The sequence below is a fragment of the Neomonachus schauinslandi genome, chromosome 4 (assembly GCF_002201575.2).
Source record: "Neomonachus schauinslandi chromosome 4, ASM220157v2, whole genome shotgun sequence".
Lineage (NCBI taxonomy): Eukaryota > Metazoa > Chordata > Mammalia > Carnivora > Phocidae > Neomonachus > Neomonachus schauinslandi.
In genome coordinates this window covers 23,892,699-24,009,103 of record NC_058406.1, presented here as the reverse complement: position 1 = coordinate 24,009,103, position 116,405 = coordinate 23,892,699, and the positions used below count along the sequence as shown (strand labels likewise).

General features: G+C 51.8%; 10 protein-coding genes across 15 annotated transcripts; 3 read left to right on the top strand and 7 right to left on the bottom strand.

Moving 5' to 3' along the window:
• The first annotated feature begins 14,429 nt into the window (after positions 1-14,429).
• Positions 14,430-16,832, top strand: MARCKSL1 (MARCKS like 1). The gene is made up of 2 exons (XM_021684186.1): positions 14,430-14,714; positions 15,553-16,832. Exons 1-2 carry the CDS (start codon positions 14,628-14,630, stop codon positions 16,063-16,065), a joined length of 600 nt encoding a protein of 199 aa, XP_021539861.1. The 5' UTR covers positions 14,430-14,627; the 3' UTR covers positions 16,066-16,832.
• A 154-nt stretch (positions 16,833-16,986) lies between these two features.
• On the bottom strand, positions 16,987-49,346 carry HDAC1 (histone deacetylase 1). Its single transcript, XM_021684185.2, is given in 15 exon segments — positions 16,987-17,609; positions 17,885-17,933; positions 18,451-18,603; positions 18,883-19,013; positions 19,108-19,216; positions 19,723-19,804; positions 19,806-19,864; positions 19,947-20,055; positions 21,239-21,331; positions 22,359-22,500; positions 22,960-23,098; positions 24,484-24,558; positions 29,929-30,046; positions 42,139-42,251; positions 49,153-49,346. Coding segments are annotated over 15 exon segments (1,449 nt in total). The 5' UTR covers positions 49,202-49,346; the 3' UTR covers positions 16,987-17,581.
• Positions 49,347-53,375: 4,029 nt separating this feature from the next.
• Positions 53,376-76,679, bottom strand: LCK (LCK proto-oncogene, Src family tyrosine kinase). Of its 2 annotated transcripts, XM_021683654.1 has the most exons (13): positions 76,585-76,679; positions 62,216-62,325; positions 61,854-61,935; positions 61,570-61,660; positions 61,239-61,337; positions 61,004-61,107; positions 60,706-60,855; positions 60,262-60,414; positions 59,936-60,115; positions 57,490-57,566; positions 57,244-57,397; positions 57,029-57,160; positions 53,376-54,079 (listed from the first exon to the last, which is right to left on the bottom strand). In XM_021683654.1, the coding sequence occupies exons 2-13, from the start codon at positions 62,318-62,320 to the stop codon at positions 53,877-53,879; spliced, it is 1,530 nt and encodes a 509-aa protein (XP_021539329.1). In that variant the 5' UTR covers positions 62,321-62,325; positions 76,585-76,679; the 3' UTR covers positions 53,376-53,876. The 2 variants fall into 2 exon arrangements, with proteins under 2 accessions (XP_021539329.1, XP_021539330.1); XM_021683655.1 differs by lacking the exons at positions 60,262-60,414; positions 76,585-76,679 and having other exon boundaries at positions 62,216-62,320.
• A 2,658-nt stretch (positions 76,680-79,337) lies between these two features.
• On the bottom strand, positions 79,338-80,472 carry FAM167B (family with sequence similarity 167 member B). Its single transcript, XM_021683652.1, has 2 exons — positions 80,212-80,472; positions 79,338-79,574 (listed from the first exon to the last, which is right to left on the bottom strand). The coding sequence occupies exons 1-2, from the start codon at positions 80,470-80,472 to the stop codon at positions 79,338-79,340; spliced, it is 498 nt and encodes a 165-aa protein (XP_021539327.1).
• A 2,478-nt stretch (positions 80,473-82,950) lies between these two features.
• Positions 82,951-89,038, top strand: LOC110574849 (myotubularin-related protein 9-like). Its single transcript, XM_021683651.1, has 10 exons — positions 82,951-83,200; positions 83,378-83,486; positions 83,726-83,851; positions 83,966-84,139; positions 84,628-84,854; positions 86,312-86,473; positions 86,648-86,789; positions 86,872-87,092; positions 88,552-88,703; positions 88,785-89,038. Exons 1-10 carry the CDS (start codon positions 83,016-83,018, stop codon positions 88,913-88,915), a joined length of 1,629 nt encoding a protein of 542 aa, XP_021539326.1. The 5' UTR covers positions 82,951-83,015; the 3' UTR covers positions 88,916-89,038.
• Positions 89,039-89,170: 132 nt separating this feature from the next.
• On the bottom strand, positions 89,171-96,331 carry EIF3I (eukaryotic translation initiation factor 3 subunit I). Its single transcript, XM_021683650.2, has 11 exons — positions 96,283-96,331; positions 96,097-96,189; positions 94,892-94,979; positions 94,514-94,579; positions 93,455-93,604; positions 93,235-93,362; positions 90,942-91,052; positions 90,731-90,820; positions 90,294-90,367; positions 89,486-89,578; positions 89,171-89,342 (listed from the first exon to the last, which is right to left on the bottom strand). Exons 1-11 carry the CDS (start codon positions 96,283-96,285, stop codon positions 89,261-89,263), a joined length of 978 nt encoding a protein of 325 aa, XP_021539325.1. The 5' UTR covers positions 96,286-96,331; the 3' UTR covers positions 89,171-89,260.
• A 53-nt stretch (positions 96,332-96,384) lies between these two features.
• On the top strand, positions 96,385-100,906 carry TMEM234 (transmembrane protein 234). Its single transcript, XM_021683649.1, has 5 exons — positions 96,385-96,419; positions 96,707-96,858; positions 97,690-97,756; positions 99,836-99,928; positions 100,198-100,906. The coding sequence occupies exons 1-5, from the start codon at positions 96,404-96,406 to the stop codon at positions 100,290-100,292; spliced, it is 423 nt and encodes a 140-aa protein (XP_021539324.1). The 5' UTR covers positions 96,385-96,403; the 3' UTR covers positions 100,293-100,906.
• A 327-nt stretch (positions 100,907-101,233) lies between these two features.
• On the bottom strand, positions 101,234-105,476 carry DCDC2B (doublecortin domain containing 2B). Its single transcript, XM_021684417.2, has 9 exons — positions 105,208-105,476; positions 104,248-104,299; positions 103,734-103,810; positions 103,376-103,507; positions 102,956-103,102; positions 102,815-102,854; positions 102,066-102,201; positions 101,587-101,690; positions 101,234-101,329 (listed from the first exon to the last, which is right to left on the bottom strand). The coding sequence occupies exons 1-9, from the start codon at positions 105,474-105,476 to the stop codon at positions 101,234-101,236; spliced, it is 1,053 nt and encodes a 350-aa protein (XP_021540092.1).
• A 336-nt stretch (positions 105,477-105,812) lies between these two features.
• Positions 105,813-108,663, bottom strand: IQCC (IQ motif containing C). Of its 2 annotated transcripts, none has more exons than XM_044913945.1 (5): positions 108,607-108,663; positions 108,044-108,187; positions 107,568-107,832; positions 107,217-107,335; positions 105,813-107,094 (listed from the first exon to the last, which is right to left on the bottom strand). In XM_044913945.1, the coding sequence occupies exons 1-5, from the start codon at positions 108,646-108,648 to the stop codon at positions 106,258-106,260; spliced, it is 1,407 nt and encodes a 468-aa protein (XP_044769880.1). In that variant the 5' UTR covers positions 108,649-108,663; the 3' UTR covers positions 105,813-106,257. The 2 variants fall into 2 exon arrangements, with proteins under 2 accessions (XP_044769880.1, XP_021539323.1); XM_021683648.2 differs by having other exon boundaries at positions 107,592-107,832.
• A 297-nt stretch (positions 108,664-108,960) lies between these two features.
• Positions 108,961-113,598, bottom strand: CCDC28B (coiled-coil domain containing 28B). 4 transcript variants are annotated; one of them, XM_044913943.1, is made up of 7 exons: positions 113,465-113,592; positions 112,539-112,608; positions 112,107-112,297; positions 110,798-110,964; positions 110,483-110,673; positions 110,228-110,282; positions 108,961-109,228 (listed from the first exon to the last, which is right to left on the bottom strand). In XM_044913943.1, exons 3-7 carry the CDS (start codon positions 112,268-112,270, stop codon positions 109,041-109,043), a joined length of 765 nt encoding a protein of 254 aa, XP_044769878.1. In that variant the 5' UTR covers positions 112,271-112,297; positions 112,539-112,608; positions 113,465-113,592; the 3' UTR covers positions 108,961-109,040. The 4 variants fall into 4 exon arrangements, with proteins under 4 accessions (XP_044769878.1, XP_044769879.1, XP_021539321.2 ...); XM_044913944.1 differs by having other exon boundaries at positions 108,961-109,144; positions 110,260-110,282; XM_021683646.2 differs by lacking the exon at positions 112,539-112,608 and having other exon boundaries at positions 113,465-113,598.
• Positions 113,599-116,405: the final 2,807 nt, after the last annotated feature.

Sequence of the window (116,405 nt, the reverse complement as noted above, 5' to 3'; positions counted from 1 at the left end):
CAGTCTGGCTCCATGCTCGGGGAGAGGCTGCTTGAGATTCTCTCTCTCCCTCTCCCTCAGCCCCTCTGCTTGCTCTCTCTCTCTAAAATAAATAAAATCTTTAAAAAAAAATAAATGTCCTGGAGAGGATAGGATTTTATAGCCGCTTGAATATGAAAAGAGAAGATCCCACGACAAAACCCAGATTTTTGGTTCTGGCAACTGAGAAAATGGCCAAGCTAGGGAACCTGGATGGGAGGAAGGGCAGGTGTGGGGCACGTTTCCTGTGAGGTGGGACATCTGGGGGAGGGAGTTAGGAGGGGTGCCAGGAGACAGCTGTGGGGCAGAGAAGACAGATGACGGCCGAAAGAGAGAAGTGAGTCTCTGACAGAGGCAGACACCCCAGGCATGGGAACCAGTGAGATTTCCTTAGGACATGATTAGGCAGTGAGCAAAGGATGAGGAATTTGCCGTGTGGTAGCTGCCAGCACGATGGCGAGAAAATCAAGAGTGCACAGTGTCCAGAAAAACAAGGACACAAAAGTATTTCAAGTAGGAAGGAGAATTTGTATCAAAGGCAGCCACTGCTTGAGGGGTCAAGTCAGATAAAGACTCACCACCATCCCTTGGATTTCGCAGCGAGGAGGTCAGTGGGGACCTTGAGGAGCAGGGCTATTCCTGTGCAATGGTGGGGGAGGAAGCCAGATTGCAGGGGCTGAGTGAGGAAGTGCAAACAGCGTGTGTACAAAACTCTTTCAAGAATGTTGGCTGTGAAGGGGAGCTGGAGAAGGACATGGCGTTGAAGAAGGGCTTTCTTCTTTTTCAGAGATAGGAAAGACTAGAGCCTGTTTGTTTGCTGCTGGGAAGGAGCCATCAGGGAGGGAGAGGTTGGAGATAGGGAAAAGAGGAAGGGATGAGGGGAGGGAGATTCCCTAAGGAGGGAAAACAAGAGATTAAATCCCCAAATACGGCTGCACAACTGGGGGGCAAGTCAGGGCCTGCTTTGGGCCCTGGGGGCTCGGAACAGCTGCCCACTCTCCCCAGCTGCCAGCATGAGTCACTGGGGGGCGGGGGGGGGAAATAGCCCAAACTGGCCGTGTGGGAAAGGGAGCTGGGCCAGCACGTTCCTCTGGATCCCCAGGGGGTCGGGGAGGAGGGCCCAGCCTGGGCTCTGAGCCCTGAACCCCATGCTCTGCTCAGAACAAGGGCACAGAGGGGTTGTCTCACTCCCTGTTGGGGTAGGCAGAGTTGTATGAAACCTGGATTTTACTTTTGGCTTTTCTCAACCACACTCCAAACCTCAGTTTCCCCTTCTCCCAAATGAGGGTGTTGGACCAGATCAAGAGCCTTTAACTTTTTCTTTGGGGGGGGGGGGGAGGATGCTGTCAGGGATCCTTTCTAGATTCTTCCCAGAAATATTGTGTATTTGGAACTTTGACACAGTTTAGGGGGTCCTGGATCCCCAAAAGTGCATTCATAGAATATCTCCAGATAAGAACTCCTGAACTAGAGGTGGCCGAGGAGCCTTCTGCCTCTAGCATTTGAAAGTGCCCTGGAGCAAGGGAAAAAGCTCTTACAAGAGGGCCTTGGGAGGCAGAGGTGGGGGTCTTATGCCTGGGAGAGCAGGGCCACCTTTTGAGGTGTGGGTTCTGCCTCAGCACGCCATCAGGGGTCTGTCTGTAAACAGAGGCTGGAGGCCCCTGGGTGGGATGGAGAAGGTTTAACCGGCAGCTGACCTTACTGTCCTCGGCCCCCCTCTTGCTGCCTTTGCCATCCTGGGCTGGGGGGCGGGGGGAGTAGTGTCTCAGGAAATCTGGTGCCTGGTCCCCTCCCACCAAAGCGGCTGGTGAAGTCAGACCATGGACTAGACCCCACCCGCCGGAGGGGCCGGTGCTGCCCCCACCCCGCTCTGCCAGCTGACGCCTCCTGCTAAAAACAGCCGTCCCGGGGGGACTATGGGCTTTCAGGCCCGCCCCCCCCCCCCCCCTCCCCGGCAGGTATTTAAGAGGCCGAAGCCCGGCCGCGGGCTGGACGCCATGCTATTCACCGAGACTGCCCACTTCGTGGTGAATTTTCTTCTGTCCCGGTGAGGGGGGCCCCGGGGAGGGCGCCGGCGGGATAAAGGGGCCTGGTCCAGCAGCTGGGGGAGGAGGCGTCCGGGCCTGTCCCTCTAAAGAGTCCCTCGACCAAGAGTGACTCCGACGCAGGCCCCGCCGCGTCGGATCCGAGGCGGCCCCCGTCTCCCCGCCCCCTCGTGCTCCGAGGTGACCGCTGCCCCGTCTCCCCAGCAGGCGGCCCCGGGCCACGCCCCCGCACCGCCTGGACCAGGAATTGTGTTTCTGGGGCTGCCGGGGCCCGGCCTTGCCGGCGCCCGCCTCCCGCCGCAGCCTGGGCGACTACTGGCTGAGCCCGCAGCGCAGCCGCCCTCCGGGCGCCGCCTGGCGCTGGCCGACGCGCAACCTGCTGCTGCTGCCGGGGGCCACCGGCCTGGCCAACGTACCCTCGGCGCGCTGGCCCAGCTGCTACAGCGCGCGCCCGCGCCTCACGTGAGCGCGCGGGGCGGGGCGGAGGCCCTGGAGGGGGCGGGGCCGGGCCTGTGGCGGAGGGGCGGACCCCCAGAGCCCAGAGCCGGTCAGGGGTTGGATAAGGCTGCGCTTGACGGTGCCTGGGAGCGAGAGGAGGGGGCGGAACTGGGTTTGAAGGGCGGGGCCTGAGGCTGCTGAGAGCGGCAGGAAGGGGTGGGGCTAGGCGAAATGGGCGTAGACCCGGAGAGGGGCGGTGCCTTGCCCCCATCCTGTCTGCCCAATTTTCGCTCCCTCCAGATGGAAGTACCGATGGCAGAATATTAACTACCAATTCCTAGGCAAGAGGAAGAGACATCTAGTTCCTCTGCGCCCGTGAGAGCCGGTGAGGGGCGGGGCCCAAAGAGGGCGCGGCCGATGGGGGCGGGGCGGAGCTCCAGGGGCGGGGCCTAGAGGAGATGGTGGGGGGAAGGGCGAGGCGTAAACACCAGGGGGGGCCCCCGACAGCCGCTGCTTCTCTGACTCCAGGACCTGGAGGGGTTGAGCCGCAGTGGGAAGGGCCCCTCGGACCGGCCGTGGGACTCTGCGGGGTTATTCATCCTCTCCTTTCTCTGACCACCAGAAACAGTTTTTACAAGATTGACAGATTTGACTATAATAAAATTTCTGTTCATCAGAAGGCACCTAACAAAGTAAAATGGAGGAGTGCCAGGCAGGCTCAGTCGGTAGAGTACGCAACTCTTGATCTCAGGGTCCTGAATTTGAGCCCCACGTTGGCCACAGAGATTACTTTAAAGTAGTAGTAGTAGTAGTAATAATAATAACAATAGTAATGTAAAATAAGAGTTCCAAACAAGGTTCCTGCCTAGCAACCAAGCTGAATGACCTGAGAAAGGAAGGCTCGGGTGGCCTTGCAGGCACAGTCCTGGCAGTCATCCTAAGTGTGTCTCTGCATGTCTGCATCTGCCTCTGAGCAGGGCTGTTTCTCCGGGTGTCCATCTGTCTCTGATCTGATCTCTGTGTGCATTTATTTATTCAACAAATACTTATCAAGGGCCTATTTTAGTTTGTGCCGGGTTTATACTCTGAGTCATCGGGTTCACACTGGTAAAACAAACTATTGAAGTCCCTACCCTCATGGGGCTTATATTCTGGTTAGAGAAACAATAAAAAGAAGCCAGAGATAAATAGTGCGCTGGGTTTGAGAAGAACAAGGTGGGCCAGGTGCTACTTTATATGGAGGGGGCGGGGACTTTGTCTTGTCTAGAACAGTGCCTGACTCATAATCGAGGTTCAGTAAATGTTGAATGAATGCATGGGTTGGTAGGTCCTGTCTGAGGAGGTAAGTCTGGATCAAGGCTTGAAGGATGAAGGGGCAGCCACTCCAGACCCTGGGAAGAGTGTTCTGAGTGGAGGGAACAGCCCATGTCTGCTGCATGGCCCCTTGCCTCAGGCTGTCTGCCCTGGAGTATCCCTGCTGCTGTGTCTCTGTTCTGTTTGTTGTCTCTGTGATTTGGGGAATCGAAAGGCAGGTTTAAACAGGGCCCCTCCAGGGTCTCTGGAAGTGAGGTCACTGCTGAGCTGATTCACCCCGTGGCCTACTCTGGCCTCACTAGCCTGGCCTGGCCATTCCCCTGGAAGCAGGCCCTCTCCCCAGCAGCCTCAGTCCCATGACCTCTGGCTCCTTCCCAGGGTAGGATCCTGTAGCCCAGCGGGAAGTCCTTCATGCTATCTAACCACAGTCCTTCCTCTCATTCTGCCTCCAGGCAGAGGAGACCTGCCCGGACAGAGAGCCCAGTAAAGACCTGACAGAGTGGGAGTGATAACCCCCCTGCGGCCGCAGGGAGGTGGACCTGAGAAGGGCAGAGTGATCGCTCATCTTAGAAGTCTCTGCCACATCCATTTTCTCCTTTAGTCCTTCAACACCCCATTTTATAGACAGAAACTCAGGCAGTCCCAGAGAGGAAAATGGGGCAGAACTGGGACCAGAACCCAGATCTCCTGACAGCTAATATGTATTGCTCATTTACTCTCTGCTCATTTACACTTTGCATGCATTTTCTTTTTTAAGACTTATCACAAACCTACGAGGTGGGTACCACTGTTATTTCCAGTGTCCTCAGAGGAGGAGACTGAGGCTCCGAGCCGTTATGTGACTTGCCCAAGGACACCTAGCTAGTTGGTGGCGGAGCTGCGTGTGACCCCAGGCAGTGTGGGGTGCCCAGCTACACACCCTCTGCCCCAGGGTTCCAGAGGAGTGTCATAGATGTCTGTCTTCCAGGGATTTGGAGAGACAGGCTTCAGGTTCATCGCATGATGTCCCGAGGCTGACTCGAGCCAAGCCAGGATGAGCAGGAAGATGTCCTGGGAGCACCGCAAAATCCTGTGTCCCTCTCTGTGGGTGAAGATCCTCCACCTTTGCCCTCTCCCTTGGGATCTCCATGTTTCTGCCCTTCACTGCCCAAATAAAGCAGTTTTCGCCTCTCTCTGGCTCTCTCTACTTTCAATTCTCCCCATTCACACACCCTGGGTTAGACTGAGCCCACAGGGCTGGGAGGGCATCTGCTGTCACTCCTGGCCCTTCCGCTGCCCCCATCTCCACCCCCACCCCCCGCCCCGAGCCCCCTCAGTGGGGTAGAATGGAGGAATGAGACCAGGCTCCTGCTGTCCAGGCCCTCACCACAGTGCCATAGCAAGAGAAAAACAGAGACATAGGCCAGCTCAGTAAAGTGCCACAGGAGGGTGACGTTAGTTTGTTTGGGGCACAGTGAGTCCTCTGGTAGGTCAGGAAAGACTTCAGGAGAGGTTCCTTCGGCTAAATCTTAACGGGTGGGCAGGCACTGGGTAGGCACACACAGGGAATAGCACTCCAGGCCAAATGGGCGGCACAGAGAAAGGTTTGGTCATTTACAGGCTGAAATGGTCAGCCCACTGAGGGAACTGTGAGACAGGCAGCCAGCGGGGCTCTGCCTAAAATGAGGCTAACTGGGCCTGGAGCTTCAAAGACCTTGAACGCCAAAGCAAGGGGTTGGACATTCTCCAGGAGGAGGTTGGGAACCATGGACAGGTTTAAAGCAAGGGTAGGACATGGTCCCTTCATGGCATCTCCAGGCCTAAAGCCCTTCTGGGAGTGTCAGAATCGATGCTGGTGGGCAGTGAGTAGTCTCTGGGCCTCAACCATGTCCAAGGCGTCAGGGCACCTGTCCCTGTGCCCCCCCCTTACACACTCTGCCAGCTTCTATCTGGGGCTGAGGCCAGGAGTGGATCCTGCCCAAGCCTCCCTGCAAAGGTCTCGCAGAGGCTGCTGATGGCTGGATGAGGGAGCCTTTGGGCTGCTACCCTAACTCATCCACTCAGTCAACAGCAGCCCCCTTCCCCATCCCATGAGGCCCATGTATGACCATCCCATGCCCTTTGTGGGGGCTTCAGTCACATAACAGGTGAGGACAGGGCAGCCCACTCCAGCTCCCCACAGAAGCAGACTCCTAGAACCATCTCCCTTCCACCTCCAGCCCCTCTCCCTCCACATGGGACCCAGTCCCTGTCTCTGGTGCTCTCTGCTCCCTGATTGTCTCTGGATGTAGTTTTCTCCTCCTCTGCCCTCTGGCCTCACCTAGTTCTGGCCACTATCGCTTTCATCTGGACCAGTCTCTCCCTGATTTTCTCGCCAACAACTCTGTCCCCTCTAATCCACTAGGGCCTGTTTTCCTGTGTTTGTAGTTCCTTGGGGGTCATCCAATGTTATCTCCAAGGGTCTCTGGAGTCCTGGAGAGATCTAGGCTAGAGACAGAGGTTTCAGTCATCAGCATATAGACTTTCTCTCTCTCTCTCTCTCTCTCACACACACACACACACACACACACACACATCTTCCTCTCCAACACAGATTGCTCTAGACCCATTGATCCTAATGACATCCCAAAGTCACCTCACCTCAACCTGTCCCAAACTGACCTCTCCGTTTCCATGCCTACCCACCGCTCCTCCTCTAGGCTTCCGTGTGCAGCTTGGCACCTCCTTTCCCCCATTTGGCTGAGCTGGACCCTCCCTGGGCACCATGCTCGGTCCTCCCTCCTCACACACTCACTCCCTCAGTCCTTAGTCCTTCCCTAAGTCCCACCCCTACTGCCCCCTGAACACCGCCCACACCTCTTTCCCTCTATCTTCCTCCCCCCTTCAGCAGCATTTGACATGGTGGGTCACTCATTCCTTTTGGAAACCATTGCTTCCCTCAGCCTCCAGGACACCCCTGCTCCTGGACCTCCTCCTTTCTCACTGGCCGGCAGCTGAATGCCCCTGCTAGCCCCCCTTCCAGAGTCAAAATGTTGGTGAGCCCCTGGAGCTATCTTCTTTTTTTTTTTTTTTTTTAAGTATGAGCTCTGGAGTCAAGCTACCAGAATCTTTTTTTTTTTTTTTTCCAACAGAGAGAGAGACAGCAAGACAGGGAACACAAGCAGGGGGAGTGGGAGAGGGAGAAGCAGACTTCCTGCCGAGCAGGGAGCCTGACGCGGGGCTCGATCCCAGGACCCGGGGCTCATGACCTGAGCCGAAGGCAGACGCTTAACTACTGAGCCACCCAGGCGCCCTGGAGCTATCTTCTTGAGTCACCCCTTCTCTGGTGCATTCCATCGAGTCCCGTTCAAATTTGGGACACCCCAAACTCTTCAGTTCAGGCTCATGGACCCATTAACTGCGAGCCTGATATCTCCATGGGGCATCTAACGGGCATCTCGAACGTTAACTCCAAAGCTACACTTGGAAGCCCCCGCACCGGGGACAGGCCCAGCTCTGGAAATGCTGGTGTGGGCTACACTCTGTACCTTTAGTTCAGGTCCCCATCGTGTCTTGCCTGGGTGACTGCAACGACCCAGTGTCTCCGTGCTGCCTGGCACGGACAATCCAGGCAGAGGGACTGCCTGATAACAGCGGGAAGGAGGGCAAGGTTATGCTTGGTGGACAGTCCAGAGTTTGCCATGGGCACCAGATGGTGAAGACCTTCAATAGAAGGTGCAGACACCCCGAGGGCAGGAGGAAGCCACAGCAAGGTTTGAAGCCAAGGGGACATGTTCGATTTGACATTTCTTTCACTCCTTCGTGCCTTCCTTGGCACATTTACTCCAACAGCCAATAAATATTTATTGAGCACCCTCTATTGGAAAGTGGCCCCGAGGCAGAGGAGAGCAGGTGGAGGGGCTGGACGTGGGGCAGAAGACAAGTGAGAAGGCGGCTGTGGTGTAGGCCCCGGGCACAGGGGAGAAGGGCCGCCATCCTGGAGGTGGTGGAGGGGGGATGGTGAGCTGAAGGGGGCGGTTGTCAGGTGCCTGGCTTGGGCAACAGAGTAGTGGGAGCCCTAAGCCCAGAGGTATGGATTATGTGGTGGGGAGAGCCTTTATTCCTCCTGCAGAATCTGGAAGTCCTCAGGAGTGGTTTGATCTGGGTTTTAAGAGGAGAGTAGAGGGGCGCCTGGGTGGCGCAGTCAGTTAAGCATCTGCCTTGGGCTCAGGTCATGATCCCGGAGTCCCGGGGATCAAGCCCCAAATGGAGCCCCGCATCAAGCCGTCCATCAAGCCCCGCATCGGGCTCCCTGCTCGGCGGGGAGCCTGCTTCTCCCTCCCCCTCTGCTCCTCCCACTCCCCCCCCATGCTCGTGCTCTCTCTCTCTCCCTCACTCTCAGTCCCAAATAAATAAATAAAATATTTAAAAAAGAGAGAGAGAGAAGAGCAGAAATTCAACAAGTAGGGAAGTGGAGAGAGGCATTCTAGGCAGCGGAAACAGCATGTTCAAAGGCCCTGAGGCGGGAGAAGCTCAACACTCTAAGGAGCTGAAAAGCCAGTAGAGTTAAAGTTCAGTGAGCCAGAGAAAAAGAGGGGGGGATGAGGCCGCAAGCTTGATCTCCCTGAGGCAGGACCTGGAGCTCTCAGGGAGTGTCACCGGGATATCAGGCCCCCCTGTGCAGACAGGAGGGAAGGAGAGTTTGAGGAGAGGCTAGGAGGGGACAGACAGAAGTATTAGAGGGGCCTTCCTAGCATGTCTTTCTAGGAAAAGTCACTAAGAGGAGGTCGCAGTGGGACACTTCGGGGGTTGCAAGAGGAGAGGGCGAGAATCCTCAGGGTTCTGGGGAGAGACAGACTCCTTTACCCCATAAGGAATTGATTGAGCCAAATAAATTTCCCTCTGAAAAATTCAGCACCCTTGGAACAGCCCGGTGAGTCCCTCCACCCCTGACCCCAGAACGTTGAGGGAGGGGACGCAATGTCATCTCAGGGAGCTCCTGGCCTCCCGCCTTCTCCCCCTGGCCGGGAAGGGGATGGGCACATTGTTGAGGGCCAAGTTGGTGCGGCATTCTTGCCCAGCATTTCCCTCGGTCACACCCGAGAATGCTGCTGGCTGCTTCCCACGTGCTCTGCGCCTCGGGTGATGGGTCGAAGGCCTTCACTTGCTGGCACTAGCTCCTTACCTCACAGTTACCCCGAGACCTGGCTATTTTCGTTACCACTTTAGGGCTGAGGACCCTGAGGCTCTGAGAGGGCCTCCGGCCACACAGCTAGGACATGATGCTTTGTCACACCGGTTGTCTCAACACCAAAACACCCCACTGAACCCTGGCCACAGCCTCAAGTGGCACCCAGTGTCCTCATTTTACGGGGTGTGCATTGGGAGGCCAGGCGAGGGGAGGGGTCAAAAAGCTGCAAGGTGGGTCTAGATCATTTGGAGGAAGAGGCTGAATGGGAGACGTGAGGGGTCTGAGCAGTGTGGAGAGGAAGGGGTGGGACTGGGGACTGGACGCTGACAGGGTTTCAGTTTCCCTTTTAAAGGGACTCCCCCCGGGGTGGGGGGATTTTTGGTTGGAAAGTTGTAAGCAATCCACATTCCACCCGTTTGGCCGCCTCTTCCCCAGTGGCACCCAGGATCTGAACAGAAACTGAAAGTTGGGAAGAGGGGAGGGAAGGGGGAAGGGAGAGGCTCGGGCAGCCCAGGGCACCCGGGTTGAATTTCTGGTGACCTCATCGAGCCTGGGGGAGATAGGCAGGTGAGCCAGTGACACACCTCTTGGCTATTGGGGAAATTGAGCCCCAGAGAGCCAGCTCGGTTAGTGACTGGGCCCTGGCCAGGTTACACAACCACCCCACGCACGCACGCGTGCACACACACGCACATGCTCGTTCACAGAGACCAAGGGAAAAGGTGGGGAAAGGAAGAAATAAGAGGGCTGATAGGCCTAAAATTTGGAAAGAGAACCTACAGAATCCCTGTCCCTGTGATTTGGTGACTGGTGGAATGGGGGGGTCCTAGTGAAGAGCCCCTAAGATGCCCCAGGACCCAGCCCCAGGTTCAAGGCCCATGACTGGCAGGGAGGCTGCGGACCAACCCAGAACCCGACGTACCCAGGATGCTGGGGAGTCGAGTCCCTGGGTTCCCGAGCCTGGGGCCGCCTGGCCTCTCGCTGCTGACACTCTACGTACTCCTCACGGGCCCGATGTGAACGCCTCTGGCCGAACCCAGCACTGCTCTGCTCCTCCGAGATCCTGAAAACCACCCTCTGCTAGTTCTGACCTCCACCTCTGCTGCTTGCAGGAACATCCCCCCCCCGCCCCCCTGGCTCGGTTCCTCCTGGTAAACAGGAACAATGAGGGGACACATCTCAGCAGGTCAGGAGATAAGGTATGGAAAGCAGCTGGCACAGGGCTTGGCATGCAGTTGGCGTGTAAGCAACGCTAGCAACTGTGATTATTGCTGTGTGTGGTCATTCCTCCCTTCTCAGAACTCTCCCCACTGGTCAAGGATCCCCATGATTCTGTGCTCTGGGGTCTTTCCTCCCCCTCTCTGCTGGCTCCCTCCCAGACTCCTTCCCGGGGGCCCTGTCCTGCTGCCCCTCCAGTGGTAGCATTCCTCACGGCCCGGGGCCTTCCTGGGTGACCTCACACACAGCTTGGCTCCCCTTACCTTCATCTAGCAGCATCCAGAGGCCCAAATTTCCTGGGGCCACTTCTGACTTAAAACCTACTGTCTGTTTTCCCTGTGAGGTCACTAGCCAGACTTTGGGCCCTCGCCTTTGGCTCAGGAAACACGATCTGATGGCGTATCTCTGCACTGCCTCCTGGATGTGCTCGCGAATGTTCCCCGGGCACCTCAGACTCAACAAGGCTCAATTCAGCAAGCCCCCACCCCCATCCCCACCAAGTTCTCTTTCCCTCCGTTCTCCTGTCTCAGTTCACGGATCCACTTGGCCAGCTGTCACCCACAACAGAAATGCAGGCGACAACATGGTCACCCCCTTCTCCCAACTCCCTCCGAACCCTGCAGCCAGCCAGTCATGGAGTCCTAGGGATCCTGTCTCCAAACCTTGCTCCGGATTAGGCCTGTCCCTCCACCTCCACCCTCACCCAGATGGTTTGCTGTTCCTACTTTGTCCTGCTCTAGACTTTTCCTCCATCCCTGGCCCATGCATGTGCCCCTCCTTCGTGCAGCCTCCAGGGCCCTTAGCTGAGCCCGGTCTGGCTCTTTTTCTCCCCTTAAGGCACTGCCAGTCTCTCCCCCTGGATGGGAAACCCCTGAGGGCAGGGGCCCCGCGTGACTCACAGCTGGTGCCCTGCCACTTGTGAGCAGAAGGAGGAACTCTCGTCTTCGTGAGTATGAATCACGGAGCCCAATGTGTCACTGTACAGACCAGCAAACTGAGGCCCAAGCAGAGAGGAGTAGCTCACCATTACAGCCCAGGAGGAGGCCAACCCGGAGCCAAAACTGAGGTCTCCTGGTCCAGCTGATGGTCCCCAGAAGGAGATGGGGTGGCTGGGGCTGGGAAGCAGGCCTTGCCAAGTCACCATTCCTGAGGCCTCCGTTGGGACCTAGCCATTCTCTGATGTCTCTTCCCCTCGCCAGGCCTGGGCAAGTGCTGGTCCCTCTGCTAGGAATGCCCAGCCCCCACCTCTGACTCACAGCTCACCTGGCGTCTAATCTGACCCCCACCGCAGGGCCCCCTCAGAGACCTCAAAGTGCACGTTTATGGGGCCATGTTCTCTTCTGCCTTCCTCCCACCTTCAGCCCCACCCCGTGGCTCTCCTGAGGTCCTGGGCTTCCTGCCCAGGAAACTCATTCCCTTCCATCCAGGGAGGCTAGGAGCATCTCAGGCCAGGGCCAGGGGCTGAGGCCTCACCGGAGAAGTGGGACAGTCAGGGGGCCATGTGAAAACATGGGGGTTCTAATCTCTACGGCTGCCTTTCCCCTGTGCATCCCCGAGTTACCCTGTCCTTCCCATCCTCCTTTCCCTGCCCCTCGGTCCTGGCAACAGCCCAGACCTGAGAGGTTCTGACCCCCACGGCCTCACACACAGCCAACACACAAACACCAAATAGCTACTTCTTCATCCACACACTTACACAGCCACACACACCCACAGTCGCACACCCAGTCACAGGCAGACACAGTCACCAACACACAATCTCGAGGACAGGCAGGCACACACCCAGAAAATGTCAGAGGCGCCAGGAGTCACCAAGCCTCTCTCTCTCACCCTGAACACACGCAGCTAAACAAAGATGCAGACTCACACAACCACACACATGCACACCTGGTCACACACACACACACACACAGAGTCACAAAGTCTCTCCCACACAGACAGATACAGAGCAATACACAGTCACACACAGAGAGAGACAGACACACACAGTTGCACACAGGCCCCTGGAGACCCAGAACAATGGGCGCATTGTCTGGGCTAGCAGCAGCTGGGGAGGAAGGAGCCACAGTGTGGACGGAGGAGGCCGTGGGGGCCGCTGTACCACCCCCCTCACGCCCACAGCATCCTAAGCCTCTTCCCTCTTCCAGAAGCCAGATTCTGCTGGGACCTGGATTTACTGAGGGATTGGGCTCCCAGATGACCCTTCCCCGGCCTCCAGCGATGTCCGGTGGGAGACGCACAGCTCCCCTTGGGGTCCAGGTTCCCTCTGGGGCTCTGGAAACTCAGGGTCCTGTAGTTCTGATGTTCGTCTCTCCTCCTGGGATTTGCCTGTCAGCCCCTCGGTGCAGAGCCTGGAAGTCCAGACGCTTGGCATCTGCTCTCAACCTCTGACCCCAAAGCCTCCGGGACCCGCACAGCCTCCATCCGAGCCCTGCCAGCCGGTGCGGGCAGTGCCTGGCAGCATTGTGGGCTCCCTATTGTGGTCGAGACAGAGATGCAGGGCACGAAGCCCATCCCTTAGCGGCAGTGGGTGAAGGCACCGTTCTCAGTGAGCGGCAGTGGGGCGTGGTGCCCCTCCTATCCCAAAGCTGACTCTTCTCACCTCCCACTCTGACCAGGCAGTCCCAGATCTCAATGGAGAATTTTTCCAGGGGCTTCTTCACTGTCCCCACCTCATTTTAGTAGGTCTTTCCAAACCCCACCTCACCCTCAGTTACTGGCATCTGCTGTGTGCCCTTGGACATGTCCCTTTCCCTTTCTGAACTTCAGTGTCCCAGTCTGGAAAATGGGGAGGTGGGTATTAATGAAGCTGAGAATCTCCTGTAGCTTTAGAGTAGGGGTGAGGCTGGAGGCTACAGGGGTGAGTGCTGAATGTAGATGCCACCTCAGCCCTCCTCGGCCCCTCTGTGGTCAGATCTATGGGGAGTTCCTGATTTCTCAGGCCCTGGGGTGTCTCTACACCTCACAGCCTCAGGCCTCCCAGGAGGCCTTACCCGTAGGAGGGAAGGAGGGAGGGAGGGACACGCTGAGCTGTCCAGGACACAGCCTTGCTTTTGCAACACTTTCCTTCCTCCAGCCCCCATCCCCTTCCTCCTGGGAGCTGAGGGCAGGCAACCGGACACACACACATCTGGGGTCAGTCAGGACTCTGGGGTTCCCACAGACCTGTGCATACCAGGGGAAGGGGAAGTGGCAGGGGACTGGAGCTGGAGGGTCTCCAGCCACCGGCTCTCTGACCCTGCCTCCGGGCTCACTGAATCTCGGGCAGGACAGGCGGCTAAGGCTGGGCAGCCCTGGGGGCTGTCCTCAAGGGGCTCTCCCAGGAGCCTTGGTGATGTCCCCCCCCTCCACTGGAGTGTTTGAAGTTTTGTTGAATCCCCTCCTGGAGTTCCTCTGCCTGCTTGGGGAGCCCTGATGTGGGGAAGCAGATGTGGGGGGAGAGCATTTGACAAGTCAGACAGGTTATGTCAACGTCTCTGAGCCTCAGACTCTTCAGCTTTCACATGGGGATGGAAAAGCCCTTCAAGGTCACAGGACAGCCCTAGCCGGGGCTTTGTAATGGGTCCAGGCTGAGGGCAGGAGGGACCCAGGGTGAGCTGGTCTGTGGGGGCTCGGTGTGACTGGCTGCCAAGGGACTGGGAGGAGAGAGGAGGGACGGGCCTCACCAGGCTGACCAGAGTGACTCCGCGGCGGGCCAGACCCTCCAGGCTGACCCGGGCAGGCAGGCAGGGACGTGGGTGGGACCTGTGACGGGTCTCCAGGCCTGAGGGGGCGCAGATGCCAGCGCGGGGCCCTGCGGCTTCTATGACCACATTCTCCGGAGCGTAACTCAGGACCAGCCCTCTGACGAGTCTGGGCATGTGAGCCCTTGGAAGAGTTCTAGGGGGAGACTGACAGGGGCTGTCAGTGCAGAACCAAGGCGTTGGGGGCCACTCCAGGAGCTGGGGCGTCCACCCTGGGAGGTGGGCGGTGAGAGGAGGGAATGATTGCTCTCCCTTTCCTCTAGGAGCCCCCCTCTGCCCAGCTCGCTGAACGACCCTCCTCTCCCCTTCCCACGTTGGACCCCACCCGTCCGGGGCAGGTGAGTGGGCTGGGGGTACCAGACCGCCAGCGTCGCCCACTGCGCCAGCGGGGCCCGGGACCTGAGCCCGCCTCTGCTCCTCGATTGGGCGCTCATTTAAATGTCCGGCCCCGCCCCGACTCGGGGCGCATATATAAGGCGGCTCGGCGGGCGGCGGGCGGCATTCTGGCGCGGAGCGGAGCGGTGGCGGGCGCAGCTAGCGGGTCGGGCGCCGAGAGGGGGTGCAGCTCGGTTACCCCCCCATACCCCTCCCCCTCAGGCGCGAGCCCCACCCCTCCGCCGGCCAGGCCGACCCGGCCGAACTATCCCCTGCGGCGCGAGCCCGGGGCGGCCCCGGGCGCCCCCCCCCAGCAGACCCCCCATCATGGGCAGCCAGAGCTCCAAGGCTCCCCGGGGCGACGTGACCGCCGAGGAGGCAGCAGGCGCTTCCCCTGCTAAGGCCAACGGACAGGTGGGTGCGCTCGGCACGGCCCGACCTAGCCCCCTCCTCCCGCACCTCGCCCCGTCTGGGGCCCTGGGCCGGGGCCGCGCGCTTTGTCCGGCCCGGGACACGCGGCGCCCCCTCCCCCGCCCGGTCCCTTTGTTCTCGGCGCCGCAGCCCCCGCGGGCGAAGCGAGGGGAGGGGCGGGGAGGGGGCGCCGGCCCGGCCCCGCCGCCTTCTTTGTTTGCGGCCCCGGCCCCCGGCGCTGCCCCCCGGCCGCCCCGAGTGCCGCGCGGGGAACAAAGGCGCTGCCGGGCCGCGCCAAGGGGGCGCCCAGGGGCCGCGGGGCGGGTGCCCGGGGGGTGGGGTGGGGGAGGGCACTCCACCCGCAGACCCGACCTCGGCGGCTCACAACCTTTTTTTAGTGGGGAGCGGAGATGTGGGGGAGAGGTGGGTGGGGGGCCGTTTACACAAAGCGGGAGGCTGGGAAAATGGGCCGTCCAGGTGCGGAGAAGAGCGCCCCGGGGCGGCTTCCCGCCGGATGTCGGCTTGCTGGGCTCACCCGCCCGCCGGGGATCGGCGGCCGCGAGTGGGTCCCCGCCGAATGGAGAGCGCGCCCCTGGGGAGGTGGGTGGGGGGCCACGGGACCCCAGCGCCTCCTGCCGGCCGCGGCCTCTGCGCGCTCGGCCCCCGCGCGCTCGTGAGGACAGGAGGGAGCTGTTTGACGGGATCCCGGTGTGGGTGAGGCTACAGTCAGCCTCCGCGGTTGCAGAAGAGTCGGGATCCCATTGCCTGGAAGAGGTCAGGGGCGGGCTGGGGGAGGAGGGGTAGAGCCCCGGCCCTCATTGCTGTCTCCTCTGCCCTGCAGGAGAATGGCCACGTGAAAAGCAATGGAGACTTATCCCCCAAGGGTGAAGGGGAGTCGCCCCCCGTGAACGGAACAGAGGAGGCAGCCGGGGCCACTGGCGATGCCATCGAGCCAGCACCCCCTAGCCAGGGCGCTGAGGTCAAGGGGGATGCCCCCGCCAAGGAGACCCCCAAGAAGAAGAAGAAATTCTCTTTCAAGAAGCCTTTCAAATTGAGTGGTCTGTCCTTCAAGAGAAATCGGAAGGAGGGTGGGGGAGATTCGTCTGCCTCCTCACCCACAGAGGAAGAGCAGGAGCAGGGGGAGATCGGTGCCTGCGGCGAGGAAGGCACAGCCCAGGAAGGGAAGGCTGTCGCCACCCCTGAGAGCCAGGAGCCCCAGGCCAAGGGGTCAGAGGCTAGTGCTGCCTCCAAGGGAGGAGACACAGAAGAAGAGGCAGGGCCCCAGGCCGCAGAGCCGTCCACTCCCTCGGGGCCGGAGAGTGGCCCTACACCTGCCAGCGAGCAGAATGAGTAGCTGGGTGGGGGCAGGTGGGTGATCTCTAAGCTGCAAAAACTGTGCTGTCCTTGTGAGGTCACTGCCTGGACCTGGTGCCCTGGCTGCCTTCCTGTGCCCAGAAAGGAAGGGGCTGTTGCCCCCTCCCAGCCACGTTCCCTCTCCTTTTCCCTCCTGTGGATTCTCCCATCATCCATCTGGCCTTCCTCTTAAGGCCGGTTGAAGATGGTCCCTTGCAGTTTCCCGAGTTAGGTTAGTGATGTGAAATGCTCCTGCCCCTGGCCCTACCCCTCCTGTCCCCACCCCTGCAGAAAGCAATTGCTGGTTTTCTTCCCCAATTCTTTTCCAAGTAGGTTTTGTTTACTCCCCAAATCCCTGAGCCAGATGTGGGGTGCCTACACTCCCAAACCCTGAGTGTCCAGCCTTCCCCCCACCATTGAGTTTTTAGTCTCTTGTGCTGTGCCTAGTGGCACCTGGGCTGGGGAGGACACTGCCCTGTCTAGGTTTTTATAAATGTCTTACTCAAGTTCAAACCTCCAGCTTGTGAATCGACTGTGTCTCTTTTCTGACTTGGTAAGCAAGTATTAGGCTTTGGGGTGGGGGGGGGAGGTCTGTAATGTGAAACAACTTTTTGTTGTCTTTTTTTCCCCCTCCCATTGTTGTAAATAACTTTTAATGGCCAAACCCCAGATTTGTACTTTTTTTTTTTTTCTAACTGCTAAAACCATTCTCTTCCACCTGGTTTTACTGTAACATTTGGAAAAGGAATAAATGTCATCCCTTTAGTAGTGGTTTTTAATGAGTGGTCTTCTGGGGGTAGGGTGAGAAGATCGGTTAACTTCAACCCTTGAGGGAGAGATTAAGGTGAGGGGTAAGTTTGTGGGGTTGTTTTGTTGTTCAGGGGGTTGCCCAGGTTCTCAGGGACACTGCTAGGAGACAAGCTCAGGAGGACGTAGAAATGTACCATTTTATTATTACAAAGATTCTCACGAAAATGAAAATAGTATCTCAAAAAGGGTACTAGACTACCAGTCTCCACCTGCAGAATTGGGCGAGGATAGAGGGCAGGCAGTGGGAGTTCCTTGGCTCACACGGGGCCAGTGGGAAGGCATGATAACAGAACCAATCTAAAAATGGCTGTTACCTTAAGGAGCCTGATTTGGGGGGGGGGTCCCTGAAGACCCAGCCACTCCTTCTAGAATGCTCAGTAAGGGCACCTTTCCAAAGCTACTAAGCAGACACTTGGCATTTCAGGATTTCTGTCCCATGGCTGCTTCAGAGTATGCCTTCCAGACCCGGCACCCTTTATGGTTCAAAATTAAGAACTGGGGAAGGATGGTGGCAAGGCAGCCGCTAGAAAAGCTCACTCGTAACATGTGCCCTGGGCTCAGGGCCCTGGTTCCTGTCTAGTCCCTGGGGATATTTATATTTAATATATTTTTATATAAATACACAGAGAAATAGAAAATATAAAATCTGAGGGGTTGTGGGAGAAAGGTGGGGAACTTGGCAGGAAGCCAGAACTGGAGAGGTCTGCTCAGGCCAACTTGACCTCCTCCTTGACCCTGTGGAGAGAGCAGAGACTGGCATGAGATAATCTACCCCAGAGGCCTTGAGGCAAAAACATGGGGACAATGACTTCTATAGGACCCCAGCTGCCCAGGTGACTGCCGAGGGCTGGGGCTTCCTAGCTCTGCCTAGAACTGCAGAGACGGACAGACTCGTCCCTGAAAGAGGTCTTTGTAAGCTGCACCAGCTGTCCCTGCGCCTTTCCTCAGCGTAGCGGACAAAGGGGCTGGTGCTCCAAGGCCAGGGAGATGGCCGACAGCTCCTTCCTCACCCTTTGGCTTCTTGCTTCTCCTCCTTGGTTTTCTCCTCTTCTGTGACTTCTAGAACATAAGAGTGCAGGGATGACCAAGGGCTCCCCTCCAGAAGGACCCTTGGAATCTTAGCCTGAAACCCCTTCCCCAACACTACAGCTCGCTGGACCTACAAAAGAGAGAAAAGCCCATCCCAGGCCCTCCCATTGAGCCCTGTTGAGAACAAACAGGTCGGACCGGTTTCCCAGCCTGCTAGTGCGGTTTCCCAGCCTGCTAGTGCCTGAACCCGGTGGGCGGAGGCAGCCCCCTGGGAAACTGGGGTGAAGTGCTGGGAAAAGGGCTTGGGATCAATGTGACAGCCACACTCCTGACCATGGGGAGCCCAGGCCTGGTAGGGCTCAATCAGCCAGTGGAGATGACAAATTGAGTTTCATTCTTTTGTGCGCCCTGCCACCTCTGGGAGCTGAGGCAGAACCCCACAGAAGGCAGGGCCTGAGTCTGCTCCCTCCTCCCAGTGCCCTGCACAGATTCATCCTCCTCTCTGGTCTGGAGCCCAAGACCCAAGTCGGGTGTGACCCAAACCCACCTTTCTTCTCTTCTGGGTCTTTCTCTTTTTCATCCTCAGTTTTGACTCTCTTGGCTTTTTTGAAGTTGGAAGAATTCTTGCGCCCACCTTCTCCCTCCTCATCAGAGTCCGAGAACTCTTCCTCACAGGCAATTCGTTTGTCAGAAGAACAGACTGGGAGGCAATGGGAAATGTGGGTGAGACAGCAGGAGATTAGCTTTACCTCAGGGTCTGTGCCCAGTGCTTCCCTGTGTGTCCTCCAAGAGACACCAAGGGAAGGGGTGACCAAGAAGAGAGGAAGGAAAATCAGACTCCCTAAATTGTCTGAAGTACCAGAACTTGGGTTTCTCAACAGATGGGTAGCTTGGGAGGAACGTGGAACCAAGAACAGTGGTGGGAAGTCAGAGCTGCCTACTGATTGAGCAGGTACCAGCCCCTGGGTCTGGGTCTTACTTGAGATGCGCTTGTCAGGGTCTTCTTCATCCTCGTCGCCACTCTCCTCTGGAATGGCATCCTCAGGAATCACCTGCATTTGGACCCCAGGTGCGTGGGGCAGCATTCTCAGGTTCTCAAACAGTCGCTGTCTATGGCCAATGGTAGAGAAGGTGGCTGGGCTCTGGTTAGGGACAAACCAGAGCCTGGAATTTTCAGTCAGGGGGTGTCTGGGGACATACTCACTTGATCTTCTCCAGGTATTCATTGGTATTCTGGTTGGTCATATTGGAAGGACTGATGTGAAGTTTGAAATCTGGTCCAAAGTATTCAAAGTAGTCGTTGTATGGAAGCTCTTAATTGGGGCAGGAGAGAAGAGTCAAGAGACCTGGCTACCATGGGACACTGAGAAAAGCATTTGTACATTTATCTGGAACTGTCAACCCAACGATCTAACAGAGTACTTGGGTACTTACAGGGTTTCAGTCTTTTTAAAGCCATTCTCCAGTGTCCACACACACACAATGAGAAGGCACAGCCCCAGGTTTAGAAAAATTTAGGCGGTGCTCATTGGGAACACTTCCTCACTGACTACCCCAGTTCCCCTACGGAGTAGAAATTCCAAAGCTATAAATAACCACGGATAATTCTGTCTAGACCAGAAGCGGGAAGGAGAGAGGACAGGGTCAAAAAGGGACTCAGGAGAAACGGATGGTCTGACAATCACAAGAGGATAGGCGGGAGAATCAACAACTAGTATCAGAAGAGGAGAGGCCACATAGCCAATGGGAAAGGGCTCGTGAGCTTGAGGACACATGCGCTCCAGCTCTGCCCGGCCCAACCTGGCCCTGGAGCTATTACCATTCGGGATCTCTGTGTCCAGGGCCACGGCTGTTTCATACGTCCAGCAGCGGGCCACGTTGCGGATGGTGTAGCCCCCCCCCTCCCAGCATCAGCATGGGCAGGTTGAAGCTCTTCACAAACTCCACACACTTGGCGTGCCCTTTGGTGGGAGAAAGGGGTGCTGGGTTACAGGAGCACCTGGCAGGACCCTGCCCACCTGTCCCTATGCTACACGGTCTCACCTTTGATGGTCAGATTGAAGCAGCCTAACCGATCCCCGGACAGGGAGTCGGAGCCACACTGTAAGACAACTGCACTGGGCTGGAACATCTCCATCACTTTAGATATGACCTAGAAGGACACGTCCTGGTCACCACTGGCTTTAAGAAAAGTTATGTGGCGTTTGGGGCTGCAAAGGGTGGGTGCAGTCCTGCTCCCTATCACTTACTCCCACCTTCCCACCCTCCCTCATGCTGGCTGGTAAAGAGGAAACATCAGTCTGGGCTTCTTGTTTCCCTACTTGGGATTTCACTTTTCCAATTTGAAAGGCTCTCCAAGATCCTTCTAGCTCTAATTAATAATGCTGAACCTAGAAAAGCCTCCTCATCTTTCCCTTCTTTTCTTTCACTGCCCAAACTCCAGTACCATTTCTTCTGACCCTTAGCTGCATTTGCCCTACACCTTCGGTCCTGCAGACTTTGAGCCTCATATTCTGAGGGAGCACTCACTTTTGTCTTTCCCTTTCTGACAAGATTTTGATGTTACCCAGGACAAAGACCAGACTTTGAGCTTCGCTGTCATCCTTACTACAAGGCATACATAGGCACTTGACTACCTGAACATACTAGGTTAGTACTCCAGTTAACTGTTCCTTGTGGCTTGCAGGCAAAGATTTAACTCCTCAGCTTGGCATTCAAGGCTCCCTTTGAAATACTGACCCCAACATACATTTCCTACCACATCCTTCAACAGTCCTCCCACCCATCATACTGGCCTACATACAGTTACGTATTGGCACCTCTGTGCTTCTGCTGGTGCTGTTCCCCCTGCTGAATGCCACCCCCGCCCTCCAGCCTCCACCTCCTTCTTGGGCATGGGCAACTTTTTCAGAGTCCAGCTCAAATATCACCACCTCTATGAAATCATCTCTGACTACCCTCTCCCCAGCCCAGGCAGTGGTTTGTCTCTCACTCTTCTGTTCACCCTGCAAAAACAGTAATGACCACATGCTGTCCCGTGTATGTGCCTGCCTCCCACAATGTAGACTGTGAGGTCTTCAGGGGCATGATTCATGTCTTAAGATATTCTTGTATCCAACAGAAGGTCTGACCCACAGAAGGCATCAATAAATATTTGGATGAATTCCCTTCCTCTAGCTGACCACACAGCATACAACCCAGGGTTAAAACACATCTCATTTCCCAACCAGCTTCTCAGGGGCGGGAGAGGTCCCTGAGGTATGCTGGGAGTACTTAGCTTACCCCTCCCTTAGACTAAGCCCGATTGCAGCCCAGGTGGTGGATAAGCCACTTACCGGCTTGAAAATGGCCTCATAGGACTCGTCATCGATCCCATCTCGGAGCGGGTAGTTAACAGCGTAATACTTGCCTTTGCCAGCCCCAATATCCTGATCAAGAGGGACGGTAAAGTAAAACTGAAAGATGAAGCTAGGAAGAAGTTCAAGGATGGGGGCTGGAAGGCTAAGGACAGAGGCAGTGGTTCTAAGAGAGACAAGTGGGGCGCAGGAGTGGAGGCAGGGACAGAACAGGGGCATCTTGGTTAACACCAGCCCCCTCACGGGCAAGTCTAGCTCATATCTCTGGACACACCACTGAGCCTGCGCCCAGGCTGAGAATGGTTTATGGAGCCAGGGATGGAATATCCTACCCCACAGCACAAGACCTCTACCTTTGGACTGGGTTGGAGCTGCTGGTGGCTGGGTCACAGAAATAACACCCACCCTGGGACAACTTTTCCTCCCCAGACAAGGTAGAAGAGTTCTTTAAAACTGGAAATGCCCACTTATTCTAATGCCACAGCAAACAAATGAATTCGTGCCACTTCTTCACCAGAGGGTTACCGCATGGCAAAGGGCTGGTTTCATATTCATGCTAATAGAAGCAGATACAACAGTTCGATGAGTTAGCTTCCAAGGACTCTTATCCTGAGGTCTACTGATGGGCTTCAGTAAAGGGAGGTGTCTTTAATTAACTATTCAGTATCAGATACAAAAGATTTCCTATACTTTCCTGGGGACAGAGTCCGTAGCTTTCAGTCAGATGATCAAAGGGGAAGCTTAAGAACTCTTGAGATGGTCCATAAGGGTCCCAATTCCTAGCCCATGGGAGAGAACCTGATGTTTCTAGCCTAAAATTCAAGTCGTATGGGACATCTGAGTAGTGTCATGTAACTTAGCTATGGACAGGAGGGACCTGTCTTGAGTCATGCGACCCCTATCCCTCCCATCTCTTTGGGCCCCATCACTCCCTTCCTCCAGAATAAGGGAGGGAAGGAGACCAGGGCAGGTACCCTAGGCTGGGGTACGGCGTTCTGAATAGCAGAAGCGGCGGGACGGGGGTTCTGGTGGCACCAGACAAGAGAGTTAGAGCTGGCAGCTGAGGGTGAGTTGGTAGGCCCCTGAAGGGAGTTCTCACCCGTAGGTCCCCAGTTCCTGGGAAGTATTCTCCGTATTTATGAAAGGACACAGTCATGACCCGGTCTGTGGTATAGAAGGCCTCTTCCACGCCATCACCGTGGTGAATATCAATGTCAATATACAGCACCCTCTGGTGATACCTAGGATCAGAAGGGGGTCAGGGGTCTGGGGGCTCTCTGGGAATGGGACGCGCCAAGGGCGCCAGGTCCCAGCTTACCGGGCTGGCTGCCTCCCTCAGGTATCTCTAAGCACCAGAGACGTGGAAACTGGCTGAAGGAAGGTGGAAGAGCGGCAGGGTGTCTCCAGAGGCCTGACCAAGCCGACCAAGTCCGATCTTCCTACTCTACAGCCAGGGTCAACTCCAGCCACACAGGGACACTCTGGAGGCAGGATCTGAGCAGCGCCTGCCCCTGATCTTGCCGTGGGCTCAGATCAAACCAGGACTCCGTCAAGGAGAGGATGGCCAGAGACACTCACTGAACACATCCTAGCCAGCACATCGCTAGGAAAAGCAAACTAGGGAGGCAAGCCCAGGGGGAGAGGGAAGTGGGAACCTGGCCTAAGGTGCTCCTCCAAAAGACAAGGCCAGGCAGGCATACTTTAGCAGTTCCAGGATGGCCAAGACGATATCATTGACGTAACAGAAGCCAGATGCCTCAGACTTCTTTGCATGGTGCAGGCCCCCAGCCCAATTCACAGCGATGTCCGTCTGCTGCTTATTCAGTTTCACGGCACTCGCTGCGTGTGGGAGAGTGAACATAAGATGGTTAGCAAGCCGTTCTCCCCTTTCCCCAAGAAGCCCAGGAAACCCGGTGAGAGGTGGGACCTATCTGACAACGGGACTGTATGATCCACAGGCCAGTCCTCTCCCTCCCTCCCTCCCCACTCCAACAGGGAGTAAATAGGACACTGGCTACTCTAAACAACTTTTTTCCAAACTGAGGCTGGCAACCCATCAGTAAGCCTTAAAACTGGTTTAGTGGGTCACGATTAGTGTGTGTGTGTGTGTGTGTGTGTGTGTGTGTGTGTATTAAACAAAACAAACTAGGATAAAATAACAGTAAAGATAACTGCTCTTCTGTGAAACTGGCTTCAGAGTGAGGACGTGTGTGCACAACCTCGATTGCAAGTGTAAATGTATTTCTTACTGGGGTTCATGGTCAAAAAATGGTGAGATACTAGAGGTATTAGGAGCTCAAAGTACAAACAGGCCCCAGAAGTGAGAGAAATACACACTTGTGTATTCAGGTGCATTCGCAGCAGTGTAACTTTTAACAGCAATAAAAACATGGAACAAGCCAAGTGATCCAACAAGAGGGGACTGATTATATCGACCAAAGTTGGTCCATAAAATGGAATAATCATGTAGCCACTAGAAATCATGCTATAGACTACTAGAGCTAAAGAAATTTTAAAGATTTACTAAGTAAAAGATGCAGACACAAAACTATACACATGTGACACGTTTTTGTAAAATACAGATGTATATGTTATATCCAGATATATACACACAGAAAAAAAATGGATGTACAAACAACAAAATGGTAATAACAATTATTTGTGACAGTGTGATTGTGGGCAATTTTTTCCTGTGCACATCTTTGTTTTCTGAGATTATATTGGGAGCTGGGGGAAAGGGGAGAGGACAGACAACAATGATCATAGGAAAATATATGTTTGTTAAGGAAGGGCTTAGAGTAATCATAGAGGTAACCTAGAAGTTAATAATGGAAGGGGGAGATATGTGGGGAGTATTTCTGACCTCTAAAGGTAATTACTATGGTCTTTTGTAAGACACAGATGATGACACTTCCCATTTTTATAGCACTTTGCAGTTTGCAAATTGCTTCTATGTACAGCATCTCCACAACCCAAGGTCTGCAGGGAATTCCAGTATATAAGATCTCTTGTAGGAGAGGACAGTCAAGGACACCCGTCAGTACCATGTCAGAGACTGAACCTGGGCTAGGACTGAACAAGAGGATATTTTAAAGACCTAAGGTAAAAACCCACAGGACCATTTTATAGGGTCACAGATCAGTCCTACTGGGATAGCGGCCTAAAAGGCAGACCTCACCAGTACAACCCAGCACAGCCCGTGAGGAGGGAAGTATATTCCTTACCCACAGAGCCACCAGTAGATAACTGACAGAATTCAAACAGGCCATCAAATACTGGACAGTCCTCACCGACGTTGACTTAAAAGACACAAGAGAAAGGTTAGTTTCCACAATTCCTTTAGTTTTTGTTTACATTATCTATGAGCCTAGGGGGCGGGGGGGAATATAGAATCTTCAGAAGACTTGGGTTCTAGTCCAGGCTCTACTACTTACTGGTTTTGTGATTGGGTCAAATCATTTAACTTCTCACAGCTTTGGCTCATTACCTTTAACTAGCAATCATGACATCCGCCTCACCTAAACATGGAGAAGATTAATAGAAATCTTATATGGGGAAGAATATAGCAAGTAAGTACACTTAGAAAATGTTGGCTCTTTCCTTGAGGGAGAAAAACTGAGCTGCTTACTCCTGGGTTTGTTCTGGATCTCACTCCAGCTGCCCAACAAGGCAGGGAAGAACTGAGACCTGCATAACTATCATCCACTGAACGCTTAACAGTGTGCCAGACCCTGTGCTAAAGGTTTTAAATTCCTTTTGTCCTTTATCCTCATATAACCTTCTAACCTTCTGAGACAGGATTTGGTCTTATTTTATAATCAGGGAAACCTGCTCAGAGAGGTGAACTTCTAGTAAATAGCAGAGGCGGTATTTAAGCATTGGTCTGCCTGCCCTAAAAGCCCATGAAAATATACTCTGGCCTTCTTCCCAATAATTTCTTATACAATCTCAGTTGGTTCTCATCACAACCCCATGAGTTGGACAAGACACATCAACGCCACCGTCCACAGGAACAAACAGATCCGGAGAATTAGTAAGCAGGCAGTGGCAGAGCCAGAATCAGAGTCCAGGTGTCTCGACTCCCACAGTCCAGTGCTCTTTCTACTACACCTACAAGTGACAACTGGAGTCAAGTTATTTCAGTCCTAAAGGGGCAAAAGTACAAACTACCACGTAATGAGGAAACACATGCAAACAGTGATGCAAATTAACTGAGAGGCCGGAATGGAAGCACACCTGAGGGCTGTGAAGTCACAGAGCTAGAGAGGAACCTTAGGGCTCCAAGTCTCCTCTCCCAGAAAAGGCAACTACTAGGGGCGCCCGGATGGCTCAGTCGTTTGAGTGTCCTACTCCTGGTTCTGAGATCGGGTTCCGTGCGCAGCACAGAGGCTGCTTGAGATTCTCTCCCTCTCCCTCCCTCCTGCCCCTTCCCTCAGACTCCCGGGCTCTTTCTCTCTCTCAAATACATAAAATCTTAAAAAAAAAAAGGGAAACTACTGAGACATGAATGATACACAGGAAATTAGAGGCAGGGTAGGCTCTTCCCTGCCCCAGCCTTCCTACTGCACCTGTTGCTATCAGCTGGGGTTCCTCAAGTAGAGCAGGGAGGAGCCCAAGGAGGAGGCTAGCAGAGCCCAGCTCAGACTGTGGTAACCTTCTGAGAGACAGCTGAAGCTCAAAGTCTGCAATAACCACAAGTGTTACCAACTCTGGCACTGCCCTGAACTTGAGGGTGCCCTGCCAAGACAAGTGCTCTGAGGAAGTGTGGCCCATGGGGGTGAGCAGTAGTACATGGCTCTCACCCCCACTGCCCAGGTAAACACTGGGAGGTTGTGTCAATAAGAACTTTGGTCCCTGGGGCCAGGCTCTTTATCCACTGGCAACCAATTGCCCCCTCCTGCTGCTTCCTCCTTCATTGGGTTTGGCCTGCCTAGATTTCCAGAGTTTTGCTTATATTCCCATTTGGGATGTGGAGCCAGCATGGGACGAAATGGTTGTTTTATTTATTTTTTATTTTTATTGTTATTATTTTTAAGTAAGCTCTACACCCAACGTGAGGCTGGAACTCACGACCCCAAGACAGAGTCCCGTGCTCTACTGACTGAGCCAGCTGGGTGCCCCAAGAGATGGTTGTTTTAGACAGGAGAAAAAAGTATTTTCCTTTAGGCCCCAAACCAATATGTGGTTCAAATGGCTAGCCCATTATTCTCAGTTCAACGAGCTGTGTGACTGGGAGATGGAAAGGGGGGAAATGGGAGTGCAGACCCTCACTTGGGCTAATGTCTGAAACAAGGGAGGATTTTTCGATGGGTTTCCCTCTTCCCACTACAAATACCTTTCTTATTCTTAGGCTGGTGTTAGACTGAAGGGCGCAATACTGGGTGAGAGATGGGAGAGCGGAGGGAGATGGAGAAGGCGGTAAAAAACACACTGCAGAAAGAGATGCATGGGATAAACAGGGACTCAGGAGAGGCCTTCCACCACTGTGGTGCTGTAATAGGGTGGAGTGGAGGGTAGGAGAGAAAGGATGTGTGATCAAGGGGAGGCACCCAGGAGGAGTTCAACTATATTGGTAATGTTTTTTCCTTAGAAAGAAAGGCTGGTAGTGGGTACTTGGATGTTCATTCTATTACTTTTTATACTTTTGTGTCTGTGTCTGAAATATGTTACATGCAATGTATTTAAAAGTACTCCAGAATTAGGAAATGAGTTCTATTCTACATTCTACCACTACTTTGCCGGGTGACCCTGGGAAAGTCATTTCACCTCAGTTTATATATCTATAAAATGGACAACAATATCTCTAAATTTTGCCACCATAGTTCTCCTTTATCATTTTTCCACCATGTTTCACATTCTGATAAACCATCTGGCAAAAAAAAAATTTTTTTAATTGCATTTATTGATGTTCGAACCCATTTCATTTATTCATTATTATTTTTAAGAAGGCCTGAGCCCAGCAGGCCACGAACTCCCTGGCAGGCAAAGGCTGGCTGACAGAGGACCGACTGTAAATGGGCAGATCACGCCAGACTGTCAGGGAGCCTACCGTACATCACGGTCCCATTTTAACTAATTAAAGTATTAGGTCAGAACTTCTGATCAAGGTTCTCAAAGTCTCAAAATGACCACAAAACATTTATTACATTCTAGCCAAGAGCAAGGAAGCCTAACTTACTTAGTCGTATTACACGTATAACTTCCTAGGTTAGGTGTTGGTAAATATAAAAAAAGAGCTCAGCTCCCACATCCCTGTTATTGTCTCTGTGATATCCCTGGTTATACAGCACTTCACTAAGTGACATCTTTCTATAACCTCATGAATCAAGTCAGGAAGGTGCCTGAAAGTCCTCAGAGAGCCTCACCCTTCCTAACGCATCTTCAATGAGAGAAAATCCCAGACCTAATTTTTTAATGCACAACCTTAGAATGCTAGTTTCAGGAAGACTGGAGCAAACTGGGAGCCAGACCCAAAGCTGGGCATTCCTCAGAGCCTAATATTTTATGTCTGCCTTGATAGATTTGAAAATGAAAGTTGGGACGCCTGCGTGGCTCAGTCGGTTAAGCATCTGCCTTCGGCTCAGGTCATAATACTGCCTTCGGCTCAGGATCAAGTCCCACATCAGGCTCCTTGCTCAGCAGGGAGCTTGCTTCTCCCTCTGCCTGCCACTCCCCCTGCTTATGCGCTCTCTCTCTCATTCTCTGACAAATAAATAAAATCTTAAAAAAGAAAAAAAATGAAAATACTATATCATCATAGCAAAAGTTACTATTCATTGACAGTCAGTGCTATCTCACTTATCCCCCCAACTTCCACTATGAAATAGGCACTATTATCTTCCTTTTTTTTTTTTAAAGATTTTATTTATTTATTTGAGAGAGAGAGACAGCATGCACGAGGAAGGGGGCAGAAGGAGAGGAAGAAAGACAAGAAGACTCCCCACTGAGCAGGGAGCCCAATGTGAAGCTCGATCCCAGAACCCCGGGATCAGGACCTGAGCCGAAAGCAGACGCTTAACTGACTGAGCCATGCAGGCGCCCCTGTTTTCCTTTTAAAGAAGAAAAAACAGGGGTGCCTGGGTGGTGCAGTCAGGTAAGCACCCGACTCTTGGTTTCGGCTCAGGTCATGATCTTAAGGTCGTGAGATCAAGCCCTGCATCCGACTCTGGGCTCCGGGCTCCATATTCAGTAGCAGAGTCTGCTTGAAATTCTCTCTCCCTCTTCCTCTTCCCCTCCCCCCTGCATAAGCACTCTCTCTCTAAAATAATCCTTTTTTTTTTTAAAGATTTTATTTATTTATTTGAGAGAGAGAGCGAGCGAGAGCAGGAACACAAGCAGGGGGAGTGGGAGAGGGAGAAGCAGGCTCCCCGCTGAGCAGGGAGCCCGATGTGGGGCTCGATCCCAGGACTCTGGGATCATGACCTGAGCCAAAGGCAGACACTTAACAACTGAGCCACCCAGGTGCCCCACAAATAAATAAATCTTTAAAACTAAAGAAAGAAAGAAAGAAGAGAAAACGAGGCTCAGAGAGGCTAGGGACTTGCTTAAGAACACACAGCAGCTAAGTGGCAGAGCGAAGGGATTCAAACCAAGACATCAAAGCTCATTTTCTTGCTTCAACACCAAGCTGCTTCCCTAATGAGAATCCTCTCTGCTGACAGTGGAGCCTGATCACTGGCCTAAATAGGTTATGAGAAGCCCTAAAGCCATCTAGAGCAAAGGAAGGAATTCGTCTCATCTTGGAAGCAAATAAGATCTTGTCAATTCAAAGAGCAAATACTGCACTTCAACGGGGCAGCAGCTCCTGGAGTTGTAAGTGGTAAAGAAGCCTGACGCTTTAAAAAAGGTCTCTGTGGTTCTGTAATCATTACAACCACACAATTATTGTAACAAATAAACTTTCTGCCTTGGGAATCAGACTACCTTGTGGCCAGTAGCAACAAGTGCCACAGATTTGCTGATATTTCAAATAAGCTGTTATGAGCTAATCAAAACTTCTTCTGGACAATGTTGTTTCATTGTTTTATTATATGAGATATTAGGTGCTGAGAGATAACTTCTAAAAAAACACACGGGAGAAGTCAGATACGATAGTTTTTCTCCCACAGCTGAAACAATCCCCATGATTCCTACAAACCGAGTGTAGCTTCTGAGATGCCACCTGCTCTGGGGTTCAGGTCTCAGGAAGCAGAGGCAGAATCACCTCAACTCAAAGATCACATCGTCTAGAGTCTGTTCTAAGTGGCCACTCGATTCTCAATTAATACTCACAAAGTGAGAGCAGTTATACTTGTAAGGGATGACACCCAGTCCATTTTACAAAAGAAAAATTTAAGGGCAAGTGACCTGCCCATCAGTCAGGAGTCAGGGCTGGGGCTTGTACCTCGTGTCCCTCTCCCAGGTCAGTGCTTTTTCCATTACAACATTCACAGTTTCCTTGGCATAGTGTTGTGAACTGAACTAGACAAAGATCAAACTCTATTCCTTATAATCAAGATGCAAGGAAAACTAGACTTGAGAAAAAAGCAGCACTTCGGCATCCTTGAGAGGCAGGGGAAAGCAGGTGTCTGCTGAATGGGAGATCCTAGGGAAGGCAGGGCAGACCTCTGCAATTCAAAGGCAGATCCAACTGGGGCCTCGAGAGTAAGGAGGGAACAGAATGGACTTACATCTCTGCATCTGCTTGCTGTACTCGGACATGTTATCTGGGCGGATGGAGCGCAAGAATTTAATGTAGTCGTCACTGTGGTACTTGGTCATCTCCTCAGCATTGGCTTTGTGAGGGCGCTAGAGGGCAGAGGGGAGAAAGGACGCGTTATTCCCGGCCATTGCCAGTCTTCAGTCAGTCTGCTCTGAACACCTGTATCTGCCCAGCATTGAGCTAGGTGCTATAAAGGTTTAAAAAAAAAAAAAAGCAATTACTGATTAGATTAAGGCCTCCGGAAACTTACGATCTGATCAGGCACATAAGATTATCAAAGGAGAGGCAGCATCAGAAGGCCCTGACTGCAGCTCTGGCTCTGTTGCTTAGGCCAGTCTATTTAGTGAACCTCAATTTTCTCATTTACTAAATAGGGGCAACTTCTACCTCACAGGGATTGTGAGAATTGGATCAGATGTTAAATCTCTTTGTAAATTGTGAAGTGCTTTACAAACTCTTACTTCTTTTTAATATTAAGTATAACAATATATAGTTACGGGCCAAATGGCTCCAAGAGTTCAAGAAAAAAGGGTGACTAACAATAACTGAAATAGGAAATCTTTCATAAATCATCATCACACCAACAATTCTGATCATACCCTCCCCACTGAAGCTTCCTTGACATGGTAATTTCTGGATTATCCACATTCTGATTCATCTTTCCCTCTTTTTATTTTTTATTTTTTTTATTTTTTATTTTTTAAAGATTTTATTTATTTATTTGAGAGAGAGAGAATGAGATAGAGCATGAGAGGGGGGAGGGTCAGAGGGAGAAGCAGACTCCCCGCTGAGCAGGGAGCCTGCTGCAGGACTCGATGCAGGACTCGATCCCGGGACTCCAGGATCATGACCTGAGCCGAAGGCAGTCGCTTAACCAACTGAGCCACCCAGGCGCCCCATCTTTCCCTCTTTTTAAAAATTCTCTTCTTGGGGACGCCTGGGTGGCTCAGTTGGTTAAGCGACTGCCTTCGGCTCAGGTCATGATCCTGGAGTCCTGGGATTGAGTCCCGCATCAAGCTCCTTGCTCGGCAGGGAGTCTGCTTCTCCCTCTGACCCTCCTCCCTCTCATGCTCTCTGTCTCTCATTCTCTCTGTCTCAAATAAATAAATAAAATCTTTAAAAAAAAAAAAAAAATTCTCTTCTTGGGACGCCTGGGTGGCTTAGTCGGTTAAGCGTCTGCCTTCAGTTCAGGTCATGGTCTTAGGGTCCTGGGATCGAGTCCGGTGTCAGGCTCTGCACTCAACCGGGAGTCTGTTTCTCTGTCTCCCTCTGCCCCTCCCCCTTCTCATGCTCACTCTTTCTTTCTCTGTCTCAAATAAATAAATAAATAAATAAATAAATAAATAATAAAATCTTAAAAAAAAAAACACCAAAACTCTTCCTCTCATCCCTTAAAGGTAGGTCTTCATCTAAGATGACCCTCTGCTTTTCTAACTACCAATACCTTTCTAGTTTATAAAGTATTTTCAATACACACCTAACATTGTTTACCCTGAGCCAGGCACTGTATGCTATTTTGTGATCCTTAAAACAACCTCTTGAATTCCGTACTGTTAGTACCCTCACTTTGCCCACAGGGAGGTTAAGTAATTTGCCCAAGGTCACACGGCTGGTAAATTGGACTAGGAACCCAGAGGTCTGGCTGCAGGCACTAGCTGACTCTTGTTTCATCCTCACTTAATATAAGGAGGGATGTAAGACTAAAAGATGGAGACTGTTTTATATAAAACACCCAGAGTGAAAGAAGCAAGACTTGGCTCCAAATACTAAGTTGTTTTTACTATATTAAGCCCTTTACCCTCATGGCACTGTTGCGGATGGACCTTTGACTATCTCTTCTACACAGATACCTGCCCACACTCACTCCATCTTGATTTCTGCTCTGAGCTCCAGATCCACAATTCCAACAGCTTCTCAGCCAGCTCCACCTGTGAATCCTAGAGACACTTCAAATTCAACTGAATCTAACAACTTATAGAGAGCTCAGAGGCATTCAAACTTCACTTCACTTCCAGACTTCTCTTTTACTATTTTAGTTAATGACTCCAACATCCACTCAGGCTGAGAAACTAAGTATAATCCTTAACTCCACCCTTTCTTGACTTCCATTTCAATCCACTGCCTATCCCCTTCATTATACCTCCTCCATAATCTTGACTGCATCCACCGCCTTATTTCTCCTATGCTCTTCTTTCCCAGGGTTCCCATCCTCACCACCATCCACCCAGCTGCTCAAGACAGAAGCCACCCTTAATTCTGCACTCCTGATCTACTACATTCAAAAAAGACAAGCCCATCTCAAAAGCTGCCTCTTTTACGAAGTAAAAGCAAATCTTGCTCTAAGAACCTATTTTCATCCCAGGCCACAAAGTTTCAAGAACTATGACCTCACAGTCAAAAATCACAAAACATGCAGGGGCGCCTGGGTGGCTCAGTTGGTTAAGCGTCTGCCTTCATGATCTCAGGGTCCTGGGATGGAGCCCCGCATTGAGCTCCCCCCTCAGCAGGGAGTCTGCTTGTTCCTCTCCGGCTGCCCCTCCTCCCTGCTTGTGTTCTCTCCTTCTCTCAAATAAATAAATAAAATCCTTTAAAAAAAAATCACAGGGGCGCCTAGGTGGCTCAGTCGTTAAGCGTCTGCCTTCGGCTCAGGTCATGATCCCGGGGTCCTGGGATCGAGCCCCACATCGGGCTCCCTGCTCAGCAGGAAGCCTGCTTCTCCCTCTTCCACTCCCCCTGCTTGTGTTCCCTCTCTCGCTGTCTGTCAGATAAATAAATAAAATCTTAAAAAAAAAAAATCACAAAACATGCAAGGAAACAAATCACTAAGAGTGAGGGCTCATAGAAACAACGAATAGCAGAAAGATTTACAGAGACCTTGTATATATGTTTAAATGAAAATAAAAAAAACTGCATTACATTTCTATATACCAGTAAACAATCTAAATATACAACTTTTAAAAGATACAGTTCATGAGAGCATTAAAAAGAAATACTTGGGGAAAAAAAATCTAATAAATGATGTGCATGACCTTTATGGAGAAACTTATAAAACTTTAGACTGACAGCCAAAAATCTCAACAACCCATCAACAGCTAAATGAATAAACTATGGTATATTCTACAGTAAAATACTACATAGCAATTAATATGAACAAACTACAAAAAACAGATATTGTATAATTCCACTTATATCAAGTTTGGCAAAATTGAACTATATTGTATTAGGGATGCATATTTAGGTAATTAAATTATGATGAAGAGTGAGGAGCAATTAATAGAAAAGTCAGGATTCTGGTTACCTCTGCAGCAAGAGAAGCAGCTGTGATCAGGAAGGGGCATAGGCAGGGTTCTACTTCTTGCACTAGCTGGTGTTTACATGCGTGTTTACTGTATATCAATTTGTTAAATTGCATGTGTTTTATACACTTTTCTGTACATGTATTATATTTTACAATAAAGAAGCTAAAAGAAGCCTTTATAGAAGACATTTAAAAAGAGTTAATTAGGGGTGCCTGGGTGTCTCCGTTGGTTGATCCCAGGGTCCTGGAGTCGAGCCCCACATCAGGCTCCCTGCTCAGTGGAGAGTGTGCTTCTCCCTCTGCCTCTGTCTCTCCCCCCACTCATGCTCACTCTCTCTCTCTCTCAAATGAATAAATGAAATCTTTAAAAAAATATAAAATAAAAAGACTTAATTACAAAAATAAATAAAAAGTAAAATAAAAAGTCCTAAATAAATGGAGCTATGCCATGTTCATAGACTCAAAGACTAAATATTCTCAAAATATCAATTCTCCCTAAGATGCTATAAAGATTCAATAAGATTACAACCAAAATCCCAGCAGATCTGTTTGCGGTACTTGATGAGTGAGTTCTAAAATTTATATAGAAGTACAAAGGGCAAATAGCAAGTCACTTTTTTTTTAAGAACTAAGTGGGAGGACTTGTGCTACTAGATATCAAGACCTACTGAAGAGCTATTACCATTAAGCCACTGGGCATTGGCATATGGGTCAACAAACAGATCAAGTCAACAGAACACAGAGCCCAGAAACAGACCCATACACAGTGCCTGGCACAAAGCAGGTGCTTTAAGTATTTGTGGAATGAATGAACAAATACGGACATCTCATATATAAAAGAGCTGGCACTTAGGTCAGTGGGGAAACAACTGACTTCAGTAAATCAGCTGCAATATGGGGGAAAAATTTCAGTGGATTCCTACCTCAAACCATATTTAAAAATCAATTATAGATATAGTAAATACATATATGTGAAGGCAAACCTATAAAGCTTTTATTTTTTTAATTGTTTTTATTTTTTAAGTTAAGCTCTTTGCCCAACATGGGGCTTGAACTCACAACCCCAAGACCAAGAGCCACATGCTCTACTGACGGAGCCAGCCAGGTGCCCCCTATAAAGCTTTTAAAAGATGAACTTAGGAGAACACCTTAAGAGTTGGGAAGGACTTTCTTTCTTTCTTCTTTTTTTAAGTAATCTCCACATCCAACATGGGGCTCAAACACAATCTGGAGATCAAGAGTTGCATGCTCTCTCGACTAAGCTAGCCAGGTGCCCCAAGGGAAGGATTTTTTAGGACACAAAAGCACTTATAAAGGAAACAATTAATAAACATGACTGTATTAAAATCAAGAATTTCTCTTCATTAAAGATACATTAGAGTGAAAAGACAAAACCAGAATAGAAGATATTCAGAGCAGGGCGCCTCAGTGGCGCAGCTGGTTAGCGTCTGACTCTTGGTTTTGGTTCAGGTAGTGATCTCAAGGTCGTGGGATCCAGACCCATATCAGGCTCCATACTCAGCACAGATTCTGCTTAAAGATTCTCTCTCTTCTGCTCCTCCCTGCCATGTACTCTCTCTCTAAAATAATCATTTTTTTTAATAAATGATCTTAAAAAAAAAGATATTTAGAGCAATATACTGATACTGGACTATCTATACTAGAATAAAGAGCTACTACAAATTGGTAAGAAAAAGAAAGCCAAACAACCCAAAAAAGGAAAATGGGCAAAAGAAAAGACATTTCACAGTAGAGGTCATACAAATAGTTAATAAACATATGACGAGATACTCATTTTCATTGGTCATTAGCGAAATGCAAATCAAGACCACAATCACATACTATTTATACTCATTTGGTTGGCAAAATTGAAAGTCTAATTCCAAGTATAGGAAAGGATATCAATCAAGGTATCTTTTTTTTTTTTTTTAAAGATTTTATTTTAAGCAATCTCCACACTCAGTGTGGGGTTTGAACTCATAACCCCAAGATCAAGAGCCTCACAACTCCACCAACTGAGCCAGCCAGGTGCCCCTCAAAGTATCACTTACACATTGTCAGTGGGAGTATAAATTCATTTGACCACAATGAAAAGCAACATGGCATTTAATATTCATATACCCTACAGTCCAGCAGTTCTAGTACTAGAGAAATAGCCAAAAGAAACTTTTGCATATATATACTAAGGAACATGTACAAGAATATTCAAAGCACTGTTCCCAACATTAAAAAATAAGATACAAATTAAGATCATGGGAGAAGGGATAAATTGAAGTATAATGACAAAAAATTATTCAACAGAGGAAAATGGAAGAATGATAGCTATATGCAGCAAAGTAGACGGATTTTACTAACATAATATTGTGTGATAAAAGCAAGTCACAGGGGGCACCTGGCTGGCTCAGCTCAAAGAGGATACAACTTAAAAAAAATAATAAAAAATAAAGATTTTATTTATTTATTTATTTAAGAGAGTGGGGGATAAGCGGGGAAGCGAGGGGGAAGGGGCAAAGGGAGAGGGACAGGGGAAGCAGACTCCCCACTGAGCGCAGAGCCTGATGCAGGGCTAGATCCCAGGACCCTGAATTCATGACCCAAGCTGAAGTCAGACACTTAACTGACTGAGCCACCCAGGTGCCCCGGAAGAGCATGTAACTTTTGATCACAGAGTCATGAGTTCGAGCCCTACACTGAGTGTGGAGATTATCAAAAATAAATAAACAAACTTTAAAAGGGGAGGGGGTTTGCCTGCGTAGCTTTTTTAAAAAGTTCAAAAACTTGTAAATAATTACTATATATTGTTTAGGCATATACACACAGGATAAACATTTTTTAAAAAGCAAGAGAATAATAAACACAAAATTTGGAGAGTGGGGTGTAGGAATACGGATGTCCATAGCACCATTAAAATATTTAATAATGAATAAACAAACAGTAAAATACATACTTTAAAAAGAAGACCAAAAATGGAACTTCTTTTGATGCTTATGAGCCAAGGATAATGTTTATTCCAATTCTGTATAGCTAAGGTCCAATTAAAACAAAAACAGGCAATCAAATAGGAAGATGGGTAAAAGGCTTGAAAAGGGACTTTAGGGGCGCCTGGGTGGCTCAGTCGTTAAGCGTCTGCCTTTGGCTCAGGTCATGATCCCAGGGTCCTGGGATCGAGCCCCGCACTGGGCTCCCGGCTCAGCCAGGAGCCTGCTTCTCCCTCTCCCACTCCCCCTGCTTGTGTTCCCTCTCTAGCTGTCTCTCTATGTCAAATAAATAAATAAAATCTTAAAAAAAAAGAAAGAAAAAAAGGGACTTTAATAAGGAAACCTGGGGGCGCCTGGGTGGCTCAGTCAGTTAAGCATCTGCCTTCAGCTCGGGTCATAATCCCAGCGTCCCATGATCCCAGCGGATTGAGCCCCGCATCGGGCTCCCTGCTCAGCGGGGAGCCTGCTTCTCCTCTCCCACTCTCCCTGCTCGTGTTCCCTCTCTCACTGTCTCTGTCAAATAAATAAATAAAATCTTTAAAAAAAAAAAAAAAGGAAACCTGAATGGCCAATAAACATAAAAAAGATCCTCAATCTCCCTAGGATTCAAGGAAATACAAATCAAAACAACAGTAAAATATCAGTTCATGCCAAGCTAAACTGGCAAAAAATTAAATATGACAAAATCAAGTGTTGGCAAGGACTTAGAGCAACTGCAATTCTTCTATGTTGCTGGGAACTGGAAACCATTTTGACATTAATAAGGGTAAATATGTGCATATGTCCTGTAGTATATTCTTTCAATGAAACAGAGTGAAAATAAATTCAGCTATGTGCATCAACATGTATGACTCTTCAGGAACATGTTGAGCAAAAAAGGCAAGTCACATGTAGGACTCCATTTACATAACATTCAAACATGTAAAACTAGAACATGTATTATTTAAGAATTCATACTGGTAAAATTATCTTTAAAAAGCAAGGAAATAATAAGCCCCAAACACAGGGCAGAGGTCAACTCTGGGGAAGAGAGCAGACAGGATCAGGGAAGGGCCTATTGGGGCTTTAGCAGTCATGGCAATGTTTGTTTTCTTAAACTAGGTGGTATTAATTGTATTGTGATTCTTTATACCTTCATATTTTATAAAAATTCTTTCATATCTACTCAATATTTTATAAAAACATTTTTTAAAAAAAGCACAAAAGAACAGAAGGCGATGAATAAGAAGCCTGGGAATATACAAAATTAGCATCTGAGGCAAGGAAGAGAGCAGAATTGTTGATTATGTAAATAGGAAGGTTCCTGGATGAAAAATGAGGATATGGATTCTGGGAGAGATTAATTAGATGTGTGGAGGCAGAATTGGGGGAGGGACCAACTGTGTGAAAGACTTCAACTTGTCTCCTTCAGGTATAGAGATAGAATACAGCAACTTTTTTTTTTTTTTTAAGATTTTATTTTTAAGTAATCTCTGCATCCAACATAGGGCTCAAACTTACAACCCCGAGATCAAGAGTCACATGCTCTACCAGCTGAGCCAGCCAGATACCCCAGAATACAGCAACTTCTATAAGAAGTCTAAGGAGCTTCTTCCAGGACTGACTCTCAAAAGCCATCAATTTAAGGAGAGATAGTAAATGGCTATCTGTGCTTTGGGAAAGGAATACTCGGATCACAGCCCAGAGAAAGGAGAACATAGAAGGGATGAATGCACAGAAACACTGTTGGGGGGAGAGGATCAAAGATTCATACTCAATGTTAAGAGGTAGGGCCCGAGAAGAAAATGGATCACATTAAACAGAACAAGTCTAGAGATTTAAGAAAGAGATTATACTGGAATTTTGCTTTAGAAGTTTACAATAATACCTACAGATGAAGAAATTTCCAATAAGGTATTATTATCTCTATGACAGCCACTGTTAGATGCTTCCCAAAGAGCCATTCTCTCCCTTCTTGTTAACAGATCTCAATTTGGTTGGGTATTAATGTACTCAGCCAAAGGAATCAAATGTGATTAGTCTAAGCCAACTGCTGGTGAATGGTCTAAGGATGGCAAATGACTCAATGAGATTTAAGGGGAAATCTGCTGGGAAACTTTGGGAATGGTTTTTCTCTTTAATAAAAAAGGGAGGGGGGGCGCCTGGGTGGCTCAGTCGTTGGGCGTCTGCCTTTGGCTCAGGTCATGATCCCAGGGTCCTGGGATCGAGCCCCGCATCGGGCTCCCTGCTCCACGGGAAGCCTGCTTCTCTCTCTCCCACTCCCCCTGCTTGTGTTCCCTCTCTCGCTGTGTCTCTCTCTGTCAAATAAATAAATAAAATCTTAAATAATTAATTAATTAATTAATTAATTTAATTAAAAAGGGAGAGGGGCGCCTGGGTGGCTCAGTCGTTAAGCGTCTGCCTTTGGCTCAGGTCATGATCCCGGGGTCCTGGGATCGAGCCCCGCATCGGGTTCCCTGCTCCACGGGAAGCCTGCTTCTCCCTCTCCCACTCCCCCTGCTTGTGTTCCCTCTCTCGCTGTCTCTATCTCTGTCAAAAAAATAAAAAATGAAATCTTAAAAAAAAAAAGGGAGTGTGGGGTAGAAATAGTGGAGAATGATCCATTTGCCTCCAGTTCCCTTCCTCTTTGTATTCTATTGTACAACCACATGATACTTGGAGCTGAGACAGCTATCATGGGATTTCAAGGCAAAAAACAAAAGGATAAAATCAAATAAGCTGGGGTGCCTGGGTGGCTCAGTCAGTTAAGCGTCCAGCTCTTGATTTCGGCTCAGGTCATGATCTTATGGGTCACGAGATCGGCCCTGTGTCAGGTTCTACGCTATGTGGGGCGTCTGCTTGAGATTCTCTCTCTCCCTCTCCCTTTGCCTCTTCCCTCTATCGCTTGCTCTCTCTCTAAAATAAATCTTTAAAAAAAAAAATCAATAAGGTAAGGATGGCTGAATAGGGTAGAATAAGCCTGGGTCCCTTATGACATCATCAGAAAATCCTGGGACCATCTACTTCTAGGCTTCTTGTTAAAATATTGCTTAGGCAGGCACCTGGGTGGCTCAGTTGGTTAAGCGTCCAACTTTTGATCTCAGTTCAGGTCTTGATTTCAGGGTTATGAATTCAAGCCCCGCACTGGGCTCCACACTGGGCATGAAGCCTATACATATATTGCTTAGGAATAGGGAAGAGGACAAATGGACACATAAAGACCCTGGAACCAGAGAGATCTGGGTTGGAGTCTTACCTCATCTGTTAATAGCTATGTGATGTTGAACACATTAATTATCCTCTCTGACCTTGTTTTCTCATCTATAAATTAGGGTTGCAATAAGGATTACATGAAATAACAGATAGCCCTGGCCTACCACCTAAGCAATCTTCAATAAACGTTAGTTTATTTTTCCTCTCACTTGGAAGATAGGATCCATTTTTTAGTATGTTAATATCACTCATGGAGGTTAATATAGTCCCTGGGGTATGACAAGTATTCAACAAAAATCTACTGAATGAAAGAAAGAAAGAAGGCTTGAGGTAACTTTTTTTTTTAATTTTTAAAGATTTTATTTATTTATTTGACAGACAGACAATGAAAGAGGGAACAAGCGGTGGCGAGTGGGAGAGGGAGAAGCAGGCTTCCCGCCAAGCAGGGAGCCTGATGCAGGGCTTGATCCCAGGACCCTGGGATTATGACCTGAGCCGAAGGCAGACACTTAATGATTGAGCCACCCAGGCGCCCCTTGAGGTAACTTTTAAAGATGAGTAAAATACGACTGGGCAGAGTAAATCCTCTCAGTCAGGATAGGGTGGACAGAGGCAGAATCTGATCTGGCTGACTTTGAGGATTCTGAGAGGGGAGCGGCAGGAAAGGAGGCAGGCTGGGGCCAGATTAGCACCGTAAAGATGTGTATGAGGCAGCTCTAGAAGGTCTTGGTGCTCACTATTCCACATTCAGGTATCCTCTCTTTATCTAAATGCTAGTCTGCTCCCTAAAGTCCCTCAAAACCTCTGTCTGCTACCTTTTATGTTTTTCATTCCCAGATGCCTTTCACACCTGAAAAAGCTCACTAGTCCCAACGTCTGTCTGCTCCTCTACCTTCCCTCCTTGCTTCCCCAGCTGCCTCCAGTAGCTCTAGGGACATAACAGGGCCATCTGAGACAGAAGACTCATCTCCTTGCAGTCTCTGGAACGGTAAGGAAGGATACTGCTGTTGCTAGGTTACTTAAGCTGCCGGCACAGACTAACCACAGACTCTTAGGCTCTAACCATAAGGGCCGCCAGCCCTTCTTTATTTTCTCATTTGGACCTTTGCAACAGCCTCCTAACTGGCTTCCCTGCTTCTAAAATGCATGCCTGGGGGCCCCTGACTGGCTCAGCTGGTGGAGCATGCAACTCGATCTCGGGGTTGTGAATTTTAGCCCCACACTGGGTGTACAGATTACTTCTCCCTCTCCCTCCCACTCACTATCTCTCTCTCTCCCTAATAAATAAATAAAATCTTTTAAAAGTAAACAAATAAATAAAAATAAAATGCATGCCTGTTTTTATCTCTCTTTGATTTAAAATCCATTACCTGGAGATGCCTGGCTGGCTCAGTCAGTAGAGCAGGTGACTCTTGATCTTGGGGTTGTAAGTTCCAGCCCCATAGTGGGTGTAGAGATTACTTAAAAAAAAAAGTAATTGGGGCACCTGGGTGGCACAGTCGGTTAAACATCCAACTCTTGGTTTCAGCTAAGGACGTGATCTCAGGGTCTTGAGATCAGGCCCCACATTATATAATAATGTGGATTTCTAGCTTCTCTTTAAAAACCAGTAGGTGGGGGCACCTGGGTGGCTCAGTCAGTTAAGTGTATGCCTTTGGCTCAAGTCATGATCCCCTAGGGTCCTGGGATGGAGCCCCACATCGGGCTCCCTGCTCAGTGTGGAGTCTGCTTCTCCCTCTCCCCCTGCTCGTGCTCTCTTTCTCTCTCAAATAAATAAATGAAATCTCAATTAATTAATTAAAAACTGGTAGGTGGGCAAAAATCAGCTGGAACAGAGTTAAGCAGTTACAGTCTATGCTCTCTAGTAATTGGAGACTTGTCTAATTCAACACAGTCCCGATCCCTCTTTCTTTTAGGCATTGGATTTTTTTGATCCTGGCCCATCAGAATTGCTTATGACATAGTACAGCACATCTAATCCTTGCTGACCTCTCCAGCTCTAGGTTCCCCCACTCACACCTGTGACCTTTACACTATAGCGCTACCTGAACACCAAACTACTTATAGTTTCCCCAAACACACCATATTGTTCTCACCTCTTTGCCTTTTTGTCTACACTCTTCCCTTGGTCTAGAATGTCAGTCCCCTCCTGAACTCCAGGCTAAATTCTATTCAATAGTTAAATTTCTGCTCAGATAGAACCTCCAGGAAACTTTCCAAGGCTCCCTTCCTCCTTCACTTCCCATTATCTCTGCATCTTGTACATTCTTTAATTGTTGCACTTACAGACTGTAGTACAATTTACTTGTGTAACTGTCAGTCTCTAGCACTGGACTGAACCCTTTAAAAACAGAAATCTCTTGGGGCGCCTGGGTGGCTCAGTCGTTAAGCGTCTGCCTTCGGCTCAGGTCATGAACCCAGGGTCCTGGGATCGAGCTCTGCATCATCGGGCTCCCTGCTCAACGGGGGGGCCTGCTTCTCCCTCCCCCACTTCCCCTGCTTGTGTTCCCTCTCTCGCTGTCTCTGTCAAATAAATAAAATCTTTTAAAAATTAAAAAAAATAAAAATAAAAACAAATCTCTATCATTTACAGTGTCTGCCACATAACAGCCACTCGACACATTTGATGAATGAGTAGTTGAGAAAATGAGATGAATAACATGACCAGAGCTGAAGGGGTTAGGGAGTGGTGGGGCTCCCAGTAACTCACATAGATTTCCATTTTTCGGTAGAGACCATAGTTAAGTAGCAAATTGTGAGTCATGCGGATTCGGTGAGGCTTCATTGGGTGGCCTTGTCCATAATAGTAATTTCCAACATCCCCTGAAGAAGAAAGAGTGACAATTTCAGTGACACAGTTAGACACACTTCCAGGAGAATCCAGGAGTTTTTATAACCATCTCCTAGTCAAATTCTTTCTCTTTCTTTCTAGTCTCCAAGATCCTTACCCACATTGAGGAAGGGTAACTCCAAAATAAAAGACACAAAACAGAAACAAACAAACAAAAAAAAGCAGGGGGCCCTGGGGAGGTCAGCACTTAAGGATGTAAGTCTAGCCCACAGGCACTAGACAGTGTAAAAGGTTCATTCCAAAGCTTACTGGAGAATAGCAGGCAGTGAGGTGACTCACCTCACTGTATCTCCAAAGAATTCACTCCCACAACAGAAAAATAACCACTACTATTCAGAATTATTATAAGTCACAGTTCACCTCTTTCACATTATAACACTTTATGGAGTTAAAGCACATTTACATTCATTTTCTTACTGGATCCTCACAATAACATGGTAAAACAGTTAGGACAGGAGCATTACTCTCATTTTATAGATAAGAAAACTAAACTCTTATCATCTCTTGTTTCAGCTATAGCAATAGACTTCTAATTGGTTCCTCTGCCTTCAACTCAAACTATCTGCCACACTGACCAGTTATTTTTCTAATATACAGCTTTGATAACATCACTCCCCTGCTCAAAAATCCTTAATGGCTCCCCATCTTCTACAGGATAAAGAACAACTTCACTAGCCTGACATTCAACCCACAACACTCTCCCTCTCCTGCTCTCTCCCTCTCCCAGTTCTCTCCCTCTCCCAGCTCTCTGCTCTAAACTGGAGTAGGCAAACTATGGCCCTTGGGCCAAATACTACTGGCTGCCTGTTTTTTAGAAATAAAATTGTATTGGAACACCGCCATGCCCATTAATTTAAATACGGTCTATGGCTGCTTTCACATTATAATAGCAGAGTTGAGTAAACAGTCACCACAGAGACCCACCCACATGGCACACAAGGCCAAACATATTTACTATCTGGACCTTTACAGAAAATTTGCCAATCTCTGTTCTAAACACACTAGATGATTATGAGCATCCTGAACATGGCATTCACCTTCACACCCAAGTAGCTTTTGTTAAGACTGTTCCTTTCACCCGGAATGTCCTTCCTTTTCTGATGATCCTCATACTACAAAGCCCAGCTTTAGCGCCAAATATATTCCTGATCAAAATAAATGGTCATTTCCTCTCCATTTGTATGTATCACTTAATAAATTTTGTTTTGAGGGGTGCCTGGGTGGCTCAGATGGTTAAGCATCTGCCTTTGGCTCAGGTCATGATCTCCAGGTCCTGGGATCGAGCCCCACATAAGTCCCGCATCGGGTTCCCTGCATCGGGTTCCCTGCTCAGCAGGAAGTCTGTTTCTCCCTCTCCCTCCCCACCCCATGCTCTCTCTCTCTCAAATGAATAAATAAAATCTTTATAAATAAATAAATAAATTTTGTTTTGTATCTGAATTACTTATTTATCTATTTATATCCATAAGACTGGATGCTCCTTGAAGGCAAGGACAAATGCGCCCTGTACAACATAAAGGCTAAATAAAGATTCAAAGAATTGAACTAAGTGAGACTTAGAGACGTTAAGTGCCTATTTAAGATCACACAGCTAACAAGTGATGCAGGGTTCAACTCTTCTGACTCCAAATCCAGTATCCTAAAAGCTGCACTGGGTTTCCCAGGTATCTACTTCAGTTTGCACTTAATCTAGAGGGCTCTGTGAATCTCCTTGGCATAAAGTTCCTGGCACAAATATTCCAAAAATCAAGTGGGGGTCCCTGGCTGGTCAGTCACTAGAGCATGCGACTCTTGATCTCAGGGCCATGAGTTCGAGCCCCACTTTGGGCAGAGAGCTTACTTAAACAAAACAAAACAAAACAAAACAAAAATCGAGAGAACTGCACACCCAAGGCTCTCTCCTTAGAAGTCCATCAGGGGGCGCCTGGGTGGCTCAGTTGGTTGAGCGACTGTCTTCAGCTCAGGTCATGATCCTGGAGTCCCGGGATCGAGTCCCGCATCGGGCTCCCTGCTCATTGGGGAGTCTGCCTCTCTCTCTCTGACCCTCCCCCCTCTCATGTGCTCTCTCTCTCTCTCAAATAAATAAATAAAATCTAAAAAAAAAAAAGAAGTCCATCAGGATTAGGGGCGCCTGGGTGGCTCAGTTGGTTAAGCAACTGCCTTCGGCTCAGGTCATGATCCTGGAGTCCCGGGATCGAGTCCCGCGTCGGGCTCCCGCTCGGCAGGGAGTCTGCCTCTCCCTCTGACCCTCCTCCCTCTCGTGCTCTCTGTCTCTCATTCTCTCTCTCTCAAATAAATAAAATCTTCAAAAAAAAAAAAAAAAAAAAAGAATGATTAGAAGTCCATCAGGATGAGGCAGATCTTTGAGCACCAGTGAAAAGAAGGTCCCAACCCCTTATGCATCATGGTTTGGTGGTGTCAGCAACAATCTTCATTCCAGGGAGCAAAGCACTGTGGGGAATGCTACCAATAGCAACCAAACCACGCTCCAATGCTCTTTGTCATAGACATGGCCAGGGACAACAGGAAACTTCTAAACAGCTGGATGTTTAGGATCTCACCCTCTTCTCTGTCTTTTTAATAGACTTTACTTTTTTTTTTTTTCTTTCTTTTTTTTTTTTAATTTTTATTCTTATGTTAATCCCCATACATTACATCATTAGTTTTAGATGAAGTGTTCCATGATTCATTGTTTGTGCATAACACCCAGTGCTCCATGCAGAATGTGCCCTCCTCAATACCCACCACCAGGCTAACCCATCCTCCCACCCCCCTCCCCTCTAGAACCCTGTTTGTTTTTCAGAGTCCATCGTCTCTCATGGTTCTAGACTTTACTTTTTAGAACAATTTTAGATTTATAGAAAAATTGCAAAGATAGTACGGGAGAGTTCTCAGACACCCCACGGGCAGTTTCCCCTATTATCAGCATTCTACATGATAAAATAAGTATTTGTTACAATTAATGAAGCAATACTGACACAGTATCATTGACTAAAAGCCCATACTTTATTCAAATTTCCTTAGTTTTTACTTAACGTCCTTTTACCCTCTTCTCTTCTCTTAATCTTAGTGAGGCCTCTGAGGGCAAGAACTGTGCTCTCAGCCAGAACCACAAGCCAGAATACAGTATTTGGTGGCATTCAATTGGGGCCCTTGTCTCATACAGACACAGACTGAGATGCAGTAGCAGAGAAGGCAGGAGGAAATTTTGTTTCCAGAGACCCTCAGACCACCTTACATGGGGATTATCAGAATAGGTTCTCAAGGCATTGGCTGAGACATCCAGATGCAGACCCAATTTGAAGGCAGACAGTAACATGACCATTACCATTACATAATTGGATTCCTGGCTTACCCATGTCTCTGGCCTGGGCCTTAATCCCTAGCAACTCCCCTGCCTATCAAACCTGAATTCAGCCAAGGCTTAGACTTGGGGAACTAAGATAACTTATCTAGAAGGCTAGGGGAGTACCCGAGGGTGGGGCCCAGAGGCACCATCCTTTTCTCAACAGCTTCTAATCCGGTTGCAGAGAGACTTTTTAAAAGAAATAATCCTTTCTATTCACATACTACCTTTATAGTTCAGAGAGCTTTTCCCACTCTTCTCAGAGTTTTTCAGTTTTATAGGAGAGTGACCTGAGGCCTACAAAGGTAAAGTGACTTGCCCAAAACTGCAAAGCTTCTGAGGGGCAGAACTAAGTCTGGGTCCCAAGCTGATGACCTCATTGCAAAACTCCCAAGCGGTTTCTCAAAAAGTAAGAAGTCTCCTTTGTCTAAAGGTCTTTCCACTTTTCTCATTTTAAACTACGGTGTAGAGATCACAAAACTGTGCAAACTGATATGGCTACAAAGTCATAGGCTCTAGCCTCAAATGGGCCCTCACCACTGCTCAGCAGTCCTTCCAAATTTATTTTCCTAGCTCCCTCTTTCACAACAGCTACTTAACAGCTATCTGTCTTTGAGATGCCTACTCTTCCAACTGCCCTCCCCCACTCACAGGAAAAGGAATATTCGCTTACTTCATTTGGAAGACTCCCTCAACTTTCTCCCCATCCAGCTTACCTACATTTGAACTTTTCCTTGCCTCTCAACATGAAGAAACTTCCCCTTGAAGGCTAGTGTCCCTCCTTGTGCCCTGGTTTCCATCTCAGCTGGCCTCCTCAGGAACCTCCATCATTACCAGCCCCTCTCTCCTGTATCTTCAACCACTCCCTTTGGCTATTTTCCATTCGGATTTTGAATATGCTCAACCCTCAGCCACTACATCCCCTTTTATAAACAACCCTTTCTCTCTGCCCCAACCAAGCTTCCTTTGAAAAGGGTTCAATCTGATATCTTCTCTTCACCCATCCATTCATTCTTCAATAGACTGCAATCTAGCTTCACTTCACTTCACTTCACTTCACTTCAAACTGTGCACAAGAAACAGTTCTTGCAGACACCTGGCCACTCCCTCCTTCTTTTGGCTACTCTAACTCAAGACTTTCAGGTTCATGGGGTGCCTGGGTGGCTCAGTCGGTTAAGCATCTGTCCGACTCTTGATCTCAGCTTAAGTCTTGATCTCACAGTCGGTCATGAGCTCGAGCCCCGTGGTGGGCTCCATGCTGAGTGTGGAGCCTACTTAAAAAAAAAACAACAAAGAAAAGACTTTCTGGTTCACTTAATTCCCTCTGTACAATTTAATCGGCAAGTATTTATTGAGAGCCCACTATGACTGAGGCACTGTTCTGGGGGCTGAGCATACAGAGCTAGATAAGACACGATCCCATTCCCTAAGGAGATTACTGTCTAAGAAGAACGAACAAGTAAACAGGCAATTCCAATACACAGTGACAAGCGCTATGACAGGGGAGTACAGAGCATGAAGGGCACTAGACTTTTCTCAGTCCACTTCCTTAGAATTCCACCTGGGATTCTCTTCTCTTTCCACCCTATACAACTTCTTGGGTGATCACATCCTCTTCTTAACTAACATTATCATCTGTATGCTGACAACTACCAAAAATCTCTATCTTCTCATTTCTATCTTCTAAACTGCAGACCTGAATGGCCAACTATCTACTGGATGCCTCTACTTGGATATCCCCCAGTAGGGATATCCCTCAACGAATATTTCTTTAAAAAAAAAAAAAATTTTTATTTATTTATTTGAGAGAGAACATGAGCGGGGGGAGGGGCAGAGGGAGGACAGGGAGAAGCAGACCTCCCACTGAGCAGGGAGCTCAGATCCCGGGACTCCAAGACTCTGGGATCATGACCCCAGCCGAAGGCAGACGCTTAACCAACTGAGCCACCCAGGTGCCCCTCAACAAATATTTCTTAAAAATACAAAACCCAGGGGCGCCTGGGTGGCTCAGTTGGTTAAGCGACTGCCTTCCGCTCAGGTCATGATCCTGGAATCCCTGGATCGAGTCCCGTATCGGGCTCCCCGCTCGGCAGGGAGTCTGCTTCTCCCTCTGACCCTCCGCCCTCTCATGTACTCGCTCTCTCTCATTCTCTCTCTCAAATAAATAAATAAAATCTTAAAAAAAAAAATACAAAACCCAAAGTATCAACTGATATAGCCTTGTCCAAACACATCAAACTGCCCAACCCAGGAGTTTGGGATCCTTGCCTTCTTCCTTACCCCTACATTTGTGTACTTAACTTCTGTCTCAGAGTAATAGTTCTAAGGTATAAATGTGATGATGTCACCAGCCTGCATAAAACTTCAATGATTCACAAGTGCACTCAGAATAAAGTTGAACTTCCTTAAGATAGTGTCTCCAGCCCTTCATGATCTGGTCCCCATTTACTTTTCCAGCCTCATCACTTGCAACCTTTCCCTCCACCCTATTCCCTGACCTTCTACACTCTTGCTCTCAAACCTATGCCTCAGCCATACTGTACACACACCTGCTGTCTTTCAAAAATGCTGTCCTCTCTCTTACCTCTAAACTTAATGTCATCTTTGCCTTCCCTGGGCCTGGCTAATAACTCCTGCTCTTCAGGTCCTGAGTGAGATGGCACGTCCCTCCCCGACTCCACAGGCTAGGCTGGGTGCCTCTCCTCTGTGCTCCCAAAACACTCTGAGCTTTCCTTTATCCCAGCCTGACAATGGAGAGCAATCTGTCACTGCCCATCTCCCCCTCCAGACTGAGAGGAAGAAGAGAAGTGACCTGATCAGCCCCATGGCCCCAGCACCTAAACGTCCCTAGTACAGAGTAAGCTGCTCCACAGGCTTCTGTTAAATGAAAAAGTCTGTTTTAACAGGTTGCATCTTTCTCCTTCCAAGCCCAGGGGCCCCATTTCCCAGCAGCAACTGCAGGCCCAGCTCAGAGACTGGGGGAGGGGAGGCTGGTGACAGGAGGTGGTGACTCCTGCAGGATTCTCACCAAAAAGGATGAGGAAGCAAAGGGGCAGAGGAAGACCTTTGTATTCTCGGCAGGAAAACATATCCTTGCACCCTTCTCCGCCAGATCCTGCCTCCCCCCTCAGACTCAGCCTCCCCTCCAGGAGTCCGACTCAAACTCTCCCCATCAGGCTTCCTGAGAATCCCCCCCCATCAAGTTACCCCAGGCTTCCCCACAAGACCCCCGCTCAGCCTCAGCCTCCTCCCTCAGCCTCGACCTCCTGCTCTCAGCCTCCTCCCTCACCCTGACCTCTTTCCTCTGAGCCTCCTCCCTCAGTCTCGACCTCCTTCCTCTCAGGCTCTTCCCTCTGCCTCGCTTTCCTTTCCTCTGAGCCTCCTCTCTCAGCCTCGTCCTCCTCGCAGCCTCCTCTCTCAGCCTTTCCCCAACGCCTCAGCCTCTCCCAGCCTCCCCGCTCGCATCTCCTCAGCTTCCCTCTCCGGATCCGGCCCGACCCCGCCCCCGCCGCGCGCACGGTGCTCACCGTCGTAGTAGTAACAGACTTTCCTCCGGGTGCCCTGAGTCTGCGCCATCTTGCTCGCCTCCCGTCCCTCCCGTCAGTCGGTCCGTCCGGCCTCCCGCCCGCGGCTCCGCTCAGCGTCCGACCCAGGGGGGGAGGGGGCGGGCCTCCAGCCCGCTCCGCCCGTCCCCTCCCGCGCTCACCTATAGCCGCGCAGCCAGGGCACGGCTCCAGCCAATCAGCTTGCGCAGGGGCGGCCCGGAACTCGGCAGGGGGCAAGGGCAGCCCCGAGAGGCAGCCGAGGGCCCCCTGGGCCTGTACCAAGGTCCGCGACAGGGGGGTGGGGGTGCTGCCCGGGGACCGTACCATTAGTCCCGGGGGAAGAAAGCAGATCCGTACACTTCACGGTCCCATTTCCGTGTTGGAAGCGTGCTTGGAGATCGGAAGCCAACTTCGTAATTTTGTAGAGATTCAACCGAGGTCTACGGGGGGGTGGGAAGTGACTTGCACAAGGTCACTCAGCTCGTGACAGGGCTGAACGTGGATTAGAACGTGGGTTTGGAAGAAGGAGAAATAAACTACAAAGGAAAGAAAACCGCTGTGGGCCAAGTACTGTGCAACAGCTTTACCGACGTTTATCTCAATGATTGCTCACAACAGCTTTGGAAGAGGCTTTTTATTCCCATTTTACGGATAAGGATAATGAACTTCAGATCTTTGTGACCTGCTCAGAGTCACACAATTAGTAATTAAATTCAACTTTCAATAGTATAGATTTTTTGAATGCTTACTGTGCAACAGAGACACTGTAACGAAGTTGCAGAACCCAGCCTTTCTTATTCCAAAGCCTGCCTCCCTGATGCCGTCACCCAGGAGGACAGAACTGATCGTTCTCTTACACTAGAGCAGGGTTTCTCAAGCGATTGAAGCTATTAGCATTTGGAGCTGGATAATTCCTTACTGTAGGGGGCTGTCTTGTGCATTGTAGGATGTTTAGCAGCATCCTTGGCCTTTACTCATTAGATACCAATAGCACCCTCCACTCCCACCCCCAGTTGCGATAACCAAAATTGTCTCGAGACTTTGTAAAACTGTCCGCAGGGCAAGGGGTGTGTGTGTGTGTGTAAAATTGCTCCCACCCTACCCTTGAGAATCACTGCACTAAATTGATCAAGCATCAACTGTTCATTATTGAAAGCTGTAAGACTGAAAAGCACTGTGATGAGCTATTAAAATAACTAAATACAACAGCATTAATATTTAGTGAGTACTTACTATTTGTGTGCCAAGTAAGTTACAAACTCAGGTCCTATAGTTGATAAGATACATTTTTATGCCTCTACAATTTATTTATTTATGTTTAAGTAGGCTCCACACCCAGTGTGGAGTCCAATGGGAGGCTTGAACTCACAACCCTGAGATTAAGACCTGAGCTGAGATCAAGAGTTGGATGCTTAACCTACTGAGCCACCCAGGTACCCCTATGCCTCTACAATTTAAAGAGTGCTTGGGCATTTGTGTTCCTCACTTGAAAACTGCATTTAGGCCACTAATTATAAAAGTAACAGAAGATCTAAGACTGGGCAATTCTATTATAGAAACAGCTAAAGGGCCAGGGAATAAACCCTGTTTCCAGCTCTGTGTTGCTGCTTCCTGGCTAATAACCTTTCTGACCCCCACTTCCCTCTTTGTAAAATGGAGAGGGTAAGAATACAAAGTTCACCAACTCTATGGTTGCACACAGTAGCCAGACAAAGAGGAGGGTGGGGATCAGATGAGGTCATGGGTGTGGCAGCATTTTATAAAATGCAGAACAGGAATCAGAAACTCAGATCCTTCCAGAGGTGAGGCAGGTGGTATAAAAATAAGTGGATTTATATTAGTTTGATTCAGGTGCTTTGCATATTTCTAAAATTGGATTCTTTTTCACTTTCATAAAGCAATATGCCTTTTCCCCATCTTTCCTCAAACACACTGCCATCTGCAGGTATCTTTCATTTTCTCACTTTTTAATGGAAATAGAGGTGAAAAACATTTCATTTTCCTCTTCATTATAGCAACAACAGTGCGAGCATGATGATAAATAACCACTAAAACTCAGTTTCACCGTCTGGTAAAGGGACTCTGGCAAAGGAAGACTCTGGCAAAGGAAGAGCTCAAGCCCTACCTGAAGGGGGTGGCCACTACTCAGCTCTACGAGGACAGGTAAGCCCAGTGAAGCCAAATCTTCAAGCTATTTTTTTCAAGAGAAGGCAGAAATCTGTAGTTTTATGCAAAATCTCCCCAGTTTTATAAATTGACTGCTAACTCATTCTGTTAACATTCAAGACAGTGGGAAGAGCCATTCTTTTAAAATGTAAGTCAGATCATGGGGCGCTGGGGTGACTCAGTCAGTTAAGCGTCTGACTTGATTTGGGTTCAGCTCATGATCTCAGGGTCATGAGATGGAACCCCTCGGTAGGCTCCACGCTCGGTATGGAACCATAGGATTCTCTCTCCCTCGCCCTCTGCCCCTCCCCTCACTCGTGTGTGTGTGTGTGTGTGTGTGTGCGTGTGTGTGCTCACGTGCACACGCAATCTCTCTCAAAAAAAAATAAAGCTTAAAAAATAATAAAATGTAAGTCAGGTCATGTCATGGCTCTGCAAAAATCCCCGCAAAGTCTCCTTGAAATGGTTCCTGCAAAGGCCACAAGGCCCCATAGGATCTCTACCCCTCAGGCCCCCTGTCTGGACCTTGTGTCTCTGTGCTGGCCAAAGGAGCTTCTGCCTCAAGCTGTTCCCTCATCCTGGCCTCTCCTCCCCCATGCCACGTGGCTTGCTCCCTCATCTCCTTCAAATATTTGCTCAATGTCACCTTCTCAATGAGGCCTTCGCAGACCACCCTGTTTAAAATTGCACACTTCCGGGGCACCTGGGTGGCTCAGTCGTTAAGCGTCTGCCTTCGGCTCAGGTCATGATCCCAGGGTCCTGGGATCGAGCCCCGCGTCGGGCTCTCTGCTCGGCAGGAAGCCTGCTTCTCCCTCTCCCACTCCCCCTGCTTGTGTTCCCTCTCTAGCTGTCTCTCTCTCTCTCTCTCTGTCAAATAAATAAATAAAAAATCTTAAAAAAAAAAAAAATTTTAAAATTGCACACTTCCCCCAAACATGACATTCCTAATTCCCCTTACCCTGCTTTATTTTCCCCTTAGCACTCCGCACCTTGTAGCATACCACATCATTTACTTCTTTGTGACTGTTTATTGTCTGTCTTCCCTTACTAGGATGTAAGCTCCATAAGGACAGAGATTTTGTTTGCTTTATCTACTGTATATTCTATGAACCCAGAACCATGTCAAACACACAGATGTTCAATAAATATTTGCCAAGGTGTGCCTGGGTGGCACAGTTGGTTAAGAGTCCAACTCTTGGTTTCCGCTCAGGTCATGATCTCAGGGTTCTCAGATTGAGCCCCATGTGGGGCTTGGCACTCAGCGCCCAGTCAGCTTGAGAATCTCTCTCCCTCTCCCTGCCCCCCACTTGTGCTCTCTCTCTAACAAATAAATAAATCATAAATAAGTAAATAAATATTTGCCAGATGAATGAATTAATTCAATGCTTAAAAACATCTTGGGGGGGCACCTGGCTGGCTCAGTCAGTAGACCATGTGACTGTTGATCTCAGGGCTGTGAGTTCCAGCCCCACGCTGGGTATAGCAATTAATTAAAAATAAAATCTTTAAAAACATCTTGAAGGTGAATCAAAACATATCTGAGGGGCACCTGGATGGCTCAGTCGGTTAAGCATCTGCTTTCGGCTCAGGTCATGATCCCAGGGTCCTGGGATTGAGCCCCACGTCAGGCTCTCTACTCAGCAGGGAGCCTGCTTCTCCCTCTCCTGCTCCCCCTACTTGTGCTCTCTGTCAAATAAACAAATAAAATCTTTAAAAAATATATTTAAAACAAAACAAAACATATCTGAGTACAAATATAGCCCCAGAATCAGAAGCTGTAAAAAAGTGCTATTGCCCTTACATAACAGGAGGGGAGGGTCCTGGGACACACCCACTCCCTAGGAGGTTCTGGGTAGGGGTCACCCTTAATCCTTTGGGGTGGGCTTTGAAGGAGTTCAAAGAACCCATACAGCAAAGTGTAGGAACTTCCTCTTGGCCCCCCAAATCAGCAGAGCTGGGAAAAGTTCAGACATCCCCTCATCCCATCTTTCACCCCAATTCAGGGTGACTTATTTTCCATCTTCTGAACCCCCATTGCCCCCTCCCAAGGAAGAGGAGATGGGAGTGGGGAGCTGAGAGATGTACAATCTTCATCAACAGAGAGTCATTTATTGAGCTCCCAGTGTGTGCCAGGCACCAAGGAGGAGCACACAGAGGTATTAGATAAGGTCCCAGCCTTCAAGGAGCTTCTTGATGGCTAGGGGAAAGGAAAAGGGGGTGGGCAGAAGCTGGTGTCAATCACAGGCGTCACTCTTCTCTCTGGTGGTCTTGGGAAGTAGAAGGGCCCGCAAAGGGACAACTTGAACAGGTGCCCAAGACATGTATACACATACCACACATGCACAAGACACCTGTGTGGAGCCCACACACTATAGAACCCCCGTATAACACACAAGAAGTGTATGTGCCACACGTGGGTGGGATTCACACGCAGAGTCCATATGTGCATAGGCCACGTGGGTATGACACAAGAACTCCATCTTCCCCAGCCAGGTTGGCTAGATGGAGGGAGGGCTCCCAGCCACGGCCAGCTAGGTCTGTCAGGGCTGGGGCTGGTACTGGCCCTCTGTGGCCGTGAAGAAGTCCTCCAGCACACTGCGCAGGTAGTCAAAGGTGGGCCGTTCCTCTGGGCGCTCCTTCCAGCACAGCATCATGAGGTGGTACAGCTCCTCGGGACAGTTGTCAGGTCGCACCATGCGGTAGCCTCGCTCCAGGTTCTGAATCACCTCAGGATTGGTCATCCCTAGAAGTTGATGGGAGAAACAATATCAAGGCTCCAGGCTTTGGACACCCACGGCAGGGGTGATGTTCAGAATATTTAACTGGCACAGTGTGAGCACCAATCCAAAATGATCTTGGTCTGCATCAATAACAAGACCATATGCTTCAGGTACCCGCCGAATGTCAGTCACGCCACTTGGAGTGTCGGCTGTGGCTTAAGCACCCAATAACACGTACATGTTGACTGTGAGACCTTGGGTGAGCCATCTCCCCTCTTTGAGCCTCAGTTTCCTCATATGGGAAATGGACCTAAGAGTAGCTCCTACCTCATGCAGCTGTTAATGAAAATTGAATGAGACAGTGCATATGAAGCACCAAATATAGGGCCTGGAGAGGAGATGCTGCATGAAGAATATCTGTGATTATTATGATTTGGTGGGGAAAGATGGGGTGGTCAGGGCCCAGGGGGATGGGAGTCCACAGACAGCACAGGAGTGAGGCTTCTCTGGCTTTGGAACCAGGCACATGAGATGCTGCATCAGGAAGCCAGATGGGCCCTGGACCCCAGCAAAGCAGACTCTGCATAAGGTAGGTTCAGCAAGCCCCTCAGTGACCCAGATTAAATAATTTGGGGTCCACATCCCTTAAAACGAGGAAATTATAGGACATAAACCAGGGAACTAAATACCCATGGCTAGAGTCAAGGATGCAAACACATAGTCTGCACCCAGTCTAAATATAGCCCATAGACCTACTTTGGTTTGACCCTTGTCGTGTTTTTATTTTTATTTATTTATTTATTTTTAAGTAGGCTCCACACCCAGTGTGGAGCCCAATGTGGGGCTTGAACTCAAGACTTTGAGATCAAGACCTCAGCTGAGATCAAGGGTTGGATGCTTAATCGACTGAGCCACCCAGGCGCCCTGCTGTGTTTTTAAATAATTTGAATCAATCATCAATATTTGGATATAGGCAAATTTTCCTAAAATTCCAAGTTTTGGCTTCCCTTGAAAAAGAAAAGATCTGGGGGCACCTGGTCGGCTCAGATGGTTAAGTGTCTGCCTTTGGCTCAAGTCATGCTCTTCAGGTCCTGGGATCGAGCCCTGCATCGGGCTCCAGGCTCAGCAGGGAGTCTGCTTCTCCCTCTCCCTTTGCTTCTCTCCCCATTCATGCTCACTCTCTGTCTCTCTGTCTGTCTCAAATGAACACATTTTAAAAATCTTAAAAAAAAAAAAGTTTTGGGGGTCCCTATGTCTTAGCAGCAACCATCTTCTGAAGCAGATGCAAGTTCATCCAGGTCACCATTACTCCCCATTGTCTCCCTGACCCTGAAGCCATGTGTCAGTTGCCAATTATCATCATGGTTTCAATGCTTTTTTTCATCTTTTTAAAAATTAGTTACTTGAGGGGCGCCTGGGTGGCTCAGCTAGTTAAGCGACTGCCTTCGGCTCAGGTCATGATCCTGGAGTCCCAGGATCGAGTCCCGCATCGGGCTCCCTGCTCGGCAGGAAGTCTGCTTCTCCCTCTGACCCTCCCCCCTCTCATGTGCTCTCTCTCTCTCTCTCTCTCATTCTCTCTCTCAAATAAATAAATAAATAAAATCTTAAAAAAAATTTAGTTACTTGATTTATTGATTTATTGATTTTTAAGTGAGTTCCATGCCCAGTGTGGGGCTTGAACTCATGAGCCTGAGATCAAGAGTTGCATGCTATCCTACCTGAGCCAGCCAGGTACCCCATGCTCTTTTTTCTTCTAACAGAGAAATTCTCCATGGGTCCACCTCTATGGGCACAGTGGAGGAGCAGTAAGGACGCTTGGCAGGATGACTGGAACGTGGTTCTAGTCCCCGTGCTGCCCTTGGACTCTGATGGGGCCAATCCTAGGCAGAGTAGTCCTTCAGGCTCTCACCTGATTCTAAGATGCCTTTACCTTTCTAGGAGCAAAATCCTGTACATAGTGCTCTGGGGATGTGGGAAGCTTCTGCATATCCGGCCACTGTGCTCCGTGACCTCTCTCCCCTGTCTTTGTGTTCCATTTCCTTTCCCCAGAATTTCCTAGCAAGTTCCTTTCAAAAAATTCCATCTGTCTTGGCTGAATTCAGGGGTAAAGGACTTTGTCCAGAGGCTAGAGGAAGGGATGGGAGAGGGTAGGAATTAGTCATTTATATGTCTCTCTCATTCTTTAGATGGAAAGTTTCAGAGGGAAGGGAAGTCAGTGTTTAGTGAGCACCTACTGGGAGTCAAGCTCTTTCACAAATAGTCTCCGTTGTTCATATCAGGAAACTGAAGCTCAGAGAGGTGAAGTCACTTGCCCAAAATGATGATTATTAATAAAACCTAGGGGCTCCTGGGTGGCTCAGTCGGTTAAGCATCCGACTCTTGATTTTGGCTCAGGTCTTGATCTCAGGGTCATGAGATCAAACCCCAAGTTGGCTCCGTGTTCAGTAGGGAGTCTGCTTGAGATTCTCTCTCTCCCTCTCCCTCACCCCTCCCCCAGCTCGCTCTCTCTCTAAAATAAATAAATAAATCTTTAAAAAATAATAATAATAAAACCTAACCCTCCTGAGTGCTTAGTATGGGCCAGGTACTGTTCTAACCTCATAATTTACAGATGGAGAAAGAAAGAATGATCTGATCAAACCCAAACAGAAAGTTAGCATCAGTGGCAGATCTGGTAATAAAGGCAGGCCTTTTCCCTCCTGAGCCAGATCCACTTCTACCATCCTAGGCTGCCCGTGTCAGAACTTAAGAAAAGAGCTGCGATTATTGAAGGAGGAGAGAAATCGAGACAGACATGGGAGCCAGCCCTGGGAGACGTGGCACCTGACTGGGCATGCTGGAGTCCTGAGGGAATACAGAAAAAGCAGCTAGAAAGATTCAGAATCTGAACCAGGGATAGATGAAGTGAGTGGACAGACATGGATTTGCTGCTCTTCCCCACCACTCTTTCAGTTCCTGCCCTTGGCCCTGACCTGGGTAAGGGATGCGGCCGTGGGTGACAATCTCCGTCAGCAGGATCCCAAAAGACCACACGTCCGACTTGATGGTGAATGTCCCGTAGTTAATGGCTTCTGGTGCTGTCCACTTAATGGGAAACTTGGCTCCTGGAGGGAGGCAGAGTGAAGTCACTTGGGTCTGCTTGGCCAGACCCTGCAGGCCCCAGACTTCCCTTATATCGCACACCTACCCTCCCTGGCTGTGTACTCGTTGTCCTCGATGAGGCGTGCTAGGCCAAAGTCTGCAATCTTGCAGCTCAGAGTGTCAGATACCAGGATGTTGGCAGCCCTCAGGTCACGATGGATATAATTCCGCTCTTCAATGAATGCCATGCCCTCTGCAATCTGCAGACCAGGTAGGAGGTCAGCAGCCCTGGGCCAGACATCCTTATCCCACTCGGCTGTGCGCCTGCCCAGCCCCTCCCCAGTCTCCTTACTTGGGCTGCCATGTCCAAGAGTTTGTTGATGGTCAGCTTGATGCCTGGGGGGGTCTTGAGGAAATCCACCAGGCTCCCTGTGAGCAGAAGCAAAAGTTGCTCCCTCAAGTTGCCCCAGCAGAAAGCTCCCAGACCCTTCTCCCCTAACTGGCTGTCTAGAAGCAGTATCTGACATGTGGAAAGAAGAATAAGGGGTGAGAATGGAGAAGTGTGCATTCAAGGTGAAGGTACCCAGGATCTATGAAATCTTTTCCTGGGGCCTAGGATGGAGCATGCTTGGAGAAGTCTGTAAGCTTCTTGTCACCAATGGGGTAGAGCCCAGACTCCTTAGTCAGGTGTCCAAAGCCCTACACGGTCCATACTGTAGTTTCTTCTCTTTCCCCTACTCCTGCCTCTTTCACTTCACCCACCCTAGACAATTTTGAGATTTTTCACATAGACCACTGGGCTCTCACCCCAAAGTCTCTTTGTCCCATCTCTGTCTGCTAAAAATTCTACTTTTCTTTCATGGCTCAGCTAGACTATTCCTCTAGGAAGCCTCTCTAGACTCTACCAGGCCTAATAAATTGCATCATTATCTACATTCCCCGTGACATGCTGGAACTCTCCTGTGGCAAAACTCTGGTTTTCCTAGAGTTTGTGCCACATAATGAAAATGAACTTCCCCTGAAAGCAGGAGCCTTGTTTTGTCCGTCCGTGTTCCCAGTGCCCAGTCCAAAGTAAGCAGTGATAAATGTGTGCTGAAGGTATTGAATGGAGTATAGAAAGAGGTGCCTGGGGGGCTGAGGGACCACGTCTGGGAGCAGAGGCTGACTAGGAGAAGACCAGGGGTGAGAGTTGCTGGAACGGAGCTAGTGACTGCTAGCCCTTCTCAAGAGATTAAAACCCTGTGTAAAGATGGCAAAAACCTAAGTATCCCCACTACGAGCGCTGAATTAGTCACAAAGATAAAAGGCTCCCCCAGACACAGCAAATATGGAGGTATCTACTGCCATTCCTACATCAGGTCCATGGCAGATGCTGCCGATCAATCCCAGCACTCATTTCCAATGAGCCTCAGAATCCTCCTCAGCACAGAACTCTAAGCAGCTACCAATTGAAGTTGGCCCACAGGGCAAAACCTATTTGCTACTTCCAGAATCCATTAGCCAATTAAGAGCTTTTTTTCCCGGGGTGCCTGGGTGGCTCAGTTGGTTAAGTGGCTTCCTTTGGTGCAGGTCATGATCCCAGGGTCCTGGGATCGAGCCCTGCATCGGGCTCCTTGCTCAGCAGAGAGCCTGCTTCTCCCTCTCCCTCTGCCTGCCTGCTGCTCCCGCTGCTTGTGCTGTCTCTCTCACTCTCTCTCTCTCTGTGTCAAATAAATAAAATCTTTAAAAAAGAGAGAGAGAGAGCTTTTTTCCCCCTTCCTGGAAGGTGGACAGATCTTATACGCCCAAAGAATCAGAGCCAGATGACAACACAAGCTTACTGAGCAGTTAATATATTGCAGACACTATTCTAACTGCTCTATATACACGGACTCTTTCATCCTCACAAAGGCCCTATGAGAAAGTTACTATACCATTACCACCATTTTACAGATGAGGAAACCATAGCACAGAGCAGTGAAGTGATTGGCCCAAGGCCACACAATTGTGAAAGCAAGATTCTAACACAGGCAGTCAGATTCTAGAGCCCTTAATGACTACTCTAAATTATTTCTGGGTGAGCCCATTCAGATTTCTGATGTTATACTCGGGGGAAATGAGCACCAGAGATGGGACAGGGACTTGGCCTGTGTCACGGCAAACTGGTGACAAAGCTGGACCTGGAAACTTTTTTGGGGGGGGGGCTAGAAACTTCTATCCACCTTCCTGGGTGCTCTCAATCAGTCCAAGGGAGGGCAAGGGGCTCACCTAGAACTGAAAAAGAGAGATTTGGGGCAGATCTGCCCTCCCAAGGGTCAGGGTCAAAAGGAAGAGAGAAATAGGGCTAGAGACCCACTCATTTGAAATCAAGCATCTTGGCCCGCCTGGGTGGCTCATGCGTTAAGCGTCTGCCTTCGGCTCAGGTCATGATCCCAGGGTCCTGGGATAGAGCTGGGCTCCCTGATGATTGGGGAACCTGCTTCTGCCTCTCCCCGCTGCCTGTTCTCTCTCTCTCTCTCTCTCAAACAAGTAAATAAAAACTTTAAAAATACAAGCATCCCGAGATCAAGGTAGGACTGCAGGTCAGGGAAGATGAGAAGTGAAAGCTCTTCCAGAGCCTGCCACCTTAGACTGAGCTCCCAGACAGGCTCGGACATCACACCCTCTTCCCGTCCCTAGTGATGAGTCTTTAGGGACCCAGGAAAACAAGAAGCCCTCGGTGCGGAGCCAGGCGAAAAGGCAGATCTCCTCCACCTTCTATCAGGGGCAGAGGAGATGGCAGCGCCCCCCCAGCAGTCGATCACAGTGGCGGCACCCACCGTTCTCCATGTATTCCGTGATGATGTAGATGGGCTCCTGGGTGACCACCGCGTAGAGCCGGACCAGTCTCTGGTGTTGCAGCTGCTTCATGAGGTTGGCCTCGGCCAGGAAGGCGTCGGGGGACATGCTGCCCTGCTTCAGGCTCTTCACTGCCACCTTTGTGTGCTCGTTGTAGTACCCTGGGGAGGGGAGGGATTGGGGAATCACTGGGAGCCCCAGCACCCGGAGCCAGGTAGTTGCCCGGACGCTGTCTCGGGACTCTCACGACCTCAGCGGATGCCTCCCCTTTCCCCCTTCCCCGCAGTCCCGGGGGGCCCTCACTCACCCATCCACACCTCCCCGAACTGGCCAGCCCCCAGCCGCTCCACCAGCTTCAGCGTCTCCCTGGGAATCTCCCACTCGTCCTCCCACCAAGGCTTCTGGGGCTTCTGGGTCTGGCAGGGGCGACTCAACCGCGTGCACAGCCCGTCCGAAGCATCTGCGAGCACAGGGGAGGGTGTTAGGGCCGTCAATACGGCGGACTCGGGTGTCCCCGCTGAGTCCCCACCGGGCCAAGTCCCCGTCCAGGGGAAATGGACTGGCAGGGGATGCGTGGGGTTGTCACCCGACACTGGGCTATCGGGTACCGCACCTTACCCCCTGCGGGGAATGAAGGAGCATACTGAGATGGGGGGAGGGCACCCGTGGGAGGGACTTAGGGGAGGCAAGCTGGTAGGGCACAGTGAAGGAGCCTCGGGAGCACGTCTGAGGGGCCCCTGCTAGGGCTCACTGGTGTAATGGCGGACCAGCTCATGCAGGCCAGGAAAAGTGATGCGGGGGGAGATGTAGAAGCCGCCTTTGTCCAGGTTACGGATTTTGTAATGTTTCACCACCTCTCCCTGGTTCTGGTCGAAGTCCCGCACGGACAGTGAGAACGATCCTGGATGAAAGAATGGGTGAACGAATGCAAAAGAGGGGGAGGGTGGCCTCCTGCGAGGGGCGCCCCCCGCCCCGCGCGCCTTCCCGGGGATCACCGGGCCCACCCCTCCGCGCTGCGGCCCCGCCCCCGGCCCCGCCCGGCCGCTCACCGGCGGTGCTCTCGCTCTCCCGGATCAGGAAGGAGCCGTGCGTGTTCCCGGGCGCCAGGAGCTGCCGCTCAGCGTCCTTGCGGCTCAGGTTCTTGAAGAACCAGCTGCGCAAGGCAGAAGGGAAGGCCGTCGTCTGCCGTTGGTCAGTTCCTCCTCCATCGCCCTCAAGCATTCACCACCAGCCCTAGCACCCCACCTCTGCTCCCACCCTTCGTCACCGGGAGTCCCCACTTACGGTTCAGGCTCCAGGCTGTTCGCTTTGGCCACGAAGTTGAAGGGGATGAAACCTTCCTGGCCGGTGGTCAGGGACTGCGCCTTCCACCACTCGCCGTTCCTGCGCGACAGAGGCAGTCGGTGGGGTCTCCTTGGACTTGGATTGGGCTGGAAACCTTCAGAGCCCCCCCGTTACACCATGCCACCCCACCCTCCATCCCAGCACTCTGGAGCCTTCTATTTTGTCCCAAGGGCCCCCGCTGCAAGCCAGTCAGGGACCGCGATAGAGGGGATCCCTGCTCCCTCCCATGCTCTGGTAGGGCAAGGATGGGTGGCGAGGAGGGGGCACTCACTGCTCCAGGATACGGAGCTGTTCACCCTTCTCGAAGCCCAAGTCTCCATCGTGAGAGGGCTCATAGCTGTGCAGAGCGATAACCAGGTTATCTGGAAAGACAGAGGGCGTCAGGGAGAACCAGGCTGGACTAGGCTGGGAGCACAGAGTTCAGGAATTACAGGGTAGCAGAGAAGACCAGGGGCGGGAGAGGCAAGACAGGGTAGAGAGTGGATAGGAAGATGGAGGCCCACAGCCAAGGATCCATGGCCCTTAACTTTCAGGCCCTGCTGGTTGTGAGGTCACCTTGCAATGGTGAGGCTGGGGGGTTGCACCCTTCGTAGGTAACCAGTGGATCCCGCACCTCAGAGCCATTCCAGATGGGCAGCTGTGGAGTGGGGGGTGAAAGTGGGGTCAGAGAGCAAGAACCTGAGTCAGATCCTGGCTCCCTTCCCCACTGCCCTGTTTTCACTTCTCCAGCTTGGCTGGGTCTTATCCCTGCATTTGCCAACTACTTAGGAGAGTCCCTTCCCCTCTCTGGACCTCCTTTCCTTTCTGTTTTCCAGGGGGAAAGGGCTACTCTGTTATTTCAGTGGTGGTCCATTTCCTTCTCCTGGCTTGGTTACTCCACCCAACTCCCTCACCAAGTCCCCCGTCTTGCCTCTTACCGTGGCCTTGCCGTCCAGTGGGACTATGGGGTAATGGCAGTTCTCACATACATCGATGTTTTCCATCCAGTCATCTTCAGGGTTTGAGCTGCAGCTACAGCCCATGGTCCCTGGGGCAATGGAGAGGGGGCTGAAGGGGCTCCCCCAAGATCTACTTCCCCAACATTAGACATCCTAGGGCCTTGCCCTGGGAATTTCCAGAAGTACCTGAGATTGTCAGGCCCCCATCCCCATTCACCAGCCACAGAAAAGCTGAAATGGGTCGAGTTGGTCCGGTAAGGAGCTCCCTACTGGTGCTGTCTCTGAGCTCCCAAGTAAAGTCACACATGGGCCCCCACTGAGCCCTAGGCCCCGCCCTCCCACCTGGGATGGGCAAACCGCCACAGATACCTTTGTTAGCCTAGTTGCCCACTTCCTGCCTCTCCCCCAACCCTCTCTTTCCTCCCATCCCCCATGTTAGAGGACTACCTACTAGAAATCACACACACTTCCCCAGGCCCTGGGGGAGCCCTAAATTTTGATCCTCCCCTACCAGAGAGGTGTGTATGCCCCACCTCCTAATTACAATTCCCCTCTCTGGCCCAGGAAGCTGAATAAGAGATTCCTGCTCCCTAATGTCAGAGATCAGGCCCCCAGCCCCCCAGCCTTCCCCAGAACAAGTCTCCTTCAGAGGGTTTTTTTTTTTTTTTTTTTTAAGATTTCATTTATTTGACAGAGAGAGACACAGCGAGAGAGGGAACACAAGCAGGGGGAGTGGGGAGAGGGAGAATCAGGCTTCCCGCTGAGCAGGACCCTGGGATCATGACCTGAGCTGAAGGCAGACGCTTAACGACTGAGCCACCCAGGCGCCCCTCCTTCAGAGGGTTCTGATTCTCACCAGCAGAAAACCCTTCAGTGTTGCTGTTGGCCATAACTTTTTTATTTGTTTGTTTGCTTAAGCAGTGGAAACTTCTTGTCATATGTAAATCTGACAAACTTTTTGTCAGATGGAAATCAAGCAGAACCTCATAGATAAAGCAGGTAAAAATGGGGCTGTTCTGCCTGAAACAGTGGAGACGTCATTGTGAAGCCCCTAGGAGTCCTGAGACACCTCCTTGCCTAGGGCTGCTCCTCAGAACGGCTTAGAAAGCACTAGTCCTCAGATAAAATTCAATTTACCATTCAAGACCCTTTTTTTAAAGTGGGCTCCAAGCGGGGCTCAAACTCAGTGTTGCGATCAAGCCCTGAGCCAAGATCAAGAGTCCGAAGCTTAACTGACTGAGCCACCCAAGCGTCCCATGACCCTTTAAAAAAATTTATTGGGGCACCTGGGTGGCTCAGTCGGTTAAGCGTCTTCCTTCGGCTCAGGTCATGATCTCAGGGTCCTAGGATCAAGGCCCGGGTTGGGCTCCCTGCTCATCAGGGAGTCTGCGTCTCCCTCTGCCCGCCCCCCACTCATGCTCCCTCTCAAATAAATAAATAAATAAAATCTTTAAAAATAAAAAATAATAGGGGTGCCTGGGTGGCTCAGACGGTTAAGTGTCTGCCTTCGGCTCAGGTCACGGTCCCGGGGTCCTGGGATTGAGCCCCACATCAGGCTCCCTGCTGAGCAGTGAGCCTGCTTCTCCCTCTCCCTCTGCCTGCCGCTCCCCCTGCTTGTGCTCTCTCTCTCTGTCAAATAAAAATAAATAAAAATAAAAATAAAAAAATAAAAAATAATGATTTATTTATTCATTCTAGAGAGAGAGAGCACATGCAGGTGGCAGAGAGAGAATCCCAAGTAGACCCCTCTGCCAAGCTCAGAGCCCGATAGTGCTCAACACCCTGACCCTGAGATCACCACCAGAGCCAAAACCGAGAGCTGGACGCTCAACCGACGGAGCCACCCAGGTCCTCCCCCATGACCCTTTAATATCAAGATCAAATCCACCTCCACACTCTATTCTGATACACACACACACACACACACTCACACAACCTTCATTCTGAGCTACCCCTGCCTTTCCCAAACACCCCCTACTATTTTCTTACTCAATGCCTTTGCACATGTGGTTCCCCTACCGTGAGTGCTTTCTTGTCTGCCTACTGAGCTAACTCAACCTTTAAGGCTCAGCTCAAATATCACCTCCCCCGTGAAACCCTCCCAATACCCTGTTCCTACAACACTCTACTCAGACACAGTCGTCAGTTAGCACTGAGTGCCATGACTAGATGGATTTATGTGTCAGTCCTGCTGCCTTTCCCACCCCCTTGATGAGATGGGGGGTTCATTCAGAACAAAAGCTGTGCTTTATTTGCCTGAATGTCCCAGCACCCAGAACTACTTGTCATTAATAAATGTTGGTATGTGGAGGGTTCATGCACAGACTCTTCCATCTACAAGGGTCTTAGAAATCACCAAGTCTAACTTCTGATTTTAGACGAGCAAATGGAGGCCCAGAGAGACCTGCTTAAAATTAAACTCACGTGGGGGCACCTGGGTGGTGCAATTGGTTGAGCGTCCAACTCTTGGTTTAGGCTCAGGTCTGATCTTGGGGTTGTGAGATTGAGCCCCACCTCGGGCTCCCCACTCAGTGCAGAGTCTGCTTAAGTTTCTCTCTCCCTCTCCCTCGGCCCCTTCCACTCCCTCAAATAAATAAATCTTAAAAAAAAAAAATTAAGCTCACACGGGGCACCTGGGTGGCTCAGTCGGTTGAGTTTCCGACTCTTGGTTTCAGCTCAGGTCATGGTCTCAGGGTTGTGAGATCAAGCCCCCCCACCCCACCCCTCGAGCTCTGCACTCAGCGGGGAGTCTGCTTGGAATTCTCTCTCCCTCTGTCCCTCCCCTGGCTTGGGCACGCTCTCTCTCTAAAAATAAATAAATAAATAAATATTTTTTAAAAATTAAACTCACACAACCTATTTGGGACAGAACAAAGCTAGAGGTGCTAATCCATGCTGGGACCAAGTAGAAGTGGGGAATAGTGGAGATTTTGGGGTTTGCAAGACTGAAGGACACATGTCAATTACATCTCGCCTAAAAAAGAAAAAAAAAAACTCAAGGACAAGCCTCAGAGTCAGAGACCTAAATTCAAACCCCAGTTCTGACATTTACTATATGACTTTGCTGAAATCATTCTTCCCAAGCTTCACTTTTCCTTTCCTGTCCAGTGGGGATCATCATCCCTTTCTCATAAGCTTACACAAATGTTAGCTTAGTTTAGGGCTTAGAAAGACTTCTATCACTGCTCATTCTGCCCTCCCAAACCTACTCCGGAGGATGGGAGAATGGGATTGGTAAATAATCCTCCTTACTAGAAACTCATGTTTCTTTAACGGAGATACTCAGAACCCGTCATGGGTACCAGAAGTCATGGGTGTACATCTTCCTAGAACATGAGTGTTATCTGACCTTATTCATACAGTTAAACAAACATAGATCTATTATGGAGGAACATGCAAAACGTACATGGAATTTTAAGCCAAATCAAGAGACTTTCAAGGAAAAGGGTACACATTCACTCTCCCCTCTACTGTTAGGAGTCCTGGAATTTGGGGGAGAGACATTTGAGAAGTCCTGCTCAACCATTCATCTGTGACAGCAAATGGCTTTTTTTTTTTTTTTTAAGATTTTATTTATGGGGCGCCTGGGTGGCTCAGTCGGTTAAGCGTCTGACTCTTGATTTTGGTTCAGGTCATGATCCCAGGGTCCTGGGATCAAGCCCCACATCAGGCTCCTTGCTCAGCAGGGAGCCTGCTTCTCTCTCTCCCTGCCACTCCCCGCTGCCCCACCCCCCCGGCTTGTGCTCTCTCTCCCTCTCTCTCTCTGACAAATAAATTATTTTTTAAAGATTTTATTATTGGGGCGCCTGGGTGGCTCAGTCGTGAAGCGTCTGCCTTAAATGATAAAATTTTATTATTTATTTATTTGACAGAGAGAGACACACAGAGAGAGGGAACACAAGCAGGGGGAGGGGGAGAGGGAGAAGCAGGCTTCCCGCTCAGCAGGGAGCCCAATGTGGGGCTGGAGCCTGATGTGGGGCTCGATCCCAGGAGCCTGGGACCATAACCTGAGCTGAAGGCAGACGCCTAACGACTGAGCCACCTAGGCGCCCCTCTTACAAATAAATTAAAAAATAAATAAAATAAGATCCTTTTTAAAAACAATATCTTATTTACTTACTTATTTGAGAGGGGGAGAGAGAGAGAATGAGCGGGGGAGGAGCAGAGGGAGGGGGACAAGTGGACTCCACGCTCAGGGTGGAGCCCTACGTGGGGCTTGGTCCCAGGACCCTGAGATCAGGACCTGAGCCAAAATCAAGAGTCAGACACTTAACTGCCTGAGCCATCCAGGCGCCCCTGCAAATGGCTTTTTTGACACCTAATTCTATTATGGCTAGAAACTAATGAGCAGCAAAAGCCTCCAGAGAGGCGCTGATAACCATCTGGAAGCAGCCTAAAATGAGCTGAGCTATCGAGTGAGGCTGTGAGCATCCTGTTTTTGTGACACTCAAAGGGACCTTGGAAGATCACAGGTTGGTTGTACTGTAGAGAGAACGCCAGCATTAGATGGAGTTGGACTTAGATCTGTAAGGTCCCTTCCAGGCTGACATTCTCAGAGGCTTCAGAAAAGAGTAAGAGAGAGATGAGAAAAGCTTGAGGTTGAGGTAAGTGAAGGAGTTTGGATTCAGCAGTGAGGAGAGGCCAGTGAAGGGCCAGGAGTCTAGACTGCAAACCACAGGGCTGGAAGCTGGTACCTGGACATGCGGGGAGGGGAGAAGGGGAAAAGAGCCCCAAGGCCTCGGGCCAGGGTCCAGGACAGCATGCAGACAAGACCTATGTCCTGGACTAAATCTGGGCCTCCCAGAGAGGACCTAACGTTCCTAAAGATTGGGGCCAGGAATGAGGAAAAAGTCAAGCTGTGTCTTGATTAAGCCAAAAGGAACTCTAACTCCTCTGGGAATCTGACCCCTAGTGTTTCCTCCATGGCTTGCTGTGTGGTCCTGGAGCTCTCGGGCTGCAGGGATCAGATCCTGCCCTCTATAAAAGTGTGAACTATGGAGTGTAGGGCCCAGCAGCAAGCGTGAGACCGTAGGATCTGGCAATGCCAGAGATGATTTTGGTGAGTGGCTCCCAGCTACTGGGAGCTCCATGCTCTTGGGAGGCCCCAGGATAATGTGGGAGGCCTGCAGGTTATTTCAGTATTTTAAAAAACCTAAAGGGAGGGGCGCCTGGCTGGCTCAGTCGGTCAAGCGGCTGCCTTCGGCCCAGGTCATGATCTCAGGGTCCTGGGATTGAGCCCCACGTCGGGCTCCCTGCTGAGCAGGGAGCCTGCTTCTCCCTCTCCCTCTACCTGCCGCTCCCCCCTGCTTGTACTCTCTCTCTCTAATAAAAAAATTAAAAATCTTTAAAAAACCTAAAGGGAAATTGTACTATAATTTGTTTCTTAGCTTGACGAATTATTTTACTCTTTCTTCAGTGCATACTGATTGTCTCTGGTTAAAATTTGAATTAGAGAACATGAAAGTGAGTACTTAAACAAAGTAGTTTATTGGCAAAAACTTCAAAATCACAAGATCCCTGACCCAGGAGGGTGGGGAGTACAACAGGGGAAGGGGTCAAGGAGTCTGGGAGGGAAGAGTTTAGAAGCACTAGTGTACTTTACCAGCCTTGTTTTAAAGATGGAGAAGCTGGGGGATCAGAGAGGTTACGTAATTTCCCCAAGAGCATGTGAGGACTGTAGGCAGAGGCGAAACTCAAATCAGGTCCCTACTCCTTAATCAAGGTATCCCCCTCTACTCTTCACTCCCTGGAAAGACCAAAGGGGGTGGAGGATCCTGAGAGGTCATGGAGGAAACAGGGCAGGGAGGCAGGTCTGACAGGGTGGGGAGCCACTCTTCATCAAAAATTTCATCATGGGGCGCCTGGGTGGCTCAGTCGGTTAAGTGTCTGCCTTTGGCTCAGGTCCCGGGATTGAGTGCCGTATTGGGCTCTCTGCTCAGCGGCAGGTCTGCTTCTTCCTCTCCCTCTGTGATCTCTCTCGCTCTCTCTCAAATAAATAAATAAAATCTTTAAAAAAAAATTTGATCATTGTGCTGTTAACAAAGGCCTTTTTCTCCAAGGCAATTCTCTTTCCACCTAGAATGCATGCTTCTGAACGTACATTTACCTGACAGGTGAATGCAGTTCTGTGTATATGAAGGCATATGATTCAGTGAGCATTGTGCTTTTGTGTGCATGCCCGTGGGCTTGTCTGAGGCTATGTGTGCAGATGGATGTATCACAGAATGGGGGGATGTATAGTTTGCGCTTGTCCCTATGTAATTGTGAGGTCATATACGGATACATCTATTTATACAAAATGTGGGTCTCATCCTTCTCGTCTTAGTTTGACAAAAATTACTGGGTAGCCAAAACGATCTAACCAGGTTAATAAATGAGGTCAGTAAAAAGAAAATCAAAATTAAATCTTAATATAAATGTCTCATTGTCAGGGGTACCTGGGTGGCTCAGTCGGTTTAGCGACTGACTCATTTGACTTAGGTCATGATCTTGGGGTCCTAGGATCAAGCTCCCTGCTCAGCAGGGAGTCTGCTTTTCCCTTTTCCTCTGCTCCTCTTCCCTGCTAATTCTCTCTTTCTCTCTTTCAGATAGATAAATCAAATCTTTAAAAATAATAAACAGGGGCACCTGGGTGGCTCAGTTGGTTAAGCGACTGCCTTCGGCTCAGGTCATGATCCTGGAGTCCCGGGATCGAGTCCTGCATCGGGCTCCCTGCTCGGCAGGGAGTCTGCTTCTCCCTCTGACCCTCCTCCCTCTCATGCTCTCTGTCTCTCATTCTCTCTGTCTCAAATAAATAAATAAAATCTTTAAAAAAATAATAATAATAATAAACAAATGTCTCATTGTTTGAAAGAAAAAAAGAAGAAGAAAAAACAGATCCAGAGAATCCCCAGGGTTCTCAGAACCAGCAATGAGGGCAGATTCTGAGGTGAATGACAAAGGACATTCTCTTCTCCCAACTCAGGAATTCAAGGTCAATAGCAGGGATTTTATAGATCTAGACTTCCTCTGACCAGGGTCTGTAATGTTCTCAGTGAAATTCAAAGCTGCCCATGGTCCACAGAGCATCCTGTGTCAATTATAAAGAGCCACCCCTCCCCGGGGTTTCAAACTTGGAGAGTAGAGTGAGGGCTAGACCTCAGTCCCCACCCCTTCGTGCCTCTCAGCATAGTGCCCGATACACACAGCGGCCCTACTCATTTGGTAGAACTGATAAAAAATCCCAGGCTACGTGCAGCTCTTGGCCTGGATCATCTGAACCCAGACCTGTTTAGGGTTCATATCACCATGAGTTCCGATTCTTGCCAATTCGTTCACCTTTATCAACTCCGTAGACGTTATCTCAGCTGGCTGGGCCTAAGACGTGTTGTGTCTCCTTAAAAAAAAAAAAAAAAAAAAAAAGGCAACCCTTTTCCTCCCTTAAACTGTAAAGCTATTCATTTATCGAACATTCTGTCCATAATGTGTGCCAGCTTCTTGCCCGGGTTTCTTAGCCAAGAACAGGTAGGCTATCGCGCGGCAGACCATCATGGTGCCCTGGGCGACTTCGTGGCAAAATCGGTCGGGAATCATCTAAAACATTTTCTTGGCCTTTTACTTTGGCCGAGATTTGGTTGTTAGCAAAGTTGTATATGTTCAATGAAGAGCCTTGGGTTTGGAGGCGACCCACACAGATCCTCATCGTGGTACTCAAGAATCAGGGTTGGTAGGCATGGCAAATGATTTCTAATGGGTAAAAGAGGGATGTGTCCTGAATTCCCTCCCTTTTCATGTGTTCCTTTGTGATATAACAATTCCTTTTTTTTTTTAACCATAGAGAACAAAAAGGTAAGCTTTCTCTTCAATGCAAACAAGATGGATTTATTCTCACAAATCTGAGTGGCTTGACCATAAAACTGATTGTTAGTTAATTATTGCCAGAAAAATGGGCTACAGAGCAATGATGCTAAAGCTGGGTTTTTGGTAGAGGCCCTCCAACTAGTAACTTGTATGTACTGCTGATCCCTTTTAGTGAGTCTGCTCCCTGTGGACTTCTGTGCGCATTTTGTGACATGGGGGTTTTATCACGATGGATGGAGCCTTACTTACAACTTGGCAAGCCATGATGCTTTATTTAAGTTTCTGGGAGTCTGCAGGTCATGGAGTCTCAGGTCACCATATCCATGTCTGAGTGACACAAGGTCAATCCCAAGACCTCCCAGGCACTCACTGGCAGAGGGCCTCAGAGCAGTTTACTAAACCTCTCTGGGGGACGCCTGGGTGGCTCAGTCGGTTGGGCATCTGCCTTCGGCTCAGGTCATGATCCCAGGGTCCTGGGATTGAGCCCCACATCGGGCTCCCTGCTCAGTGGGGAGCCTGCTTCTCCCTCTCCCTCTACTGCTCCCCTTGTTGTGCTCCCTCCCGTCAAATAAATAAATAAAATCTTTTAAAAAATTATAAGAAAAAATAAAAATAAACCTCTCTGAGCCTCTCTCCATTCCTTCATCTGCAAAATGGGAATTAAAGTGGGACCTGCAGGGGCACCTGGGTGACTCAGTCAGTTAAGCATCTGCCTTTGGCTCGGGTCATGATCCCAGGGTCCTGGCATCGAGCCCCGCATCAGGCTCTCTGCTCAGCAGGGAGTCTGCTTCTCCCTCAGCCTGTCGCTCTCCCTGCTTGTGTGCTCTCTCTTGCTCTGTCTCTTTGACAAATAAGTAAATAAAATCTTAGGGAAAAAAATAAAGTGGGACCTGCAGGTAGAGCTGCTGTAGGCATTACCTGTGAGATACAGATGGTCCCATAAAGTGCTTATCATGTGCTCGATACATGCTAAGAACTAAATAAATGAGAACATCGTTGACCCTTGAACAACATGGATTTGTGCCGCATGGCTCTGCTTATTCATGGATATTTTACAGTAGAATACTATAAATGTATTTTCTCTTCCTCATGATTTTCTTTTTCTTTTTTTTTCTTTTTTTTATTTTCTTTTTCTTTTTTTTAAGATTTTAATTATTTGAGAGAGAGAGAGAGAGAAACAGCATGAGAAAGGAGAGGGTCAGAGGGAGAAGCAGGCTCCCCGCCGAGCTGGGAGCCCAATGTGGGACTCAATCCCAGGACTCTGGGATCGTGACCCGAGTCGAAGACAGTCGCTTAACCAACTGAGCCACCCAGGCGCCCCTCTTTCTTTTTTTTGTTTAAAGATTTTCTTTTTAAGTCATCTCTACAACCAACATGGGGCTCGAACCTACAACCCCGAGATCAAGAGGCACGTGCTCTACCGACTGAGCCAGGGGCTCCGTCTTCCTTATGATTTTTTTTAATTAAAAAAAATTTTTTAAAGATTTTATTTATTCATTTTAAGAGAGCAAGAGAGAGAGAGAACAAGCCAGGAGGAGGAGCAGAGGGAGCAGGAGAAGAAGACTCCCCACCGAGCAGGGAGCCCAATGCGGGGCTAGATCCCAGGACCCCGAGATCCTGAGACCATAACCTGAGCTGAAGGCAGACGCTTAACTGTCCGAGCCACCCAGGCGCCCCTTCCTTATAATTTTCTTAATAACATTTTCTTTTCTCTAGCTTATTTTTAAAGATTTTTTTTAAAGATTTTATTTATTTGACAGAGAAAGAGACAGCGAGAGAGGGAACACAAGCAGGGGGAGTGGGAGAGGGAGAAGCAGGCCTCCCATGGAGCAGGGAGCCCGATGCGGGGCTCGATCCCAGGACCCTGGGATCATGACCTGAGCCGAAGGCAGACGCTTAACGACTGAGCCACCCAGGCGCCCCTTCCTTATTATTTTCTTGATAACATTTTCTTTTCTCTAGCTTATTTTAAGAATACAGTACATAAGACATGTAACATACAAAATATGTGTTAACCAACTATTTATGTTATCAGTAAGGCTCTGGTCAACAGTACGCTATTAGTAAAGTTTTTTGGGGAATCAGAGTTATACGTGGATTTTCGACTACGTGCGGTCAGAGCACAAACCCACTGTTGTTTAAAGGTCAACTCTAATTGCTATTTGAGGCTAGCAGGTGCATTTCACTGCATCAGCCTTAAACATTTTCCAGTCTAAACGCTAACATTAGCCGTTATCAATCATTTTCACTCTCCTTTGTGATTCTGGGCACTTCCACAGACCACCTTCTCACCTTTAATATATTTACCTAAAATGGAAACTTTGCTACCATACATAAATGGAAAACCAGTATCACCAGCCATAGATAGAAATCAGTATCCATTAAAAGAAACACATAGTATCATATGTAAATTCACATTCATTACCCCCTAAAATCACTCTACGCCAGAGAGGCACAAGCCTTATTTTGGAACATGCTACAATGTGAGACAGAGCTTTGGGCTTAGACCTCTGTTGGTAAGTTAGAGGAGACGCCATTTTCCTAACTGGCCAGCCTACTGACAAAAATTTAACGGGCACCTCTATGTGCCAGGCTCTGATCTAGTGCTGGGGACACAGAGGTAAGCAGATAGAGAGGTTCCTGTCCATTGGGTCCTGCCCTCTCTGGCAGGACACTCCATGTCACAGGAGGCCATAGACCTGTCTTCAGCTCAGTGACTGGTAATGTCTGTGACTCAACACCAAAACACTGGCAACACAAAACAGCCGTACTGGTCAGGAAGGAGCTTTGCAAAATCACTGCTGCCACCCATTTACTAAGTTGACGTTTAGCTAAAATCACTAAAAATGAGGTCGATCTCCACGTACTGACATGGGAAGACATCCCGGATATAACAGGGCAAGCAACAAAACAAAACAAAACAAAACATGGCAAGGAAGTTACAGAACAGAATGTAGCATAGAAACCTGTTTGCATTTAAATGTGTATATTTAGGGATTCTTTTCAGCCAGGTTCTGTGCTAAGCCTTTATTTGCATGTTTTCATGTAATTCTCACAATAATCCTATGACGTAAAGGCTATTATTATCCCCATTTTACACATGCAAAAACTGAGGCACAAACAGGGTGAAGCGATTTGTCTAAGGCCTCATAACAAACAAATAAGTGGCGGAGGGCGAGTTGACACTTGGTCTATCTGCCTCCAGAGATGGGGCTCTTAACCACTATACTTGGCTGCAGCCGTCCGTAGGAAAATCTGGAAAGATGCACACCAAATTGTTCGCAGTGAACACATCCCAGCAGTGAGACCAGAGGGGGTTGTGTTTCTTATATTTCTTTTGATGCCTCTGTATTGTTTGGATTTTTAACGACAGGCCATGTGCTAATTTTGTAGTTGAGAAACAAAAAACAACAAACCACCACCAACGCAGAAACTCTGCCAAGAGACACGATCATTTGAGGAGGATTCACTGCAGAACCTACCCTTCCATTCCTCTCCTTGTCTCAGGAAAGGTAGGCATGGAATGAATGGGGCATCCAGGAAAAAAGGCTTCTGTGACCAAAGAAGTTTGGGAAATGCTGAGTTAGACAGAATTGACCAGGCCCCGTCTCCCGGGGAGTTTTCAGAGTGCTAACAAGCTGACATTGACCAGGAAGTTAATATGGGCCAGTCTGGAGCTGAGGCCATGTTGGTTTGGCCCCAGAACCATTCTCGGGCGCCTGGGTGGCTCAGTTGGTTGAGCGACTGCCTTCGGCTTAGGTCGTGATCCTGGAGTCCGGGGATCGAGTCCCGCGTCAGGCTCCCTGCTTGGCGGGGAGTCTGCCTCTCTCTCTGACCCTCCCCCCTCTCATGCTCTCTATTTCATTCTCTCTCTCAAATAAATAAATAAAATCTTTAAAAAAAAAAAAAGAACCATTCTCTCGCTGGGTGCCTCATGGAACTGGTGTTCTTTAGAACAAGCATTGGAAATGCAGCACCAGCTGTTTTAAAGCCAACGCCAAAGTTTGTTGTTGGAGGCCACGTCCCTGGATGGTATCTTGGTCCTGCCTACCCCCATCCCACCCCCACACCCAGCTCGCTGAACTGAGCTTGACCTTGAGGTCATCAGCCTGTGGGGGTGTGTACAGATTTGTAAGATCCAGTGTGTGTTGTGTGTGTAGAACCTGCCTCTGCTTCTGCCCATATCTGCACGCGGACATTTTCTGATGATATGTCTGGTGTTTGGGATAAGATGTGTGTGTGTGTGTGTGTGTGTGAAGTTGTGTGTGTGGGACTCTCCTCTAAGGCAGACCCTGTGGCTCAGTCTAGAATTCTCACACCTACTATATACAGGAAACAAGCTCATTTGCAAAGCCACACCACAAGTGTGACGGAATGAGCGGTCCGCCGGCCGGCCAAGGTGCTGAGGGTGGTCCGCCGGCCGGCCAAGGTGCTGAGTAGGTGTAATTCTGGGTGTGAAAAGCCTTCCCTTTGGTGCCCCATTTACAGGAGGAAGGGCTGCCTAACCTCTGATAAGCACCTACCATGTGTTGGGTATAACCCTTGGCACATTACAAAGTCCCCACACGCATTCTGCAAGGGAGACATTTATTATTGCCTCTACAGAGTTTGGAGTCTGGAGACGTGAAGTCAATACTGTTCAAGGAAATGGCAGAAGCGGCATTGTACCTGGGTCAGCCTGACCCTGAAAGCCGTGTTCTTTACACTACATCATACCCATTAACTCTCTGGCGTTTGGTCTTGTTATGCCCTCATGGTACCCAAGAAACAGAAACCAGGGACAGTGACCTGGGCTCATGTCGTAAGTGCTTTCCAAAATGGGCCTTCGTCCTTCCCAAAACTGTGCTGACTCTTCCAGGGAGCCTTCCAGATCACCTGAGGGAAGTCTTCTGTTCTCTGAGAACCTCACCTCATTCTCTTGCCCTATCACTTGGCCCTTTACCCTTTGAGGAGAACCTCCATCCTTGAGCCATGAGGTCAGTGGGCCCTGAGTCATCTATCAGCACATGCTGGATGAGAGGGGTGCAGGTTCAGGGTGCAGATGAGCCCCCCTGAAGCACAGGGAGAGCCAGTGTGTTCTCTAGCCCCCACAAAAGGCTGCAGGCCTTGGACTTGGAGACAAGAGAAAGGCTGGGACATGCTGACTAGGTGGAAATTGTGTGTCAAGAAAAACTCCAATGGCAGAGGGTAGGGCAAGGGAAACCTGGAAAGTGTGGTTCACATGGGGATGCCCCCCATAAACTGAAGGCTCAGAAGAAAATGAGGGGGTGGGCAGATGGCTGACTATGCCTTCCTGGGCCTCTACCTTCCTGGGGTTTGAAGCAGCAATCAGGAAGACCAGTTAGTCCTACACACACATTGGAGGGGTGGGTATGGAAGCCAGAAGAACCAAGTGGAGGGGGCAACCTGTGACACTTGGCAAGGGCAGGAATGGCAACTTTCCAGATGGAAGTGCAGACGTTCCTAGCCCAGGGCCAACTGGACCCCTGTCTCGGTTAAAAATAGCCCTTCCTCTGCCCTTCCCTTTCCATTCTCTGTCCTTCAACCACCCTCTGGTGGTTCAACAGCCTCTGGTCAGATACTTCCGCCCTGGAGGCCCCAACCCAGATGATAAACATGCCCTCACATATCCATCCGCTTCCAACAGAAGACACTTCCACCTCTCCAGCACTGCTGGTCACCGAGGCTAAAATCACTTCTCAGGTGTCCATCCGGATGTTCTGGGTGATTCCTCTCTCTCTCAATCTCTCTGTCTCTCACTCAGAAGATTCTTGTCACTGGCGTCTGCCCCAGCAATCAGTAGGATTCCTGGGTCCCGGGACTCAAGCCTGACCATCACCCTGCCCCATGGATGGGGGGCAGTCCTAGCCTAGGCCATCACCTTCTCTCAGGGACTGGCTCTACCTCTGCCTTGCTGAGTGACTGCGGGGAGGGAGGGCTTGGCCTCTCTGGGCCTCAGGAAGTTTATCCATCATGGGATCGGGGACTGGACTTAGTGACTTTTTTTTAAAGATTTTATTTATTTATTTATTTGAGAGAGGGTGAGAGCACAAGTGGGGTAAGGAGGGAGGGCAGAAGCAGAGGGAGAGGGAGAAGCAGACTCCCTGCTGATCAAGGAACCCGATGCAGGACTCGATCCCAGGACCCTGAGATCATGACCTGAGCTGAAGGCAGACGCTTAACTGAGTGAGCCACCCAGGCGCCCCTGGACTTGGGGATTTCTGAAGGCCTTCTTAATACCTGACAGTCCATGTGCCAGATTTCCAAGAAAAGGCTCCCAGCGAGGTAGGGACCGGTGGCGGACGGTGTGGCAGGGGCAAGAACCAACGGCTACTCAGGTAAGGCTACTCCTTACCAGCTGCCACCCACCTGACCTCCAGCAAGATTTTTCTCTCCCCCAGCCTGTAGGGCTGCTGAATACCCAGGGGCCCAGCCCCATGCCCAGATGTAGCCCCCACTGTCGGGCCTCCCACCGCAGTCCCTAGACCCCTGTTCCCAGTACTCCTTACCTGCCCAGCCCAGGAGCCCCCTGGTCCCATTCACATGGTCCTCCTGGCCTAGCCTGGCTGCTCACACACAGTTTCGGCTCCCTTCGCTGAGGTAGCCACCTCCTGTCTCAGCGCGCCCACGTCCCACCCTGACTTCCTGCCTCCTCCCGAGGGCTCCGCAGCCAACCGGGCCCCAGCAGCCCAACCACAAGCCTCCAGCACCCCAAGCTTCCTGCTGCCATAGCCCCCCACTCCTCAGCCCCTGGGGGTCCTAGATCTCTCCTGAGGGGGGCACTTGGAGCTGAAGAGAGAATCTTTAATGGAACCTCCCCTCCTCCCCCCCAGGGTGCACCTGGACGAGAGATTCAAGGGCAGCCTTTATACCCCAGTGAGCAAGGAGCAAGCAGACATACACTCAGCTTTTGGTGAAGGACAAGTGGCACCGCTGTCACGGTCTGAAAGCTGAGTGACCCTTTCGTTACAGTCTAGAGAAGGCAAAGATAACCCCACTTCAGAGTCAGAGGAGAGAACCCTCTCCCTGCTAAATAGTTGGGGAGCCGAACACCGTATGTTACAGTCAGATGTCAGGCTAACGTGGCGGCCCAACAACAGTCATGTCATCTCAGGGCAAGGGACGGTAACTTTATTAGAGTCAGAGGGGAGCTAACACCCTCCTTAGAGACAGAATGCTGGACAGCAAGCTGTTTAAGGAAGCAGGCAGGACAAGCCCTTTGAACCCCGTTCAAGAGACCAGGTTACAGCCCGTGCTGTGGGCAGAGGACAGGATCACACCCACTAATTAGGGTGAGACTTCTAATTCAGGGAGAGGCAAGCCACAGCCCCTGCAAGAAATGTAGGGCCTGCCACCATCTTCTGCAACAGGTGAGAGATAAGACAAACACTCCTGCCCGGCTCCCAGGTGCAGGCCGCTGACTGGTAGGCCTTTCTTTTGGAGGCAGGAGACAGGAACCTAGTCACAGGCAGCAAGCAGGCCCAAAATCTCCCTTTCCCTTGGGGCCAGGCTGAGGGTGGCACCCATCACAGGCTGAGGGCCAGGTCACCGGTGTTATGAGGAACCCTGGGTGGCTTCTATGAGGCACCAGAGCTGGGCCCTGCCAGGCCCACCCACCCCCCCACCCCCCCCGCCCCAGGAAAGTATAGATGTGTCACCACCACGGGAGCCTACACTCAGTGAGCAGGCTGGGGGAGGGGAGCCCACAGAGCATTGTTGGGGTTTGTGAGGTGGAAGCTGATGTTCTGTGCACCTCAGCTACAGAGGGAAGGGGGAGACAGGAAATGGGGGGAGGAAGAGGAAGCCTGAGCTGGAAAGTCAGACAAAGCGGGTACTACAGAAACAAAGGCTGAGGAGACGCAATGTTAAAAAATCCACAGAGTGACCCAGAGCCCTGCCCCGCCCGTCCCCGGGCCTCCGCACAGCAGTACTACTACCAGGGGTGAGAGCAAGGATAAGCAAGAGACAGTTCGTGGGTTTCGAGTGTTGGTTTGTTTTTAAGATTTTTTTATTTTTATTTATTCTTTTTTTTTTTTTAAACAATTCCATTCATTCATTAGAGAGAGACAGAGAGAGCACAAGCAGGGGGAGACACAGACTCCCTCTGAGCAGGGAGCCCGATGTGGGGCTCGATCCCAGGACCTGGAGATCATGACCTGAGCTGAAGGCAGACTCTCAACCATTTGAGCCACCCAGGTGCCCCTTAATATTTTATTTATTTATTTGTTAGAGAGAGAGAGAGAGAGCATAAGCAGGGGGAGCAGCAGGGGCAGAGGGAGAAGCAGACTCCCCAGTGAGCAGGGAGCCCATCCCAGGCCCCTGAGATCATGACCTGAGTTGAAGGCAGACACTTAACTGACTGAGCCACGCAGGCGCCCCGGTTTTGAGTGTTATTAAGCATTGTCTCACTGAAGACATCCCCAACTACTTGTGCAGTAGACGTAGCAGAGTAGCGTTTCCAGCTGAGAGGTAAACAAACAGCTGCAGGGACCTCCTCAAGGTCTGATGGAAATGCGTGGTGGAGGGGCGCCTGGGTGGCTCAGTGAACCTGTCTGCCTTCAGCTCAGGTCCTGATCTCAGGGTCCTGGGATCGAGCCCCACATCCAGCTTGCTGCTCAGAGGGAGTCTGCTTCTCCCTCTGTCCCTCTCCCTACTCGGGCTTTCTCTTTTTTTTCTCTCTCTCTCTGACTCTCAAATAAATAAAATATTTTGAAAAAAGAAAAAAGAAAAGAAATGCACAGTGGAGCTGGCTTGGAACTCAGGTCTACCAGGTCCCGCATTCTTCAGCTGCCCCTTGACCTGTCACCTGTCATAGGGGTGATTTAGGATTTCAGGTTCTTGCCCAGTTCTGAACTTGATAAGAGGGGGAGACAGTGCTGGAACTGAGGGGGAGATGGGGATCCATCTGTTCATCTCCACCCCAACCCAGGCCTTCTCTCCTGCAGTGGAATCCCTGGCCCCAGCTACAGATAAACACACAGAGACCTTGGGCCTGAATAAATGACTGCAGAGACCTTGATGGAAGCAGAGAGGGCCTTTATTGAAGAGCTGGGGCGGGGGGCGGTCTGTGAGCTTCTCCCCTTCCTCCAACATCCCCTCCTCAAGCTAGGGCAGCAGGGCTGACAAGATGCTGGGGCTTTATACTCCCAGAGAACTGAGTGACCCCCCAACCCTCCTACCACCCCTTGCCAGGTGCTGGCGCCTTTGAGGCACCCCTCCCTTCCTCCTTCCCAGCGGGTCTCAGGAGGCACGCAGGTGCCCCTCAGCAGAGGGTGAAGCGCCGGGCACTGATGTTCATGCGCGTGAGGCCGAGGTGCCGCAGCGGCGGGGCCAAGGCGAGGCCGGACCCCGGCTCCAGCTCCAGCTCCAGCTCCAGCTCCGCCTCGTCCAGCAGCTCTTGGTGCAGGTGACAGGCTTGGTCCACCTTCAGCCGGTGCAGCTGGGCCCGCAGCCGAAGCAACTGCCCCGCCAGCTGCCGGTCCTGAGCCTGCATCTCCCGCTGCGGCCGAGAGGGGGCGTGAGACTGCGCACTGGTCCGCAGCCGCTCGCGCCAGTCTTCCCTTCCTGTCAACACCTGGGTCTTTGCACCGCCTGTGCCCCCCCACCCCCTCTCGCCCCAGCTTGATCCCTCCGCATCGCTCAGATCTTGCTCTAAAACTAAGGAGCGACTGTTACACAAATACAGGTCAACTAAACTGCAGTCTCCAATTTAGAGGCTAGACATCCTTTTGTTTGCACATACTGGGTTAAGAGCCACCTGAGTAATGCTGGCCTCCGCAGGTTCTGCCTTCAGTGTGGTCAGTGCCTCATTTTGTCCTGCACTGCACCTTTGCGCTCTAGCAATTCCCAGAGTAGGGGAGGCCATGCCTTCCCCATCTATGACTGGTGGCCCCGAAGGGCAGGGCGCTGTCCCCAGAGCCACAGGAGTAGTCGGTAGTAGGTAGGTTGGCTGGAATCCTGCTTCAGCAAGTCTCCCTGAATAAATCACTGGACAGGTCCATTCACGGCTGCTTAGCCCCAGGACAAAGCCACAGGAGTAGGGCAGTTGCTGGAGGTGAGGTCCATCCTCATCCCCTCCCCACACCCACGGTTGGTTCTCGGGTCCTAAGGATGACTGCCCACCCCACCCAACTCACCAGCTCCCGGCGGAGCCACTCAAGGGCAGAGTCCATTGAGTCGAAGCCGCAGAGGGTCCCGGGGCCCCCCAGCCCGGGTCTGGTTTGGGCCCCGTGCCACACCTGGCTCTGGACCCGGGCTGTCCACTCCAGATACGAGGGTCGCCGCGTCTGCAGCTGCAGCTTGGCCGTCAGGGCCTTCACAGAGTCCAGGCTCTCTTCCTTCTCATCCTCTTCATTTTCTTCACCCACTGCCTGGAATTCCAGTGGCCCCAGGGACATGGTGGGTTTGGGGTGAGTGACGGGGCAAGGCTGCAGCTCTGGGAAAGGCTGGCAGTATGGCTGGGGGGTGACGGCAGGAGTCGAGGGTGACAGAACTGTGCCAGGGAGTGTGTGATGGTGAATGTTCAAGGCGGGTCAGGGAGGCCGAGTGTGTCAGGGTGGGTGAATAGAGAGGTATGGGAGGCCGAGTGTGCAAGGGCTGGGATTTTCCTGGCCTGCTAACCCGGAGCCACGTGATGCCATCCGGATGAGGGCAGGAGGAGCCCCGCTCCTCCGGCCCCTTGGATGAATTTTATTGTCTTTGCCCAAAAGGAGACACCCTGTTCCCAGAAAGGAAGTTGCTCCAGGATGAGAAAAGCATCATCCACACTAGAGTCTTGGCCTTCTTCCCAAGACCCAAGTTAAGGGGGCTGGGGAATGGATAGGAGGCTGATGAGCTGCCCTCTGTCCTCATGACATTTGGACATGTCACGGACTCTCTGTTGGGACAGATCAATAATTTCAAGCTGTACTCTAAGGACCTTTAGGTTCCCTTGCAAATCCCTCAAGGACTATGTATGGGATAAGGGCAGAGCCGTAGATGGGCTCCTAGGCCCTCCCTCTCCCTGCCCCTCCCAGGGCTTCAACCAGAGCTGTTCCCTTTTTTAAACTTTGTATTGAAAAATACCAGGGGCACCTGGGTGGCTCAGTCGTTAAGCGTCTGCCTTCGGCTCAGGTCATGATCCCAGTGTCCTGGGATCGAGCCCCACATCGGGCTCCTTGCTCAGCGGGAAGCCTGCTTCTCCCTCTCCCACTCCCCCTGCTTGTGTTCCCTCTCTCGCTGTGTCTCTCTCTGTCAAATAAATAAATAAAATCTTAAAAAAAAAAAAAAAGAAAGAAAAATACCAGACACACAGAAAATTTCACACATCGTAAGTAATGACAAGCCTTGCTGAATTCTCCCAAACTAAACCCACTTGTGTACCCAGCACCCAGATGGAACAACTGAGCATTACCGGCATCCAGGAATGCCCCTGGCCTGTCACTACTCTCCCAATCTCTGACAGCTACCATTAGTTTGCCTTTTTGTGTACTTCCTAATGGTTCTCAAACTTTATTTTTTTTTAAATGTGTTTTGGGATTTTAAGATTTTATTTATTTGAGAGAGAGAGAGAGAGACAGAGAGCACGCACACAAGCTGGGAAGAGGCAGAGGGAGAGAAGCAGTCTCCCTGCTGAGCAGGGCTCAACCCCAGGATCATTATCTGAGCCGAAGAGAGAAGACAGACGCTTAACCAACTGAGCCACCCAGGCGCCCCTGGTTCTCAAACTTTAGTGTGCATGGAAATCTCCTGGAAAACGTGTTTAAGGAGACACGTGGTGGTGGGGGTGGGGCTGATAATTTGCATTTCTAATGAATTCCCATCCCAGCTGGTCTGGAATTTTACAATTCGTACTCTTTTATGTCTGGTTCCTTTCACAGATCATTCTGATTTTATGTTTATCTTATGGGTGTCCACCTATGATTTCTTTTCTTTTTGTGCGTGTGTTTTTTAAAAGAAGGGTTTTGCATACATGTGTGTGCGCACACACGCACACCCACACAAACCTGGAACCTGGTGGACCACAGGCCCTTTGAAGGCAGGTGTCTGTCTTATTCTTCTTAGTAATCAGCACTTAACACAGTGTAGGCATCAGTGTTTAAGAAATGAAAGAATTAAAAAAAAAGAAATGAAAGAATAATTGGATGGATGGATAGATGGATGGATGGGTCCTCCAGTAAATCCTTTCACCTCTTGTAGTTTACCAGCTTGGGTGTGTCGCTTGCCAGTCGGAAAATCCCAATGAACAGAACCTTCCTCAGTCATCTTTGTGTCCCCATACAGGGGCCAGCTCGGTGTATGGGCAATTCATATTTGGTTGAAGGATGGAGTGATAGTGAGAGGAGAGGGCAGGACTAAGCCAGGAGTGGCCCCCGTAGAGGGCGCCCTCAGGCAGGGACTTCCAGCTGTGGTGGGGGAGGGGCACCAGCTACACAGCTGCTTCCATTTAAGGTGGACTAAGGGATTTCCCCCACCCAGCCTCAGATGTAGGGGAAGGAAGCAGACAGTTCCCAGTTTCACACCCACCCTTTCCACCCCTTCCACCAGGGTACAAAAGAAGAGACGGTAATTTTTCTTTTTTAAGCCAGTGAGAGTGCCAGCTCCTAGGTTAAAAAAAAAAAACAACCAAAAAAACCCCCCAAAAATGTTGAGTGCCACCTGAGAACAAGGCACGAGGTGAAGGGCTTTAAGCAAGATTATTCTCCCCATGTCACAGATAGATGAAATTGAGGTTTCCTTCACAGGTTCTGGCCGGCGTCCTCGCTCAGAGGTGCTGGCAGCAGGAGGGGGAAATTCCTGTGAAACTGTTCGATCCCTTCCTCCAAGGGGCCTCCTTAACAGCTGTCCTGCCGGCGTCGCCAGCTGCCCAGCCAGTTCCTGTCCCTTTCGGAGCCCGCGCTCGCCCCGCCTGACGCTCCGGGAGTCTGTCCTTCTGCTGGGCCCCAGGCCCACCACAGACGGAATGGAGTTCTCGGAGCTGATCCGTACCGGCCGGGCCCAAGCCAAGCTCCTGCGGGGTCCGGAGGCGCCCCCACTGCGTGGCACGCTATGCGTCACCGGCCACCACCTGCTGCTGTCGCCGGGGCCCCAGGCGACTTCAGACCTGTGGCTGCTGCTGTTGCGTAGGGTAGACTCCATCCAGAAGCGGTGAGACGTGGCGGGGGCGTCCCCGTAGTTGCGGAGCTTGCGGCTCCGCGGAGGAGGGGGAAGGGCAAGCGCGGTTGGAACTGGTGCCCCCTTGCACTGCGTCCAATCCGAATAAACTCGTTTCTCCTCCCTTGGTGGGGGGCGGGGGATACTAAGCCTAAGCCCGTCCATCCCCAGGGTCTCGGGTGACTCCGGCACCATCACGTTGCGCTGTAAGGACCTGCGAGTGTTGCAGCTGGACATAGAGGGCGTGGAAGCCACGCTGGACATCGCCCGTTCCATCGAGGTACGCCAGCGGTGCCCCCGAGGCCCTTAAGCTACCCCTATTTCGTAACGACGGGAGTAAACAGGGGCTATTGCGCAGGGAGACTCAGCATCCAGTGTTATCCTGGGACACAGCTAATGGCAAGGGATGCAGGGTGGTCTAGAGTACTTGCAGAGGAGGGGGCTGCGGAGCGCAGGGGCCGGGAGCGCGCGGGTGAGAAGATTTCGACTTTGCCCAGATCCCCCGACTTCCTTCCCCAGGCGCTGTCGTCCTTGGAATCGGTCATCACTTCCTTTCCATTCTTCTACCGTCCCAAGGGCTTGAGATTGGGCGACGCCTGGCACTTCCACCCACCCGAACGCTACTACAAGCGAGTAGCTCGCGAGGTGGGTGCGGTCGTGGGGGCCCGCGGTTGTGCGAGGGCCGGGCCTGGAAGGGGCGTGAGGACCGGGCGCTCACTGAGTGCCCTAACCTGGCCTTCGCCTCTCCCTGCGCCGCAGACCAACGCGTGGCGGCTGAGCGAGGTGAACGGGGACTTCAGCTTGTGCCCCAGTTACCCCCGCGCCGTGATCGTGCCTCGCGCGGTAGACGACGATGCCCTGGCGCGCTGCGCCCGCTTCCGCCAGGGAGGCCGCTTCCCTGTGCTCAGCTACCACCACGCTCCCAGCGGAACCGTGAGCCCGCCAGTCCCCAGACTCCGCCACTAGGAACAACTGCGGCCCTTCTTGGCCCTTTTCTGCACTGGCCCGGTCAATTCGCGGCGCGCGGGCCTCCCAGGGTCCTGCCCTTTCTGGCCCCGCCCCCTCCGTTCCCTCCGCCCTCCCGGACTCTGACCCCGCCCCTCTGTCCCAAGACGGAGTCTTGCCAATCTGGGACGGGTCCCCGGCCGTTCGGGTCCCTGGAGCCTAGCCCGGTCTTCGTCAACCCTGGACCCCCCGCCCAAGGTCTACTCTTCGGGTCCCTTTCCCCTCCGGCTACACCCCACCCAGGCCCGGGCCCTGCGCCTTGTAAGTTCCGCGGCTAGGTTCCCTGCGCTCCAGCCCGCCCCTGCCAGGCTCTAGACCCGCCCTAGTGTGTAGACGCTCCCTAGGGGCTCCCCGAGCTACGTCCCCGGGCCGGGGCTGGGTGGCTATGGCTTCCGGAGTGGAGTCCCGGTCCGCAGGTGCTGCTCCGTTCCAGCCAGCCCCTGACTGGTCCCCAGAAAAGGCGCTGCGCTGAGGACGAGGAGCTGCTGCGAGCTGTGCTGGCGGGGGCTCGCCCTGGGGCCCGGGGCTTCGTCTTGGACACGCGCTCGGCTCAGGCCGCCAAACAGGCCCGCGTGACTGGCGGCGGCACCGAGGCCAAAGCCGCCTACCCGGGCTGGAAACGGCTGCACCGGCCCCTGGAGAGGTGAGAGGTCTTTCTGTCCTCTTCTGGGCGCTCTCCCACCGGACTCTTCGGGGATACGAGTGTCTGTGGCGGGGGGTGGGGGAGTGGGGGTGTAGTAGGAGTAGGGGATGTCTTCCAGGAACCTTGGGGACTGACTGTTAGGCATTTCTGAGTAGCCATCCTATCCGGTGAGCATCCCCACTTGCACCCCCCGCCCAGAGCTCATTTCTCTCTAGGTACCCCCAACCCTGCCTGGAAAGAAAAAGCCTCTCTTTACATTAAACTGGAATTTGTCTTCCACGAACAACCTCACCACACACACACACACACGCACGCACACACGCACATACATGCACACACACACACACCTCTCTCCCCATTGGTCCCAGCCCTCCCCTGAGGGCTCTACCTGCGCAGCTGTATCTATCCAGGTGGTGGTAGTACCAAGAGCAGGTCCTCAGGGAGTTTTTGTGCTTTACCGAGAGTAGACTGCTCCCCTGTCCAGAATAAAAACTGTTTATTCCTTTATTCAACCAGTTACCTCTTGAGCACAGAGGCTGGGATGGTGGCCAGCCCAGACGGGGTTGGGAGATCAGCAGTACGTGGGCAGTTAGGGTTCGGTGTGATGAGCGGCAGCACAGAGCAGGTGCCCCTCTCCTGTGTGTAGGGGGTGCAAAGAAAGTTTCCCTGAGAACTGGAGGTGTTAGCTGGCACCTGGAAGAGGAGTTGGCCAGAGAGCAGAACATTCCAGGTGGAAGGAATGGCAGGTGCACAGGGGCAGAGCTCCTGGTCATTTGTCCTGTTTGGGGAGCTGCAAGCACTTCAGAATGGTGGACGTGTAGACTGTGGGCTAGACACAGAGAGAGATGGGGCTAAAGGGGTGACAGGGACCAGAGCAAAGGTCTTGAATGTCATGATTATGAGTTTAGACTTCATCCTAAAGGCAGGGGGCAGCCACTGAAGGCTTTTACACAGGGCTGGAAAAGTCTCCATGAGATTTTCTGGCAGGAGGTCACATTGGTGATCTTGAGCAGGGCAGTTCCTGGGAAGCAGGAGCAGGTACCAGAATCCTAAGAGTGTTGTGTTTCTCTTATCAGACTGGGGCGTCCCAGGGAGTACCGTGTTGCTCCCATCAGACTGGACTACTTCAAGGGCACTGGGATGCTTCCATCAAATTGGGGGTTTCCCAGGGCATTGTTTCCCAGGGGGGCTGTGTGACCCCTCCCCAGGTATCCCCCCAACAGACTAGGTCTCCCCCAAGGGGTCTGGGGTCTCCTCCATCAGATTGGGGAATCCTCCAAGATACTGAACCATTTCCATCAGATTAGGTGGGCCCCCCAAATGGTCCTGTGTCCCTCTTGTCAGATGGGTTCCTCTGAGGGTTCTTTGTCTGCCTCATTGGTCTGGAGCGCTTGTTCCCAGGCTATGCTCACCAGAGCTTGGGTGGAGATGGGGTGACCGGATTCCTGCTTGTGCAGGGGATGGCCCCTACAGGAGAGTTTTGTGCGCCTGGTGGAGGCCTGTGGAGACCTGGAGCAGAGCATGGACCGCTGGCTCAGTCAACCGGAGGCCTGCCACTGGCTGGCACATGTGAAGGAGGCACTCAGCACCGCCTACCTAGCAGCCCAGGGCGTGGGGAGGTAAGCCCCCTGCCACGAGGCAAAGAACAGGACGGATGGGCAGGGCCCTCAACCCCTGGGCACACAGCCATGTCTCAGTAAGCACGGACAGCCTAGAAATGGGCCCATTTGGTTCCTGGCCCGCCCACCCCAGGCTGGGAAGGCCTGGCCACTGTTAACAGCCCTGGCCCACAGGGAAGGGGCCTGCGTCCTGGTGCATGGGGCTGAAGGCACGGACAGCACCCTGCTGGTGACTTCGCTGGCCCAGCTCATCCTGGACCCCTCGAGCCGGACCATAGCTGGATTCCAGGAACTGGTGGAGCGGGAGTGGATCCAGGTAAGTGGCTGCTCAGCCCCAGCCCTGCCCCTCCATCCAGAGACCCTGCTTCCTTGTGCCCATTGCTCTGCCCCCTCCCCAGGCCGGCCACCCCTTCCAGCTGCGCTGTGCCCACTCGGCCTTCTCCCATGCCCGCCCCAAGCACGAGGCACCCACCTTTCTCCTCTTCCTGGACTGCGTGTGGCAGCTGGGCCGCCAGTTCCCGCAGTCGCTGGAGTTTGGGGAGGGGCTGCTGCTGGCCCTGTTTGAGCACGCCTATGCCTCCCCTTTTGGCACCTTCCTCTGCAGCAGCGAAAAGGAGAGGTGAGCGAAGGGGGTGTCAAGGCGGGTCAGGGGCCAGGCACAGGCCAGGGTCAGATACCTGCTGCATCAGCACCGAGGTCCCTAGAAGACATCTGTCCCTTTTGGATGAGTTTCTCTTTGGGGAAAACTCGTGTTTTCTCCTCCCCTGCCTCCAAATCTCACCCTTCCCCTTAACTTCTGCAAACCCAGATTTGAATGGGTCCATGGCCAGTCCTTCAGACCTACCCACTCTGTTCAGAGCCAAGAGCAAACACAGCTCTAGCTTAAAAACAAGGACTGAAGGGGGAAGTTGCTGCCAAATAAGTCATTTCTGAGGCTCTCTACCACTTTGCAGGGTTGATTCTAGTGAAGCAAAGGAGTAGAGGTTGAAAACGGAGTCAAACTGTTTGGGCTTAACTTCCGGCTCCATCACTCACCTTGCTGGTGATCATAGGAAACCTGTTTCCTGTTAGTAGCAAGGAGGCTTCTAGTAGCAGCCGGCATGTCTGGGGGCCGGGGCTGCGTGTGGATTAGCTGGGTTAAAGCATGCGAAGTGCTTGGCACAGAGCCTGGCACGTGGGCACCCCAGCAGTGGCTGTTCTTACGATCTGGTTCGCCTGTTGCCTATGCTCCCAAGCCCCCCAAAGCCATCTTTCTCTCATCAGTCTGACATGAGGGGAGGCTTCACTCCTCTTCTCGCTTTTGTTGCTCAACAACCCCCCGCCCCAACGTTGTTTTCACTGACTCCACTACTGGGTCATCACGGTTAGAAACTCTTATCTCGATGTATCTCCCTCTCCCCGGTCCTTCATATACAGTCTTTCTCCTAAAACTTTCTTACCTTTTCCTTTCCTGGCAAAGGCCCCTCCTACCGACCCCAGTCCAGACTCTTCTTTCCATGTGGGCTGTGGGAACAGCCGCCTCACTGTTCTAGCTGTCACCAGTTTAAAAAACTCACCCAACAGGGGCGCCTGGGTGGCTCAGTTGGTTAAGTGTCCGACTCGATTTCCGTTCAGGTCATGATCTCGGGGTCATGAGATCGAGCCCCGTGTTGGCCTCCACAATGGGCTCCGCACTGGATGTGGAGCCTGCTTGATTCTCTCTCTCCCTCTGCCCCCCACCCCCTGCTCGTGCTTTTTCTCTCTTTTTAAGAGAAAAAGACAAAAACCCACCAACACTCACTTGGGCCCTCTCCCATTTTCTTGCTCTTGGCCCTGTAGTCTCCCCTCCTAAGTACTTCCATGCTTTTGCATACCTGTTGAACTTCTGCGGACAGAACCAGCCCAAGTGGCACATTCTCAAGACTTTGTCTTGTTCTACTTTATTCCAGTGTTCAGTACAGGATCTGACTGGCAAGAACATTTGCAGGAAAAAGGAGAGATTATCCCTGCCCCCAGGGTGGCTGTCACCCACCTAACCAGGGTTCCCAGCCCAGAATCCCAGAAGGCATAGCTTGAGTCTGGAAACTCACTCCCTACAGATGCCTGTGTGAAGTGAGGACTCGAACCCACTCCTTGTGGTCTGGGCTCAACCAGCCAAAAGAGCAACGGAAACTCCGGAACCCGCTCTACGTCCCCAATCCCTTGGCCATCTGGCCTTCTGTGGAGCTCCAGACCCTGCGACTATGGCAAGGTGACCCCCTACCCCACCTCCTTCCCTGGGGAGCTAGCCCCTCTGCTCAGCTTCCTTATCTGTCCTCCTCTTCCTCCTCAGGCCTGTTTCTGCGCTGGATCCGCCCGCCTGAACCTTCAGAGGTAGCCTGGGAGAAGGTGTGGCAAATAGTGACAGATAAGAAGACCGAGGGCTGTGAGCCAACAGTTTCAGCCTCTGAGCCCCAACTTTAAGTGCTGGCTCCTTGGATAGTGGTTGAGATGTTCCGGAGACCCCTCCAGGTCCCTCAGCACCTTTGGACCTTGGATGAGGGCGCCTGCAACCCAGCCTAGTCCAAAACATACTGAAGCTCCAGGTTTGAAGTGTCTGTGGTGTAGGGAGGTCTAACTAATAAAGGTCTCCATGACTGGTATCAGCTCGCTGGGGTGTCACTGAGAAGGGAAAAGGATGACACAGTCCCCACAAAATTTCTGACCAGAAACCACTTATTTCCAAATGAATTTATTACTCAGAGTCCAAAACTTTCTGTGAGCCCTGGCCCAGAAACTTCCCCTGGTCCTGATGGAGATCCAAGCTTCTTAAGCCTCAAACTCAAATTCAAAGTACTGTGGGTCAAAGTAGTGGATGCGGACATAACCATCTTCACCGCCGCTGCTGTAGCTGCAGAGAGAGCGAGCCAGGGACCAGTCAGGTGTCCCCTCTGGGGCAAGGCAGGCCCAGGGGCGGGGGGGGGGGGGGCAGGGCACGGGAAAGGGCCAGAGGCCAGAGTGGGGCTGAGCTCAGTTCCCTACATGGAGCCCTACCTCTTGCCATCGGGATGGAAGGCAACACTGTTGATGGGTCCGAAGTGACCCTTGACTCTTCCAAACTCCTCTTCAAAGGCCAAGTGAAAGAATCTGGAGGAGAGTGGCAGGAAGAGACAGGTCACTCTCCATCTCCTTCCAAGACATGCTGGACGTACCGCTCCCCAAATGCAAAGCAGAAAGTGGGGAAACGGGGATGAGGGAGAATGAATGTGAACAAAATAAGAGAACGGTAAGACTGGACCCAAGTGTCTGCCTGCAATCCTGGCTAACATTTCGTTACTACATAGTAACTCATGCATTTAATCTGCACGATTTTATAAGGGAAGTGTATCATCGCTGTCCCCAATATACAGTGGAGGAAACCAGGCACAGAGAAATACAAGGATGGGTCCAGGGCCTCAGAGGGAGCCCATGGTCATGCCCGTTAACTGCTACACTACACACTTGTCACAGGAAGGCCACAAATCTGGCTGTACCTCCTAGCAGGCAACGAAATAAGGAAGTCTCCTCAGGTATGTGGTTTGTGTCTTATCGCAAAAGACACTCTGTGGGGTTTTAATTTGGAAGAGCCCCCCCTTTTTAAGATTTTATCTATTTATTTGACAGAGAGAGAGAGAGAGAGAGAGAGAGCACAAGCAGGGGGAGTGGCGGGCAGAGGGAGAGGGAGAAGCAGGCTCCCTGCTGAGCAGGGAGCCCCGCACGGGGCTGGATCCCCGGACCCCGGGATCATGATCTGAGCCGAAGACAGAAGGCAGACGCTTAACCAACTGAGCCACCCAGGTGCCCCTGTCCCCACTCTCTTTACCTGGCTTCAAACTTGCCAATCCTGGTGGAGGTGGTGGTTACATCCATGGCTTCCTGACCACCGCCCAGCACCACCTGAAGGGAAGAAAGAAATTCTAGACAGGCCGGAAAGGCAGGCAAGTCCATTTTCCGTTTTTTACCCCCAGCCCATAAGCTTTTATATTAGTACATCAGACTGAGTATATCAGTACCCAGTACATGAGTACTCAGTACATCAGACTGAGAAGATGCTAAGGGCAGGCCCAAACAGATCTTTTCAGTCACCTCCTGCCCTGCCCTCTGGGGCTTCCCAATCATTCAGCCTTCTCATTGCTCTGGTAATCTCCTCTCTACCTGACACTATTTCCTACAGAGTTCATATCTCAATTGCTAGATGAACGCCTAGGTCCTGCAAGCATTCTAAGGCGTCAGCAGGAAGCCCAGGTGGGGTTCCCTTACATGGTCGTAGTTGGGAGAGAGGGCAGCTGAGTTGACTGGACGTTCTGTCCGGAAAGTCTTCTGGTGTTCAAGAGTTGTGGAGTCAAAGAGCTAGAGAGAGAAGACAGGGGAAGAAAATCTGTAACAGGAGTCTTCCTGAGGGAAAGTTGGGCAAGGGGAAAGCTTTGCAAGGGGTGGGAGGAGCCCTTCCAGACTCCTCACCCAGGCTCACCTTGGCTGTGTTGTCCTTGGAGGCGGTGACAAACATGGTCATGTCCCTGGATAACTGGATGTCATTGATCTGCCTGGAGTGCTCCTTAACATTCACTAGGACCTCTCCAGACTGGGGAAAGCAAAAGAGTGAGGGTCCGGGCAGCCCGAACTCCACCAGCCCCACTGCTCTGCTGGGGTTCTATACTGCTCCCTGTCCGGGGGGGGGGGGGGGGGGCGGTCTGGGGCGGGTGGGCCCAAGTATCCCCTGAACCAACATTCACCCCCACTCCCGAGCCCAAGCCCCCATCCCAACCTGGTCCACATGTACACACTTCAACACTGCTAGTCGGGCTAGGAAAACACGGGCTTCTGGTGACAAATCTATGGACCTAGTAACTAATCAGCACATCACAAGGGTAGAGCCGTTTCCACTTCCTCCTTCTTGTCCCTGGATTGTGAAGTCACAATTTGCCGAGCACTGTGCCACGCGCTCAACACCTGACTTCGTTCATCCTCACAACAACCCCATGAAGTGGGTCTTTTAAAGGACATTTTCAAAGGCAGAAAGTAAGGTTCAGAGGGGTGATGTGACTCGCTGGAGGTCCTGCAACCTGTAAGATGCAGAGAGCCTGCGCTCACCCCCTGCCCAGCCAGGGTCGGGGTGACAGTCCACTGGGACTGCTGCATGTCCAGCTTTTTCTAGATCTTCTCAAAGAGCCATTGCATCTCCTGACTTCCCCTCCCACGCAGCAACCTGCTATAGCCAGTATGGTACAAAAAGCAGAGTTTGAGGGTCTGCCCTCAGAAGTACCTCTTACTGCCTCAATTTCTCTCTCTAAAAAACAAAATGACTAAAAGCCCACCACCCAGGGTCACAGTAGGGACACTGGGACTGTGTCTCATTTGACTTTGTTGTGACAGGAACCTGGCCTATGTTCTGCAGACACTGATTAGATGATTAAAAGGCCTTGTGAGCACTGTGCCTCACACACAGTAGACCCTCAGAGAACTTTCTTTTCCTTTCCTGAATTATTTTTGTTGTTGTTTTTAAGTAAGTTCTATGCCCATTGCGGGGCTTGTACTCACGACCCTGAGATCAAGAGTCTCCTGCTCTATTGACTGAGCCAGCCAGGCGCCCCTTTCCTGAATGATTTTTACCTACTCTGTGAGAAGGATGTATTTTTGTCTCCTCCATCAATGTGGACACATGGTAGGGACCTATCTGGCTCCTGCATTTCGGGGAGTAAGCCCCAGCTTTGCAGTCAGGCCTATCTGAAGGCACAGAACAGCTCCACTAGGTGCTCGCACCAAGCATCATGTATGCCTTTGACCTTGGTTCCCGTTCCTTTCCTGCAGGTGGGTCTGGGGCCTAGTGGACTACAGTCAGTGTTTGCTGAGTGACTGACTAGCCCTTATGGTAGTACACGCCAGCACTGCCCAGGGACCCGGGCACCCAAATGAGAATCCAAGACAGGCCGGCTTGACCCTTTCCTTACCCCCCATCTCATCAGTCACCCCTAAATAGCTCTTGACTCTGTCAGGGGCTCCACATCCCCAGAGCTATTTCCTCATTCAGGTCCATTCTCTGAACTAAGCCTGCAAAAGCTTTCTAAAGAGAAAAATCTGATCACCAATCACCATTTAAAGAGTCCCTACTGCCCAAAAGAAAAACAGAGTTACTTACCTCCTGACACTCAAAAAAAAATCTAGTCGCTACTCACTTCCCCCAACACTGTGTCCCAACAACCCTAGACTCTTCTGAACAATCCCCCCATTCCCTTAACTCTGTGCTTTTGTGTGCACTGTTTTTTCCGCCTGTGGAACGGCCTTCTCTTCTTGCTTGAAACTCCACTTATTCTTCATGGGTTAATGTACGGGCCACCTTCTCTGTGACAGAGGGCACTTTCTCTACTTGGCTGAGACCTCTACGGCGGCACAACTCACAAACCAACTCCTGGGTTGGCTGTCTGCCAGTCTGGCTCCCTGGCGGCAGGGCCCACGTCTGATGCAGGTCTTTGTCCTCAGAGCCCAGCACGAGGCCTGGCACTCAGTGGCGGCAGGAAAGGGCTTCCTTGTGATCACTATGAACGTATCCAGAGTACTCTGTGACAAGTTTTTCAAACGCCTGATGTCATTTGATCCTTGCAACATTTTACAGATAAACAGACTCAGTGAAGTTACTTGCCTGGGTTCACGTAACTAAAAAGTGGTGAAATCTGTGTCCGAACCCAGCCCTTGCTCTTCACTGCTGCGCTATCCTGCCTCTTGAAGGGAATCATTCTGCTGGGCGTGGGCCCCACCCTCCCCTTCACCTTGGCACTATACTGGTTGAGCTCTCCGCCTTCGTGGCCTGCGATGATGCACTCCCCCAGGGGTCCCCAAACAGCACTGGTGATCTTGGAGTCGTTGCAAGGGATCTTCATGTAGGGCTCATTGTTGTCTGTTGGGGGGGGGGGGGGGGTGTCAGGCCGTGGGCTCTGGAGCCGCGCCCTTCACCCCAGCCCCAGTCCCAACCCTGCAGCGCTGGCTCACCGATCTGGCTTGGATCCCGCAGGTCAAAGAAGCTCACAAAGCACTGGTAGCCCATCTGCTTGTCGGTGGAGAACATGATGATGTTGCCCCCAAAGTCAAAGCCACACGTCCGGACAGCTGAATTGGTCTTGAGGAGGGCCAGCTGCTTCCCTGGGGACAGGCAGAGTCTGGGCTACCCTTTGCCCTATGCCATCAAGGGGAGGACACGCCACATCTGCCTATCCTCCTGTCCGCTGTGTCCCCTGCTCTAGTGACCACAGCCCCCGCCACCGCCGCCTCCCCACCATCTGTCCTCAGACATCCTGCTGCTACGCACTGCTCACAGTGCGTAGCACTTCTCCTCAGAATGCCTTCCTCCAAAACAAGGATCTGCTCGAACTTCTCTGCATGTCCCCAGAACCCAGCATCGACCTGGCACAGAATTGGGTGCCCAGTAAATATTTACTAGATGGAGCAGCTTAATAGGCTCCCGTGCGGCCTGTTCTTCCAATACTCCCCGCTGCTACCTGAGCTCGCCAAAATGAAACATACTCTTCCCTGCTCAAGGACCTCCACGGCATGCCAACTCCTACAGAAGGAAGACAAGCTCCTGAGTCTGGCATTCGAGGTCTATTCTGACCCTAGCCTGCCGCCTCTTCTCTCCTGACTATTTCATCCCCCAAGAAGCAGGAGCTCCCATCAGATCAGATGACTTGGAGAGGATACTTGCCATGCTTTCATTCCAGAATGTGCTAAAGTGATGACCTCTTCCTCATCCTTTAAGCCCCAGCTCGTGTGACATTTACCTTGGGAAACCTTGCCGGGTTGCTCCCATCCCCACTCCAGGCAGTCAGCTGCCCCCACTCTGGCCTTCCACAGTGCTCTGTGCTTTCTCTAAGGTGCCTCATAGCCTACTGCGCTGCCTCTTTTCTTGTCTGTCTTCTTCTCCTTGTCTCTTTCTCGTTCCTTAGAACAGGAGCCATCTCTGGATTTATCTCTGTTTCCCCAAAACCTGTTCACCTAAACAGGTACGCTGTAGGTCCTCACTGTCTGGTGAAAAAGTAAACGATCCAAGCTTACCTGTTTCACAGTCCCAGAGACGACAACTATTATCAGCTGAGCCGGTGAGGACATGTTTGGTGTCCCCTGAAGAGGGTGTTAAGAAACATGACTGAGTTCATCTGAGCCCTCGTCCTCCTGGAAAACCAACTGAATTACCTCCCCATTCAGCCCCAGACAGCCTTTCTTCCTCTCTTACCTCAGAGCATTCTAACCTCCTCATCTAGAACCAGAACTTGTCTTGAATGTTCCCTCAACCAGTGAAGGGACCGGGTATTAGGAAGTAGGTTATCATTCCCTAGACCCACAACAGCATCCCAAACTCCCAACTCCAAGTCGGCAGCCTCTCCGTTGCTCGCAGACCCTGGCAGCACAGACTCAGAGCAAAGACAAGGATACAGTCAGCGTCTACACACCACACAGCTCCAGTATGGCCCATGTAAGTGCCCAGCCTCTCACCGTTCACAGAGTACCACACATTGACAATCTGGAGGAGTCAATGACAGTGTGACAGATGGTAAGCATCCCAGGCAATGGCCTCCTACTTAAGAGGTTCCCCAGGAACCCTCAGCAGCCTCTAGCCAGGCCAGATTTTGCCCTCTCTTGCTCATCTCTTGGGAAACAGCAGGTTGCTGGTAAAAAGACCAACTCCTGGATTTTCCTCCTTCCTGCAGGTAAGTGGCAGGGGAGTCAGGGGGCTTGCAAAAACATCTACATGCCATTGTCCCAGTCCTTCCCGAAACCCTCCACTACAGTGTTTCTCTTCTCTGAGTTTATTTTCTTGTCTGTAAAATGGACACAACAATAATGCCTTCTTCAAAGGGTATCTATGAGGCTTCAATAAAATGATGTCTAAGGGATTTAAAATATAAGTGACTAACATTTCTCTACTAATATGCACAAGGTACTTACTGTGTAAGCTCCTTACTTGAATGATCTCATTTAACCCTGAAGACAACCCCATGAAGGAGGTACTATTAGTACCCATAATTTATAATAAGGGAAACCAAGTTTAGAAAGGTTAAATGACACGCTCAAAGTCACACTGTTACTCGGATGCAGGGCTCAGGATTCAAATCGGGTCGGCTGGCTTCCGAACTCCCACTTTTAGCCACGAGAGTTAACGTCTTCCATACGGAGGTGTCCCAAAAGGCAGTACATGAGGGTCTGTTTGCACTCAGTGAAAAGCAGGATGGGGCCCAGAAGGACCTACTGAAATGAGACCAGGGACACCTCCCCCAGTAAAGTAGTCCTCTGTTGTCCCTCACTGTCCAAGGATCAGCTTTCCGCTTCTAGAGGTGGTCCGTTCCCCTACCCTGGAAGAATAGTCACTCTTGTCCCCATCTCCCTTCCATAATGGTCTCTTGCTCTTTTGCTCCCGGCTACTCCTCCCACCAACACCAGTGTTCTTTCCCAGTATAATGCTCTCGCCCACCTACTCCAGGGGTGGTCTCTCCCTCCTCTCCTAATGGGCAGCTCTTTGGTTCCCTTCTCACGGCAAAAACGGCTTGTCCACCCCTTGCCGTGGCAGAATGAACTCGCCCCCTCCCGACGCCTCCCCACCGCCCCAAGATCCCGCCGGCCCGCCCTCTGCCGACGCTCACAGGGTCCTTGGCCACCGTGAAGAGGAGGTCTCCCTCACGGTTGTACTTAATCTGCGTAATGGATCGCTCATGGCCCTGCAGCAGGATCGGCTTCTGTGGGGACAGGACAGGTGTGTCAGCGCCCAGGATCGGCCCCTGCCCCAGTCCCAGACCCCCACGCTAACACCCCAACTCAGGAGAACTCACCATCCCGGCACTGACGCGAGGAAAGAAGCAACGTGAGTAGGACCGGAAGAGGCTTTGGGGCCACTTCCGGATTGTGGGTCTCCGCCCCTTCGTTCCCGGAAGTGGAGGGAGCGGCGTTGCCATGGCGGCGTCTCTGGGTGGGTGGGCGGCCCCGCCCCTCTAGGGGCTTCCCAAACCTTGCCCGGAGTTCATTTCCCGCCCCACCTCCACTACCTGACCTTCACCCCTGCCCGAACCCCAAACTCCGGGCTCTCGGACCCATCTCCCCGGCCTCCCGGGGCCTGTCCTACCCGCCAATCGCACCCGGCGCGTCGGAGAGCGAGGGAGGGATGTGGGGGTGGCTGGCGGGGAAGGGAGGTACGAGGAGGGCCGGGCCGGCGGGCAGCGGTTTTTGGGGGGTGAGTGACCTCACATCTCCATCCAGGACAGGTGCTGGCTCTGGTGCTGGTGGCCGCCTTGTGGGGTGGCACACAGCCGCTGCTGAAGCGGGCCTCCTCCCGCCTGCAGCAGGTTCATGAGCGGACCTGGGCCCGGCAGTTGCTGCAGGAGATGAAGACCCTCTTCTTGGATACTGAGGTGTGTCTGTGAATGGCCCCTTTCTCGCGCATAGCTGCTAAAAATTTGGTCTCTGGAATCAAACAAGGCTGGGTCAGAATCTGCTCCCCACCAGCTTACTCGCTAGAAGCTCTTGGACGAGTCACTTGTCCTCCTTGAGCCTCAGTTTCATCGTCTGTAAAATGGGAATGTTAATGGTAACCATCTTATTGGGCAGTTGTGAGGATTCAGTGAGGTGAGGCACATAGAGCACTTAACACTGGGTCCAGTACGGAATTAGTGTTCAAGCTATGGGTGCTATTACTAGTATTTTATTGGTGATCCCTCCAACAGACCTTCCATGGGAGGACTTGGGGCTCAGATTGACCCTGGGGCGGGAGGATAAGGAAGGATATGGAGAACTACCTCTGACCCCAGTGCTGCCAGTCTAGGCTAGTGGGAAAGACAAGACATAGACACAACCACCTCTCAGGACTAAGGGCCACGAGAGAGGTACTGATTAAGTGCTTCCTGAGTTCACAGGAGGGAGGCTGGAGCTAGGAGCCTCTAGGAATGCTTCTTGGAGGGAGTGACATTGGCATTCAGGGACTTGCGGGATGGGGAAGATGGGGAGAATGGGAACTAGCAGGGCTGAGGGAGAAGTATTAAAGGCAGAGGCATGGAGTTCAGTCAGTAACTTGCTGCCTGCTCTGGAAGGGTCCTTTTCAGTGGGCTAATCACTCTTTGGACCCTTATAGCTGTAAGGAAGCTTCCTTGTAGCTTCCTTCAAGGAAGGGCATTATCTAGAAGCTCAAAGAAGGCAGTGCTTCTCAGTCAAGCATCACGTTGACTGCAGATTTCTTCTGTTTCCAGTACTTGATGCCCTTTTTCCTCAACCAGTGTGGCTCCCTTCTCTACTACCTCACCCTGGCATCAACAGGTGGGTCTCTGACTTAGAACTGCTATGTTCAGTGCTGGAGGCCACCTGGAAGAGTCACTTGGGGAGGGGCCCTGAAACACCCTGTTGCCATGAGTGAGGGAGAGCCCACTATCTCTGGTTCCCTCTTTGCACCCTCTTCTCTAAGCAGCTGGGGCACAGTGGGCTGATTATGAGTATGCTGCCAGGCACTTGGGTTGGTTTGAAGCCTGGTGGTCTTGTGCAGCAGTGGAGTCAGAGGGGAGGTTCATTTTGCTGTGCCAGCGGCTGGCCTTGACTCTCCTGCTTCCACGGTGTGCTACCTGCCTGACCTTGAGCAAGTCTCTTATTTGAGTGTTGGTTTTATACGATGGTTTTTGTAGCATTGAGAGGATTAAATTCAGTGTAAGGGAAGCATCTAGCAGAGTAGCTGGTGCACACTGTAGGTGCTCAGTAAGTATATATTTCCTTCCTCCCCCTGATTGTTGACTGTCCTCTGCTGCATCAGATACTGTACTAGCAGGGGCGCCTGGGTGGCTCAGGTCATGATCCCAGGGTCTGGGGATCGGGCTCTCTGCTCCGCGGGAAGCCTGCTTCTCCCTCTCCCACTCCCCCTGCTTGTGTTCCCTCTCTCGCTGTGTCTCTCTCTGTCAAATAAATAAATGAAGTTTTTTTAAAAAAAAGATACTTTACAGCTGTACTACAGAAATATTGCAGGTTTGGTTCCGGACTACCGCAATACAACAAATGTTGCAGAGCAGATCAGATGAATTTTTTGGTTTCCTAGTGCATATAAAAGTTATGTTTAGGGGCGCCTAGCTGGCTCATTCAGTGGAGCATTGATCTCAGGAGCATAAGTTCGAGCATAGCATTTACTTAAAAATAAAATTGAGGGGCGCCTGGGTGGCTCAGTCAGTTAAGCGTCTGCCTTCAGCTCAGGTCACGATCCGAGGGGCCTGGGATCGAGTCCCACATCGGGCTCAGCGGGGAGCCTGCTTCTCCCTCTCCCTCTGCCATTCCCCCCCGCCCCCCAACTTGTGCTCTTTGGCTCTCTGTCTGTTAAATAAATAAATAAAAATCTTTTAAAAACCTGTCTTAGTTTTTTTTGAAGATTTTATTTATTTGTCAGGGAGAGAGTGTGTGCGTGCATAAGCAGGGGGACAGCAGGCATTGGGCAAGGAGCCCGATGCGGGACTCGATCCCAGGACCCCGGGATCATAACCTGAGCCGAAGGCAGTCGCTTAACCAACTGAGCCACCCAGGCGCCCCTGCTTCTGACATTTGACATTTTCTTCTCTTACCTCCATAAGGCCCAAGCCTGAGCTGAAACAGAATCAGATGGGCTTCACCGGCTCTTTTATTTGTCCATCTCCGTTTAGTTCAATCGGGGCACAGGCTTTGGAGTCCAGCAGGCCTTGGTTTAAGTCGTCGGTTTGCCTCAATGTATGTGTCTTCTTTGAGCTTTTGTTTCCTTTACACAAAGTGATGATGCTCTTCTCTCAGTGCTGTTGTGAAGATCAAAGGAGATGAGTACACAGTTGGCACTTAATAATTGGTGGCTGTGCTGTTACATTCATCCTACTGCCTCCTTTAGGCTTGGGGCCTATCTGTCCTGATATCCTTGCGATCGCAGGAGCTCTTCAAGTGCAAAGACCTCATCCTTATCCGCAAACCAGCGTGGTCCCAGACCACCTTATAGTTCGGGTCTTCGTGCTGGAGGGGAGGGAGCACTGAATTTAGAGTCGGGAAACCTGGTTTGAATCCTGAGCTTTGCTGTGATTTCATCGGGAAAATGAGATACTTTTTTTTTTTTTAAGATTTTATTTATTTATTTGATAGAGAGAGCACAAGTAGGCAGACAGGCAGGCAGGCAGGTGGAAGGAGAGGGAGAAGCAGGCTCCCTGCTGAGCACGGAGCCCGATGTGGGACTCGATCCCAGGATGCTGGGATCATGACCTGAGCCGAAGACAGAAACCTAACCGACTGAGCCACCCAGGTGCACCCCCCTTTTTTTAACAGGCTGTCTTGATAAAATGTGTTTTGTGCCTAGAAAGGCATTTTTTTGGCATCTCAGAGATTTTTTTTTTCATTCTGATCACTCAGATCTGACCCTAGCTGTGCCCATCAGTAACTCTCTGGCCATCGTCTTCACACTGATTGTCGGGAAGGTCCTCGGAGAAGATATTGGTGGAAAAGGTAAGTCAGGCCACTGCAAGTGTGGGAAGCCACTCCTTGGGCCTTGCCACCCCGGTTAGTCCTTTCCCAGAGCTGGCTCCACGGGTGGGGAGGAGAGGATCTTTCCCCATCCCTCCCCTTTCCTCAGCAGCTCTCCTGCTTCCTTATGGCCATCAGTTTCCTTCCCCTGGGCATTCTGGGGACAGACCCCATTTGCACTGGTCCCTCAGCCCTGCACCAGCTCCTAGCTTGGCTGGGCTCAGCCCCTCAATTTCTGCCCGTTCTCCCAGGAGCATTCACAGGCATGGTGCTCACCGTGGTGGGGATTGCACTCTGCGTCACGAGCTCCGTGAGCAAGACCCAGGGGCAGCTGTCTGCCCTTTGAGTGGGCCCACACCACCCTCCAGCCCTTCTGTGTCCAGGAAGCCCCTGAGCCGTGAGGCACAGCCAGTGAGCAGATGGACCTAGCACTTCTCCCTGAGCCTCAGCGCCCTCACCTCTTAGGGGGCGAATAGCTACCTCGTGGTGGCTCTCACGGGAGAACCGCAGGGAGTGATCTGTTCAGCTGCTTGGATTTAGCACGAGAGACTTCATACCTCCCCAGCAACCTTTCTGCCCCGCAGCGCTCCTCGTGCTGTCATGTCAGGCCCCTAGCCCAGCCACCATCACTATGGCCCGATCCAGACTGTCACAGCAGCTGGGTCCACGGACCACCTGGAGACGGCCAGCCGCCATCTGTGCCCGAGATGCAAACAGGAGGCCTCAGGGCTGCCAGAGGCCTTGGCTGGCTGAGGCAGGGACCTGAGGGGAAGAAGGGACGTCGGAATGGCAGGTGTAGAGGAGATGAGCAGTCTAGGAGCCTTGCCTGGCTCACCTAGAAGGTGGGTGGAAATCTTTAACTGCCTGCCCTTCTTAGACAGCCTGGGGCCCCGGCACTGCGTCACTTCTGCCACGTGGTGTGGTGCCCGGCGAGGGGTAGCCTCAAATAAATCTGCACCGAACAGATGGAGGACAGTTAAGTATTCTTTTATTGCAGCAGACCTGCTCCCAAGTTTGTAGCCTCCCCCTAAGCTCGGTTGGCTCCTCCTGTCTCTGACCAGAGAACCCTATAGGAACATGGTCTCCATGGCTAGGGCTGCCCGGCTCAGAAGGAAAGGAAGACTGGGCTGTGGGTTTAGAAGCAGAAGAGTGGGGCGGGGCTGAGGGGGCTACAGGGTATCCTGTGAGCCCAGGGGCAGCGCTGGGTCCCCTGGAACAGGCTGCTGGAGACGAGGATAAAAGGTGGCTGCAGAGTGGCCACCCCAGGTCCTGGCTGGACAGCGGCTCTCAAGGTGGCAGAGACGGGGTTGAGGCTGAGACCACTGCCCCAGCCCCAGGCTGCTTTTCCAGGCACAGGGCCTCGTCCACCATCTGCGCTGCCCTCTGGAGGAGGCGGAAGGCCGTACAGAACAGAGCATTAGTGTCCCTTGTCGCCTCCAGCCCTCAGCTGAAGTTTCTGACCACAGGAAAGGAAGAGACTTTACAAATTTGGCTCTGCCCTCTCATTTAACAAGGTAGGAGGTTGGGCTTGGAGAGTTAGATCTGCTCACAGTCCCAAGGTGGGGGCTCTCCTGGGACCCCAGGCTGCCATTCCAGCTCAGAGCTCCTGAACCAACATACTGCATCCAGCCCCCACCCACCTGATCCAAGGGTTCCTCCGTGCAGGTGTCTTCATCATCTGCCACTTCCTGGGCCCCTGCTGTCTCCTTCCTCGGGTGGAGAGCCTCATACACTCCCTTGACTCCTGATGAAGGAGGCAGTGTCGGTGGATGCCCGGGCTGAGGAGCCCTGAGCCTTTTCCTTGCCCTTCTCTCCCAGCCCCTTCCCCTCCACAGTCCCCACTACCTTGGAGGCTGGCAGGGTAGCTCTGAGGCAGGCCATTGGCCCCCATCCCTTCCAGATCCCACCCTTGAAGTTTCCCTGTGCCTCGTTTCATATTGCCAGCTCCCCACAAAGAAGCCAGGGACTGCGTGTGCACGTGGGGCAGCGGGAAAGATCCGTGTTGAGGTCAGGGCCAGCTCTGTCCCCGGGCCTTCTGCCCCCATGGACCTCTCCCACAACAGGGACCATTCTGTGTCACTGTCAGAGGGTGGGTGAGAAGGGCCCAGGGTCCCCTCACCTGAGGGAACTGAGAGCGTGGGGAGCCTGTTGCTTGGCTGAATGGCCTGCTGGGGTCTGGCATAGAAAGCAGATGGCTCAGTGGGGCTTGGTTCCTTTGGAGAGGGCTGGGATGCCTGTGCCCTGGGGCCCTGGGCCTGTAGAGGACATACTGGGCTTGGACTGGGGGTGATGGTTGTTCTTGCCTTCTCTCCTGCCAGGCCAAGCTTGAATGCCCCTGGTGCCTGTGGGAGCTGGGGAGAGATGCCATCCGTCTTCATAGCCTGCATCCTCCCTCCCGGCTCCCTCTTCCCATCAGGCTGCCTTATCTGGGGACAGAGCCGCTGGTGCCCGGCACTCAAGAGGCCCAGTGAAGCCAGGCCGTGTCCTCCGACCCCCACCCAGTGCTCACTGGCTCATCTCTTGGGAAGGCTCAGGCCTGGGATCAGCTGGGGAGCTGGACCCCGCTACGCCAGAGAGGCCAGTTCTCTCCCCCAGTGGCCCGCTCGGCCAGCAGAGTCTGCAGGTGATCGTTGAGCCAGGCTGAGCTGTCTCCAGCTTCTGGTCTGGCCCTTGCCACTCAAGACCTGTGTCCCCCTGAGCAGCTGACTTCACTCCGGGGAACCTGAGTGCCTCCTCTGGGAAATGGGAAATGGTAACCTGTGTTCCACAAGAGGATGCAGTGCGATGTGGAGAGAGCCTGAGCTGGAAGAGAGGCCAGCCAGTCACCCCCCTCCTTGCCTGCCTCCCATGGCCTCCCCCATCACCTACCTGCGGCTTGTGGGGCTTAGACTTTGGGTCTGGGGGGTGCCTGCAATGAAAACAGTTTATAGCAAGTAGGCAGAGCAGGCATGGGATCAGGGTGGTTTCCTCTGCTCTACCCTGCCACCTCGCCACCTGACCCGTCCGTACCAGCAGCCCCTGGGCGGTGAGGGGCTGGGCACCAGCAGCTCCACATAAGGGAGGGCCTGGAACTCCTCCTCTCCGACCGCCACATAATAATGGCCGTTCACCAGAGCCTCTCTTGCTGACAGTGGGAGCCCCTCCAGGCTGCAGAGTCTGGGAGAGAGAGGTAGGTGGGTAAAGGCCAGCGGACAAGATGCCTCTTCATACTCGGCAGACTATGACGGGGTACGCGCTGGCCACTGACCCTCCGAGCACCCGGGCCAGTCACCTCGGCTCTGCCCTGGCTCCAGGGGCTCAGCTGCGGGGGCCTCTCCCTGTGGCGTAGAAGGGAGTCCCATTTGGGGAGACGTGCTTTCCTTTCACCTTGTTGTCCGCTAGGACAGCCGGGACCAGCAGGGAGGCTCCCTCCCCGGGGCCCCCACTCACTTGCACACAGCCCCAGCCTGCAGTTTGGCCTTCTCAGTCAGGAGCTTCAACACGGTTTCCCAGTCCTCGCCAGCAGCCTGGGACAGCTTCAGGCTAAATGGCGGACTTACCAGGTCCCCATTCCTGAACACACTGGGACAAAGAGCAGCCTGGTAAGGAGAGGGGTCCCCAGAACGCCCCACACGTGAGAGGAAGAAGGGCAGCACGGGGCCGGAAGATGGTCTACAAACCGGGGCATTGGTCCGTTTTTACCCATCAGGCATGTTGGGACCAGGGGCTCTGGAAACAAACCCACCCACATTTTCTTGGTCTCACTGAAACAAAATCTATGCTCCTGCTCCCCGACATCGGCACTCACTGGATGTAGCAGGGGGAACCCGCAGGTGGTCGCGGTCCAAGGGTCCTGTCACCTGGGTGGTGAGTCACAGGAGGACCCTGAAACCCAAGGCAGGCCCTCAGATCAGGAGAGAGTTGAGGACTTTGGCTAGGGGTGGGTCAGTCCAAGGTGGGTAGGGTGAGTGAAGGAGGGGGCAAGGAGGGATGGGATGGGTCACACCTTTCACCAAAGGAACATTCTACCTCCCCGTAGTCACATTCCAACCACTACCTTGCCCCCGTATGTTTTACAGCCTCCTCTTTCCATTGGGGACCACAACCTGGTGATAAAGGCTGGGCGAGGAGCAAGGCATAGTCTTGAAACCCTGTACCCCAGGAAGGGTAGCAGCTGGCTCCAGAGTGGATGTGGAGAGTAGCCCCCAGGGACCTGACAGATCCTGTTATTTCCAGAGCCCCTGATTTCCCAGATGAAACTGGGGGCAATCCCAATAGGGGTGAGAAGACAGGGCTGGAGGCCAGCCTCCCCCAGGACTCACTGGTAGTCTGCTGCCCTTCCCACCTGGATCCTTCCGTCTGGGGGATAAATAGCTGAAAGGACAGATGGGTCACAAGTCATCTTGGGAAGCCTGAGACCTCAACACCCTGGTAGCTGCCAGAGTGACGGTCTAGGGCTACAGCTTACCAGGGATCCACCCCCACCGGGATAGTCTCAAGACATCTGTCCAGAAACAGACGCGGGCCCTTGAACCTGCCCTAGGGCCCAGCGTCAGGCTGACCATCTGAACTGGGGGCTCAGACACAAACCGTTAAAGGTCAAGAGAAACTAGTTCATTAAGCGTCATACTCTATCTCAGAAATTTTCTCATTCACAAGCTTTCATCTCATTTTCTGTGACAGAGAAAGTTACGTGACCTACAGTAACACGGAAGTAAGTGACAGCCCAGATTCTAAGTCTGTCTGGCTTCCCACCCCTTGCTCCTTACGCTACCATAAGCAACCCCAGGGGACAGCTGAGTAGCACCTAGAAGTCAGATCTGAGTTGGGAGCTCAGATACTTAAATTCTTCTCCCATCTTGGAAGGCATGGCCCCACCCTGCAAATGGGGATGACCCCAGCCCGTGGAGAGCACAGGATGCCTAATCACAGCAGGGAGGAAGCGATGGACGGATTTAGCATTTGGTGATGGTGGTGGCAGCGGATCCAATCAAGAAGAGCCTTTGGAAAAAGGGGCTCCAGCTGCAGGAGAACGTTCTCCTCGAAGCCTGGTCCTGACTGATGGGCATGAACATCAGTGTCATACTTGGCCTAGGGCTGTGGCTTCGCTGTTTGTAACCTGTGTACTCTGAGGCATCTGAAGAGCGGGGAGAAGACCGCCCCTGCGTCGGGCTGCTGTATCCCAGAAGAGAACACACACGCACAGCAAGCACTGAACACGAATACTATCGCTCTTGCAGGTCCCTCCCTCCCGCGGCTCTAACCAGCCCCGGCCCACTCACTGCAGCTTGCGGAATCTTTCGAAGCCAGCAGCTACATACTGCCCTCCATTCCGCAAGTCGGCCAGGTCCGTGACAGGGTGGCCACCACGAGGCGTATAGAGGGCCCGCACAGCCACCGGGGCCTGCACAGTCGAGGTCACCTCACGGAGGAAGGTCTCCAGGGTGGGGAAGCGGCGTTTGCTCACCACCAGCTGGCGGCCTGGGGAGAAGGGGTCCCCGTTCCGGTATACCACCACCCTCTTGGCTGCTGGATTGCCACCACCGGCCATCGTGTGTCCTCAGCGAGAGACGCAGAGCCGTTGCCAGGCAACTAAGGCGGGCTGGGAGCAGGGCCGGTCAGAGGTGGAGTCCTGCCCCCTCACCAAGGAAGGTGGGAGAGACTGCAGGGCCTTCAGGGTCTCATCCAGCTGACCCTTGGTGGGGCCTCGTGAGAGTTGGGCGGGTCTGATCACTATCCTGGAAGGAAGACCCTGGGCCTCAGTGAGAGAGGCAGTGGTGGGGAACACACTGAAGCACAGATGTTCTAATACTGGAGAGAGGGAAGAATCCGCAGAGGCTCCCTGCCACCGTGCAGCCTAAGGGCTGAGCTCAAAAGACGATCAGCTTTGGGGACTGCTCCCAAGGATGGCCCATCTGCTCCTGGACTGTGGCTCCCAGCCAGCCCTGGGGAAGGTGCCCCATGCCAGCAGGAAAGGAACAGGAGGGCCCAGTGTCTATCCTGGACAGAGGCAGAAGATGAATGCAACCAGGTGCAGAATCCATGAAAAATTTTTATTCTCCATTAGGCTCCCCAGTATACTTATCCCAGGAAACTCCCTATCCCCAAATTTGGATTAAACCACAGGCAGAGGATGAAAGTATGTCCTTCTCCCTCCCCTCCCCATACTGGTGCCCACTCTTTGCTCCAGCTTCTCTTGGCCCCATTAGCCACCAACAGCCCAGGGCAGAAGGAAGAGCTGGCACCAGGGAGCAAGGATGAGGCCTGCCTCCCTCATCACCCTTTCATAGCACCCCGCTTTGGAGCCTGGTCTTCCCCTGGCTCCCCAGGGCCTAGCCTGGTGGTCCTGTTTTCCATGGCCTGTCCCTCCAGTGGTCCTCCCCCATGTGGGCTGACCCTGTCAAAGACAGTTTCTCAGGCGGCCTTGATCGCCATGGTACGGTCCTCTGGTTTTTCCCTTCCTCATGGCTAGGTTCATTGGAGGTTCTATCCCTGGAGCTTTTCTCACTAGGGAGCTGGCCCTTAGGTGGTTTAGTCTTCCAGAGACCCTGGCCACCATGCTCTGCCGAGGTCTCATCCCAGATGCCACAGTCCTCTGAGAGGTCTAACTTCCGTGGACTAGCTCTTTGGCAATCAGGGTCTCTGTGTTCTGGCCTCCTGGGAGACTTGTCCTCAATATCTGGGTCTTCACAGAGTGTGGGCACCTGGGTCCTGGCCTTTTCAGAACGGTAGCCCCTAGGTTTGAGGCCTTTGGGGGTGTGGTCGCGCAGGACAGTCATTAGCTGCGGGCAGGTCTGTCCAAATGTCTGTTCCCCATGGTCTGGCTCTTTGGTGAGCCTGTTCTCTAAGGCCTGGTTATCTGATGGTGTGGGCAGCTGTGGCCCACCCCTCCTGTAGCATGGGTCCCTGTACTTGACCCCAGCCGTGGTTTTGTCTGTAGTAGCCAGTCTTTCTGGGGACTTGCGGGGTGGTGATTTGAGCCTCCAGCAGTCATCCACATGGTCTGGCTCCCTAGCAGTCCTGTCTTGGTAGGACTGGTTTTTCAGTGGCGGGCTTGTTTGTGACCCAGCCCTCTCACAGGTCTGTGCCCTGCGGTCTGGGCACACGCTGGGCTTGTCTCTAGGCTGGCTGGCCTCTGGGGATGTCAGTGTTTGTTTGAGAATTAGGTACTGTTGGGAAAGAGAACAGACACTGTACCAGGCAGGACTGCTTGAGCACAGAGCAGGAGGCTTTTCCCTAACCCCGACCCTTGGCCCTAAATGTGCAGGCAGGGCTCCAAGGGAATGCCTACCTCCTTACGGCTATTGATGGCCTGTTGCAGCCACAGCAGTTCCATGGCCAAGTGGTTGTGGTGGTACTGGAGCGCCTGGAGCTCAGTCTGGCTGCGGGGCAGTCCTAGACCCGCAGCTTCTGCGAAGGAGGGAAGAAAAAAGGGAGAAGGCTTTAGGGGTACACACTGGCTACTGGCTACCCTTAAGCCTTGGCACCCTCCCCCTGCCCACCCCCGAGTTGCCCTTAACGAGGCACTGGGAAAAAAAAGAGGGATGCAGCTTAGGGAGCACAAGCCTTTCTACTTTTCAGATGGGAAAGTTGAGGCCCAGAGCGGGTCAGGGGCTTGCCCTGAATTGAGGCACAGAGGTACCTGGGTTTTCCATCCTTGACGTACCTCTGGTCTCCCCTTGGCTGGGATTCCTGGCTTTCCTGCTGTGCTCATCCCGAAGCCAGGGGCTGTCACCTCCGCAGAGAAGACTTCCTGAGTTTGCGGAGCTCTCTCCTGACTTCTTCAGCATCACCTCCCCCAAGACAGCTTCTCTCTCAGGTTCTTTACATGAGAAGCTGCTCCACAGTTCCTGCTCTGGATTTGGTGCCCTCCCTTGGGGTTTCCGGGTCCGATGGGATTTTGCCTTCTGAGAAATCAGAAGTATGAGAACCTCACAGCTAAACTCTCCAAATATCTGGGTGCCAAGATTTAGCATACAAGGTGGTAAGGATTAAGGACTGGCATGTGAGGAGTGCAGTCTCTTCCCCTGAGAAAAGCTTGTCAATGGGAAGGGTTTCCTTGAATCCCCTCTCCAGGTCCCTCCTACCCCTCCCTTCTTCCACTGGGGTGTATACTACCGCTGGGAGAAACTGGGGCCTGGGAATCCAGCCCTCTGTCCACTGAAGCGTGCCCAGGTCACCCTCGATTTCTCGTACAATAGCTTCATACTCATCTCGCAGACTCTGGAAGTGGCGTCGGACCAAGAAGCCCCGGACGCAGGCCTGGCGTGGAGAATAAGGGGGAAAGAAAATGCTTATCACTGCACAAGTGGAGGCATTTGGGGGGTTTTCCTGCAGAGGTTGTCCCAGGGTCTAAGAGGGGCTCTGGCCGCGGGAAAGGATAGGTGACGCTGTACGTCAGGACAGTCTCCGGGGGTTCAAGGGAGGATGCCGGACTGGATCCCTCTCTTGAATTTAAGGCCCTTCCCACCACTTCCTGGATCCCGCAAGAGCGTACGGTGGGAGTGGAAGGCCGGTGAGGGTCCGCGGGTCCCCAGCATTCTTCAGGGCGGTGGGGGTGGGACGGTAATTCCAGAGGCGGGCACGAGGGTAGGTGACTGAACGTGGTAGCCTCATCTCGTTCGAAGGTCCCAACCCGAGATGCCGTGGTGGGAATCGTGCGCCCCCAGCCCACTCCGCACCTGCAGCACCGACAGCCTCCGAACCAACCGCTCCCGCTCCATCCGGGCGCCAACAGACCCGCGGCTGGCCGGGCGCCTGCCAGTTGCGTCACTAGTCTGCGCCGCGCGCAAGGCCCCGCCCTGCCGTCTCCAAGGCAACCCTGCTCCTCCCGCGGCCGCGGCCAGCCTCGGGCGGCCAGTTCCCAATGCCCGCTTCCAGACCCCGACCCCCCGCCTCCGCCCCACCGAGCGGGACCGCCCAAAGCACAGTGTGTCGCAGAGGGGTGTCTCTGCGGAGACCGGGTGCTGGGGGCCTTCCCGAGTGAAGGCGCAAGATGGGAAGGAAGCAGGCGGAGCCGGTGTCTTTCTTTTTTTTCTGGTTTAATTCCATCCAGTGCCCCCCTCCCCCATAGCACCTGGGGAGCCGCGGAATACCCGATCGAGTCCATAAAAGGTCACAGTTTGAAGGGCATGAGAGGGGCAGTCTGGGCCTGGGTCCGACATCTACACGGCTGACTGCTCCTCAGGCTCGGCGTTCTCGGCCAGGTGCAACTTCTGTCTGTGCCAGTCAAGGATTGCGATGCTTTGGACCCCAGTCTTTCCAGCCCTGTCTGTCCATCCTGCACAGGCTTAGTTTCCCCAACTGCACAAAGAGGCGGGGTCGGAGGACTCGGGTGATCCGTGGTCCAAGTTGCAGTCCACACCCGCCCTTCTGGCTAGGTAGCTTACTCCCTTCTCTTCTGGTCTAGATCTTGCAGGTACGTGCACCCGCACTATTTCTGGCTGAGACTAGATGGGGAGATAATCTAAATCAGTGAAAATAATTATTCAATGTTGAAAGAGTAGGAAGACATCAGACAAGCTTTGTCATGGATTGGTGTCAGCTAAAGTACTTGCAAAGATTTTCTTTCTTTTAAAGATTTTATTTGGGGGGCGCCTGGGTGGCTCAGTCGGTGAAGTGTGCGACTCTTGATTTTGGCTCAGGTCATGATCTCGGGGTTGTGAGATCGAGCCCTGCAGGGGGATTCTCTCCCTCTCCCTCTGCCCACCCCCTCTCCCTCTCTTAAAAGAAAAAGAAAAAAAAGGATTTTATTTTTTTCACTAGTGTAACTTAAAAGGTTTTATTTTATTTTTATTTTCTTAAAGATTTTATTTATTTATTTGACAGAGACACAGTGAGAGAGGGAACACAAGCAGGGGGAGTGGGAGAGGGAGAAGCAGGCTTCCCGCCGAGCAGGGAGCCCGATGCGGGGCTCGATCCCAGGACCCTGGGACCATGACCTGAGCGGAAGGCAGATGCTTAACGACTGAGCCACCCAGGCACCCAAAAAGGTTTTATTTTTAAGTAATCTCTATACCCAACATGGGAATCGAATTCACAACCCTAGAGATCAAGAGTCCCAAGCTCTACCAACTGAGCCAGCCAGGGACCTCACTTGCAAGGATCTTCATTAAGTAGATAAATCACATTCCCTATAACTATCTTTCTCCTGATATTTGGGACAATTCTGCCTGGGGGGCAGTTTGTGACTAATTCTGCTTCAGTAGGACAGAAAGGGGAGACATTGGTTATAGTGTAAATACTCCTAGAGGGTAGTGGGGAGAAGGGAACTGATTTTGTCTGTGGGAGGTGTGGACATACATACACACAGCAGGGTCCCCTGGAAAGGATACATAGAATTACTAAGATCTTCCAGCTGTCAACAGAGAGAAAAGGAGGTTTCTGTCAGGAGAGGCACCAGGCCAAACCCCAGATGCCCTGCAAGCGATCTTCTGGTAGGGTTGGGGCTCCATGCACCCCCAGCTTTTCACCCAGGGGCCAGGAATAGCTTTAGGATCATGTGCCGCCCCCACCCCGCAGTGTCCCCGGGAACAGAAGCACCCAGCCCTGACCCACATTGCTAAGCAGCTGGTCCAGGTTTCGGTCAGCCATCGTCTTCTTCTGCTCCTCAGGCAGCCCCTCAGTGACCGCGTCCTCTTCCTCCTCCTCCTCCTCCTCCCCACACACGTCCAGGCTGAAGTGCAGCCGGGCCAGCTTCTCCTGCATCTCCCGCACGTGCTCCAACTGCTCAAAGGAGCATTCCTTCCCTGGACAGGACCTGTCTGAGCCCTGGGAGCACCGTGGGACCCTGGCCCCAGCCACGGCCCAGAGACCAGGCCCTCCAGCCCCACCCACATACCCCCTCAGGCAGCCCCCCTGGTGGGAACTCACCAAAGGCCTGCAGCCGGCCCGAGTGAAAATCATTGAGCAGGTTCAGCAGTCCCCCCTCCATCTCATAGACGTCTGTCACCTCGGTCAGAAAGGAGTGCTGCAGGGGAGTGCCTGCCGAGCCGCCCCCGCTTCCGGCCAGCACCGGACGGCATTTCTCCTTGCCTACCCTGGGTGGGGTGGGCATGGCCATGGTCACAGGGTGGGGGCAGCCAGGTACCCGAAGGTTTTTTCTGCCCTCTGCCTATGCACTAATTCATCTTCCTCTCTACTCCTGAACAGAAACGGATGTTTGCTCTTGCAGCCCTGCCCGGGGCACCAGGACTGGGAAGGGAGGGGAGTGGGTGAGGAGGGGTAGGGAGAAGAGGTCAAAGGAAGGCTTTTTCTTCAGATGACACTCCCAGCCAGAACCGGGCCTGTCTGGGCCCTGCACTCATTCCTCCCATGGCCCTGGGGGAATCGCTTGTCCTCAACTGGGGACAGTTACTCCTTATTGTCACGACAGCCATCTTACCTCTCCCAAAAATGTCTTTCTGCTCCTCTTCTATTTCAAAACTGTTTTGAATTTTCCATTGTCCCCAGGATAACACTGAAGGACCCTTCTCAGCCTGCCCCCCCTTCTTTCCTGTTGCATTTCCTACTGTTCTGTCTCCAGCCCTGAGCTTTAGCGACACCCCACTGTGGCGGTCCCCAGACAGATCTCTCAGGCAGGTAGTGTGCAAAGCCACAGGGGACACAGTCACGGGAGAAAGAACACCTTGTGTTTCGTGGGAAACAAACATGGAGACATTGTACGGTAGGATACAAATCCCCACTTATTAAGAAAAAGTAAGCAAAAATTCATATTGTACATCTGAGTCTCCCCGTACCATCTCCTGCTCCATGACACTTGAGGGCCACCAACCACCTGTGGTTGCTGTGGAACCACCCAGGTTCCGGGAACCTCCCAGGCAATATTTTTCTTCCATACTTATGTCAGGCAAGTCCCTCAGCTTAGACATTCTCTCTCTCTCTCCAGTGTGCCCTACAGCCTCTCCTTCTGGCAGCATCGCTCACTCCCTGCTCTGAGGTGCATCAGCACGGTGTGAGATCCCAGTCACCCCTCTAGCCTTTCCCCTACACCTGAGGGCACAGACTGGGGCTGAGGCATTTCTGAGCTCTCTCTCAGCCCCAGGGAAGGCATCAACAGTTGCTAAGGCTAAGGCTTAGGCTAAGGCTGTCTTTACCTTCCTTCCCACAGGGCTCAGCCCAGAGTGGGGGTGGGGTCCCATGGGGTCCCTCCCTCCTTGCCCTGCTTTCCTTCTGTACCCACCTCTTGAACTTGGCCCGCTGCTTGGGGGACGGCAGATGAGGGAGTCCCAGGGCCAAGGAGCCGCTGTGGCTGGTGGGCACAGGGACCCTTCGTAGTGTTCCCGGGGCCTGGGCTGGCTGGGTCAGGCAGGGCTTGGGACTCCTTTTCTTCTTCTTGTCCTCCATTGGATGCCGGCTGGGCCTCAGGTCCCACTGAGATAGTGAGAGGCAAAGGCATCACTTCACCCAGCCACCCCTGAGAGCTGCACAGGAAGGGCCCTGGGACCTTCCCACTGCCCCGTCATAACTGCCAGGGCCTCGGTCCCCTCCTCTGTCCAGGACGGGCAGGCCCAGATGCCGGCGCCCTCCCGCTGGGGTCTTGGATGTGTGTTTGAAGGACCTTCCAGGGCCTACCCCAGGCACCCCCCTGCCCTCCAGCCCCTGGCCTGAAAACCTGGCTGCTGCCTGGAAGGGCTGGACCAGACACTGTTGTCCCACTGCTGCTGGGGTTTCCTGTCGGGAAGCTGGCAGAGGAAACGGAGGGGGAGGCAGCGAGGCTGTGAGCCGGCAGGAGGCCAGCGGAGGGTTAGGGGTGTTTTAACCAGGTCCTCTTGTAGTTATTTAATCAGCTGTCCGGGCAGATGCTGACAAACTTTGTCGGCAAGGGAGGTGACCAAGATGTGGGTGGGGGCGCCTGGGAAGACCTCAGTGTCAGGCAGTCACCCCCAGAGGATGGGTGACGGCGCTCACTGTGGGATCCCCCACCCACTCGGACACTGGCATCCCTCCTCTTCCGCCCACCCCCAACCCCAAACATCAGGCAACTCCCAGATGTTCTCTGGGACCGGGCTCCCTGCTGCTGCGGCCAGGGTTGGGTGGGTGGTCGGGCAGCTGGCCGTCTCGGTCTCCAACAATGGCCTGTGGCTGGCACTGCTCAGCCTCCGGTCCAGCTCCACCCCCTAAGCCTCGGGTCAGCTGAGGTCCTCCCGGAGGAGGGCCCGGGGGCTCTTTCCAGGGGTTCTCCCAAGCTGCTCGCTCCAGGCTGCCGACTCTGGGATGGTGGCGCCCCTGGGGGCATCAGCATTGAAATTGGCACCTGGCTGGCCGGCCCCAGGGGGTGTGGTGGAGGGGAGACCGGAGCACGTCCTCCGTCTGGCGTTGCAGCACTTGGCCCAATTAAGGACTTGATAGAAGAACTGGAGCAGGAGCCCCTGCTCCCCGGGAATGGCTGGGGGCCACCTGGGATCTATTTCCCATGCTCACTCGTTAAAGCCATGTGCCAAAAGGATCGCTCGGCTGGGGAGCCAGGATCCAAAATGGAGCGTCAGACCCGAGACGTTCCGCACGCCCCACCCCACACCCTGGAAGGGGGCAACTGACCTGGAGGTGTGGCGTCGGGAGTGAGGCTTCGGGGCCGTTCCCTCCGCGATCGGCGCTCTCCTCCTAGGGAGCTGAGCGGGTGGAAGTAGAGCTGGCAGGAGGTAATTTGCATTTAAAGAGAAAGTGACCTTCTTTAGCGGTTGGGATGCGTAAGATGGGAGGAGACTACAACAGTTACTAGGCTGTCGCTCTCACTTGACTTCACCTCCCCAGCTGAGCTAAGATGACTAATGTTGGTTGTGTGCTGGCCATCTAAAAAACTCACTTTCCGGGGCGCCTGGGTGGCTCAGTCGTTAAGCGTCTGCCTTCGGCTCAGGTCATGATCCCAGGGTCCTGGGATCGAGCCCCGCGTCGGGCTCCCTGCTCGGCGGGAAGCCTGCTTCTCCCTCTCCCACTCCCCCTGCTTGTGTTCCCTCTCTCGCTGTGTCTCTCTCTGTCAAACAAATAAAATCTTAAAAAAAAATAAATAAATAAAATAAAAAAATAAAAAACTCACTTTCCCATCAGTTCGGGGAGAAGCTATAGTCCCTTACAAAATGGTGGTGGCTTTGTCAGAAGGCCAGGGTGGGGCGATAGGGATGGGGGGGGCAGAAAATGTACATAAGCATGTAAGATATATATAAGCATACAAGATATATATACATAAGCCTGTAAGAAGCAGCAGCAGGAAGAAACTGCAAGAAAAGACAACCACCTATTGAGTCTGGGTCCCCTGTTAAGCACTTTATGTACATTTAATCCTCATAACAATCCCGCAGGAGGATACCGTCATCATCCCATTTGCCGAAAGTAAACTCTAGTCTTTTGAGGGTAATACCACTCACCCCACGATACCCAGACACTTCTCGCTGGTAAGCAGTGGGGACTATATTCAGCGCCTGATGAAGTGATGGGACCAAGCCTCCTCCCTCCCCACCCCCAGGTCTAAGAGACACGTGTGGGGAGCATCAGGTCAGAGGGAAATCGGTGCGATTACCTGGTACTTGACCCCAACCCCCAGGAGGCTGACCCAGCGCTGCCCGGGCTGCCTGGGAGGCCAGATCAATGGGGCAGCTATTTAAAGACCTGGCAGAGGCTCCCAGCTCAGGTCCCCAGAGAACCATCTGATGCAACAGGAGACAGGCTTATCCTTGGCCCGGTTGCCCTGTGGTCCCAAATTAACTGCCCCAGGGCAATGTGCACAGCACCCCGGTTCCCCTTCCCCTCCCATGGGCAGGAGCAGCTTCCTGGCCCCTGGGCCTCCAGGTAAGTTAGGGAGGGCTGGGTTCTGTTTCCACAGGCACCCACGCAGGGACCTTTCCCAGGTACTTCCAACATCTAGACTGTTTCAGAAGAGGAGACATTAATTCAGGACTTTTTCAATAACCAGAGGCTGGAGGGAGGGTTCTGCAAAGGCGGAGAGGACAACGGGTAAGCTGCTCTCCTCCAGCTGCTAGAGGGGCACCAGGGCTCCTCCAGGAAAGTGGTGGCAGGTGCAGGAGCACCCCCTAGGGTGAAGCTATCCTCAGAGATGCATGGCTTGGGAGCTTCAAGAGTTGGGGCGGCCTCCCTGGACTCCTTCCAAAGATCTTTGACTGTGGCCAGCCCAGAAAAGTATCAACCTGTTTGGACTCTGATCAGAAGGGGCAGAGGCTCCGAGGGGACAGTCACAGCCAGTGTGAACACATCTGCTTGTGGAGGCCTGGAGGGAAGGGCCCTTTACTTGTCTCTGCCGTTTGTTGGGCATTCACATACCATCCTTTGTGCCAGGCCAACCCAGGCTCCAGAGAGAATAGGGTGCTGGTACAGGAGCCCCAACTTTTGCACCTAGGCTTGGCAGGGTGAGCAGGAATGTGTAAAAAACCAGCCCATTCTTCAGAACTGCAGGCAGAATGTGGTCTTCTCAAGGAAGGTTCAGAATCAAAGGAACTCACAGGTAGGCCAATGCCAAAGGATGCTGCCCGTGGCAGACAGCCCTGAACAGCAGTGCTCACAGTGACCGGCCATCTGATTTTGGGCCTCAATTGGCCTATGCCTACATCTCTGGTCTCCTTACCTTATGCCTTCCTCATGGATCTTCCCAATGTCCTCTTTAAACACCTTCAGTGGTTCCTGTCCTCTGGATCTAGCCCAGATTCCTTAACCTGTCACACAGACTCCTGGTGACCTCCTCCCACGACCCTCCTGTGCACCTGCATTTCTAGGTGAACCACTTCACTACTAAATCAAGTTGTCAAACTTCTACCTGTCCCTTGGGTCATAAGGCCCTTCCAGGTGTCCACCCCTAGCTCTTTGCTGAAGGGGACAGGGGCTTCCTTTACGGTTCCACAGCACCACCACCGTTTCTTCATCTAAAAGTATCTTTCGGGGGGCGCCTGGGGGGCTCAGATGGTTAAGCGTCTGCGTATGTATGGCTCAGGTCGTGATCTCCCAGTCCTGGGATCGAGTCCCATGTTGGCCTCCCAGCTCAGCGGGGAGTCTGCTTCTCCCTCTCCCTCTCCCCCCCTGCTCGTGGTCTCTCAAATAAATAAATAAAATCTTAAAAAAAAAAAAAAGTATCTTTTGGGACGCCTGGGTGGCTCATTCGGTTAAGCATCTGCCTTTGGCTCAGGTCATGGTCCCAGGGTCCTGGGATCGAGTCCTGCATCGGGCTCCCTGCTCAGGGGAGAGTCTGCTTCTCTCTCTGCCTGCCGCTCCTCCTGCTTGTGCGCACTCTGACAAATAAATAAAATCTTAAAAAAATAAAATAAAAAATAAAAGTACCTTTCTCCAGGGCGCCTGCTGGCTCAATCAGTAGAGCATATGAGTGCATGATCTAGGTGAGTTCCAGCCCCACACTGGGTGTAGAAATTATTTTAATTTTATTTTTTTAAGATTTTTGAAAGGGGCACCTGGGTGGCTCAGTCATTAAGCATCTGCCTTTGGCTCAGGTCATGATCCCAGGGTCCTGGGATCGAGCCCT

Excerpts from the sequence above, each read along its gene's own strand:
- MARCKSL1 (XM_021684186.1), top strand. The coding sequence starts at position 14,628 with ATGGGCAGCCAGAGCTCCAAGGCTCCCCGGGGCGACGTGACCGCCGAG. Across the intron at positions 14,715-15,552 it reads CTGCTAAGGCCAACGGACAG|GAGAATGGCCACGTGAAAAG; the intron begins GTGGGTGCGCTC and ends TCTGCCCTGCAG.
- LCK (XM_021683654.1), bottom strand. The coding sequence starts at position 62,320 with ATGGGCTGTAGCTGCAGCTCAAACCCTGAAGATGACTGGATGGAAAAC. Across the intron at positions 57,567-59,935 it reads CACGGAATACATGGAGAACG|GGAGCCTGGTGGATTTCCTC; the intron begins GTGGGTGCCGCC and ends TTCTGCTCACAG. Across the intron at positions 54,080-57,028 it reads CGGCCGCATCCCTTACCCAG|GGATGACCAATCCTGAGGTG; the intron begins GTCAGGGCCAAG and ends ATCAACTTCTAG.
- FAM167B (XM_021683652.1), bottom strand. The coding sequence starts at position 80,472 with ATGTCCCTGGGGCCACTGGAATTCCAGGCAGTGGGTGAAGAAAATGAA. Across the intron at positions 79,575-80,211 it reads AGTGGCTCCGCCGGGAGCTG|CGGGAGATGCAGGCTCAGGA; the intron begins GTGAGTTGGGTG and ends TCTCGGCCGCAG.
- LOC110574849 (XM_021683651.1), top strand. The coding sequence starts at position 83,016 with ATGGAGTTCTCGGAGCTGATCCGTACCGGCCGGGCCCAAGCCAAGCTC. Across the intron at positions 83,201-83,377 it reads GTAGACTCCATCCAGAAGCG|GGTCTCGGGTGACTCCGGCA; the intron begins GTGAGACGTGGC and ends GTCCATCCCCAG. Across the intron at positions 84,855-86,311 it reads CTGCACCGGCCCCTGGAGAG|GGGATGGCCCCTACAGGAGA; the intron begins GTGAGAGGTCTT and ends CTGCTTGTGCAG.
- EIF3I (XM_021683650.2), bottom strand. Across the intron at positions 90,368-90,730 it reads TCTCTCCCAACTACGACCAT|GTGGTGCTGGGCGGTGGTCA; the intron begins GTAAGGGAACCC and ends TCTTCCCTTCAG. Across the intron at positions 89,579-90,293 it reads ATTGGCAAGTTTGAAGCCAG|ATTCTTTCACTTGGCCTTTG; the intron begins GTAAAGAGAGTG and ends ACTCTCCTCCAG.
- TMEM234 (XM_021683649.1), top strand. Across the intron at positions 96,859-97,689 it reads CCCTCTTCTTGGATACTGAG|TACTTGATGCCCTTTTTCCT; the intron begins GTGTGTCTGTGA and ends TTCTGTTTCCAG. Across the intron at positions 97,757-99,835 it reads CCTCACCCTGGCATCAACAG|ATCTGACCCTAGCTGTGCCC; the intron begins GTGGGTCTCTGA and ends CTGATCACTCAG.
- DCDC2B (XM_021684417.2), bottom strand. The coding sequence starts at position 105,476 with ATGGCCGGTGGTGGCAATCCAGCAGCCAAGAGGGTGGTGGTATACCGG. Across the intron at positions 103,508-103,733 it reads GGTTCCCCCTGCTACATCCA|TGTGTTCAGGAATGGGGACC; the intron begins GTGAGTGCCGAT and ends TCTTTGTCCCAG. Across the intron at positions 102,855-102,955 it reads TCACCGCCCAGGGGCTGCTG|GCACCCCCCAGACCCAAAGT; the intron begins GTACGGACGGGT and ends TTTTCATTGCAG.
- IQCC (XM_044913945.1), bottom strand. The coding sequence starts at position 108,648 with ATGGAGCGGGAGCGGTTGGTTCGGAGGCTGTCGGTGCTGCAG. Across the intron at positions 107,833-108,043 it reads GGCCCCAGTTTCTCCCAGCG|AAGGCAAAATCCCATCGGAC; the intron begins GTAGTATACACC and ends CTGATTTCTCAG. Across the intron at positions 107,336-107,567 it reads GTCAAGGATGGAAAACCCAG|AAGCTGCGGGTCTAGGACTG; the intron begins GTACCTCTGTGC and ends CCTCCTTCGCAG.
- CCDC28B (XM_021683646.2), bottom strand. The coding sequence starts at position 112,270 with ATGGAGGACAAGAAGAAGAAAAGGAGTCCCAAGCCCTGCCTGACCCAG. Across the intron at positions 110,965-112,106 it reads CAGCGGGCCAAGTTCAAGAG|GGTAGGCAAGGAGAAATGCC; the intron begins GTGGGTACAGAA and ends CACCCCACCCAG. Across the intron at positions 110,674-110,797 it reads GGGCCGGCTGCAGGCCTTTG|GGAAGGAATGCTCCTTTGAG; the intron begins GTGAGTTCCCAC and ends GGTCCTGTCCAG.